The sequence below is a fragment of the Glycine soja genome, chromosome 13 (assembly GCF_004193775.1).
Source record: "Glycine soja cultivar W05 chromosome 13, ASM419377v2, whole genome shotgun sequence".
Taxonomy (NCBI): domain Eukaryota; kingdom Viridiplantae; phylum Streptophyta; class Magnoliopsida; order Fabales; family Fabaceae; genus Glycine; species Glycine soja.
In genome coordinates this window covers 15,066,110-15,210,288 of record NC_041014.1, presented here as the reverse complement: position 1 = coordinate 15,210,288, position 144,179 = coordinate 15,066,110, and the positions used below count along the sequence as shown (strand labels likewise).

General features: G+C 32.4%; 11 protein-coding genes, 1 long non-coding RNA gene and 3 pseudogenes across 16 annotated transcripts; 4 read left to right on the top strand and 11 right to left on the bottom strand.

The window, feature by feature from the left end:
• Positions 1 to 5,236: 5,236 nt before the first annotated feature.
• LOC114382371 lies at positions 5,237 to 6,075 on the bottom strand. Its single transcript, XM_028341747.1, has one exon. It carries the CDS (start codon positions 5,906 to 5,908, stop codon positions 5,594 to 5,596), a length of 315 nt encoding a protein of 104 aa, XP_028197548.1. The 5' UTR covers positions 5,909 to 6,075; the 3' UTR covers positions 5,237 to 5,593.
• A 7,318-nt stretch (positions 6,076 to 13,393) lies between these two features.
• LOC114381266 lies at positions 13,394 to 14,103 on the bottom strand. The gene has a single exon (XM_028340485.1). It carries the CDS (start codon positions 14,031 to 14,033, stop codon positions 13,722 to 13,724), a length of 312 nt encoding a protein of 103 aa, XP_028196286.1. The 5' UTR covers positions 14,034 to 14,103; the 3' UTR covers positions 13,394 to 13,721.
• A 13,460-nt stretch (positions 14,104 to 27,563) lies between these two features.
• LOC114381927 (polygalacturonase QRT3-like) lies at positions 27,564 to 30,042 on the bottom strand. The gene is made up of 3 exons (XM_028341158.1): positions 29,703 to 30,042; positions 29,370 to 29,606; positions 27,564 to 28,841 (listed from the first exon to the last, which is right to left on the bottom strand). Exons 1-3 carry the CDS (start codon positions 29,928 to 29,930, stop codon positions 27,837 to 27,839), a joined length of 1,470 nt encoding a protein of 489 aa, XP_028196959.1. The 5' UTR covers positions 29,931 to 30,042; the 3' UTR covers positions 27,564 to 27,836.
• A 9,581-nt stretch (positions 30,043 to 39,623) lies between these two features.
• LOC114382287 lies at positions 39,624 to 47,841 on the bottom strand. Of its 4 annotated transcripts, XM_028341594.1 has the most exons (13): positions 47,714 to 47,841; positions 47,501 to 47,593; positions 46,846 to 47,291; positions 46,286 to 46,471; positions 45,391 to 45,498; positions 44,822 to 45,025; positions 42,919 to 44,732; positions 41,757 to 42,399; positions 41,536 to 41,663; positions 41,327 to 41,425; positions 40,685 to 40,752; positions 40,180 to 40,454; positions 39,624 to 40,094 (listed from the first exon to the last, which is right to left on the bottom strand). In XM_028341594.1, exons 2-8 carry the CDS (start codon positions 47,574 to 47,576, stop codon positions 41,844 to 41,846), a joined length of 3,390 nt encoding a protein of 1,129 aa, XP_028197395.1. In that variant the 5' UTR covers positions 47,577 to 47,593; positions 47,714 to 47,841; the 3' UTR covers positions 39,624 to 40,094; positions 40,180 to 40,454; positions 40,685 to 40,752; positions 41,327 to 41,425; positions 41,536 to 41,663; positions 41,757 to 41,843. The 4 variants fall into 4 exon arrangements, with proteins under 4 accessions (XP_028197395.1, XP_028197394.1, XP_028197396.1 ...); XM_028341593.1 differs by having other exon boundaries at positions 39,976 to 40,454; XM_028341595.1 differs by having other exon boundaries at positions 39,976 to 40,454; positions 41,536 to 41,652.
• Positions 47,842 to 53,258: 5,417 nt separating this feature from the next.
• Positions 53,259 to 62,729, top strand: LOC114381619 (receptor-like protein kinase FERONIA). Its single transcript, XM_028340876.1, has 3 exons — positions 53,259 to 55,310; positions 55,406 to 56,304; positions 59,983 to 62,729. Exons 1-3 carry the CDS (start codon positions 53,525 to 53,527, stop codon positions 62,446 to 62,448), a joined length of 5,151 nt encoding a protein of 1,716 aa, XP_028196677.1. The 5' UTR covers positions 53,259 to 53,524; the 3' UTR covers positions 62,449 to 62,729.
• A 2,032-nt stretch (positions 62,730 to 64,761) lies between these two features.
• LOC114380813 (receptor-like protein kinase FERONIA) lies at positions 64,762 to 67,610 on the top strand. The gene has a single exon (XM_028339873.1). It carries the CDS (start codon positions 64,871 to 64,873, stop codon positions 67,232 to 67,234), a length of 2,364 nt encoding a protein of 787 aa, XP_028195674.1. The 5' UTR covers positions 64,762 to 64,870; the 3' UTR covers positions 67,235 to 67,610.
• A 5,568-nt stretch (positions 67,611 to 73,178) lies between these two features.
• LOC114380742 lies at positions 73,179 to 75,100 on the bottom strand. The gene is made up of 2 exons (XR_003659863.1): positions 74,531 to 75,100; positions 73,179 to 73,628 (listed from the first exon to the last, which is right to left on the bottom strand). It is a non-coding gene; the product is annotated as an uncharacterized LOC114380742 (long non-coding RNA).
• A 3,208-nt stretch (positions 75,101 to 78,308) lies between these two features.
• LOC114381618 lies at positions 78,309 to 82,783 on the bottom strand (annotated as a pseudogene).
• A 2,028-nt stretch (positions 82,784 to 84,811) lies between these two features.
• LOC114382587 (phenolic glucoside malonyltransferase 1-like) lies at positions 84,812 to 86,561 on the top strand. Its single transcript, XM_028342113.1, has one exon. The coding sequence runs from the start codon at positions 84,862 to 84,864 to the stop codon at positions 86,269 to 86,271; it is 1,410 nt and encodes a 469-aa protein (XP_028197914.1). The 5' UTR covers positions 84,812 to 84,861; the 3' UTR covers positions 86,272 to 86,561.
• A 437-nt stretch (positions 86,562 to 86,998) lies between these two features.
• On the bottom strand, positions 86,999 to 88,024 carry LOC114381617 (probable receptor-like protein kinase At5g59700). Its single transcript, XM_028340875.1, has one exon. The coding sequence runs from the start codon at positions 88,022 to 88,024 to the stop codon at positions 86,999 to 87,001; it is 1,026 nt and encodes a 341-aa protein (XP_028196676.1).
• A 13,093-nt stretch (positions 88,025 to 101,117) lies between these two features.
• LOC114382586 (receptor-like protein kinase FERONIA) lies at positions 101,118 to 103,856 on the bottom strand. 2 transcript variants are annotated; one of them, XM_028342112.1, is made up of 2 exons: positions 101,697 to 103,847; positions 101,432 to 101,596 (listed from the first exon to the last, which is right to left on the bottom strand). In XM_028342112.1, the coding sequence occupies exons 1-2, from the start codon at positions 103,770 to 103,772 to the stop codon at positions 101,561 to 101,563; spliced, it is 2,112 nt and encodes a 703-aa protein (XP_028197913.1). In that variant the 5' UTR covers positions 103,773 to 103,847; the 3' UTR covers positions 101,432 to 101,560. The 2 variants fall into 2 exon arrangements, with proteins under 2 accessions (XP_028197912.1, XP_028197913.1); XM_028342111.1 differs by having other exon boundaries at positions 101,118 to 103,856.
• A 1,635-nt stretch (positions 103,857 to 105,491) lies between these two features.
• LOC114381616 lies at positions 105,492 to 109,036 on the bottom strand (annotated as a pseudogene).
• Positions 109,037 to 114,002: 4,966 nt separating this feature from the next.
• LOC114382588 lies at positions 114,003 to 124,888 on the bottom strand (annotated as a pseudogene).
• Positions 124,889 to 134,779: 9,891 nt separating this feature from the next.
• LOC114381291 (uncharacterized protein C9orf85 homolog) lies at positions 134,780 to 137,144 on the top strand. Its single transcript, XM_028340511.1, has 7 exons — positions 134,780 to 134,922; positions 135,030 to 135,151; positions 135,284 to 135,336; positions 135,652 to 135,715; positions 135,880 to 135,922; positions 136,013 to 136,060; positions 136,524 to 137,144. Exons 1-7 carry the CDS (start codon positions 134,830 to 134,832, stop codon positions 136,845 to 136,847), a joined length of 747 nt encoding a protein of 248 aa, XP_028196312.1. The 5' UTR covers positions 134,780 to 134,829; the 3' UTR covers positions 136,848 to 137,144.
• A 687-nt stretch (positions 137,145 to 137,831) lies between these two features.
• On the bottom strand, positions 137,832 to 143,715 carry LOC114381374 (solute carrier family 25 member 44-like). The gene is made up of 6 exons (XM_028340615.1): positions 143,477 to 143,715; positions 142,148 to 142,529; positions 140,885 to 141,081; positions 140,249 to 140,387; positions 139,114 to 139,267; positions 137,832 to 138,191 (listed from the first exon to the last, which is right to left on the bottom strand). Exons 1-6 carry the CDS (start codon positions 143,503 to 143,505, stop codon positions 138,157 to 138,159), a joined length of 936 nt encoding a protein of 311 aa, XP_028196416.1. The 5' UTR covers positions 143,506 to 143,715; the 3' UTR covers positions 137,832 to 138,156.
• Between the last annotated feature and the right edge of the window lie 464 nt (positions 143,716 to 144,179).

Here is a 144,179-nt window from a genome sequence, read left to right as displayed (position 1 = left end):
TAAGTAATTTTTAACAATGAAAGAAATAAATATGATAAATAATTAATGAAAAAGTAAGAAAGAGGTAGGAAAGAAAATGAAATGGAAATAGATAAAAGAGGAACTAAATATACCTTTACAATAACCCAGAACACATAAAAATTAAACAAGTTGAGATTCCACATCAACTATAAAATCAGAAATGAAATTATATTAAAGATCATACATGGTCGTCTTAGCAATTCCTGGTGTAATCACCACAACGTTGGTTAGGGCCACCTCCGTTTTTGGGTGGCAAGCAGCTACGGTAATCTTTGGTTTGCGTGCAATTAACAGCTTTGTTGTTGCTATTGCCTGTTTTGCCACTCACAGATTGACTCACATCATAGAGCATTCTGGCCACACGGGAACCAAAGGAGAATTCTGATTCCAAATCGTTGCCAATAAGGCAATTTTCTGTGGCACACTCCTTATTGTAGTTGGCATTTACAACTTTGTAGTGGATCAGAATGATCATCAACACAAGGAGAAGACCCTTCATTTTTTGTTGACCACTTTTTGTTTTCTCTAACAAAGGAGAGACTATGGTTCACTAGTAGCGGCTTCTTCTTCTATTTGTATCAGTTAGGTTTCTCTCTTTTCTTCCACTACACCCTAGTGCGTCTTGGAACTAAGCAATCCACAATAAGTCTTCCACTAATTCAACATTCCATGAGTGCACTACTAAAGCAAAGACAAATAAAGTCATAACACTTGAATATATTTTTTTTAAATTAGTATTGTATTATAAATGTTAACCTAACCTAACATGTAAATTAAAATATTTGGTTAGGTTAATTAACGATTAAATTTTTTTGACAGTCTTGATTGAATATCATAAGATTTTTTTTAATCTTTTAAAATTTTGATTGAATACCACATAATTTTTTTTTATAAAAAAAAGTCTTCTAAAATTCTTTGAAATCCCAATTGAATACACCCCGCTTACTTTTGAATACCAAAAGATTTTTTATATGTATGTTTGGATTGTCCTCTTTAAAAAATCCTAATAGTCTTCGTTGAATATCAAGACTTAAGAAAAAGATGGGTGTAAGATAAGGGTTTAAAAGGGTAAATATGGTAGGGAAAAATATAAAAAGGGAGATGGGATGTGCGTAGCACAAAATAGAAGATGTAAACAGAAAGTACTTATTGAGTTCTTTTCGTACACTATTGGATCCGGGGTCCAGGAATGATTTGTGACGTTTATTGCTCGGGTTACATTAATTTTGAGTGGGCATTACTATTGGCACACTCTACATTATTATTAAATCCGTCCACTTTTTCTTTTAGTTTTTTTTTTTACGAAAACAACTCTGACATTTAACAGCTCCATTATACAACAAAAACAAATTTTTGTTATATCAATAAAATTTTGTCCAGATATCAATAAAAATATTTTTTTCATAATTGTGTCTTATCGAGATACATATGAAAAGCATATTTTTATTATATATGTTAACAAGATTTTACCGAAATACACAACAGAAACATATTTTTCTTGTATATCGAACAACAACTTACCAAGATATGCAATGAAAACATATTTTAATATTATGTCTCCATAAAAATTTGTCAAGATGAAAACATTTTTGTTTTATATCTCAACCAAATCTTGTTCAAATATACAATTTATTTCATATCCTTTTCATATTTCTTTTAGAATTCTCTAAAACCAAATACATTTTTTATTATATTTCTCGCCTATTTCTATTTATTTTTCCTATTTTATCTATTTTATTTGTCACCTATCTCTTTTTACCAAATGGATCCTAAAATTCTACAGCGGAGGTCGAGGTTGAAGGAGTCTAACAAATATGGTGGTTGAGAGTGATGTTGGTAACGATGATGGTCAAAAGATTCTAAGTGATTGCAGAACATCACGAACTGACGAAGGCATAGCGACAATGGTTGCTTCCGTGCCACTAAAAAATCTAACACCAAACCAAACGAAGTTTCTTCACCACTAATATTTTTGTTTTGTAAAATCGTGGCTTAAAATTTGTTGAAGAAAAACACACGTCTCTTTTATTGAATTAACTTTTTTTTTATTGAGACCATCAAAAGAATGATGTTATTCTTTTCGTCCGAAGATAAGTATTATACTTAAAAAAACTTATTTCAAAATAAGTATTTTCAATACAATATTAATTATTATTTTCCACTAATACCTTTAATAAATCTTAGTTTAGTATTAATAATAATAGGGAGAAACTCTCAATCCCATCCATGATTATGACAGTTTCTTCTATGATTATGACAGTTTCTTCTGGGTACATCTTCCTTTTAATTTCAATTTTTCCAGAACCATAGACTAACAAGTACGGAAAACAAAAAAAATCCAGAAATCTCTGCAGGCTATAATATAAATTAAATAGACAATTTAGTCTTTGACTTTATATCCCTTTTGCATATTAGTCTCTAATTTAATGCTAAATTCAAAATAGTCTTTATCTTTGCATAAGTTTTGCAAAATAATCCTTCCGTTAAATTTTAAAGTAACGTTGTTAGTAAGGTTAATTTTAGTGCCACGTGGACGTGACACTAAAGGATGACGTGTCATGACACGTGGACACGTGTCTCTTAAAAGATGTTACGTCATTTGATGATAACAAAACGAGTAAATAGACAATTTAGTTCCTGACATTATACTCATTTTGCATATTAGTCCCTATCTTTGCATAAGTGTTGCAAAATAGTCCTTAAGTTAAATTTAAAAGTAACACTATTAGTGAAGTCAATTTTAGTACCACGTCATTTGATGATGATAAAATGAGTGGCTTCTTCAAATTTGAATCAATTGAGGCACATATAAGAAAAAGAACTCACACACACTTGCACAAATAAAAAGAACCAAAAATCTACAGCAACAACCTTATCTCTGCAGCTGTCAACACCAATGGGTGAACGTTATGTCTTGCATGATTTCTGGTAGCGTAGATTCTTCCTTGGATTCCTTCTCATCTTTTGATTCCTTTGGTTTTTTCTCTTCTTCTTTCTTTTCTTCTTCCTCCGCTTTGTTTTCCTCTGGTTTTTTCTCTTCCTATTCAGAACACACACACAAAAAAAAAATCAGAACCCAGAATGATACATTGATGGTAATTGAAAAAAAAAAGAGGAAAAGAGAATGGTTATGCTGACCTCGCCCATTGGTGTTGACGACTGTAGAGATAAGGTTGTTGATGTGGATTTTTGGTTCTTTTTATTTGTGCAAGTGTGTGTGGATTCTTTTTCTTATATGTGCCTCAATTGATTCAGAACCATCAGATTTGAAGAAGTCACACATTTTATCATCATCAAATGACGTGACACTAAAATTGATCTCACTAAGAGTGTTATTTTAAAATTTAACTTAAAGACTATTTTGCAACACTTATGCAAAGATAGAGACTAATATGCAAAATGGGTACAATGTGAGGGACTAAATTGCCTATTTACTCGTTTTATTATCATCAAATGATATGACTTCTTTTAAGAGGCACGTGCACGTGCCATGCCGTGTCATCTTTTAGTGCCACATTGGATAGTCCACGTGACACTAAAATTGACCTCACTAACAGCGTTACTTTAAAATTTAACGGAATGACTATTTTGCAAAACTTATGCAAAGATAGGGACTATTTTAAATTTAACATTAAGTTAGAGACTAATATACAAAATGAGTACAAAGTCAGAGACTAAATTGCCTATTTAGTTCTATAATATATTGCTATTTCTCATCTCACATGGAATTATTCTTATCCACATTTAGAAAAAAAATACTTAACTTTTTTCTCAAAAGAATGAAAGTATTGCTGTAAAAAAGCATATATGAAGTATTAAATTTAATTTTGTCTTAATTACAATTCTTAGTATCTAAATTAAAAATTAAGTTTGATATAAACTAACTATTTTTCAATGTTACGAAATTGAACTTAGAATCTGAAAGGCAATTTTAAAATATACACACCAAACAAAATAAATGAAATTAAAAGATTTCATTCTAATTGCATGACTCAATCTTAAGTTCAAGTTCATTTGCCAAACTAATGATCCTTTAAAGTATGGGTAAATAATTATTTTTATTCTTAAATATATAGAATACTGATAAATTTATTCACAAAAGATGAAAATTTAAATTGTAGTCATCAAAAAGTCAAAAAGTGTAATAAATTCATCTATATGTTAACTTCAATCTATTATCGTTAATGAAAGAGTCCACATAATAAATTCATCTACACGTTTAGGGACGGAAATAATTATTTACTTAAAAATATAATTTAATTTTCATCTTTTTCATTTTTTAATAGTTGCAAACATAACATTAAAATAAAATACTTAAAAATAAGAAAGCAAATATAAGATAGAACAAATATAATAATAAGTATAATATTGATTAATAAACATAACATGTCTATTGCTCCGAAATTTTTATTATGACAACATTAAGTAGTGATAAAATCAATTTGAGTCTCATTTTTTATAAAGATTAATTTAATGATTGTGCATTTTTATTTGAATCTCATATTTTGAGTAAAGTATTATTACATTAGAAATTTCAAAATAACAAATAAATTATGTTTATTAATCAATATAATATTTATTATTATGTTTGTTCTAATTTATGTTTACTTTCTTATTTTTTAAGTATTGATTATAATGTTATACTTGTAACGATAAAAAAAGAAAAAAAATGAAAATTAAATTATATTTTAAATAAATAATCATTTTCTTCCATGAATATGCCACATAAGTTCTTTCATAACGAATATAAATCAACAAATGAATAAATTTATTGTATTTTTTTCACTTTGGAAAATTAAAATTTGAATTTTCATTTTGAAGGATGAATTTATAACATTCTATACATATTTAGAATAAAAAATAACTATTTAACCTTAAAGTATACATATAATATTAAGATTCTGTTCATACATAAAAAAAATGCAGATTATTTTTATTTATTTTCTTTTCCACTCTTTTTATAAAATTTATATCTTGGGTCAGTCAAAAACCAGGGGATGAGATCACTTAAGATGCCGGTCTGAAATTCCATTGGTCTTCAACCACCTATGGTTACGACAGTTTCTTCTACCTATCTTCATCTTAATTTCAATTTCTCCAGAACCATGAACCACTGAGAAATCCTCAAAGGAGAGAGAGATACACACAGTTTTGATTTGAACACAAATCAGGATTTGCAAAACTTAAATCAAACAAGTACGGAAAACAAAAAAAATCCAGAAATCTCTGCAGGCAATAATATATTATTATTTCCCATCTCACATGGAATTATTCTTATCAACATCAAATAAACTAATGGCACAGATGATACACAACAACAATACAACCGCAACAAAAGTATGAACCGAAAACATTAAATATTACATACAGTGATACAAACAATAAAACCAGGTCTAGTTCTTGTTCAGGTGACTCATGAGTGTGAATTGATGCAAATTTTCTGGTACCTGACTTAATATTAAAAAAAACAATAACATATGGAAATTAAACTAAACAAATTGACATAAATAAGATTCCATCATATCACAATCTTAAAAATCAGAAATGAAATCACAAGGGTTGGAACGAGTTCTTAGCAAACCCTGGTGTAATCGCCACAACTTTGCTTAGGGCCACCACCGTTTTTGGAAGGCAAGCAGCTTCGGTAGCCTTGCTTATTTGGACAATTAACAGCTTTGTTATTTTTATTGCCTGTTTTGCCACTCACAGATTGGCTCACATCGTAGAGCATTCTGGCCACATGGGATCCAAAGTAGAACTCTGATTCCAAATCCTTGTTGCCGATGAGGCAATCCTCTGTGACACAGTTTTTGTTGTTGTTGGCGTTGACAACGTTGTTGTACTGGATCAGAAGAATCAGCAGCACAAGGGAGAAACCCTTCTTCATTTTTTTTTTAGTGCTTTTCTTTTTTCTTTTTTCTTTTTTTTGTGGGAACTGTTTTGTCACGGACAAAGAGAAGACTATGGTATTTGGTTCAGAGTGAAGGCCCCCCCTTCGTGTCTGTCTTGTACAGTTGGGTTACATTAAATAATTGAGGAATCTTCTTCAACATCAAGTTGAGTGTGAAATTAAGGTATTATGTACATTTTTAACTGCAAGTGTTGTTTTTTAAAAAAAGCAAATAAGAATTGGTTTATTTTTAATTTTAGTATATACTGGGAATAATGAGATTTGTCTTCTAGGCTGTGTTCGGTTTGCAAAAGATGGAATGAATTACCGGTGGACGGAAATGAAGTATGCGAGTTTGGTTGTGATGATTTTAGAGAAAGTAAAGTTACAAGTTGTGAGATCCGTAACATCAATTTTTTTTCTTTCCGGTTGTAGTAAAATTAATTTTTTAGGCCACAAAATCAATTTGTAAGAAATTAATTTTTTTAAGAATTTTTTTCTTTGATTATCTAATTATCAGGTTATATTTAGGCAACAGAAATTATTTTTTTAGAACAAAAATCTAGATTCTCTCTTTCTTATCTCATTTATATCCAACAACTTTACAATATTATTTATGTTGTATTTCTTACCTATTTTTCTTAAAACCAAACAATATAACATGTCATTTTATTTTTACATTATTTCTTATTTTTCAAATTATCTCTTTTTTATTTTTATTTATTCTATTTCTCTCCTCTAAAATCAAACATAATCTTACTTTCCTTCTTGAAAATGAAATGGAATAACATAAAAAAAAACAAGAAAAATGAGATAAAAATATCAAATTTTATTATTTGTTTAAGAAGATAAATAGAAAGGAAGGAAAATAATTTTTGTGGGACCTGTAAAAAAGTACTTTTTTAAGTTTGAGTAAAATGATTTAAAGCATTTTATTTCTTGTGGACCTATTAATAAATATTGGTTTTATTTTTTGTTTTAATTTCTTTTAAAAAAATTAATAATTTTTAAAACATAAAAATATCTAATTTTATGTTAAAGCAACCGTAACGTAAAAAAGTTGTTTTTAATTGGTATAAAATATTTTTAAATAACATATTTATTTCTTTTTATTTTCTTTTCCACTCATTTAAATAAGTAGGAAAACAATTCTCCAGTTTTTCTTTTTATTTCGATCAATTTAAATAAAATATCTTTTTTACTTTACTTCTTTTTGTATCTTTTTTTTTCGTTTTTATTTCTTTTCTATCCATGTCACTCCTGATTATAATAAAACGTTGAAGTGAAACTTATGTATAGCAAGATCACATATACTATAAATTCAAAATAAGTTAAGTTTTGGAGTATTTTAATTCGAGTTAAGAATATATAAATATTTTCTCATTTTACAATTTTTTAAGAGTTAAATCTATAATTATATTAATAAGTTGTTGATCTAAGGAGCATTGGACTCGCTATTTAAACAAAAAATTTGTATTCAAATTTTATAAATAAAAAAATGTAATTAAAAGAGTTTTTTATACTAAAAGTGACTAGTTAATTTTTTTAATAAAAGTTAATTATTAACGAAACCAGTGGATATTATACATTGTTATGATGACAAAAGAATTTTGTAAATACCAAAAAATAAAAATCTGTAATCAAGATGTACATTAAATTAAATTAAAAAATAAATATAACTCACATATCTATTTTAGAGACACTCAATTAGTATATATTTTTTTCATGAAATTGAGGATAGTTGACTTGACGCAAGGACGGACCTATACTTCATTTTTTTGGTAGAACCTATTCTTTATAATGTGATAGTACTTATCATCACTTAATTTTAAAATATTTTACTTCTATTTTATGAACGAACTTTTGTTTTTGGTATATATAAGTATCTTTCACTAAAATTAATCCTTCTTAAATTTGATAGGATCATTGTGAGTAGATATGAATTAATTTCTGCTTAAACTATTTTGTCCATTATGTTAACTTTTTTTATAATCGTTTTCATATAAATAGAGATACTTTAATTTTATTAAAGAGAATTTTAAAATCTGCCGGTGGCTTACACGTTAATAACAGTCTAGTCGAAAAGGATTTTCACTCATGTTTGCTCCTTTTAAACATTTTTTAAAGGAATAAAGTATGAAAACGAAATAACCAGGGATTTTCCTTATCATTGAGCGGAATTGTGAGAGAAAAGCATTGACTTTTCCTGTGTGGTTTGGAAAATCCTTACTTAATAACCTAAAAAAAAACTTACTCACTTTAAACATTTTGAAGAATAAAAATTATGAAAAAGAAAAAGAAAGAGATTAGAGATTAGAGATTTTCTTTATAGTTTATCGGTTGGTCTTGATTATATTGTATGGCTATTGGCTACTAATCAATACGAGTGAACACATGTAGGGACTCGATTGTGCATTGCTCTCAAAAAAGAGGATAAGGTTCCAGCTAGGTTTTTTTTTTTAAAAAAAAAAAAAAATTCAATTTGGCATTTTTCTTTGGCACCTTCTTCTTTAACGAGCCTTTTTTTATTTATTTCTATTTAACAAACTCAAGGTCCTAATCAAAGTGAGGTCGACTTTATTTCATTTCAGTCTTTCACTTCCTATTTCTTTACTCACGTAAATACATTTTATAATTTCATATTAAAAAGGAACCTTATCTTATGTTAGCTTTTTTTTTTTTTTTTCTTAACAAACAAAGAAAGAAATCTTATTAGATATACTTCAATCGTAGCACAAGGAGTGCCTAATTGATATGAAACATGCTTTACAATATTTTATCTGAGTCATTCAATTTCTATTAGACGTGTGGCTTTGAATTTTTTAAGGGCTGAGATCGCGCACTAACATCTATCCACCGTAGTCTGCAGCATTAACATTGTTTAGATAATACATGTTTAAAAAATTAAAGTATATATACAGATAAAAATCATAAAATTATTTACAAATAATATCTTAAAGAAATTATCCTTCAGTCTTTATTTATTTTACATTCCTTCTTTCTTTCTTTCTTTCTCTCTCTTAAATTTAGTTTTCATCACCTACTTGTAGAATTACTTAAAATTAAACTTTATCATTTTTTATAGGCAATAATTGTCATCAATAATATTATTAAAACTGTTTGGTTCTGTCACATATTGGTTGGTCAATTTTTTGAATTTTATTTATTTATTTTATTTAATTACTCAATTTGTTATTCATTTTTTTACTGGTTTTTTTTTCAAAATCCGTATAATGTACGGATTTTAATGCTAGTTATTAAAAAAAATTCAAAGGTGATTCTTTTTAAAGATTATTTTAAACTATAGTAAAATATGTAGAGTCATTTAACTATGATGTAAGATTGTAAATCCAACTAATAGGAAATAAGAAACTCAAGATGAAATACATAAATTATCCATTGAAAATGTTTTTATGCATAAAATAATATGTTGTTTATTAATTTAATATGACTATGTATAAAAATAATTTAAAATTTAATTCATATAGCAATATTATGTAACCTTTGGTGTGAAAATAATACAATCTTCACACTTTCTCATACAAAATATATATTCTAATGTGAATTTATATATAATTGAAAATACAAAATTATTTTTGACACTTATCTAAATTATATTTAATATTCAAAACTAACTATAATAAAATGAATTCCGAATTAAACAGATTCTTAATAATTTGACAGTGTAATATATTCATTTTCATTTTCGTATTTTGTATTTGATTGCTTTTTTAACCTTTAATCTTAATTTTAATAATAGATGAGAAATGGTACGGTAAAATATTAAATCACATTATTGCATTCAACTAAGGTAACGAGAGAGAGGCTAGATCCTTGGTTTATATTTTCTCTTAGATATGTTTTTGTCATGAGAGAAGTGTTAGACAAAGAGAATGGAGAGAAAGGTGTGGGGGAATTAATTGTTTAGGGTGCAAGCCTATAAATAGGAAAAGGTTAGACAAGTTGCCATGATTGTTGAGAGTGTAAGGGAAGTTAGGAAAAGGTTAGATAAGTTAACTTGCCTAACTCCCCAAACACTCTCAACAACCATGGCGACTTGCTAAACCTTTACTTATTTATAGGCTTGCACCCCAAACAATTTACTCACACCTTTCTTTCCATTCTCTACGTGCCTCTCTTTTCCTAGCACCTCTTTCATGCCAAACAAGTATCTAAAAGAAAATATACAACAAGAAACTAGCCTTACCCTCCACTTACCTCAATTGCATGCAGCAACAAGGGAAGAGGAGAAGGTGAGTGCTTTCAGGCTTCTATCCCTTGGGAAGCTTTCAACAATGGAGTTAGGGGTGTGTTTTGTGAGTAAGAAGATGTAAAAGAAAGATAGTGATGTGAAGGAGGTGTTGGGAAGAGGGAGGCACATAGAGAATGGAGAGAAAGAAGTTAGGAAATTGTTTAGGGTGTAAGCCTATAAATAGGAAAAGGTTAGGCAAGTTACCATGGTTGTTGAGAGTGTTAGGGGAGTTAGGAAAGTTAGACAATTTAGGTAAGTTAGGCAAGTTACGTTAGGTTGCTTAATTTATCTAACTCACCTAACACTCCTAATAACCATGACAAATTTCCAAACCTTTCTTCTATTTATAGGCTTGCACCCCAAACAATTAACTAACGCCTTTCACTCTATTATCTATGTGCCTCCCTCAGCCCAACACCTCCCTTATACCACTTTCTTTCTTTTCTCATATTACTCACAAAATACACCTCTAACTTGATTGTTGAAAGCCTCAAAAACTTCCTTCTTTCATTTGTAACCAGGCCAAGGGCTAAAAGTGTTGAAAGTATTCACCTTCTCCTCTGATCTTGTTGTTATGTGGAACTAAGGTAAGTGGGGAATGAGTTTAGTTCCTTGTGATATATTTTCTTTTAGGGATTGTTGATGTTCATATTTTATTTCCAGTTGCACTTTGACTCCGACAAGATGTAATGAACAATGTTCTTTTAATGAAAATTTGAATTGATTCAACCCTATGTTCTACTGAAGTCCTGTGCAAAATTTGCAATACTTCGACAATGTATCACTCATATACATTCATGGTTATTTTTTCTTTTCACATTGGTTGCATTGCTTATTGCATTCTTTCCTTGAAATCAAAATTGTAATCATTGTAATCAAAAGGAAAGAACGTGCTTTATGACGCCTTTACCGAACACGTGCCAAAGCTAGAGTGATGAGTGAAATAGAAGAGGTACAGGAATAGATGAAGACCAACATGGATGCCATGAAAGAGCAAATGACCACAATGATAGAAGCCATGATGAGTATGAGAAGAATTCCACTTTTCTTTTTCAAAAAGTCACTTCTAATGGCGTCTTTGTGGATTATGGGGTGTTCATTCTCATAAGTGGGGAACCAACTACTAATAGTTTCATAATCTAGTTTAGGACGGTAAGAACCTGCAAAACAAATGTTTTTAGAGTTCAAAGAAGATGGGAGTAATACCTGGGTTTCCCACACCTTCCTACATTCTTCTTCATGCCCCAAAATGAGAATTAACTCAAGGCCTTTGTCCATCTTCGTCATCATCACTATAGGTGTCGGAATTGGGGTGCTTCTCTCAATGTTAGTAAAAGCATCCTGGTTTGTGGATGTATTAAGTTAAGAAGAAGTCACCATTGATGGAAATAGAGAAGATTACGAAGGAGATTTCTTAAGGGGGAAAAAGACGAAGGTTTGTAAGTTAGGGATTACAAAGAAGAAGTTGTAGAAGTATAGCTGAGACATTTGGTTTATATATATAAGGTTTAATAGGTTAAAAGAATTCATATTTGGATAAATTAAATATATTTTAAACCAATGATATGGTGTTAATATGACACATTAATAGGGTAGACAATTATAGCCGTAAAAAAAGGGTAATCATGCTTGTGTTGGTTAGCGTGAAAATAACAACTATGATTGTATTATGTTCTCTAGAACATTTAATGATATAAAATGCTTTAATTAGGTAAGATATGATTATCATCTCGGGACAACTGTTAAAAAAATATTATATTTTCGAAAGATAATACTTGAACAGACTATTTTTTTGGGGCATTTATTACCTTTGTTATGTAAAATTTGTCTAAGTTACGAAACTTATGTGTAGTATCGATGAACTTGTCTTGAGAGAAACAGGAGAAACAAAAGAGTACATTTAAAAGTGATCAAAGTGTGAACTAAAATTCGAGAAGTTAAATGTGTCATCGAAAGGATCTATTTTGATCAAAATTGACGGTTTCGATGACTTCATTAAGGCACGTGGGATTGGAAAGCGCTCAAAAGCAAAGTCTTTTCAAAAAGCAAAAATATCAGTTGACGCGGTTATGAAGAAGTTACATCAAGACATCAAATAACATTATATCTATGTATTTAAAAATATTGGTGTGCACGTGTCGAAATCATAAAATTCGATCGTTAGTATTAGAAGTTTGTAGATAAGACCTCTCACTGCCAATTTTCAGTGGATTGAATCGTATTACTTACCTACTCAAACATCGACAATGCCTCACATCGAAATTGGTTACTGATTCAAAAAGTCATTGTGTATGTATTCATTCTCACCTTTTGTGAATTTATGTGTCTTTACTTTACTGTATCTTTCTAAACCTTTCACTTTTACCAATCTTCAATTCTTTTTGAAACTTTTACTTTTTCAATATTTATTTCTGGTTACTATTGAAATTACTATCGAAGTATAATAATTATCGAAATTAACTTTTTAATTGAAAACACTATCATAAATCTACTCATAAATTATCTTATAAACTCTTATATGATACTACTATAATTATCTATGAATATCTTTATTGAAATTACTATTATAATATGTATTAAGTATTAGACAATTCTTTGATAAGTTAAAAATTATGAACTTGCTTATTTGATTAAAAAAAATTTACAATCAAGAATGAATTTTATGTATCATTTTTAAACATTTATTTGTTAATAAAATCATTTAATAAAAATTACTAAGTTATTATAAAAATATATTTCTTTTAAGGAATAAGTACAATTTTCACAATTAACACTTAATCTTGTGACTTTTTTGCTTTGTGGGCTTTTTCAAGCCTTGACCCCATGCGGCCTAGGATCAGGCCAATCCATTTTGATAACTCTTGAAATAAATTTCGTTTTTTACTTGCACTGTTGGTATGTTAGCTATTTTGAACTTGTCTAATAAATAAATTTTTTTCATGAATGATACATAAAATTCAGTCACTTGAAAAACTCAAAAATGTGTCATAAAAAAGGACATAGGTACTTCAATATAAGAGTAGGTGTTTGAATTTGTCACAACTCAGACGCGAAAGTCAACAGATTATGCAGCTGTTTTAGAAGGCTCAATTGCTGTAAAATCCGACCAAGGATCCTCAAAAAACAACATTAACCCTTCAAGCAAAAATTGCTGAAAATGTTAAATTAAAGGAACAATATGCAAAACTGACCCCTGCTGTCAGAGTTGAATATGCAAGGAATAGTAAATCTTAGAAAAAACGGTATATAATACACAAATTTTATTTTATGTGCCACAATCTCATAACTGATAATAACAGCTGGAATTTCACTGTGTAGAAAACAAAATTCCAGAAATACCTGCTGGTAATATATTTCTCACAAACTTTTCCATCTCCAATGGAATACTATTCTTATCAACATTTAATAACCAAGACTACATGTGATACACAATAATACATCCACAACACAAGTATGAACCGACAGCAACAATTATTACACGCATCTTCAGATTATGACAATCTCAATAATATGACAACCTTGAAATCAGAATTGAAATACCTGCTGGTAATATATTTCTTAGCAAGTCCTGGTGTAATCACCGCAATTTTGGTTAGGGCCACCACCGTTTTGAGATGGCAAGCAGCTACGATAACCATTGCTTTCTGGACAATTAACAGCAGCATTGTTGCTATTCCCTGTTTGGCCAGACACAGATTGGCTCACATCATAGAGCATTCTTGCCACATGGGAGCCAAACGAGAACTCTGACTCCAAACTATGACCAATGAGGCAATCCTCTGTAACACAGTTGTTGTTGTTGGCGTTGACTACCTTGTAGTGGATGATCACAAGGATCAGCAGCAGCACAAAGGAGAGACCCTTCTTCATTTTTGTGTTGCCCCTTCTCTGTTTGGAAATTTATTTTCTAGAGACAAAGTGCTGTGTGGTTCAATAGTCAAGCTCGTTGTCATTTTGTACCAATTTGTGTTGCACACTTGCACTAGAATAATGAACGAATCTTCAACAAGTTGAGAGTGAAATTAATGTATAATATATTCTTCTGAGTTCCAACTGCAACCATTTTTTTAAAGTATATACAGAAGAATTTATTCATTTTCAGTATATTGAGATGATTGGATTTACCTTTTAAGGGAAAAGTACCTAAAGTAAGAGTACATTTATCATTAATTCAAAATAGGTTAAGTTTATGGAACATTTTAGTTCAAATAAAAACATATATATTCTTTCTTCCTTTTTAAATTAATCAATTACTAACATCTTCTTTCATTCCTTTTACTTAATTTTAATTGTGGATAAACAAAAGCACAGAATAAAAATTCATATATACTTTTATTCTTTTTTAAGGTAAGTTTCTTTCTTTTGTTACTTCTGTTTAAATATTTTTATATATTTCTTACTATTTAGTATTGAAGATTTTACTCTTTCGTCTCACCTTTAACTATTAAAATGACAAGAAAAATATTTAAAAGAGAGGCTTTACATGAGAAAATATGAAAATATGGAGTTTTACTAATTTATTAAAGCTATGCTTAGTCTTTCTTTTATTTCTCCTTCATACTTTTCATTTATACATTTTTTTCTTTATTAGAGATACCTCTTTATTTCCCTTTTTCCAAACATTTTATCCTTTTTTATATATATTTTTTAAAATTTTATTTGTCTTAGTCTTCTAAGATTGACCTATTTGTCTTAAGATTTATGGTCATTACTGCTTGAAAAGCATGTAGTAAGTGTTTTCCTTAAATGCATAATGTCATTCAATTTGAATATTTGATACTAATTAAAGAAACTCACTAATAAAAACACATGTGGACAAGTAGCTTTAGTTTTTGTTAACGGACAATTGATTGTTTTTAATCTCCAAAGTTGATTTTAGGATTGATACTTTTAAATTTTTATAAATACATTGTTAAATGATGAATCAAAAAGTTAAAAATAAAATAGTCCTTATCCATAAAATGGTATTTCAAAGTAAGTGATTAAGTAAATTTTAATTATTAAGTCTAGCTCAATTGGTTGAATATGGTACATGAATTGTTATAAATTCCTTTACAACATCTTTGATTTTCACAAATATTTTTTTTTACTTACTATTAAAAGTTGGATGCTTAAGAATATATACAGAAAGAGAGAAGTGTTGAGAAAAAAACACATTCATATCTTTATTATTCAAAAATCACACAACAAAAAATAAGAGATAACACTATAAATAAAATAAAAAAAATGTTACAAATTTGTTTAAAGTAGTCCTTACCTCTACATCTGCAACCTCAACCTTAAGTTGTTGTGCTTCAAACTCTCGTCCCTCCATTCACGATTTCCTAGTAACAAGTCTTGTGTAAACCTTTCCTTAATATGACTTTCCTTTCTTACGTAGAGCGGTGAATCCGATGAATAATTCTTCTCATTTTAAGAACATCTATATATAGACATAGTATCATAATCTTAAAAGAGAAAACAAATTTCTAATTTACAAAATATATTTTTAATTCTAAACAATATCTTATAAATAAGACAATATCCTTTTTTTTAAAATTTAAACAATATCTTAAAGGTTTCAAATTACAAATTTAAATTGTTTCCGAATAACATTGTTAATTTTAAAAGTTGAAAATAAAAACAAAAATTTAGAATTATTTTTTAGAACTAAAAACACCATTAGTCTTTTATTTTAATATGGTAAACTTTGATGATCAAACATTATGGTGTACCACAAAATATGTAAATAATAAATAAAAACTATTACGGTGTCCTTTGAACATTTGACTGAGTATACTCCCATTATTGTACATGAAACCGATTGTAGTATTTTTGCACTTCAACTTCTAAGCCAATTTCCTAGTATTTATATATGTGAGAATTTCCTTGTTAGTTAACGTGTTTAAACATGTCGATTTCATTAATTAAATATAGCTTCACAAGTAATTACGTAATTAAGTTGGTCATGGGTCCCTAGCATTATGAAAGTTGCGTGTTAGCAATAGAGACCCAAAGGTTTTATGTTGACAATGTTTATACCTATGATACATCCTCCCAACATGTACGTTGGGGGCATCTAATTGTGCTTTATTTTGTTATTATTTTTCTGACAAAGAAGATGGGTTCAACTGATATCATTGAACATTGTCAACAAAATGGATGAATTTGAAATTTGCTTATGGCATATATGTAAATTGGTAAATGATATGCAAGTATCACCTTAAGTGTATGTTCTTAATAAATGGAACGAACATGTTAAAATCTAAACCGATTTGTTACAACGTAAACTGATTGAAACACTTACTTAACGCACCCCATAACTAAAAATTGTTACCCTAAATTGACGTAAATGCCCTTCACCTCTTCCCTGCTCTCACAATCAGAACTCTACCGTCTGAGAGACCAACTCTAATAACCAGAGACACTCACAACACAAAAGCTAACATTATTGCACAATAATAAAAAAGAACTTCACATAATTCCAAATATTGTGTTCTCACAAAACCATTAATTTCCAGAACAATAAATTATGAAGCAAACAAAAAAATATATATATAAGAACATAAAAATCAAACAACCCAAATCTGATTGTAGATAAGTGGATGCCTCAAGAAACCCAGATGGTGGTGACTGCACGCGCGGATCTGGGTCTTGGAGTGACAACGCGCGCAAGAGGGGTTGTCGGGTAGTTCATGTGTAGATGATGTTGTTGGTGTGGTCGTGATCACATGTAATGTCGAATTCAAGACTCTAAGTCGGTGGGTGCAAATTATAAAAAAATAAAATTAATGGATTCAATTATATAAATACAAATGAAATAAAATATAAGATTTTATTTACAAATTTAATGAATGTTAAAAAATGAAGGAGTGCAAGTGCACACCCTCACTCATATGTAGGTACGCCATTGATCGAATGCACCAAGATATGGAGAGGACATCGGGATGCGCAATGATAGATCCAGAAATTTGTATCAGTAGAAACAAAAAAAATAATCAAATATTTTCTTAAATAAAAAATTATATAAATTTTATGTAAATGATAATAAAAAATTAAAAAAAATAAAATTCAAAAGAATAAAATCAATATTAACTTATTCTCTTTTATTTCTTACAACTATTTATATTAATCTCATTAAAAAAATTAACTTCTGGGAGTAAGATATATTTTTTCACAGGAACAAATTTTTATTCTATTAAATGTTTTGAGTAAAAAACAAAGTAGCATGTGGGGGCAATTAGCCCTAGTTATGCAAGTGCATCCGCCACTGGGCGTGCGACAGTTGTCAAAGTTGGAGCTGGGGCGAGGCGTTTGTGCGCGCGGAGGTAATGCAAATAGATTTCGCCAACTTCAACAAGTTACAAAATAAAGCAATCAAATAAAACACCTAAAAAATAGGTTATGGATTATGTAATCATAATATAAATATATTATGAATTGATCAAGTATTTTTTATATTAATAATTATTCAATTTATAATAAAAAATATTTATTATAAACTAAATAATTATTAATACAAATGTTTTATGAATTGTTCATTTTGTAAGATATTTTTTTATATTAGAAATTGTTCAATTTATAATAAAAAAAAATACACTATAAATTGAATAATCCATAATATAAATATATTATGAATTGTTTAATTCGTAATAGATCGCAGAGGTGTTTTAGTTTGTAGTGAAGTCAAGATGATGTCGGTGGTGGAAGAGAGGAAGAAGAATGGTAAAAGAGAAATATTAAAAAAATTATGGGTACACCAAGAAAAAATAGGATGTATTAAAAAATTGCCGCGGATTGAAAACTTTTGCCCATAGCAATCTACAAACTAAGTAGTCCGAAATTGATTTCACACTAGGTGGCACTGACTATTAAAACTCCCAATCAAACGGGATAAAAATCTAAACATTAAAAAATTCGTACTACAAAGCACCCAATTTTCGCTTGTTTAGTTGAATGAAGGCTTAAACATAATTTAGCAAAAAATAAATAAATAAACACATGCTTGGTTCCATTAATTCGTCTAAATTTTTATTTTGGTGTTTGTAATTTTTTTTTAAAATAAATTCTGAAACATTGTTTTTTTAACAGTTAATAGTTTACATTAGAAACTGTTTTTTTTTTTTTATCAATGCTAGTTATTTGTTGTTAGTTTTTTTGGTCAATGAAGAAAATTTGAACTAAGGAACTCTCCCCCTCCCTTCCCCCTTAACCTATCCAAAAACTTTTATATAAAATAAATATTATAGGTGAAAATGAGCTAAGCCACATTAGGCTTTGATACACCAAGCTTAGTCAAATTCATGGTTACAAAACCTGAGCTTAACACTTTTTACCTATTACAAATTAAATTTTAACATTTGATTTGACCTAAAAGTCTACTTGTGTGACTTGTCTTGTTTGAAGGCTATTTCCACCCCCTTATAGGCTTTTAGATAGACTAGCTAGTAAATCAAGCTAAGCTTTTAAATGGCCAAAAGTTAAACCTAAAATTAAAATAACCTTTGATTGGTATTAGGCAAAGAGTTGGATGATTTGTAATTGCAATAATCATTAAACCCTAAGTTTTATCACATATAGTTACTGAGTTCTATTAAAATTATGTTTAAAATAGCATTTTATTTCTCAAATATAACTAAGACTAAATAATTTATGCATTGATATTGTATAAAAATTAATCTTATCCCATCTTTAAAATTGTAATGTATGGTAATAGTCATGATCATATATATATATATATATATATATATATATATATATATATATATATATATTACAATCACAATAATGAAGTTTAAGATTTTGTGCAAATTGTCCAAACCTCTTATTTAATGTCAGTATTAGTTTGTACTATGTACTATCTAATGAAGAAGGTTAGTAACAAAGTCAATAACACACTCCTTTCCACACTCTTTTTTATTGGTCCTTTTTTTAGAGGTGATATAGATTTATTATAAACTATAAAACTATGAATTAATTTATTAAATATTTTTGTAATTTTCAAACAATTTAAGTCAACAATGAATGTGTTTGAAAGAATATTTTAGAAAATGTGTTCTAACATTTTTCATATCTAATCATCTTTATTAGCAATTTAATATAGTCAGCAAAAAAAAAAATAGTAATTTAATATTTGTTAGACGTATGTTACTACAATTGATACGTTCTTAACTTTGAACATTTTTTTTCCTTGATACTCTCTATCAATCTTTGTTTTTTTAAAATAAAAAAACTCTAACTTTTTTGGGGTTATATTACATTTTTTGTCATGTTAGATATTAATTTGACTTTACTAGTTTTTGTATGATGTATCTCTGTTCAAATGTTTGAAATTCTGGATTTTTACTAACTAAATTCTTCGTAACTATCAACAAACCTACCAATATTGAACAATTATGTTGTTCTTTGTAATTAGTATGATCGTAGTCCATCATTTGATAAAACGAAAAATCATTTTCATTTTCGTTTCGTTTTTTTAATTTTATGTTTTTAATTAATACGTGATATTCTACGCTTTATCAATATAATATTCTTTTTGCAGTAAAAATAAATAAATAAATACGTGATTCCAATTGAAAGTTGATTGACTTGATTACATTTTTAGTCTGCATACTTATGTGCAGGTGTAATCCTAGTCTCCATAATTTGAAGTACTTACATCTAGTCTTCATAATTTTCAATATTCCAAAATTTTATCTAATAATTAATAGAAATGTAGCAAGATGTTTGATATATTATTAATTTGTATGAATTCGCATATATTAAAATGACAAAAATGATTTTCGTTACATTTTATGTATTTTATTGTTTATTTTTATTTAAATCTTTTATACATTTTTTTGCAAATTTTATATAAATTAATGTTATGTTAGCTATTAGATTAAATCTCCACCAAAAAAAAGCTGTTAGATTAAATTTTATGATATATAGGGAACTTTTTGACAGAATGATACGGAACTTAATTTCGAATAAATTATGAAGACTAAAATCATGCATAAGCTAAAGTATATAGAGATTAAAAATGCAATTTAATTAAAATGATTTAATTTTCAATGATCGCTTTGCTCCAATTTAGAGCGGGGAAAAATGAATTTAACTGTGAAATTTGGGGTTGAAAATTCTATGAAATAGCTAGTTTTCAAATTGAGTGGCTCCATTAATTCTAACTGCTCCCATTCAATAATGTGTAGCAAAGTAAGCAGCCAACCCCAAATGACCAATAAATAGCAAAGAATAGATCGGTTATACTTCTCTGTTTCAAGTAGAATTAGCTTTTAGGTATTTGATGGCATAAAAGTTAAAACACTTCATATTCACGCATTCAAGTTCAACATAATCAATTAACCCGTTCAACTACAATTCTTAGTCAATAATCACAACCATGATTTGAATTAAGAGAGTACAATATACGTTATGTTTCATAAAATTAACTAACTAGCTAGTAATTAAAAGTTGGAAAGTTAATTGATTGAATTATAAGTGTTGAGTAAAATTATATATTGAATTAGTTAAAAAATATAAAATTATAAAAATGATAAAAAATACTTTAAATAAAAAAGATTAAAAAGAAAATTTAATGAATGTTGAAGGATAAAAAGAAAATAAATATAAAAAATTAAAAGGTAGCATTTTAAAAAATATTACCTTCAAGTAGCGTATAAAAAATGTATTAGAAGCTATTAAAAAATTATTTATTAAACAATAAAAAAAAGTTTTTAACTAATTAAAAATTAATTAAAATATCTTGCTAAAAAAATTCATAAACTCTAGAATTTTCTGATCAGCCCATTTTAATAAGATTAAATATATCACACATAAGTATTTTGAATAGTGGTTGCGATTGCATATTCCACACAATGCAATCCAAGTGTTTGTGTTAATAGTAAAAGAATAACCATCTCCCATCTCACCGATTCCCGCTTTTTCCAATTTTACTTCTTTGCATTCCACGTGTCAGTGCTTCCCTCACCTCCCACGCAAGCTCACCTCGTTGTGCTTCCTCTGCTTCTTCGTTAGAAATTGCTAGTTATATTCTTAATCTTTATCATTTGAAGAGAATCATATTTTATAATTTGAAGAGGTCACTTTGAAGTTCATTAGTGCTAGTGACTACGGTTGCTATGTTTTTCAATGAGTGAATTTCGTGAAGATCTTATATTGTAATTTTATCATTCGAATAAAATCTTTTTGCTAGTACTCTTCTTTATTTCATTCTTCTTTTGCATCTAAAACTTGTGTTCACAATGTTGATCCAACCAAACATATGGTAGTAAATCAAATCAATAATATTGATACTCATTTATGAGTTAGTTTTTTTTTAATAAAAAAATGAGTAGAGCTTGGAAGCAATTTCTGATATACTCTTCTATGGCTTTAGGCAATTAAATCACTACTTCAATTGCATTCTTAATCTTTAATTTTTCGTGCTTTTCTCAGTGACAACAAGGATGTATTGGATTTAACGACTACAATGAAGTTTTTAGAAAGTTAGTAGTTTATTCTTGATATGCTTACGAAATGTTTTTTGATGGGACATAAATTCTTGGTGCATACCTGATTTCTTTAATTTTATTTTTAAAGTTCTAGTAGTTTGTGTATATGAAATTCTCCCAAGCACATTTCATTACTTGAAAGTTAATAAAGACTGCCAATGTAGATCCATGTGAATTTATAGATATTTTTTTGCATGCAAATTAATTTGGGTTTCCTATCTTGATCTTTTAGATAATTCGAGTGCTCTTGGAAGATGACTCTTCATCAAAGAATAGCAATTTAGAGTATCAATCAATTAATAAAGAGTTTCTTCTTTTCTCAATGACAACATGGATGTATTGGATGAAATGATTACAATGAAGCTTTTAAAAAGGTAATAGTTGATTCTTGATATGCCTGCATGTTTTTTGGTTGGACATTAATTCTTGATGTATACCTGTTTTCTTCAATTACAAAGTTATGGTAGTTTGTGTATATGAAATTTACTCGAGCACATTTGATTACTTAAAAGTTAATAAAGACTACCAATGACGATCCATGTGAGTTTATAGATATTTTTTTCATGCAAATTAATTTGGGGTTTCCTACCTGGATCTTTTAGATAAATCAACTGCTTTTGGAAGATGACTCTGCATCAAAGAATGATCATTTAGAGGACTAATCAATTATTAAAGAGTTTCTTTCTCACAACAAGGATGTATTGGATGAAACAACTACAATTAAGCTTTTGGAAAGATAGTAGTTGATTCTTGATAGGTCTGTTGCATATTTTTTGGCTGGACATTAATTCTTGGTGTATACATGTTTTCTTTAATTTTTTTATAAAGTTCTAATAGTAGTTTGTGTATATGAAATTCTCTCGGCACATGCTATTTCTTTTTCACGGTTAAATTCAACAAAATATGCAAGAAAGTAAAGGATGTGCTTGTAGTTTTTTTATATTTTTAGAATTTAGTTATCTTAATAAATTATTCAGAAGGAAACTTATATATATCTATTTATCTATCTATCTACCTCTAATTAAAGAAAGAGCATTGGCATCCACATGTCACCCTTTGGGGAAAAAATTCTGTCTATTCATTACCCAAATTTGTGACCATTGATTTTTTTATCCAATGGGTCATATCAAAACTTCTAAGAGAAGCTTCACTACTCGTGTCACCTCTTTTATCTTTCTTTTTTACCTAAAACCCTTTGTGTTGTGAGAAAAAACCTCTGCTCCATCCAGAACCTTCTTTTTTCATTCATCATATTTCTAAACTACTCAACATATCTCTGCCTGCCCAAAATTGTGTCTTTGTTCTTTTCCATTGGCTCAATCTTTGACAAAGTTGAACATTGTGTAGGTATGCGTCAGTTATGGTTTTCTGCAAGTTGAATGTCAATAGTTAATCATATTTTTGCACTTAGGAATTGTCTTCTCGGCCTGTCCAACAGAAAACGAAAACTTGGTAAGAAAGTTCTTTTTTAAATATATTATTTTGAATCTGATGTCATTCCCTAATGCAATTGACAAAATGCTCAAAAGACATTTTAAAGTTGTTACAAATTATGGAATTATGTAAGGATAGAGAACTTATTGCATTAGTACTATATATATATATATATATATATATATATATATATATATATATATATATATATATAAGCCACTTTTATTGTTGGCATTTGATTCTAATTGCATACAGGATTTGTCTAGCACACAGGCAAAAAACTCAATTTTCTCTAGGCATGACAACCCATAAAGTATATGTTTCTTATAAGTAAGTTTATAGATTTATCTGATCAACAAGATGTGATATTTGTGTTTTGTTTCAAAATATGCAACAAACTGTATGTTAGGTAGGTCCTCAATGAAACCACTATGTCAGCACTATCACAAAGTGATCTTCGAACTGTGTTGTGAATGATGCAGTATTCTACTCTGCTGCCCATGTTTGTAGGGACTAGTTTTTTTTTTTTTTTGTCACAGATTTTACACTTACACTGTTTGTTTGATGTGTAGAATTAATTATGATTGACACAACTTGAATGCAACACCCTTTAAAGAGGGGAAAACTTTAGTAATATGTTAGTGCATATAGTTTTTGTCATTCTATTCATGAATTATATTGATGAAAAGGTCTATTGTGATTTCATTAGCAAAATTTGCACATTATCCTATTGGCATTCAAAACTCAATGTATGGGTAAGGCTTTTTATTAATGAAGATATCAAAGAAAAAAATGATTTCTTGTAAAGATATTTCTTATTTTGGTAGTTGAATGATATTTTAGGATTTACTAATGCTATTAACATTGTGTGTATTCATTTAATGTAGTTTGGAACCAAGTGATAACTATGATGTTTGCTAAAGTCAAAGAATTGTATAGATATCTCAAAGCTCTATGATTAGTTGTGAGGATAAGTTTTTGTAGAATTGAGGTTGTTAGTTTAAGTGAGGGGGCTGAAATCCAAAAGGTTATCATTAGATTGCATAAATATAACATATTATTCAAGATTTGGCCTTAATATTTGGTTCGTTGGAACTATATTGAAAAAATTTTCTTGGTTCATAATGCTAACTTTGTCACTATAGAAACTATTGAAAAGGAATCTAAAAAATCACTTACCAAAGAGGTAGAGAAAGTTAGTAATGAAAAAAGAAGAGAGTATACAACAAAAAACTCTCTTTCTTGCACACTGACAAATAAAAAAAAACTATTTTCTTTTATTTTTTATAATAATGATAATTGGATTATTTATGTATTATTTATGAAGAAACACAAACATGGAGTTAAAATAGAAGATAATATTATCAGAGTTATAGCGTTGCTGTTCTAGGAAAAAAAATTGAATTCAATTTGAAACACCAATCAGAGTTCCAATCTCAAAAGAACTTCAATTTAACAGGGTGTTTCTATTTTTTTATGTTTAAAAATTTGCAAGTATTGGATGATACAAAAATAAGGTAAGAAAATATTAATAATAATTTTTTTTGTTAAAATTAAGAAAAATAAAATTATTAGTGTACAAATATAAAATACACTTTTTAGTAAAGGCATTTTCATCTACTTCCTCTCAACGTGAAAAAACATAAATAATATATAATATTATTCATGTTATGACTCAACACTTATTTTAAGAGAAATAATATGTAAAGAAACTACTTTGGTTTATTATTAAAATTATTGAACATAAATTACTAGATGTTGTAATTATTGTCAAATTGCATTGCAAGGACCTAATCCCTCATCTCTTTCTTTCTCGTTTTGATCTATGTAAACAATACAAATGTTGATGAATTATTATATAAAACTCTTTGTTATAAAAGTGTTGTTATTGTAATTTTGAAAATAAAAATTTTACTATTTAATATCTACATAGTAGAGTTGATACTAGCATGTGAAAAAAATTTAAATTTAATTTGATCAACAAATTTAAATTAAAATGTACTATTTCTTTTTATCATATCTATAACTTGATATATTAAAAATTTATTAAATAATGTGTAGTTGTGTACAAAAGAAATGATAATTTGAAATAAAATTCATATTTAAATAGATTAAAAATATATTATCTTATTCAATATATTCTTGATCAAATAAATTAACATATTTTATCTTTTCTTTAATTTTATAAAATTTTTGTTATTATAATTTTGAAAATAAAAATACTACTATTTAATATCTATGTAGTATAGTTCATATCAACATGTAAAAAATATAATTTAAATTTAATTTGATCAACATATTTAAATTAAAATGTACATTTTTTTTATCATATCTATAACTTGATATATTAAAAGTTTGTTAAATAATGTATACTTGTGTACAAGAGAAAGGATAATTTGAAACAAAATTCATATTTAAATTGATTAAAAATATATTATCTTATTCAATATATTCTTGATCAAATAAATTAATATGTTTTATCTTTTCCTTAATTTTATAAAAGTGTTGTTATTATAATTTTGAAAATAAAAATTGTACTATTTAATATTTAAGTAGTAGAGTTGATAACAACATGTGAAAAAAATAATTTAAATTTAATTTGATCAAGATATTTAAATTAAAATGTATTTTTTTTATCATATCTATAACTTGATATATTAAAAATTTATTAAATAATGTATAATTGTGTACAAAAGAAAGATAATTTGAAATAAAATTCATATTTAAATTGATTAAAAATATGTTATCTTATTCATTATATCTTTGATCAAATAAATTAACCTATTTCATCTTTTCTTTAATTTTATTTATTAAATCATTTTTGTAATGAATAAATACACCAAAAAAAGATAAAATAAAAAACATAAATAGTATATGATATTGGTCATATTATATAGATTTACTCAACAAAGTTGTTGTACGCTATTAAAAAAATGGGGTGAATGTATGTAAATAGGAATATGAGATTTATGATAAAAAAAATAGATAAAAATAAAATTAATTTAATAACTTTTTAAAAGAAATAATATATAATTATTAAAATATGGTTTTATAAAAAAAGATCAAATTTAAGTATAATATTAAATTCAATATTTTTTAATTATTTTAACATATATTCGTAATAGAAAAGTTATTTAAAATTTTATATTATTGACTATACTTAAATTCAACATCAAGAAATTTAAACCAGTTAGTTAAATAATGTATGTTAGTTGTTATAAACTCTTTAACACCTAAATTTGATTCTTATGAAAGTAAATAATGTTTTTTTAAATAGAAATATAAGCATATTTTCTTATATGAAAATAATGTCATTTTGATATTTGGTTTGTACCATAAAGGACCTATATACACCAATTATCCTATGGTTCATTTCGAGGAATATGGTAAGTATTTAAAAATTCATCAAAAGTCTATATAAGTATTTATGATAACTATTATTGTTATTAATATTCATTTTCTTTCTTCTATGTTTATTATCATCATCAAGCATATGTGGACTTGGATGAAAACAATATTAGAGAACAAGAATAAAAAATAACATACAGTCATTATCATGCTTATCTTAACCATAATATATATATATATATATATATATATATATATATATTTAAATTATTATATATAAACATAAGATTAAATACTTTTTAATTTTATAATTTTTTAGGTTTAATTTTGTTTTCTAAATTAAAAAAATACTTTCATTTGTTCTTATGTTTTTATTAAATCATTAATATGATATTGCCAAGCTGATGTTTCATGTTAGTTTTGTGATTATTCTTCAATATATTTGTTATGAACACATTTTAATATGTTAGCTATTTTTTATTTTTACTTTATAGTTTAGTCTTTTGTAAATAATATACTAGCAACATATTTAACAAAAATAATCTCAATAAAATTAAATATATATTTCATTGTTTATAAAATTTAAAAACACATGAATAACCATGGATATAATAGATGTTAAGTAGACAATATTATTTTATAAAATATATTATAAAATTTTAATTGTATCGTAGTCAAGAACCAGGGATGTGGAGGGAGACTATGTTAGGAAACAAGTACAAGAAATAACATGCAATCTGGTGATGTTTCATTGTCCAGCTTATCTTAACCATCATTTATACATCTTTTTAAAAAATAATTATATATAAACATCAGATTAAATACTTTTTCATTTTTTGAGATCAATTTTGTTTTCTAAATTTTTTTTTTAAATATTTTGATTTATTCTAATATTTTTATTAAATCATTTATCAAATGACATTGTCAAACGATCCTCCAAATTAGTCTTATAATTGTTCTTCAATATATTTATCATCAATGTATTTTAGTATATTAGCAGTTTTAGAATTTTACTTCATAATTTAGTCATTTGTAAGTAATATACTAACAACACATCTAATAATTATAACCACAATAAAATTAAATATGGATTTCATTCTTTATAAAAGTTTAAAACATGAAAGCTATTATCCGGTTATTTTCAAATTATTCAATCTAGGTCCATGTGTTTTACCCAAACTAATGAGAACTATTTCCAATAAAATATTTTTTCCTTAATTTACAGTTTAATGTATAATCTATTTAATAATTCGAAACATACAATTTGAAAACTTGGTACTAAGCTTACATACATAAATTTAATGCTATCCAAAATAAAGAAAGAAAGAATTCGCAACCAGGCTATGCAAAATTCCGTCTTCAATCAGAACTTCTTGATCCAACAACTTTTTAGCCACCACCTTCTAAGTTCTAACTTTCTTCAACTTGCATTACCTTGATCCACCGAGACAAAAACATTTGCATTCACAGCCTCATCCGTTTCGATCACAACGCGATTCTGAGAAACGTTTCTGAGAGCATGATTCGGGAAGGTGTTGCCACTGGCACTTAAAGAATACACAACATGCTTGATAAGGTTAGGGAAAAGCAAAACTTTGTTAAAATCAGCAGTCCATGAGGTTCCATTACCAAGCAAAGACATCTTTGCAGCTGTGGCCTTTAAGTTCATACCCCTCACAACATTTCTTGCCACAAAAACTTGATCAATTTGATTAAAATGACTATTTGATTGGTCCAACTTGACTATATCAACCCCTTTATTTAAGCCAGAGAACATGTTGTCAACAATATTGAGACCACTTACAACCCCTTTGACTGATTTTAACACAATACCGGCATCACCAAGGAAGAAACTGCTAGAGATGTGGAGCTGAACCGGGTCTTCGGCGACAATATTGGTGTAATCCATGTAAGAATTCACAATCCTAGTTTGTGTCAAGCCAGGAAGTTTCAAATAAATCCCTGTGCCTCCAAAGCCAGAGGCCTTATTGTAGCAATGCACTCCAGAAAGAGTGTTGGCTTGACCAGTGACCAATATTCCTATGTCAGCAGAGAAAATCACAACATCTGTGACTGCATTGTCATTTCCCTGAAGGCTTATTCCAGTGCCTGAGAAGTCCCTTTCATGTTTGTCTCCCCCAGCAGTGATGTGCTGACCTAGGAAGGTGTTCCTGATGTAGGTTTCATGGCCACTTTGGACTAAAATTCCAGTGGTGGAGAAATGTGTAATGTAACAATTGTCTATGTTGATTCTTAGTGAGTTTTTTATTGCAATGCCCCCTCCCCTGAAATTGGAGTCCAGCAAGAGGTTCTTGAGAGTTATGTACTCATAATTGTAGGAGTTGCTTTCTCCTGAGGTGGACAAGTCTATGAGATGGCCATCTGGTGGAAAAAGATTTGAGGCTCTTATAGTTCCCCCATGTATCTGTCAACGTTTAAGTAGAAATGAAATCAAACTCAGCAGTCAAATTTGAGGTCTTTTGGGCTGACCAAAGCTTCATTTTTGCCTTGATTTGCTGCAATGCAACTTTGTGTACTAAGAATTTGTGTAATTTGAAAAGTCTTCTGTTGAGAAAAGAACAAAAAAAGCATTGACCGAAAAGGAGAAAAGCTTGGAAAAGACTTTCTTCCTTTTAAATATTAAATTTAAATGGGTATAGTCATTCCTAAAACAATTTTTCTATTTCAAGGTTGACGAAAAGCAAACTTTATAAACGTGGATATTTTAATTTTCCGGTTCTAGATTAATGTGTTTAGTAATTTACCAAAGATATTAAATTCTTAGCTTAATATTTATGCATTGTTATTGCAAGAAATTTTACAATATAAATTAATAAGAAATTATCATTAATATTTTTTATGTAGTTATTATAAAAGTTAACATATTATACTTGATAGTTTGGGATCAGACGATTTTAATAAACTTTCCATGAAGAAAGTATGCTTCTCATACCATGAGGTTTCCAGCCCTGGCCAGAGGCAACTTCAGTGGTTGGCTAATTATGTACTTTCCACCCTCAAGATTAATCTGAGCGCCTCCAAGATCTTTGATGTCCTTCATTAAGAACCCTTCACTTGGACCTTTGGCTGCATCTGCTATGGCTGCAAGAAGAGCTATAGTGCTGTCTGAATTGCCTGTTGGATCTGCACCATAAGATGTCACAAGGTACACATGTGGTTTCTTGATTTCCTTCATTAGCCAAAAAAAGAAAAGTATCAAACATTGGCAGTTTCAATGGTAACTCAAAAAGGAAATTAAAGGGTATCTATTTCATGACTGAAATACCTGTGGTGGAAGAGGAGAAGGAGTAGGAGAGGGTGAGAATGAAGGTGGTGTTGAAGCAATGGAGTCACGCCTAGTAATAGAGGCCTTCAATGCCTTAAGTCCAAGCAATGCTTCTTGATGAGTGCCTCTAGAAAGAGTCCTTTGAGGCATGTTCTCACCATAAGAATAAGTAACATAGAAACAAGTTATTCCAAGAAGTATGAACCACATTCGAGATATTGTTGCCATTGTGGTTAATTTCCCTTGATTAGATTTTTTTGAGCAAATGCATCAGGTTAGGGGGAAGCAGTTATGAAAAGGGCTTTCGTTGAAAGCGCATATAAATAAGGGAGTGGAGAGGGGGAAAAGTCGAGGGGTTAAGACTGACTTTATATGGAAATATAGGGTGACATTTTTCATAGGGGATCATAGTCTTAGACATAATGCACACTTCATTTGAACTATTATGTTAGTGTTAGTTTGAAGGTTTCTCTTTAAACTTTTTCCTCTAAATTTTTTTCATTTTCTCCTGATGTGACAGAAAAGTAAGCGGTAAACAAATGTAGGGAGCTTCACAAGTTTGACATATGGAGACAAAGTTTTAATATTTTTTACAATAAGTTTAGGTAAGTTAGGTATTTGAACTCTCCAACATACATCATGACATGTCTCAACTTAACTTTATATTAAGAGGGTTGATAGAGGTATTGACAAATAGCTCACCAACGTAAGAGATCCTCATTTTATAATTAAATGTAAAAAACGTTTTTGGAATAGGAAGCAAAGTAGCACTTCCAATGAACTAGAATTCTATGATGGCTGCTTAATCAAGGGAAATCAGAAATTAAAATTTGTTTTAATGGAGAAGTTAGTCCTATATATCATGATATGTCTTGGAGATGAAGATATATCAGGTCAAGTTGGATCTATGTTAAGGCTCTAATTGGATTACATTGTACTAATATTTTGCATTATATTGTAATATAATTAATTTTGAAATAATTCGCAACAAAATAATTGATAAAAAATCATTGATTTTTTAACTGTGAAAAATCATTGTTATGTTTGATAAATATTTTTTAGAAGGAATTTAAGAGGAATAATTTTGTTTAAATAATTAAGTAAAACCATTTTTAAAAATTCTCTCAAAAAATTAATAAAAACAATTATTTCTCTAAAATTAAATTCTATCATACATTAAAGTTTGGATTTTTTAAAAAAGAAATTCACATATTTAAGATTAATTTTAGGTTAAAATACAACTCTAGTCCCTCTATTTTACTCATTTCACAATTTTGTTTTTCCTATTTTAAAATAAAAGCATTTAATCTTCCAATTTTCGAAAACCAATAATTTTGCTCCAATATTCAGTTTTTGCATACATTTTATTTCTTTTATTTTTGTCCAATTGAATCCTATTCCTAATATATTAATTAAAGGTACCATCAAAAAAATGATTTAATTAGTTAAAATGTAAGAGTGAAAAATAAATATAGACAAAATTGATTATTGAAATAAAATTACATATTTTTGAAAATTAAGAAAATGTCACTATTTTAAAACAAAGAACTAAAATTATGGATTAAACAAAATAGTGTAACCGAAATAATGCGTTACTTAATTTATTGAACGAAAGATAAAGTTTTCAATTATCTGATTTTTTTTACTTTAGAATTAAATTTGAGAATAAAAAATTTGATAAAAAGAATTAAAAATGGATTAAAAAAATTTGAGAATCCAAAAGTCTAAGAGAAGATGAATACCATAATTTTTTTTAATGGACAAACTTGATATTTGGATGGAAACAAAAAAAAGTACTAAATAGGATTGCAGATCAGTCAAAGCTGCCATGTTTGAGGATAATAATGCTGAACAACAAGAAATTTCAGCCTTTACAATTACATCCTCCAGTCCAAACTGTTTCTCTTAGCATGTGTTTAATAAGCAAAACATAATTAGAATAAAATATTCAAGTATACATTATAAGTTTAATGTAAAAAATAATTTTATATTATCATTTAATTATAAATTATCATTTAAATTATTTTAAAATAATTATTTTAAAACTTAATAAACTCATTAGTTGTGATTAAATAATTATGTGAAACTTTTTACACTTTTAATACATAACTATTTTTTCTCATAATACTACCTCCACTGGTATATATATATATATAACAAATTAAAATTTTCTTTTATGCTAATTATAAGAAAAAATAACTAATTTTTAAACTTACTCAAGATTAAATTTGTTTATACTCTTAATTGTTAATTTTATTTACTAAGTATTCACTTATTGGATTTTGAGTATTGTAATTAATTAAAGGTTTTATTGGAATATAAAATTTAAATTTATGATGGTATTGATTAAGACAACTTATTTAAACACTTTTTTTTTCATCTTGATAATTTGTTTCTTGTTTCTTATAACTTATATTTACAATTTGAAGACTAGAGAGCGGGAAATTCACTCTTCTCGTACTCTCAAACTTTCAAGTAGATCGAAATTTTTAGTGTCATCTTTCATTTTTTTTAAGTGCATTCTACACACTATATATATATTTTTTTTTTGTGAAAAACAACACACTACATCTGTAACTAACCAAAAAAAATCTTTTTAAATCATCTAGTCTCCTCTTATCGCTATTTATACATATATACTAGCGGAGACATGTGCACTGTCGTGTATGTTGTATGTTGTCTGCATCGCTATTATTCTATTATGTTATTGGGTCAAAAATTAATATATTATAATAATTTATAATTATAATTTCTAAATTTTGTTTAATGAATGACACTTTAGATGGAAAAATTAAAAACAAACTAGATAACATAACCAAAAATAAAAATAATTAATTGACATAGGAAAATTAATGTCAATAATCTTGACTTTAAAAAAATATTTGTCCTTAATTCCCTTTTTATAAATAGATAATTGTATTGTACAAAGTTGAATAACTCATAATAAAAAAGAAGATATAAATGAAACAGTGGTTAACCGCAAAAGGATTAAAAAAATATTAAAGATGATTAATTATTGTTATTATTCTAATATTATTAAGGATAAAATCATCTAAAAATTATGGAGACCAAACAATTACACATGCAAGTTATATCCCTTTTACATAACCTACTCCTTTCTATTTATCTTCTTTTATTCTTATATCTAAATTAATTTTCATAGCTTTTTAAAAGAAATTGACACAAAAGTTAAAAATAGTTTTACATTACAATTTAAATTGTTTATTGCAAATACAAAATAGAATTTATATATTTCAAATATATTTATATATTATGAATTTTAATTACAATATAATTTATATATTAGAAAAAATTATTATGACTTTTCATTATATAAAAGTAAACTATTATGATCTACAATAGAGGGATGGGCACAAGTCGGGTCGAGAGACATTTTTTTTTATCAAATTCAATCAATTTTAATTGGGAGATCACTAATAGGTTGAAATATATTAAAATATTAAAAAAAATCAGATGAACAAAAATCCCCATTTGAATCCTTTAACGTGATTAGAGTTGTTAATAAAATAAGACCTTACGAACTTTTAAAAATTTCTAATCTTTTTTCAAAGCAAAAATGTTGACGAAAATGGCAATGTGCCTTACGTACGCTTGAGCTCCCATTATGCAGTATGAGTCTTCAATATTATTTTTCTATAACATTTTTAATGATCTAAATAAGTAAAAGGGATAAATTGTTTTCTTAAAAATAATAGGATGAATTGAATAATTTTTTACCATGTTTTTATTACAAACTCTTTTTTGTCATTTTACCCCCATAAGAATGTTAACCTATAGCTGGCGATATACTTTGTTTGACTGGTTTCTTAGCTGATGAATCATTTCCCATTCTCAATGCCAAAGGTGAATCGTGATGTGATGTACTAACAAACATGGGAATTTGGATTGTCTAAATGAGAAGTGAGACGTACACAATGAAATGATGGGGTATGAAACAAATATTATATTGGGAAGCATGCGTTACACGTCGTAACAATTGGAAAGACAACTACTTTGTCACTCTGATGTGAATATCGTTTTTTTTACTCATCCACTCAAAAGCAGTGGCTAAGTTGAAAAATATTACAATTTCTAATATTATAATTTGAGCGTAAATGCAGTATTTTTTTAATTAAATTATAATACTTATTTTGGGGTATTTTGGATAATTCAGATGAGAATTAGAGATTAATCTATCAAGTAACATGATGTGGTATGATTGATAAATAATAGTTTTTAAATTTGTGATTAGCATTCAATCCTTAATTTGTGTATGAAAAAATAATATATTTCTTAGTTTTTTGCTTAGGAATACTCTAAGTTAAAATACCTTCCTTAGTTCTCCATTAAGGAATAGTTTGAGTTAAAGAAAAAAGATTAATGTATTTGAATAATTATGATTATGATTGTTAAGACTTTTAACAAGCTTATAAATTCTGATCTTTTAATTAGTTTATAAGTTTTTTTTTTATCAAAATAAGCTTGTTTGATACATAAGTTTATTTATGTAACTTATTTTTTATAAACTACTTCAATTAGTTTATTTTGGTAATTTACTTAAAGTAATTTATGGAAAATAAGTTAGTTGTTACTAATTTTCTCTCTCAATTTTATCTTTATTATTTTATTTAATTCAAATTTACCATTTTATTCAATTAAAAAACACTCATTTTATCCTTTTATTCAATTTAAAAACACTCACTCTTTTTGCTTGTTATCTAAAAAAACCCTCATATAATTTTTTGTAATCATGCAAGTCAAAGAGATATACATCTAAGTTCTCGTTGTATAAATAAAGCACCAATGTTTAGAAAAATTACTTTTCTATTTTTTGTTTTAAAATAATATTATTAATAAATTATTTAAATGTTAAAAAATATATTTCTGATAAAATTTATTTAATTTAATTTTCTAAAAAAATAAAAAATATTTAACATTTATCCGTTAATCTTATCAAATAATTTCAATTAAATAAGATAGTTTATAGTTAGCTTATCAATTAATTTTATGAAACATTACTCCTCTCTCGACGACTTTTCTTTTATATATATATAATTAATTAATTAATTGAATATCTAACCACGTATTTAAGGGAGCACCTGTTAATTAATAATAAGTTCCCACGTATCATATTATAAAAAAAAGTTGAATTTAATGTTTAACATAAGAAAGGTTTTCATTGATAGGTTATGAGCGAACCAAACAAATGAATTTGGTGTCACATCTAATCTAAAACATTGAACAAAAAATAAGGATCCTTGAACAAAAAAAAAATCTAACTTAAAATATTAAGACATGCATCAAGTGTATAAATATTATCTATCATTCAACTTCCATTCATACTTAATTGTAAGATTTCCTCACTTACACTTATCACTTCAGCACTTAAATAATTGTTATAATGATTACTTGTATATTGCAATACATGATTAAATTATATAATAGAAAAAATACAGCATTATATCAAAACTAAACCCTTAAAATTATGCTTAATAACTTGGTTAACAATCATATTGCAAAGGCGTTTATTTGTTTAGGAACTGCTTGATATCATGATCAAACCCACTAATTTTTTTTCATAATTAACTCTCATTTTACTTATAAAAAATGTTCTTTCTTATTTAAAAATTACATTCATCCCAACCCCTAGCCTGCCTCCATTGAAAAATTATCTAAACTAGTTTTTAATTAAACCTCCCTTGATCATTTAAAATATCTAATTAAATTTTAAACCGATAAGAGGTACAAATTAATCAAACAGTAAAAGTAATTCAAATTAAATTTATTAACAAAGTCTGCATTAATATACTGTAGGTTTTTCAGTTAGACATATTAATCAAGGTTCGATTTCTTGTTTTATGTATGACAAAAAAAAAATAATGTTAGAAGAAACAAAGTCTACAGTTAACGTCATATTTAAAAAGGTCTTGTTACGTTCTTCAAATCAGACATTTGTCATGATAGATTAAAGAATTAGAAGCCCGTAAATTATTTGTTTTAAAATGACAATATCTTCATTCATGATATATTTCTTTTAATATTTCAAAAGATTAAACAAATTGTACGAAGTTTTGGGGGGAATGAATGTATCAACTGTCCGTGTCAACTAATTACCACAATCTCTGGAAAGTTAATTAGTCCTTATATGTATGTTAGAAGACAGACACAAGACAAATACAAACACATGTCTTGCAAGTTATTTGTGACTCGTGTGTGTGTCCAAGTCTGAGTTCAATTTGAATGTTAGAATCATAGGCACCCCCAAAACCCAAACTATTGACTTTCACTTCTTTTTTGTATCACTTTTTTTGCTAACATGGTTGAAAAACATATGGTAGATTCAGTATTAAACATATTTTTGAATTCAGCACAGCAGTAATATTAATCGGTCCCAACAAGAGAGACCTAAAGTAAATTTATATGTATGTTAAATCTTTTTATTAATGTATGTGACATTTTTATTTTATAAAAATTAATAATAAATAATTTTTGTTAGGAAGTCTAAAACATAACATTTAATTGTTTTATTTTTAGACCAACTCTGAAAATAATAGCTGTCTAGTTTATTTTTTCCTGTAATAAGAATATAATAATGAAAAAAATGCTTTCAGATATCAAATGTGGGCATAACCCAAGTCTCCATCCCAATACGACACGTGCTTTGGCACTGGCCATGATTTTGATGAATATCATAATTATGACATTTTTCATTGTTTCAAGGTACACTTTTCATATTACATACAGCTCATGTTATTAATTACAAGATTCTTTTTAAAAAATTATTTTTTTTATAAGATTTTTTTTTAATTTTTAGATATATTAATTGTTTTTTTCTATATTTTTATTCAATTATTTTCTCTCCAAATAGTAATAAAAAACAATTAAGTAAATAAAGAGATAAAATTAATAATTTTAAAATAATTGTACAAATAAATAGCATATTCAAATTGATTAATTAAATTAATTATTTATCTTAAAGACATAAATTAATTGAAAGGATGTTACAATTAGAGACCGAAGAAATAATTGAATTAACAAAAATTTCAACCCCAAATTATGAAGGCAGCGACAGAATAAATAAAGCACTCAATTTGGGAAAGAAAGCTAGCTAACACAAGAAGCTAAGATTTTATGATGGTGCCTGTCTTGCCTTCAATAAAGCTATTATTGGTTTGAGTAATTCAGTTTGCTGTGTCATCTTAAAGGAAGATAAAGACACAAAAGCTCCCATTTGCTTGTATTTGACACCAACTCTTAGGTAGCCTTTTGAATAGGCCCATTAATCATGTTTAGCATCTTGTTAGGTTTAGTTTAGGTTGAGTCAGTAATAATGCATATGACAAGTTAATGCATGGATTTCACCGCCAAACAGTGCACATGTATTAGTATTACCCTTGGTTATCATGCATGATTAAATTTGGAAGAACATTTTTAGTAAAAAGAAATAAAAATGAATAATAAAATCATCTAACATTTCAATCTAACTGAAATTTATTATGTTTTGTACTATATTTTAATGGCTGTGCTTTATGAATTTCATAGCGTATTAATCAGCCCTAGGTTTCATAAAAAATTACAGGTCTTGGGTTCAAAAGAGGCTACAGTGAGAATCCTGATTATAAACCCATTTTTTAATAATCAAAATGAGTTATTTTGTAAAACGAATTACTAAAATGAGTATTTTATACAGTTATTTACCTGTTATGGTGATTTTTATCATCACGAAGGACGTAGAAAGTACTCTGAATAATACTTTCTATTTTTTGTTTGGCCTGTAGCATTAGGTGTCACTTTATTGACACCTTCCTTTTCAGCTGTTTTATTAGTGTAGGAGGCGTTATCCTATCTGTAGCTAATAGGAGGCACTACTGTCAGGTATTTGGAGTCGCTCAAACCGATTTAAAAAAGAAAAGTTGACGGTAAACAAATTTGATGAGATACAACATACAAATCCTTACTTATTTTGTACATTTTTCTTCAACTCTTTTTAAAAGAAAATTTTATGGTGTTAGATTTATTTTGCAAAAAAAATAAATGAAAAGAACTAATAAATCAAAAATTTCTTAGAACGTGTTTCATTTAAGAAAATATTTGTTTGCTTTTTCTACTAAATAAAAAAATATTACCATTTTTATTAAAAATTTAGTATAAAAAAATAGTGAAACCAAAACTTAAAAGCAAGAATAATTAAACTAAACACCGTGTTTGGAGTGAAAATTATGACATGAAATCTAGTTATTAAACACCGTGTTTTACAAAATTACTCATTTCTATATATGAAAAAGGTCTTATAAAAACAGACAGGAAAGTCAAACAGATGCAGCGAGCAATGTGAAAAACCGTCCTTTCTCATTAGGTCTAAAAAAACGTGCTGTGTGTAGTAGTTTAATGTTATTATTTTTTTAATATTTTTCTTTAACATACTTTCTTTATTGGACCCGTCTCTGCTTGCTCAATAACTTAGATTCTAAAACAAATACGAAACATAATTCAACTATAAAAAATAAAATAAAAAAACATTAATAATTATTTTTTATTTTTTTTCTCTTTTTGGTGAGCTCACAGCACTCCCCTCAGCCCTTCAAAAACTTAAAATGCACAGTTGAGTATTTTACATTTTTGAGAATGTTATTATAAAATGCACATTAATAATATTACTTTCATTCTCATGATAATCCAATATACCAACCCTTTTTCAATGAGAATAAGAAGTAAAACAATTGTGAGTGTTTTACGTTAATGTTATTAAAAATAAACTTGTATCAAACATGTGATATTTTTAAGTTAACATTTTTTAAACTCTTTTTCGATTCCTTAAAACAAACTCCACTAATTACATTTTTAGAAAAATTTAACATGATTAGACTGTATAGTGTCTTGTAATTTAAAATTTACGTGGAGACCAACTTGCAAAGAAAACATGAGAAAAGAATTACAAATAAAATGAACCAACATGGCTTAGGGAATAGTCATTTTATCATATTTAAAATTTTATTTGATGTCTTTTAAAAAAAAAATTGATAGTAGCTGGGAATTAAAGTGTATTATTAGAAAAGTGAATCTTTAGAAGACTAAATTATTTAATATTAAAAACGTTAAAATTAAGTTTTTTAAATGTATTATACTTTTTTTTATATAACGATAATAATCACAAGAACAATAAATAAATAAATACATAAATGTAAAAAAAAAAAGTAAAGTATATTTATTTGCCTTCAAGAAACAATCATACGTAAGGAAAAATTTAGTAACATATAACAATAAAATATTATTATTTTAACAATGTTATTCTTAGTTGATAATAATGACTAATTATTTCTTAGACCAAAAAAGTATCATTAGAAGTTTTATCACTTCCAATAACGTCTGATTACCTCACAATTTCGTTATTGTGACGCATCATCAATTATCGATTATATATTATTATTGATTATTGATAATGAATATCTTGAATTCCAAACATCTAATTCCCATCCCACTTATGAACCACTTAATCATATCCCCTCAGAAATTTCACATAGCCTAAGTGAAAGATATGTTTATCAAATTATTTCCCTCTAATATCATTGCCCTGGCAATTAACAACTGCACTTGGCAAAACAAAAAACAAAATTGCTTTTCTGAACACAAATTAATCATCTCCAAGCAAAAGATAAGTACATTCAGATAAGATACGCGAGTTTTCAATTCCCTGTAAGGCAAAGGGAAGTTAACAGAAGATCAAGTGCTCGTAAAATCACTTGAATAGATCACTAGGAAAATGGAAAGCATTGTTTCAACAACTTTCAAATAATTCAGCCTCAACAAATTGTAAGTTTATTAGACAAAAAAATATGGACTTTTCAAAGAAAATAAGTTGCTTTCATGGACTAAACCAAATAACATGAACCATTGGAGATGGAATAACAAGACAGACGCTACTAATAACCAAGATTTCAAAGAAATTACTGGTAGGAATTATTGTTAATGTCAAGAGTTAAGAGTTAGCATTAAGTTATTGAGAGTGCATGGACCTGGCAAGGGATACTGATATACTGTTCTATATAGTTAATCCCATTATGCATGATTTTCTCCTACTTTTTACATGGTTTCATAAGCTTACTATGGCAGCAGCCAGCAAGAGACTGCTAAATGAAACTGCTCCTACGGGTTCAAACCATGTAAGCCTCTATGGAGCCAGGAATGAAACTTATAACAGCTCCTGCTTATGTTTAGAATCCACAAATAATGCTAGTTGATGTATTTCTTTGTTTCTCTCACAGATCTCTTAGTGAAGTCTTAAAAACCTTGATATTTTCTACTTTCTATTGCTTTAACAGTCCATATTTCTGACCATTATAACTACAAATTCGTGCTCTGCCTTTGGCCTGCTCCACCGTCCACCCCATAAATCTAAACAGATTCAATTAATCCTGAGAAACGTTAAAAGAAAACTAAACCAATAAATGATGTTTTATGGCATAATGACAACAGTTACCATTCAGATGAAAATGTGTACATAGATGCAACCCAAAACCAGTAATATCAACTTTCAGGGATTCTCCATCTTTTATTCCTACTCCATTATTCCATCCCAGAGGAACAGTTTGAAATTTCAGTCTGAATAACAGGAGACTCAACTATATGACTGAACTCTACGGCTGCCAGCAGGCTTCAATGCAAGGCCAAGCAATTGCTTCAAATGAGGAAACTTTGCTGTAGCTCAATCCCTAAGAAATATGTGGAATCCATCTCTTATATACAAGTCAGATTCTGCGAACAAAGAAAAAGTATTAATCCTAGTTGAAACATCCATTAATGATGCAGAAAGACAACTTGGTAGGATCTGCAACCAGTAAAGTAAATAGAAAGAAACTTTGAAATCAGGGAACATTGTTTAGAGAATATAACTATGAAGTACCAAGTATGAACCTGCAAGGTTTGGAGAACATGAGGATATACTGATATAGTAGCCAAGAAGTTATCAAATATAGCAAATATACCTCTAGCTTTTCATGAAGATGCCTCTGGACATCTAGCTGCAACTGAAGTGCCTCAGATTTGCAAGCCACTGCCAATCATGAACAAGAAATTCAGTTGATTAGAGGAACATCTAATGCCAATATGAAAATAACCATGAATGGAAGGAAGTACCTGATATTCAGAAGTGGATTTTCATAGTTTCATATTGATAAGAATATAACACGGTGGACACTCGTATTAATAAGGAATATATCACAAGTGGGTCAGCACTCAGGACGAACTCAAGGAAAGAATTACATACAATAGCCTAAATTATAGCTAGTAAGTTTAAGCAATCTTTACTAGAAAGAACAAACGTGATTGCAAAATTTTAACTAAGGCAAACTTTTTTTATATAGAAGAATCATTTTCAATCACATTCTGCTCTAATCTTAGTGTTCTGCTCCTTTCTGAGATATGCATAATTTTTTTTTTTTACAGAAATTTGATTTAGCATGATTGGCAGTTTCCTTTCTAAACTTCTCAATGAAAGAAAGCTAACAAGTACTCAATTTAACTTGAACACAAGAAAATGCAGAAAGCCATGTTCAAATATATATATATAAAATATAAGTTAATGGAATTTTGTAGCAAAATAGCCGTGGTGTACCATATGCACTTACTGTGTTGTCAATTCCAGGCAGCTTTCCATGAATGATTTATTTCCTTCTATGGCCCATGTATTTATAAATTCCAGTTCTTTCTCCCCAAATTAGAGCCATCTTTGATGGTTCACATCCAATGAACAGAATCAGTGAAAGCCAGCTAAGCAGTCACAAGTGACACAAAATTATATAATAACTGAAAAGTTTTCTTCTGTTCAAGAACACACCTTAATGAGTTGTTGTAGAATTGAACGGTGACCATTTTGATTCTAAAAATAGTACCCAATCATAGTAGTGAGCAATAGCTTAAAAATCAGTCTCAAAGTGGGAAGAGCCCAAGTTCACTGTACAACAGCTAAAGAGATAGGTGATATCATCAGCAACATGATCAAATTGTAGCCATAAATTGAAGCAGAAATTTTGAAGAAAAAAAAAACAATGGACTAACCTTGGGGATCAGTTGGCCAGCAAGTGAGCATACTTGATGTGCATAGTATTTATTTTAATGGATAAAATTTATGAAATTCTTAGCAGATTAGCCAACCCTGGGTTTTATAACAAAAAATACAGGTCCTGAGTTCAAAGGAAGGAGACTCCAATAGGAATCTTGACTATCGACCAAACAGCTATGCCATTTGATTCTATAAGAACCTAAGGGAAAGTTAGACACATCAAGTGAGCAATGTGAAAACCCCTGCCCTTTCTCATTAGGTCTAAAATCCATAAATGTCTCCACAGCCCTACTATTACCATGGCCCCTACTATGCCTGCCAATTCTTCTCTGGCCTGCCGCACTATCCAAGACATGGCAAAACAACTTCTGGTTCAGTTCAACAATTTCATCATCTTTCCAAGCTTCATATCCAAACAGTGAGTTTTCCGGGGCTTTTCTTTGTCCACATGGGACATGGAAAACTGTACTGCAATGAAGGATGCAGTACAACTTAGTTGACTTAACCAGGAGTTTTGGTGGCACATTCTTCAATTGAAGACAAATATTCAATGTTAGGTGGGAACCTTGCGAAACAGATATATCAACCCCATTACTAGAGTCCTTATTATGGACAAAAAGCTCCGACCCAATGAATGGCCTGCACAAATAATTTGCAAATAAAACACTAGCAGTTTGTCAATTGTATACTTATAAGAGACATAATAAACAAACACCAAATTGCCAACTCTTAATCATGGCTTTGATTAAAATAAGAACTAAAATGGTCCACACTAGTTTTTGCAGATAAGGCTACATCATAAAAATCAGAGTGCACTAAATGCACAACAAAGAGAATATCTATTTAGCACACTGAAGCAAACCAATTCGGTAATACTAGCAGACTAAAGATCATGATTGAGAAACCATTTCTTGAGACTCCAATACAATGTATGCAAAAGTAAACTCATCAATTCCTATCAACAATAGTTTATAGCTATAAAATTCATTTTGATATGAAAAAGAAGACAGAGAAGGGACAAACTAAAGGAGAACATAATAGTCCAAGCCAGGATCATTATAATAAAAAATACATGTAGATGTAGTCTTGATGTTCTTTAGAATTTAAACTTTCATTAAAATGTTTATACTAATACCATTGTATAATTAATACACGTACCTTACTTTGAAGAAGTACTTGGGAAGCCGAAAATGAATGTGCATCCATTTTATCAAAGTATTGGAAGTTAGTGATAAAGCGTTCTCGGTAAACTGAGGAGCAATTTTCTCAAACAAGCGGACAGCACCAGAGACGGCATAACTACAAACATTGAGCACCTCTTTGTCTTTATAACCAATGTTCAAATTTTGGTAACTAGGCAGTGGGGATAAACAGTTCTTATTTGGGTCAAAATAATTCAACAGCGAAGAGAAACTTGCTCTGGTTTCATGATCCACACTCCAAAATAGCCTCCTTAAATTTTGTATTGTCAAAGCCTGTAAATTAGAGGTTTTGTTACCAATAAAAATTCTCTGAGAATGTTGGTCTATGTTAGACACTCCAAAAGCAGTTGCAAATGCTAATATTGAACAACTCAGACCATGAGCTGCAAGGACTGCAGAACTTTCACTGTCCATCCCAATGAAAGATGCTCTAAGTAGATCAAACTCTTCTACTAGTCTGAACAATTGTGAAGAAACTTGAGTAATATATTGATAAGACTTCAGGCATTGAAGCTTATCACTACTCTCAATCTCTACCTGATTGAAATTCTGATCTACATTCAATGAAACTTCCCTCAAAGCTTTAAGCACACCCACTAAATTTTCCAACACTCTAGCTCTTAATGATAAAAACCACCTCTGAAAACAAAATGCTTGAGAACTTGTCACAGACGCTTCTAAAAATTTCAAGGAAGAGCAAACTGCCACGTGAGACTGAGTAAGCTGATCATAGTAATTAGAATCATTGATACTCCTAGCAAGTCTTGGACATGTATCACCCTTGTAATCACATGATTTTAAGGGAAATTTTATAGTCTCCATCAACTCCATTGAGGTGGTTCCCTGTTTTGGTTGACTAAGAAGTTGGATTTTTCCTTCAGAATGAGCATAATGAAATAATGCTTTTAACCAGCTACAGCAAGAATCAGACTTCACTTTCTCTATTAATGTCCTGAATATATTAGTAGCTAGCAACCATTCACCCTGACACGCTGCATGAGCACCAACCTTATAAGCAGTCCAGCCATTTGTTCCTATCAAGACTTTGTTTACAAATGTTGTGCAACAACTGGCTAGATGCGTTTCATCATTCTCATGGACCAAGCCATCACAAATAGGTTGACTGTGAAATAGCAGATGGTATAGTGAATATGTATAGCAATCAATTAAGCTACACTGGCACACAAGTTCAACCAAAATATTCACTTCACTGGACAATTTAGTATTGATAGCACCAACTATATAAAGATTTTCTTGGAAGACTATCAGAAATCTGTATATCTTGTGGAGAAGTTTTAAAATAAAGGAATTTCGCTCTTTTCCTATAAAATTTATGGCCGAAAGAGTTGATGTTACTGCACAATTAGCAGATGCAACAGTCACAAGATATTGAATCACTTGTTTTAAGCTATCAAGTACCAAAGAACCAAGATTAGGATGTCTTTCAACAATATTTAGAAGAATCTTTAGCAAACCCTGGAGCTCTTGACAAATCGTCAAATCATTTTGACAACCTTCCAACAATGGCATCAACAAAAGTTTGATATGATCTTTGATTAGGGAGATAACATGTGATGGAAAAGAACAACAAAAAACATTGTCAATATCTGCTATATCCTTTGTCCTACAACACAAATCTGCCAGAATACGAATTGCCAAATAACTCTTCCTTGAGGCTGGATATTGACTTGCATTCTCAACCACAGTTAGAAGCCTGACAAATTCACGAAGTTCCATGTGAAGTGAAGAAGGTGGAATTGAAAGAAGGACCTGCCAATCATTTAATGCATGCCAAACAAGTTCATAAATCATAACAAATAAAAATGAGAATTTCATTTTGCAAGGTACTAAAGTCAAACCTTATGCAAGACCCTTAGAGCTTTATATTGCATGGCCAATGAAATTTCAGGTTCCTCCATTATGGAAAATAACCCACGAATTAGACCTAAATTATCTGAGTGCTCATACAATCCTCTTCTGAATAAAAAATGCAAGCATTTTAATGCCATGTCTTGTACATGTGAAGTTCTTTCTCGGTTGAGAAAAGAAAGAAGAAAGTCCACCTGAATCCAAATGATTAAAAATATATTACACAAGGAAAGCACCATTGTAAATATTTGAAATAGCACTATTATCTATTCATGCTAAAGCTAGCTGTGTGGTGCTTTATTTTATCACAAGCTTTAACTGGCTTACCAACCCTTTTCAAAGGAAAAAATCTAGCAATAAGTTTCACAAACTTCATACTATTGACAACTTTAAAAGAATTACTTTGTCATTTGAAGGGATATGACAACGACATTGAGCAATGTTCACATAAAATCTTTCAAACAGAAATAAAAACTAGGATGAAGTAAGAAGTGGGGCTTTCATTCCTCCTACTCTACTAGGATGCTCAAAATCATATAATAGGATAAGAATGACATACCTGATAGGAGATAAAAGGAATTAAAATGCAAGCCAATTTTGAGAGTGACAATAACATGGCAACCAAAAAATCTTCATCTGAGGAATTTAGTACCAACTCCATACCTATCTGCATTAAATCAATCACCACATCAGAAAACCAAATATGTGATTGCTCTAAATAGACAAGAAAAAGTAACAAATTTCTTTAGGTCGATTAAACTTAACAATTGTTGCATTGCTATTTTACAACACTATTAAATGTGGATACTGACCCTAAGGCACAAATAGTGTGGGATCCATGGGGCGAGGAAAAAACATCAGCCCAGCACAATAAGAATTAGTTGCGTCTTTTATCATATTATAAAGTCATGGTTTTCGTTTCAAACAAAAAATCAATTGTCTAACTAATTGCTCTATGGCAACAAGGCAGCAGTACCAAAATATATTGTTCCATAATCCCCCAAGTAGTAGTCCCAGACTTTTGATTAAATTGAACTAGATAACACATTGCTAAATTAGTGAAAGCTTAGTTTTATAATATATTACACCTGGTTGAGACGCAATGTCAAGAAGTATTTATAATAAAGTGGACAAGTCAATTTCCAAAAATCAAAACTCCACTTCAACAAATAAAAAATGTTCGAGGTCTTTCATCTTTGTATTCAGTTCCTCTCTTTCCACTGTTTCCACTTCGTATTTTGTTAATTACAACCCTAGAAAAAAGAAGTGAGGGAAGACAAATAGATACACAGAAATAGAAATAATCATAGTTATAGAAGTACATGGAAATGAAACAATCTTAGTTACTACATTAGTTACGAAATCACCCAAAACACATAATTTAACAAAAAGAAGCTACTAATGAGAAAAAAAAAAGTGTAATAGATGTCAGAGAATATAAAATGATAAAATACCTTATATGCTTTATGAGCAACTGAATAAGAGGACTTGCATTTTGCCAAAACTCGAGCTGCAACCAACTTTACAGGCAAAGACACTGAAGATGAATTCATTATATTAAATAGCATCTCCACTGAAATAGATGCAAAATCATCTGATATCTCACAAATGCACCCAGTGGCATACAAAGATGCTCTAACCTGTAAAATCTCAGCCCAATATTTCAGATGTATCCATATAGAAAATTAATCAATTCAAATATAATAGAAGTGTCTTCAAATAAGGTTAGAACTTAGAATGAAAGAAAATTAGGAGAGTATTCCAAGGCAATCATCATCCACATTTTATGAAATGCAAAGGGAAAAAACAATATCCAATCAAGCAATCACTACCAAGTGCCAATCCATCCATGTATAGTCATGTAAATCAAATTAAGACTGCAGTTTCTTACTTGGAATATAACAGCATGACAATTAATTTTCAAACATTATTAGAAAACATGATTAGGTACAAAGGTAGAAAAACATGAATGAAATTAGACATCTAAAACAACAGCAACACTAAGACTTTTTACCTCACAATCATGAGGAGAAACAAGGCTAGAAAATATCATGTATCGTATCTGAGCATTGTCTTTCACAAAATCAGCCCAACAACCAAACAGAACCAAAGTCAGTCCCTTCGACTTCAAATCCCCACTATCAAAAACAGATTTCACTCTCTTCAACAACTCCAAGTGATTAGCTACTCTGGCCTCTGACAGCAACCCTTTACACTGTTTTTTCTTCTCCTTATCGCGGTGTTTCCGTTCAGACAAGAAAACCCTTACAACTGAAAGTTTGGTCTCTATGTCACCTCCCCTAAAAGCATCAGCAAGGCGCAAGAGGATGGTATTGGCAAATACCTTATCTTCACCTGGAACAAGACCAAACATGGCATAGGGAGCAATGCCAAATTCAGGCTCTCTACTCCATCGCTGAAGGCGAGGCTCCATTTCTGATATGGCTTTGACAGGAACACCTGACAGTGATAAATTCCAATAACCAAAAAAACAAACAAAACACAAAAACTAGATCAATTTTAACTATAAGACTTTGTATGGATTAATGGTACACAGTGAAATGGAGCAATAATTTGGGGGTTACCATTGTTTGGATTGCCAAAATTCCAATGGAATAAAATGGAACACAATGACAAAAAATATTTAACAAACAAGAGAATTAACTGACCAGGTTTGGTAGAACGGAGACCCATTTCGAGTTGAATGCTCCATTCCATGGCAAGAGCAACGGAAGTTGGTTCCATGGTAGATTATCTTCACCCTGCAACAATACTCACGGTTTCAATCAAAGCGTGGTACCGATTACAATTTGCTAATATGAATTAATCATTGTTTTGAATATTTATGCGAAAAAAATTGCAATCTATAAAATCACAATTACCTTTGAAGTCAGTGAATTGTAGTAAATAGAGAGGAAAACAGGGGATTGGATTGATCAAACAATTACGCTCTACAGAGACAATTATAAATTGTATTTGGTTCTTTATAAGGTTTGCTGACTTTGCTGGCTTTTCCCCCCACTTATTTTTCCATGAAAGTTTTGTTTTGTTGTTACTTTATATTTTCTAAAAATGTTTTTATTTTCTTAAAATATCTCGAAAAATATTATTTGATTTTGACTGCTGACATTATATATCCTTATTTAACTTTCCTTATTTTTATTTAACTTATTACTAAACCCTTACTTATGCTTTTTTTTTTAAAATAAGTTAAAATCATTTTTAGTTATTCCATTCCTCTATTGTGATGCTATTCACACTTCACATCTAGGGGTAGAAATGAGCCAAGTCAAGCTTTATTAAGCTTGTGCTCGGCTTGAATTGAATATTTAAGGCTTGAGCTTGACTCATTACCTGTCATAGACTTTTTTTTAAGGCTCGGCTCTGCTTACATAAAAACTTGGCTTGGCCCACGAGCCTATTTAAAAGTTTGCTTAAAGACATCTTTGATTAATTAATTATTTTAAAACCTAGTGAAATACTAACTAAAAAAAGAAACTTATAAAATTTCGTATAAGTAATGTACAAATCCAAAAATAATTGATAAACAAAATCATATTGAATTCAAGTCGTTAAAGCACAAAGTATATCAAAAGAAAATAAAAAGAGCATAATATAAAAAAATGTATGGATTAGAGATGATTTACACTAATATAGCCAAACAAAAATTATTATTAGTTAAATTAACAATTTTTAATCCAATTTTTGAATATATAATTATATTAAATATTTTTTAAAAATATATATCTACAATAATTTCATCATAGTCTACTCAAACCATATCTTATATACTATTGATTGAGACCGTACCCGAATCAAATAAACATTAAAAATGCAATATTTAGGAAGCGATCCTAGGTCGTCTCCCAAACAATGGTCAACCAAACATTCATAACAGATAACAAATAATAATAAAACAGTAATGAATTGGGAGGGTTGTTTGTTTTTGTAAATTAAACAGCAAACAAATTTGAATTAGAAAATAACAAAATTAAAACTGATCAGTATTCAATAGTAATAACAAAACCTCAAAAGAGTTGTGCTTGATCCTCAAAAGAAAACAATGTTGGAGACTTAGCCTTCCACTAATCAGTAGAAACGAAACTGTAGATTGAAGCCGAAACGAAATTGTAGAAAACGAATTTTATTCTATGTGAACAGTGTGCATGAACAGTAATAAAAACTGGAATTCTAAAATCCTAAAATTATTCTTCTCTCCAGAAAAAAATTTCCTAAACTAAAACCTTGGTGCTGTTATATAGGTCCTCAGCCCCAAAACTCACAAATCTATTCTAAGTCCAAGCCCATAAACGAAATAAAATAAAATCTAGACAAAATAAGATAAGATTGGATGAAATAAAATCTAAATGGAATAAAATCTGGATAAAATAAAATCTAGATAGAATAAAATCTGGATAAGATAAGATTTGATAAAGTAAAGTTATTATTATTATTATTATTATTATTATTATTATTATTATTATTATTATTAGTTAAACAAGCCGGCTTGTCAAGCTTAACAAGTTTTTTTTTATAGTTTGAGTTTGGTCTTTTTATCTAAAAAGGTTTTTTTAAAAAGTTTGAGCTTGACCTTTATAGTAAACAAATCGAACCCAGTCGAGCCTTACATAAGCCGAGTCAAAGGCCCTCGACAAGCAGCTCGACTCATTTTCACCCCTATTCACAGTTTTTATTTTATTAAATTTATTCTTATTTAACTTTTTAATAAAAATTAAAATCATTTAAGCTTACTTCCTTTATATATTATATGAAGTATTGCAAAAAAACCCGAATATATTACCGAGGGTTTAGCCCTCAGAAATTGTCCAATTTTTATTTAATTTATTTATATTTACAAAATTAACAATGTCTGGACATATTAATTAATCTCAAACATAAATAAACAATCTAAAACAGTACCTGGATATAAAAAATATTAATTAATCCACAACATAAATAATCAATTTCCACATAACCTAACTCAGTCTAACTAATGTATAAATAAACATTATTTTTTTATAATTTATTGGAGTCCAATTTTGACCTAATAATAAAAATTATATTATTTTTATAATATTTTTTATAATTAATTTTTTAATTTTTTCATCACATCACTCATTTTATCTCAGATTATTTTTTCTTTTCTTTTTATTTCTCTTATAATTATAAGAAAAATTATACAATCTTATTATACAAAAATAAAATCTCAAATTACAACCCCTTCATATAGCAATGAAACATGCATCTTTTTATTTCTCTTACAATTATAAGAAATATCATACAATCTTATACAGAAAAAACTCCAAGAAGTTAGCAAAATTTTTGTATATTCAACATCAATATTAAACACAATTTAAGTTTTACGAATAAGGTAATAAAATTATGAAAGTCCTTGAGCTGCCCCTGCTTCAAAGATCAAATGAACTAAAATTGACTCCACTTTGTTGCCTCTTTAGACCTTCTATAACTTTTTGATCTCTTTCCTCTAAAGTAACTAATTCCTTAACCATATCCTATTTATTTCTTTCATATGTGACCCCCATATTATTTGTTTCCCCCACTAATTGTTTTTCCTCCACCTTCTTATTTTTCAACCAAATCCTATTACAATTTTTTATCTTGTTACCAGAAATTGTATTGCTAATAGAAGACCTGATCACCTTGGCTTTGTTTCTTCTTCCTACTATTCTTTTTCAACACCCCGCCTAGAGACGATTGTTTCAATCTGAGCGTCCCAGAAGAAAGTGATGTATTATCCCTTATAGGTCCCCTTATATTTCCATCAGCTTCTCGAGAAATTTGCTTTGACTTTGAGGCTTCTATGTCATCTGAAACTTGTGTAATTATTTCCTTTAAACCGCCACAATTAAGAAAATTTTGTGATAGTTTTTTTTATTAATTGTGATAATTTTTCTACATAAGGGCAAAATTCACGATATTTTAAAACTTTCAGGGTAAAAAGTAAAATTTAGCCATGTATTTATAAACCTGTCTAGCCACCAAACAAATATTCTACTTGTTACGAAGTTTTATATATATATATATATATATATTACATTTACAAAAATAAGTTGCACTCTCACAAATTACTTGTTCATTACTTAATATTAGAGATTGCTTCTCTGTCCTATGATGCATGCATGTATGTTAGTAAAATGATAGTTTATCAATACCAAAATCTGTGTAATTTCAGCTTTATTTAAAGAAATACATAGTTTATCAAAATGATAGTTAAAGGGTAAAATGAAGGCTATACATAAAATTAAACTTAGAAGGTAACAAAAAAAAATTTAACTTATTTATTTATTTATATGAATCAAATTCAGGTACAGAAAATTTAAAATAACTCATTTACACAACTCAACTAACTAAGCTCTTAGTAAGGAAATTTAGTTATGAAGAAAAAACCTTCTACAGAGTATATATATATATATATATATATAAATAAAATTAATCTTAGAAGCTAACCAAAGTCAACTTTAAAGAAGTAAACAGTTTAGCAACATGATAGCTTAGGACCAAAATTAGGGCTATAATTTTTTTGGCTAAAATATGTTTTTATTTTTAATAAATATCTAATTTTTGTGTTTGTTTTCTAATAAATTTTTATTTTGTGTTGAGTTTTTATGAAAATAATAATTTTATTTTTGGTCTTTAATACTTATTTTAGTTTTTAATAAATTAGTAAATTTTATGTTTGTTCTCAGATAAATTTTTTCATTTGTTATTAGTTGGGACTAAAGAAAAATTTACTAACTTATTAAAAGACAAATATAAAATTTATTAATTTATCGGGAACTAAAATAAAATATTAACAAAAAAATAAAATTATTATTTTATTAGAAATTCAACTTAAAATGAATTTATTAAAAACAAACACACAAATAAGATATTTATTAGAATAAAAAATAAGTGTTCAATCATCATTGTTCAATTGAATTGGATTTAAAGTCTTGTTAGTTTTGGTTTGGTGATATTTTTTTGTGTAAATTAAGTAATTTAATTGATCTTACTTGAGTCACTTTAGTTTCGTCTTAAACTCACTTAATCAAATTACTTTTGAGCCTAGATCAACCATCAGTCCAAAGATTGGATGCGATTATAACATAAAATCATGTAACTAAAAATGGTGAATATAACTTGTCTTAATTATCCAGGTCATGAACACTGTTTAGTCACTCTGCTGATAACCTTTTGCTATTCTACCAAGTGTTAGAATTATACACTGCCATAATTTCAACCATACACCCAAAGAATTTCTATATAATAAAAGTTATTCAACCTTTACACCTTGACTTCCACCAATTTAAATTTTCAGATGGTGCACTTTGGTCTACACTTGGCCAGATAAGAATATAAACTTAAGAAGTTATATATGCTTCAATTCTATTGGTTACATTAGCAAAAAAAAAAAAACTCTATTGGTTACATTAGTAAAAAAAAATTGTATTGGCTACACATAAATTGTCATATATATGCAATGGCCAAATTCAACTATTAGTTGCCTTTTCACTATCAGATTTCAAATTATTTAATAATGCTTGCTTCTTTGACATGCTTGCGGAGCTTAGAAATCAAACATTCATATGGCTGCTGGACTTAAAATTTGTGAAAATTATTAGTTTAAAAATCTGGCAGAGGTGATATTATGAATAAAATGGATTCGTTGGAACATGCTGAAGAACAGTAAGTAAAGTCCATATGTCAATAGAATATTCAATTATTATTATTATTATTATTATTATTTTAATAGAACAAAATATGAGTGGCACTACCGCTAAAGTACAAGACCGTCCAAAAGATAAGCACCCTCCACCCCCTCACTCAGTCATGAGAAGATAAGTATTACACGACAAAAATTGATGTTACCACTCTTTTTTTTGGGTGATCAAATGATGTTACCACTTACCAGTTACGAAACACAATTGTTTATTTACAATCTCAATCGTAATTTTTTAAAAATATTTCTTAAGCTAAATGTTTCTAATTATAAATAATCGACCGAAAAATAAATAGAATTTATAATCTAAATATTCACGGAAATGAAATCTGGAATACTATGTGAAATCCGGAATAATGTGATTACTATGATTTTGTCGAAAAGAAAAAAAAATGAAATTTGACAGAAATTCATATTAATGTGATTTTGTCGAAAATATAAAATCTAAGAGATGATCATAAGTAATAACCTCACCTTCATGTAATAGTAATTTATAATAAAAAAACCAAGAAATTCAAAGAGGGAAAAGCAGGTTATTGATTGATTCTTTTTTGTGCATGCCAACAACATAGTCCCAATTGTGCAGACAAGACAAAAGCTCAAACAATCATGGCCAAAACCTTGTTTTCATTTTTCACCATTTTTTAAACAACAAGGGTACAAGATATTTCCAATCTTACATATCAAAACCATTGACCTTAATGTATCGTGTCTCATTTTTATATCACGGTCTTTCTTTCATAGTTTGAACAAGTCAAAAAAACAGATAACAGGAAGAAAGGTCCTTGTTTGGCCACTTGAGTCGTCGCAGTCGTCTTCCACTGGCAATTAACAAATTTTCTCTGAACTTTCCTCTCTCTCTTTCCCGTGCTTTCTTTCCTAGCAACTACTCCAGGATAACCTATGACCATGATAAATAATAAGTCTTCACACTTTCACTGACTATTAGAGTTGTAGTTTTTCACCATAAGCCATGAGGCTCCTTAGCATCATCACCACCTCCTTAACACTATTCTTCCTTCTTCTCTTTCTCTCCATAGAGCTCCAAGCGTACACCCCAGAAGACAACTTCACCATCAGTTGTGGCACCACCGGGATAGTCTTCGACGGCCAAAGGACATGGACGGGGGACGCAGACACAAAGTACTTATCTGGTGGTCAAGGCAGCACCGTTTTAACCCAAGCAGCAACACAAGATCCTTCTGTCAATCAAGTTCCCTACACCACAGCACGGTTATCCCCTTCTCAGTTCAATTACTCCTTCCCCGTTTCTGCGGGCCCCAAATTCGTTCGCCTCTTCTTCTACCCTGTTGATTACCCTTCCTTTCCCCGCACTCATGCCTCTTTCTCCGTTCAATCTAACGGATTCACCTTCTTAAAAGGTTTCAACGCCTCTCTAAACGCTGACGCGGAAGCCACCAAAACCATCTTCAGGGAATATGTGGTCAACGTCAACGACGGTGACATTCTCATCCTCAGCTTCACTCCCTCGCAACCTAACTCCTACGCTTTCATCAATGGAATCGAGGTGCTTTCCATGCCAAGTGATTTGTATTACACGTCAGCAACTGACTCAACAGGATTCAAGTTCTTGGGAAGTACCACGCTGTACAGCGTAGAAACCAGATTTGCGCTGCAGGCGGAGTATAGAATCAAAATGGGAGGGCAAGAAATATCACCACTAAACGACACCGGCTTGTTCAGGAAATGGACCGGTGACGAAGAAGATTATTTAATCAAACAAAATCCACAGAATAATGATCTTCCAGCCAACACGGATGGTAAGATGAACATAACCGTGAATCCTGATTACGTGGCACCCAAGGAACTCTACAGAGCAGGGCGTAGCATGGGCACAAACGCCACTCTGAACAAAATCAGCAACCTGACTTGGCAGTTCCCGGTTGATTCTGGCTTCACTTACGTTCTCAGGCTCCACTTTTGCGAGCTTGACCCCAATATTAATAAAGATGGTGACAGGGTGTTCTTCATTTACATAGCGAGCCAGTTGGCTGAGAACCACGCTGATGTTATGCAATGGAGCCACAATCAGAAAGGTCTCGCTGTGCAGAGAAACTATGCCGTTTTAATTCCGAAGGACAATACTCAGAAAAAGGTTAATCTCTCGCTTCGGATGGATCCTTATGCAACTAATGATAAAACGACATACAGCGACGCGTTCTTGAACGGTCTCGAGATCTTCAAAATCAGTGAGGCTGGGTCAAACAACCTTGCCGGACCTAACCCGGACCCGGTTCAGACTCCACACAACAACATACCCGCCCCAAAGGGAAACCGCAGCAGCAAAAGTGGAACGTCGATCGGCATCGTGGCAGGTGTGGTATCCGGCGTCGTTTTGATCTCACTCATCATCCTTTTCCTCATCGTCTTCTTCCGACGCAAGACAATCACTACGCCCAAGGACTACAACAAGTCCAAGTCCTCCGCGACCTCCAAGTGGGGCCCACTCTCCTTCACAACGACCAAGTCAACCACCACCACGAAGTCCTCCCTCCCCTCCGATCTATGCCGCCACTTCTCCCTCCCGGAGATCAAGTCCGCCACCAACAACTTCGACGACGTCTTCATCGTCGGCGTCGGCGGATTTGGCCACGTGTACAAAGGCTACATCGACAACGGCTCCACCCCCGTCGCCATCAAGCGCCTCAAGCCGGGTTCACAGCAAGGCGCGCACGAGTTCATGAACGAGATCGAGATGCTATCGCAGCTCCGCCACCTCCACCTCGTATCTCTCATAGGTTTTTGTTTTTGTCTATGAATGTTAATTTGTTCGTTAGAAATATCCGTTTTTTTTTTTTTTTTTACCGTAACCTCCACCTCGTGTTCTTCGTAGGTTATTGCAACGAGAACAACGAGATGATCCTCGTCTACGACTTCATGGCGCGTGGAACCCTACGCGATCATCTATACAACACCGACAACCCCCCTCTGACGTGGAAGCAGCGCTTGCAGATCTGCATCGGCGCCGCGCGTGGACTTCATTACCTCCACACCGGCGCGAAGCACACGATCATCCACCGCGACGTGAAAACTACCAACATTTTGTTGGATGATAAGTGGGTGGCCAAGGTTTCGGACTTCGGGCTTTCGAGAATCGGGCCCACGGGCAACGCCAAGGCCCACGTCAGCACCGTTGTGAAAGGCAGCATTGGGTATTTGGACCCGGAGTATTATAAACGACAGCGTTTAACTGAGAAATCTGACGTGTATTCCTTTGGAGTGGTGCTGTTTGAGTTACTCTGCGCTCGTCCGCCTCTGATCAGAACTGCGGAGAAGAAACAGGTGTCGCTTGCTGATTGGGCGAGGCACTGCTGCCAAAATGGGACCATAGGCCAGATTGTGGACCCCACTTTAAAGGGGAGGATGGCGCCAGAGTGTTTGAGGAAATTCTGCGAGGTTGCGGTGAGTTGTTTGTTGGACGACGGAACGCTGAGGCCGTCGATGAACGACGTCGTTTGGATGCTGGAGTTTGCGTTGCAGTTGCAGGAGAGTGCTGAGCAGCGTGAAAATACTAATATTGTTGATAATGAAATTAATGAGAGAAGAGAGGAGGAGGCTAGTGATGATTTGTTTAGTACTGGAACCAGTGTGGGCCAGGTTTCGGATTTTAACAAGAGTAGCGGTGTGGTGAGTGTGAGTACTGATAGCGAAGAGCTTAGTAGTAGCTACAAAGAGAGTGATAAGTTGATGTCTGGGACTGTTTTCTCGGAGATTGTGGATCCAAAGCCACGTTGAGAGAATCAAATTGATCTCAAGAATGAAGACCTAATACTACTAGGGCTAGCTTGAGGCTCTCAAGTTATGTGTTTAGTTTCATAATATATAGTTGTAATATTACAATGTCTGTGTACAGAAATCAAGTTGCTTCTATCTCTTGGGAATCTAGACAAGTGCAAAGGTTAATTGGTTGGTAAGTCATAAATTTCAATCATTTTTGTAACCAGCCTATGTGTTACGTGTTCAATCATTATTATAACATTTTTTTTGTCCAATAACTTCTATTTATCATAGCTTTCTTGCAAAACATGACTCGATAATATTTGCATGTAGTGGCATGATTGTTATCATAATATAGTTTCTTATACTCTGTTTTTGTTACTTATCATACTTTGGTAGCCGGTGCTTTTTTTCTTTTTTGGGATGACATTTTTCTTATACAATTTTCGCTTACATGTTTAAACGTGTTTTAGTAACTGTAGCTAATATATAGCTAACGAGTTTGTAGTTGTGAAATGTGAATCAAACATAAGTAACACTGGCTGCATAAAATAGTATTTGTATGATTATATTGGAATCAGGAAGCATGGAATAAAGGCAAGCAATTGCAGTTAAAAAGCCTCAAACAGTTCCAGAAGCTTGTTGCTATGCTTTCTGCGCTTAGCAAGCTTGTGATGTAGATCCAGGCTGAAAATGGAAATATCAAAATTTAATTATTGGGCAGTTATATACTAACTTGGTGTTTTTAGAAAGGAAGAGTGAATATTTCTTTACCTCACATCCATGGACAATTGGACATCATTACAACCGCACAAGAGCTTCTCATTGAGAGTGCCCACGGCTTGAAAATTGAAATGGTCCTCCTCCTTCACTCCTATGCACAACAATCCCCAAATGAATGAGTCCGAAGTTTATGCTTTAGCAACAAAAGTTAGAGGCATAAAAGAAATATATGCCTAAGTCCTGCCTTGTAATAATCAACAGCAACATAATTGGCCCCGTGACAGGTCTGTAGCATGTCAATAAGACCACCAGAATTATCTACAAATGTAATCGGCTTAAGTGGAGCAGATAGAAGATAGTGTACCACCGATAAGAACTTGTTCTTGTCATCAAGAGGAGAAGATTCTGCTCAATGTGGATATCTTAAGCTTCTTGCTTCCCTTCCTCCATCCCCATCTGCAAAATTTAAGTTCAGCAAAAGTAAAATTCACAAAGGAAGGAAGAATAAACATATACCATAACTCAACTATATGTGAGTGTTTCTCTTTTAAATTAACTAGTTAGTGTTACGTAAGTTTTTCAGTTCCCCATTTTTCGTTTGAGAGGAGACATTCAAATGTCAAAACCCCCATTGCTTTAGTTAAAGAATTAAAGAGCTTCAATGGTTGGTGTTTTCTTAAACTGATTTTCTATTGTAATTTTAATATTTATTTCAAAATGTTTTTTAAAAGATTTAATTAAATGAAAATCATAAAGGCAAACAAAGGAAGTTATGACATTTAAATTCAAGAATTTGAAATTCAAATTTCCTACAATTAAGCAATTAGTTACATTTTCTATTAATGCCAATAAAAGTGGGAATCAAGAGGGAGACAATGACAATTATAGGCTCATAATTGGTTATATAAAAAAAAGATTGCGTGATGATATTTGAACATGATTTTAAAAGGTGATGGGTCAATTGTTTTGTTTCTCCTCTTTGCTTCTATTAAGCTCTCTCTCTTTACTCTTGGATCGATTATCTTTCCTTGCAAGTTCTGTAACTTTAGCTCTGCTAAGACGTTCCTATTGTATCCTGGGAGGTTTGCATGGGGACTGCAGATAAACCTTTTAAGTCAGTGACTGTCATATTTCAGGAAATTCAACCGTGTTCGTGATTTTTAACTTCAATAACAACTATCTAAAAGGTTTATATCATGGCTGAAACAACAAAACCTGTTAACAATGTTGACGCTTCCAACCCCATGCCACTGATTGCAACCTTTGCCAAACCTTTGCCTAACATCTCAAAAATTGAGGTCTTCACTAGCCAAAACTTTTGTCGCTAGCAAGAACACGTTCATACCTTGCTGGTGTTGATGCTAGTCAACTTCAACAATGGGTTCAAGCCAATAAAAGAATATTTTTGCTTATATGAACATATATAATTGATTATGTTGTGTTTTGATAACAAATCGACCATACATGTAATCAAAGAATATTTTTACTAAAATTTATTTCTATTCTTTTTCTTTGCATTTTTTTGTTGACTTTGGCTTGTTAACCTGAAAATCAGTAACAGAAAATGATATTTGAGTTAAATGAAACTTTAAAAATCAAAGGCCGAAGTAAGTTTCTAGAAAATTATTTAGTAAATATTGATAAAAAGAACCATTAAGTGAATTATTATTTGCCCATGAATAAACATAAACAGTTTTGTTATTTAAATATAAATAATTATTTCTATTTTTTGTTTATTTTTTGTCTTTTGGATATACATGCATAGAATACATTTTCTCTAAGACCATTATTACTAATTTGTAATGATTTTCTAAAATTCTTGGGAGGAGTGATAGGATGAATTTTTACCTGTCACTTGTATTCTCATTCCAGCACCATGGACACACCCATGCTTATGATCACTACAATACATGGCAGCAAGTTGCAATGCTCTCTAGCCTTGCTCGTAAAATTGACGAAATTAATGCACTCTCCTTAATTAAATTCCTCTTATTCAACGGTTGTAAACATGAGGATGCATATTATATATGTGCCAAAAGATCGAATAACACTTAGCATGTATATTTCCGCTGGATATATGTTGCAAAAAAGACAGCAAACATTAATGAGGAAACATGACACATTTGCCAATCATAAAGTGCTTTTTTTTTTCTTTTTTGTTGTTGTTATGTTACTAGTATAAAGTATTTATTGATTTCTTATGATTAATTTGTCATAAAATTAAATTTTTAATCATTTTTTTCTATTAATAAGACTCATAATTTTACATAAAATAAAAAGACTGAATTCAATATCTTTCGAATTAATGTGCTGTTAATTTTTTCTTCTCTTTTTGATTGGTCCTAAATAAATTTGCTCTCAAATTACTTTGTAAAATAATCTGTGACAATTTCGGACTAAAATATTATAGATGCAATGCGAGAGGAGATGACCTAATATCTAACAAAAACAAAAACAAAGAAAACAATAAATTAGACAATCTAGGGATTTTTTGGCATGAGTATGGAAGACTAAATGGGTCAAGCAGCTAGTCAGCGGGACCAAATCAAAGGCAATAAAAGAGATCCTAGTAAAAGTACAACAATCACACAAAAAAAACGTTTCCGACACTTTTTTTTTTCTAGCGTGAGAATATCACCAGATTACTCCGAAATAAAATGCCAAAAAACTACTGATATACAAGACAAGTTTGTGGAAATTTGAAATATGTAGAAATCTACTTCCCTACCACCTGACAAAGAACTCACGAATTAATATGTACGTTCATAAAAGTCAACCATCAACTTCATATACTTGCCACTTGACTCGCGGCAATCGAGTCTTTCACTAACAAACACTCTGAACTTTAAATAATCTTTCACTGATAAACACTCTGAACTTTAAATAATCTTTCACTGATAAACACTCTGAACTTTAAATAATCTTTCACTGATAAACACTCTCAATCCCAGGCTTCGTAGCAACTAATATATAGCAATGATATTAACCGTGAGATTCAACAGCGTCACCTCCTTCGTACTCACCTTTCTCTTTCTCTCCATAGACCTCCAAGCGTACACCCCAGAAGACAACTTCACCATCAGTTGCGGCACCACCGGGATAGTCTTCGACGGCCAAAGGACATGGACGGGGGACGCACACACAAAGTATTTATCTGGTGGTCAAGGCAGCACCATTTTAACTGAAGCAGCAGCACAAGATCCTTCTGTCAATCAAGTTCCCTACACCACAGCACGGTTATCCCGTTTTCAGTTCAATTACTCCTTCCCCGTTTCTGCGGGCCCCAAATTCGTTCGCCTCTTCTTCTACCCTGCTGATTACCCTTCCTTTCCCCGCACTCATGCCTCTTTCTCCGTTCAATCTAACGGATTCACCTTCTTAAAAGGTTTCAACGCCTCTCTAAACGCTGACGCGGAAGCCACCAAAACCATCTTCAGGGAATATGTGGTCAACGTCAACGACGGTGACATTCTCATCCTCAGCTTCACTCCCTCGCAACCAAACTCCTACGCTTTCATCAATGGAATCGAAGTACTTTCCATGCCAAGTGATTTGTATTACACGTCAGCAACTGACTCAACAGGATTCAAGTTGGTCGGAAATACCACGCTGTACAGCGTAGAAACCAGATTTGCGCTGCAGGCGGAGTATAGAATCAAAATCGGAGGGCAAGAAATATCACCACTAAACGACACCGGTTTGTTCAGGAAATGGGCCGGTGACGAAGAAGATTATTTGATCAAACAAAATCCACAGAATAATGATCTTCCAGCTAACATGGATGGTAAGTTGAACATAAACGTGAATCCTGATTACGTGGCACCTAAGGAACTCTACAGAACAGCGCGTAACATGGGCACAAACGCCACTCTGAACAAAATCAGCAACCTGACTTGGGAGTTCCCGGTTGATTCTGGCTTCACTTACGTTCTCAGGCTCCACTTTTGCGAGTTTGACCCCAATATTAATAAAGATGGTGACAGGGTGTTCTTCATTTACATAGCGAGCCAGTTGGCTGAGGACAACGCTGATGTTATGCAATGGAGCCACAATCAGCAAGGTCTCGCTGTGCAGAGAAACTATGCCGTTTTAATTCCGAAGGATAATACTCAGAAAAAGGTTAATCTCTCGCTTCAGATGCATCCTTATGCAACTCCGGATAAAACGATATACAGCGACGCGTTCTTGAACGGTCTCGAGATCTTCAAAATAAGCCAGGACGAATCAAACAACCTTGCCGGACCTAACCCAGACCCGGTTCAGACTCCACATAGCAACAAATCAGTCCCAACGGGAAAGATCAGCAGAGGGAGCAGAGAGACGATAATTGGCATGATCGTGGGGGTGGTATCCGGCGTCGTTTTGATCTCGCTCGTCGTTTTCTTCGTCTTTTTGTCTCCAATTTCCAGGTGTGGTCCACTCTTGTTCTCAATGACCAAGTCAACAACGACGCATAATTCGTCGATGCCGTTGGATCTCTGCCGCCGCTTCTCCCTTCTCGAGATCTTAGCTGCCACCCAAAACTTCGACGACGTCCTCATTGTAGGTGTCGGGGGATTTGGCCACGTGTACAAGGGCTACATCGATGACGGTTCCACCCCTGTCGCCATCAAGCGCCTCAAACCGGGTTCACAACAGGGGGCTCACGAGTTTCTGAATGAAATTGAGATGCTCTCACAACTCCGCCATCGCCACCTCGTCTCTCTCATCGGCTACTGCAACGATAATAAGGAAATGATCCTGGTCTATGATTTCATGACACGTGGCAACCTCCGTGACCATCTCTACAACACCGATAACCCCACTCTACCGTGGAAGCAACGGTTGCAGATTTGCATCGGTGCCGCGCGTGGGCTGCATTATCTTCACACAGGCGCAAAGCACATGATCATCCACCGCGACGTTAAAACGACAAACATCTTATTGGATGATAAATGGGTGGCCAAGGTTTCAGACTTCGGGCTTTCCAGAATTGGGCCCACGGACACGTCCAAGTCCCATGTCAGCACCAATGTGAAGGGAAGCTTTGGATATTTAGACCCAGAGTATTATAAACGGTACCGTTTGACAGAGAAGTCTGATGTGTACTCTTTTGGAGTAGTACTGTTTGAGATACTATGCGCTCGACCGCCTCTGATCCGTAATGCAGAGACGGAACAGGTGTCGCTTGCCAATTGGGCCAGGCGCTGTTATCAAAATGGGACCATGGCACAGATTGTGGATCCCTCGTTGAAGGGGACTATCGCGCCCGAGTGCTTCAAGAAGTTTTGTGAGATTGGGATGAGTTGTTTGTTAGAAGATGGGATGCACAGGCCGTCGATAAACGATATCGTTTGGCTGCTTGAGTTTGCGCTGCAGCTGCAAGAGGATGCGGATCAGCGTGAAAATGGTGATATTGTTACAGATGAAAACAATGAAATAAAAAGAGGAAATTAGTGGCTGTATGTTTAGTATTGCAGAGCATAACTATTGTTGCAAGGATAGTGATTTGTGAGACTGCTTTCTGCGAAATTATTGACCCAAAGTTCTGGAAATGCAGGCAAAACAATTAAATTTGAAGGCAAGTTGCTTCCATCACTAGCAAATGAAGACAAGTGCAAGGTTACTTGGTAAATCTTAAATTTCAACATTTTTGTTTAACACCCCTATATGTTACGTGTTCAATTAATGTATCATTTTTCTGTCCAATGGCGATGATTTTGTTATAGTTTTCTTGCAAGACATAACTCAATGACAAAAAGATTAAAACTATTCACGTAACAGAAGCTTAAATTGTTGGTATTTTCTTATACTGATCTTAAACCATGTAATTCCACTGGTATGCAATGCCTTCACTTTTCCTTAGACCTGATTGAATTGAGCACTAGTAATCTTTGATATTTAGCAACCATGTCACTCATTAGAGGGCAATCTCTGCCTTGTCTGGCATGTTGCTCACAGAAAAACTAAATTGCACCAAACCAGAATCTGTGAAGCCTTTTGTCAATCCTTTTGGTGTTTGAACATAAGTGTGACAATTTCTATTGGGTTGCTCGATGGAAAAGCTGCAACTTCCTTCCGTGTATCTATAGCCGGTTCCTACTTGTTGATTAAAAAAGTTAGTGTCTTTGAGTAGAACTACTCGTTCATCATTAGTATTTGCAAAGAAACAGTTAGGAAAAGCGTAGGCCAAAAAGAAACAGAACAGGGAAGATGACTTTCATATACAAAAGCCGTGAAATCATAGCACTGACCTTTAAATGAATGGTTATAATTAACCACACATATCCTTTGAAATGGTATGTATCCAGCATTAGTCCTCGAACTCCATTCTACAAATGAAACATTGATGGAAGAAAATAGTGACGTTAAGAATCCTAGTATGAAATACTTTGAGCTGCCGTGTTACTGTCTTCTTGGTTAGTTATTGTAGAATTGGAGTTCAAGGTAGTCTAGTGCGAGATAGTTCTCTATCAATGGCACAATGGTTGCGTTGTCAAAAATTCATATTTTTTGAATGGTAGAGTTATTCAAACCAGAAAAAAGAAAAGAAAAGAAAAAGAAAACAAGGACAGATCAAAGTAAAGACTAAAGTTGGAGTTGAACCAATGCAAATTAAAAAGTGATACTAGTAAACACGTAGCGTATATCTGGGGGATAAACTGCCATTTATAGTATGTCTTCAACGATAAAGAATTATACCCAGCACAGAATGAGAACAAGAAAGATTCTGTAGATGTTAAGAGTGTAGTCAATCCCAAAAGAAGCTTTCTAATTGGTAAGTCCATAGCAAAATCCTTTTTTGGAAGTTAGGAACCGACATGTGAGTGTTGAAGGTAATAAAACGAGGGCAATGAAAAAAGGAGCAAAGTGCAACAGTGCTAGAGATGTTTGGATAAAATGAAACTAGCCAAAGTAAGTTTCAACCAAACTATTAAGTATTATTTGCCCGTGACTAAACATAAGAGTTTTAGACTGTTTTTGTTATCGATAAATTAACCAATTTTATTTTAGATTTTTGATAAATTTTTTCTTTACTTGTTGAGTTTCTAATAAAATGATTTTATTTTATTTTGGGTCCTTAATATTTTGTTTTAATCATTCTAATATATTTATTTTTTTGTTTTAGTCCTTAAACTCAAGTAATCATACGATTGTTTACTAGTTGACTTGGTTTATATTTAGGGTGAAATCAAATTCAAACCAATTAAATTTAATGGATTTGATTTGGTACGAGTTTTAAAAATTTTAAATTTGAATCAAACTAATTCTATCAAAATCGGGCCACTTTAGTTCAAATAAATGATGAAAAAGATAAATAATTTTTTTCTGTAGTTTTTATCTCTAATTGTTGTCTATTTTATAAAAAAATTATTTTATATGAGTGTAAGATAAAAATATTCATTGTTCTTTAATAACTAAATATTTATTTACTTAATATTTAATTTAAAATTGCTAACCTCTCAATATCATCAAAACTTTATTTATTACAAAAGTGATTTATTGTACGTTAAAAAAGAAGCTAATGTTAAGCAAAAGAAGTACTCAATCATTTTAATAATGGATTAGTATTATTAAGCTTGAGTTAAACTTGGTCTGAAAAAATACACGTAAATTATGCAACCATTGAAACACAAGTGATGTCAGCAAGGTTAGCTTTTAATATCAGCCATCAGATGCATCGAAAGTGTATAAGAATGTTGGATTGATCCAAACGCGTAAGGTACGAGTTTTTCCGCAGTTGCCTTCCAGTTTCCCTAACAAATACTCTGAACCTTCCTCTCTCAGTTGCTTCCTAGCATCATCTACTAAAACTGCAACCTACCACTGATATATATAATAATAAGCCTTCACAACTTCACTGACGACACCGTAAAGCATGAGGTTCAACAGTATCACCTCCGTAACAACACTCTTCCTCTTTCTCAGCCTCTTTACACACCTCCAAGCGTACATTCCAGTGGACAACTTTACCATCAGCTGCGGCACTACCGGAAAATCTTACGACGGGGAAAGGACATGGACGGGGGACACAGGTTCAACGTTCTTATCTCATCAAGACGGCACCGTTTCCGCTAATGCAACAACACAATCTCCTTCTACCAATCAAGTGCCCTACACCGCCGCACGCTTGTCCCGTTCCCGTTTCAGCTACTCCTTCCCAGTCTCCCCTGGCCCCAAATTCCTCCGCCTCTTCTTCTACCCTGCTGAGTACGCTTCCTTTCCTCGCTCCAATGCATCCTTCACCGTTCAATCCAACCAATTCACCCTTCTCCACGTTTTCAATGCCTCTCTAAAAGCGGAAAACACGAAAACCGTCTTCAGAGAATATGTCGTCAATGTGGACGGCGACAGTGAGAGGTTGAACCTCACCTTCACTCCGTCACAACCAAACTCCTACGCTTTCATCAACGGAATCGAGGTACTCTCCATGCCAAGCAATCTGTATTACACCTCAGCAAATGACAACGGTTTGAAGCTCGTGGGAACTGACACACTGTTCCCCATAAGAACCAACACTGCACTGGAGACAGAGTATAGAATCAAAGTGGGAGGGCAAGGAATCTCGCCACGAAACGACACTGGTTTGTTCAGGAACTGGGCTGGTCACGATGAAGATTATTTAATTAAACAAAAAAATCCACAGAATAGTGCTATAACAGGAAACACCAATGGTAAGATGAACATAACGGTAAATCCAGATTATGTGGCACCCAAGGAACTGTACAGAACAGCTCGTGTCATGGGCACAAACACGTCTATGAACAAAAGCCTCAAGTTGACTTGGGAGTTCCCTGTTGACTCTGGCTTCCACTACATGATCAGGTTCCACTTTTGCCAACTTGACCCCAATATTACTAACATCGGTGACAGGGTGTTCTCACTTTACATAGGGAGCGAGTTTCTTGATGTTATGAGATGGAGCCAGAAACAGAAAGGTGTCGCTGTGTACAAAGACTACGCCATTTTAATCCCCAAGAGTGATACTCAGAAACAGGTTAATCTCTCGCTCCAAATGATGAATCCTTATGAAAGTGCCAAGGATAAAGAAAACAATGACCCGTTTCTGAATGGTCTGGAGATCTTCAAAATCAGCGAGTTTAACAACCTTGCTGGACCTAACCTGCAGAACAACAACATGCTCGTCCAAGAAGGAAAGAACAGCAGCAGAACACTTAAAATTGTTGTAGCAGGGGTGGTATCTGGCGTTGTTGTTTTCTTCATCTTTTTGTGGGGGAGTTGCAAGTTCGGTCCTCTCTTGCTCTCGCAGGATGACGACATGCTGAATTGCAGGCAGAGGTGGCCGTTCAATCTCCTCTGCCAGCGCTTCTCCCTCATGGATATCAAAGCCGCCACCAACAACTTCAATAACGCCTCCCTCGTCGGTGTTGGAGGATTCGGCCACGTGTACATGGGCTACATTGACGGCATTTCCATCCCGGTGGCTATCAAGCGTCTCAAGGCGGGTTCGAAGCAGGGGTCCGAAGAGTTCCTGACCGAGATCAAGATGCTCTCGCAGATCCGCCACCGCCATCTCGTTCCTCTCATCGGCTACTGCAACAACAACAAGGAGATGATCTTGGTCTATGATTTCATGACACGTGGCAATCTCCGTGACCATCTCTACAACACCGACAAACCCCCTATATCGTGGAAGCAACGTTTGCAGATATGTATTGGCGCCGCCCATGGGTTGTATTATCTTCACAAATGTGCCGGGAAATACATGATCATCCATAGTGACGTGAAAACCACCAACATCTTGTTGGATGATGACTGGGTGGCCAAGGTTTCGGACTTTGGGCTTTCCAGATTTGGGCCCATGGACTCATCCCATGCCTATGGCAGCACCACCGCTGTAAGAGGCAGCTTTGGGTATATAGACCCAGAGTATTATAAGCGGCATCATTTGACGGACAAGTCTGACGTGTACGCTTTCGGGGTAGTGTTGTTTGAGGTACTGTGCGCTCGTCCGCCTCTTATACGCAATGAAGATCCCAAACAGGAGTCGCTTGCTAAGTGGGTTAGGTACTGTTACCAAAGTGGGACCATGGACCAGATTGTGGACCCCACGTTGAAGGGGAGGATCGCGCCTGAATGCTTCCGGAGGTTTTGCCATATTGGGGTGAGTTGTTTGTCAGAGGTTGGGACGCAGAGGCCGTCGATGAAAGATGTTGTTTTCATGTTGGAGTCTACTCTGCAGGTGCAAGAGAGCGCGGAGAATGTAAAAAGAGGAAATTAGTGAAAATATCAATATGTCTAGTAGTGAGTTGAGTATGACTACTACTAGTGGAGAGCATAGTGGGGTTTTATAAGGAACCCAAAGCCTCTTTGAGCAAATCGAGTTAACACAACGCTGGCAAAACAATTAGCTATACATGCTAAATTTTTTTGTCTATTTTCAAAATCGTTAGATTAGAATGCCTGTGTACAGGAATCAACTTGCTTCTATCTCTTGTGAAAGAAGACAAGTGCAAGGTTGTGTTTGTAAGTCATAAATTTCAACTCTTCTTTTGTTAGCCTGTATGATATGTGTTGATTTATTTATAACATTTCCCCTTCCAATGTGATCAATAAATTTTCCAATAACACAACTCAATAAATTTTCCATTTGATCACACACTATTAGTCTATTATATAGTTTCTTATGCTCTGTCATTGTTGCTTATCAGAGACAGGATTTCAACAACAAATACATAATTTGGGGCAGCTAACCATGCAGCTCCATTCTTAATTGCTGAAAAAATTCCAATAATTCTATTCAAAGTCATGTTGCACACAATTTGGATGTAATCTGACATAAAAGTATGTTAATCTTGAAATTTCCTACAATTTTCACTTACACGTTTAAACATATTCTGGTCTACAATTTTCACTAATTGCACCGTGAAAACCACCAACATCTTGTGGGATGACAAGTGGGTGGCCAATGTTTCAGACTTTGGGCTATCCAGGATTGGGCCCACAGGCAAATACAAGACCCATGTTAGCACCGATGTGAAGGGCAGCTTTTGGTATTTAGACCCTGATTATTGTATACGGAACACGTTAACAGAGAAGTCTGACATGTACTCTTTCGAGGTAGTGTTGTTTGAAATACTTTGCGCTCGGCCACCTCTGATCCACAACGCGTGGAGATGCAACATGTGTCGCTTGCTAACTGGGCCAAGCACAATTACCTAAGTGGAACCATGTCACAGATTGTAGACCCAACATTGAAGGGGAGGATCATACCTGAGTGCTTAAAGAAGTTTTGCAAGACTGGGGTGAGTTGTTAGAAGATAGGAAGCAGAGACCTTCGATAAGGGACGTCGTATGAATAGAGTTTGCACTACAACTACAAACGCGGAAATGCTGCTATCTTTCACCGAGTGAATTGGTAAGTCATAAATTTCAATATTTTTGTTTCTGTTATCACTTATTAGAATAAATTTTACGTGTTCAATTATTGAACCATTTTTTGTCCTATGACTTCCTAATAATTTTCTTGCAAAACACAACTCAATATTTTTTCCAAGTAACATCATTATTATTCTATTATTGTACAGTTTTTTTATCCTCTGCTATTGTTATTTATCAGACATTGGAAGTTGGTGCTATTTTGTTATGGATGACATTCTCTTTGTCACACAGCTATAAAGTATTTCAGCAACAAATACATAATTTGGAACTGCATATACCATGCACCTCAACAACTCCATTTTTAATTGCTGAAAAATCCCAATAATTTTATGGGGAGTAACATGTAGCTAATTTGGTGGGTTTTTTTCTCCATATACACCACCTCCCTCTAATTATTTCTCAATCTACACTACTTTTATATTCAATTCCCAAAATACATTGCTTTTTTTTTTTTTAAGTTAAGAAGTCTAGTTGTCCCAACCCGACTTCCCGACTGGTATTTCTTTAAAATATAAATTTTTTTAAATAATGAAAATATTTTTTGTTTAATAATTTATTAATAATCTTAAAATAAATAAAAACGGTAAAGTGATTAAAAAAATAGATTGATTAAAAATATAGTGAATATATAATTAGCACATCTCAATTATATTATATGAAAAAATTAAAAACATACAAATAACAAAAAATACTAACAATTAGAGAGACAAATATAATAAATGGAACACAATAAAACAAAAATAACAGAACGTATTAAAAATAACAATTAAAACACAAAAATGATGAAACTAATCATAATTTGAAAGATGTTTTGCAGCGGACATGACTTCTTCCATTTGAATCATTCTACCGAGTTGTTTATCATGTGCAACATATGAATCGATTATTGCAACATATTGATTGGTTATTGGGGCTCATTGGGTTATTGATTTGTTAAAAATAACTAAAATTTCTATTAAACAAAAACGTTTCTAGTAGTAGGTTTCTGCTAACACCTTTAACATGTCTTCATCATTTTTCAACTTTGTTATTTCATATTCGATTATTTTTTTTGAATATTTTGTAAGGTCTAACGGTCGAAAGAACAATTGTCTGACCACCTGTGATTCGTGAATTCCATAAGGGGTAACCCCTAGAGGTGTAACTTGTTTGATGGCATCCTTGAGTGTTTCGATGCTACATCCCGAAGTAATTTCAAATCTTATTGAGTTTGTTTCGGTGAAGGGGTAACCCAAAAAATTGTGTTGTCATGGTATCTTTCACTTGTCGTTGTAATACAACATTGCATCATGAGTATGAGTGATGGTGGATCGAAGTAGTTGAGTATATCATTGGGTGTTTTGTTAATTGTACATTATAATAATTCTATAGGGTTAATAAGCGATCATTGCTCATTGCACGTTAACATTGTACAAACATCATCATCATTTTTCAATGGCAGGAAATGAAAAAAAGATTGCTGACCTGCATCTATGGATGACTGTCGGTAATAGATTTTATACACAAATTGGTTAGTGGTTAGTCAAAGAGTGTTGTGCATTCTACTCTTTAGTGTCTCGAAAGAACACTCATTAGGAACTCACATTGGTATTGGAGTAGGACATTGAAAATAAACACTAGTTTGGTAGTGTTTGATTGATCCATTTGGAAAAATGAATGTTAATTTCGAGTTAGCAATGGTTTGAGTGCTTGTTTCTCCCAAAAATGTCATAATATTGAGATTGAATTTTGTTTGTGAAGGTATATTGTGTGGAAGTGTGTGACTGTATTGAGAGTGTTTGGTGTTATTTATAGTTGTTTGAATGTTTGCCCAGTTGATGGGTATTGGATTCTCATAAGGTTAGGATTATCTTTTTGATAGAGGCTTGTCTGGAATCCAATGTTGATTGAGAAATGTCATTATTCCAATTTCGCTTTTATCGATATAGTGCATAGTATTGTCAATTTTGCCTGTGATTTTAACCTGCTACCTGGTGTATTAGTTCATTATTGTTTTCAGACTTTAAATTTAAATTAAGTTGTTAATTCAATGTTAGTTTTGTTGGTGAAACATCTTTTTTTTTTCTTCAGAGACTTGGGTAAATTGCAAACAGTTGTCAATTTTGAATAACATTTTACTTTGACACATGATGCACCAGATGTCCATTATTACTTTTAGACTTGATAAATTCACACCCTTATGAATTTCAAGTGTTTGCGTTTTAGGGAATTGTCATTTTTTGTTATTTTTGTTGTTAACATAAACTGAAACAAATGATTTATTTCATTACATAAAGTAATTACTACAAACAACAACAATAGAACGAAATAGGCAATGTAAACTCACAATGACATAATGTTAAAGCATTGAACACCAACATAGCACATCACGAGAAAACCTCAAAGCAGAAATAACTAACACGCGAATCATTCCCAGATTATCAATCTCGTTTGAATATTGGTTCGTGAGAATAAGACATGTTACATCCTTTTGGCTCGGAAGAGGAGTCACTGTCATTACCATGGTCTTTGACCCAAAAATCTGCACTGCTCTAGTATTCATCTAGTAGGTCCTCAAGATTGGAAGTTAAGTCATGTTAGTTGTTTGGTGAGTTATTGTTGTTACAAATTGTGGCAAATAACTCCACAAATGGTAGTGTTGGGTTGTAAAAAAATTTGAACATTTGTCAAACATCATGATCATCTCCCAGAATGAAACATATGTACATATGTGGTTGTCTTGGCTCAAATATGGGGCATTGAACGTGGAGATGTTGGATATGTTGATGTAGTTCAATGTTTATTTTTTGTTGAACAAGTTCAACCAGTTGAGTAAGGGTTATGACCTTGTTGACCATGGAATTTTTTGTATTGTTACTAATGAAGGTGGTGCCTTCATTAGTGTTGTGGGTTTGGTGGTTGTAGTAAACACAAACATATGCAGTTGGGTAACACATAGTGGTAGGGGTTCAAATGAATATTTGAAAGTTATATGAACGTCTTTAGTTGGTAGTGGTATTTATATAATTTGTAGATTGTGTACAGGTGTTCACTGTGCCATCACATTCACTAGTAATTGGCATGCGAGCCTGACCAGCACATGGTCTCGAGATGCGATAAAAGTCAGTGCATTGAGCAATAATAATAAAAAAAATAGCTTGAATCGTTCGCACGGACTTTTGTATGTTGCATGCAAGTGCTCATTGTGTGATCACATGCACTGGTAATTGGCATGCGAGCCTAACTAGCACATGGCCTCAAGATGCGATAAGGGTGAGTGCGTTGAGCAGTAATAATAAAAAAAACAACTTGAATCATTCGAACGTGATTTTTGATTTCTTAGACGTGAAAAATATGAAATAAATTGGCCACAAATATTTTTAATGTATTGGAGATGAATTTTATAAATTGCATAACATGGTCACTTAAACATTGTATTAAGGGTCGAAAACATAGCTTTTTATACTATTAATTGGAGGTCCTTCTTGATGAAATTGTTACACGATATATATTTTTTGGATTCTTTGACTTGAAAACTATGAAATAAATTTTTCACAGATATTTTTAATGTATTGTAGTTAGTTTTTATAAATTGCATAACATGACCACTTAAACATAACATAGCATGTCATGACCACTTTAACATAATTTTGAAAACTACATTAGAAGGGTACTTAAACATAGTTGATCTCATTATCACAATATTTTATACTTTAATAACCAAGACGATGACCAATCTCATAGGGCAGTGGACGTCGATTACATCACGGATTTCTTCTTTCATGTATCACTAGTTCTCTCTCATGATGATGATGTTGTTGTTCTATCTCAGGGTTTTCACTATGGGTTGCTATAATTGAAGAACTTTTTCCTTGCTCTCCAAACAAATATGGTGCATCAAACTGTTGTAAAGAAACTAAATATGATGCCCAAAATTTGGTTCATTTAAATCAAAATCAAATAGATTGGTCATCCATTCATGGTTAGTTGCATTGATTGACTCACAAGTCTACAAATTGTTTTTTTAGTTTTTACTCTTTCTTTTTCGTTAATTAACAGATTTAGTGCAAATTATGAAGAGCTGGAGAATTTTAACATGGTGGTGAGTTAGTGATAACAAAAGAAAGGTCGCAAAGATGGTGGTGAGAATTTGAAAGAGAAGAGTAGCAAAGATGATATTTTGAATATGAATAAAAAATAATTGTGAAACTGACTACAATTGCACTAACCGCAATCACAATTTGAAAACACTACTAAGCGTGAATCCATACTCCAACCAGTTTGTAGCCGTGGATTTTGTATATATAAAAAAATTAAAATTAATTTGGTATTTCCTAAACTATTTGATAATTTTTAAATAGATTTTTGAACCATTATTTTTTTAGTTAAGTCCTTGAACTTGAATATGTTTTTAATTAGGTAACAAATTACAAATACAATTTCAGCGACCCAAATTTGAGAACCCAAATAAAAATTGAAGGTCAAATCTATAGTTGTAGAAGTTACGTCCATGCACTGATAAACACAAGAACAAAAACGGGTGCATCCACTTTTACATGCTAGCTCTTATTCTCAAATCCCAACCATTATCTCTTTTTCTAGTCTTACTTTCCCATGTCTTCCACTTCCACATAGGGGTGTTCAAAAAAATTGGTCCAGATTAAACTGGATTGTAACCAAACTTAAACTGAATTTTTTTTTCCGAACTAGTTCAAGAAAAAATGAGTGCACTATTTTATAAAACCAATTTAGTTAACCGAGATGTTTCTACAAAATCAATTCGGTTAAATTCAATTTTTATACTAGGTTCAAACTAAGCGCGATGTTTATATACTTGGTTCAAACTAGTATCATACCATTATAACAAAGGCATAAACTAGAACATGGGATAAGCAAAAAAGAAACTAAAGCATGGTCTTAAGATGACAAATCCAAATTCCCATAAGTTTACATAACACATAACAAATATTTATTAGTACTTACTAATCTTGACTAGTTGTTTTGCTTGGTGTGAATAGCCCGGGTACACGAAGGGCCCAATGGGCTCACCTTCTATGGATTGGACTCTAAGGACACTTTCTCTTGCTGTGGGTGATCATATCTATATAGTAGGTTCCACATAGCTCCCTATTGCTGGAAGTACTAGGTGGGATAAACTTGCACCTCACACAACATGTTCCACAAGCCTTGTGCACTATGGCGCACGTTTGGCCTCCAATGCACAATGCGCCTTGTCTTACACAATCCTCCACAATCTGCATAGTCATAGTCATATATAACAACAACATTGCCCAACAAATATATCAAAACACATTTCTTAATTTTAAGGTTTAATAACTTATTTGATTTAAGTACATAAATAAATATACAATTTGTTTTCAAGTCCCTAAAAAACATTTGTTTAATCTGTTTTGCTTCCTACTATAAAAAATTGTAGGAACTAAAACTAATTAAAAATATGTAATGTATTAATTGAGCTCATTGTTAATGCTGATTCATATTTGATTTTTACGTGATTATTTTTTAATCTAATTACTATTTTTAATATGAATCACTATTACTTGAAATATGACCCTGGGTGTATCGAAACATTAACATCATAAAATATCTAGTTCTAGCTCAAGCCTATCACTATAAGGCGAGGTTCCACGTCTACCAAAAAAGGTGAATCACATTCTAATTTCTATTGCTAGAAAATACTTATTTTATATATAAAAATGGCAAGCCTTTTGTTGTTTTCATTAGTTGTAGTGAAATACTTTTTTTAAAAGTATGTATAAAAGAAAAATATATGAATAACTATATAGTATTAAAATGATATTATTTATTTAATATTTAAATAGCAAAATAACTTTTCATTCATGGTTTTCATAAAAAAAAAATATAGTCAAGTTTAGTTGTCTTAGTATTTTTTTTCCTACATTATCAATGTTCCTATCCTACGTACATCAAAATAAGAGAAATTATTGTTCTAGGTGGCTCCTGCATCAACTCTAGAATATTTTTTTCCTATAATAATTTTTGTTATGCTTGGAGTGTTGTATCTACTACACAAAATAGAATTTTGTGCAGGGATACACCAAGGGAAAAATTGAATACCAAAAAAAATTGAAAAAAAAAACACCAATCGCAAAATTTGAATTCATAGACTACTGACCTGAGATTCGACTGCAATCAAGAGAAAATCTTTTGTAGGAGATCATAGGTTGGTGTCACTGCATATGACGATAGAATAACGTTCTTGAAAAGCATTGGTAGATTCTAGATCTTCTCGACTCCCAAGGTTCTAGATTCTCTCAAACTTTTTTCAACTGAGATCGAACAAAAATAAAATCTTGTGTGGTGACGGGTGATTTTGTATGGTGAATTGAAGCCAAAGAGGATGAGGAACGTCACAAGAAAATGGAGAATGAACTCTTGATTCCAATGATTTAGTTTTAATTAATGGTACAATGAAGATTTGTGTTGATGGGATGTTGACTCAATGGCTCAATGAAAAAAGAGGAGAGGGTGTATCAATGGATGCACGAAGGGTAAAAGATGGAGAGGATTGGTCAAATTGAAGAAGAGGAGTGTTTGTTGGGTAGGGGAGGGTGTGAGGGAAGGAGATCTCCTACTAGATCCCTTACTCCCCCACCCCCTCTAGAAGAGGGGTGGTGGCTAGATCTCGGTGACGGCAAAGAGTGAGAAACTAGGGTTGAATGGAAAAGAGAGGCAAGAGAGGTCAGAGAAAAGTTTATTTATATATTTAACCTTTCAATCTCAACCATTCATTTAAACATTATAATATCTAATGGTTTTTCTTACACGATGTATCCCTATGCAATTTTTTGCTTGTATATGCTAAATTGCACCTTATACTTGTACGAGTTATTAGTTTTATGTTCATCTCTACTCTACGGAGTACTAAATAATCACTTAAATTCATAATTTACACTTTCACAGTTGAAAGATTAAATAGTTAGAATATTTATTAATAATGTTTTTAACAAACTTGAAAAATCATCACACAAAAGTATTGCAACATAGTCACAAAAACGAAATCCTTGGATGACAATAGCAAGGATAAGAAGTCACTCTGTTGTATAATATTCAATCATTTATTGATGATTAACATCTGTCGAAAAATTTGATTAATCAATCATTTTAGTGAATCTCGATCTTGTCTTAGTCATGCTTTTTTCATCTATAAAACTCAAATTCAAATTGCTCAAGAGATTCAAACATAGTGCTACTTAAACCAGTGACTTGTTAGTAATTAAGATTTTTTACTTTAAGCATCTTAAACTTGAATCGTTAAAAAAGATTTATAGGTTATATCATAAAGTTAGGGCAATTCCAATTTTTTACTCTATGTTAATATGCTGATTGTTTTATATATGTTCAGAGACATTTTTTTAAAAAAAATTTGTTGACTACAATAAAGTTAAAAAAATGTAAGGTTATGTTTGAATTAAAATTTGAAAAGCATTTTTACAAATTCCAATGCATCAAATAAAGAAAAAAAATTGTTACTTGCAAAGTAAAATTACTTTTGGGCTCTTTCAACTTTAATCCAAAAATACATTATGACATACAAACATGTTTTTTATCCATAAGAAACAAATTCAATATAAAAAAATTTGATTATTCACGTACATTACTCAACCCGTTAAACTAAATCTCTTTAATATGTCATGTACACATATTACACATTACATAACATTCAATTTAAACTCATTTTCTTTTTAAACTTACTAGCTTAGTGTCTCGTGTGATTGACAGGTATTACATAGCATTCACTTTTTAATTTTCTTTTGAAAAAAGTTTAATTTAAATAGAAAAACATGTCAATTACATGATCATAATAATTGTAAATAGAAAAAATAACTCTACAAGGAAAAAAACTAAATTTAAAGAAGAAAAAAAAAACAGAAATCAAAACTTAGAGGAAACAAAGAAAGTCAAGAGATAGTGAAATGAGAAAATTCGTGATCAAATAAGAAATGAGAATGGAAGGAAATAAAGTGTGTTAAAAAAAGTGAAAAGATATGATAAAACAATTTTCATCCACTCACACACACACATATATAATATAATATAAATATCATTTAATAAAAATATATTTCAATCAATCAATCAACATATTTATCATATCAATTAATTTAAGATTTAATGAAATGATCAAATCAATTTAATAAAATAAAATAAATATAAAATTTGTATTATTTAATTAAATTATTTGGAGAGAATGAATATGAGATCATCACATGACATCATCCTGTAGAATTAAATTACACCCTGTGTAACTTTGATAAATATTACATCATTCTATAAATTTTAAGTGAATAATGTTTTTTTAAACTCACCATTAGATTAAAATTTCTTTACACATAAATCACATATGCAAAATTTCATATTAATCCAAAATCATTTGTTACTTTCTTCATATGGACCAAAATCGATGTAATATAAATATTTTAAAATATATTAAACTATGAATCATTTGATTATTTTTTTTATTATTGTTCGATTTTGATAAAATTTAACAATTACATTTTATATCAAGTTATAAAAAGGTGTAATAGTTATCAAAATTATACCGGTGTAATTTGAACTCTCCTCATATACATAAATTAAAATTTGTCATTTAATTCAAACTTTGATTTATTCTTTTCATTTACCAAGATAAACTTAGTTGCTTAGTTGGTCTAAAATGGTAAGGATAAGAGCTGCATGAGAAAAAAGAAATACAAATTTTCAATGTATCAAATAAAGGCATGTGTAATGGGAAAATACAATGAACTTGTGTTTCTCCCATCTTTTCTTTTGTCAAAGCATGCATCGGAATAAAAACTAATACCATCTAAACAAAACTGGTTAAATGTATACCCTACCAATTTACTCTGATCCTGTGACATTAGACGGGTGCTAATTAATGGTTGACAAAGCTGGGATAGCATCTTATTTTTTGTATAATGTAATTTTCACATGTTCGTAAAAATATTCCTGTAAACATGGTATCATATGATGAGCCATAACCCACAATATGCTACATGATCTTCGTCTGCATGTTGTGGCATCAACTCCAAAATCTTCATCAGTCAAGCACCTATAATCACTACGAGCATCGGGTATGTGGCAAGCACTCTCAATATGTTGGCCTGACTTTAAATTCATAGCAGGACATACTTACAAAGACATTGCACAGATTCGATTCACTCTTGGTTGTCTCTGCACAGTATGATAAATATGCATTTTTAAGATGTTTTGGGTAGGTGAGGACCACACAATTTGTTCAAGCGAATTTCCACATATCACTATTAACAAGAAAAGCCTTGTTTTCTTTTCTAACATCACGTGCAAATGAAAAGGAGGAAATAGAAATCAAAATGTGTTATTTAGGGAAATTGTATATAAAGCCCTTAAATTTAGACCCATTTGCAAAATGCCATCAAGACCTCTAAAATTGTTTAAATTAGTCCTTAAACCATAACAATTACACTAATAGATCATTAGATCCTTTAATCCACCAGCCATTAAGTTACTAATGGAAGAGTTCAACAATAACAATATCTTTATCTCCCTAGGTGAGACTCACAAGGCAATATGGACCATATGACGTCATTTGACTTGGGTGAAAACTAATCTCAAATACTATTCATTATGAAATCCTTATAATAATAATTTCCCCCAATAACCTTCTTGGTCTCTATTGTGAGCCTTAATATAGGATCAAGTCACAAGTCTAAACACATGAAGCTAACTCTGTACTTAACAGATTTCCTACTAGACTAACAATGTTTTTCTGAAAATAATTTCTCATGATAATATTCCAATCAGGTCTGCTGTTACGCTAGTCTTGACATTTCTTGGATTTTTATTCTCAATTTTTGTCATCCAGCTCCTTGTGTATATCTTGGTAATCGCGGGATGGGTTCTTGCTACTGGCACCCTTATATATGCGGCTTGTTCCTTGTTCTCCATAATGTGATAGCAGACAGTTGTGTAGCTGTAAATGAATGGATCCAGTATCTGACTGCACATACGGCTATGGACGATATTTTTCCCTGTGTGGACAATGCCACTGCACAAGAAACATTGTCACGAAGCAAAGAAGTAACTTCTGAACTAGTAAATTTGATCAAACAGGTTATCTCCAATGTTTCCAACTTAAATTTCGCATCCAATTTCACTACACTATACTACAATCAAAATCAATCTAGCGCAGGTGTGTAGTCTCTAAGATTCCTCAAACTTTTACTTTCGTTGTTTTGTTAGCATTTTCAAGTGTTAGAGGGAAGGAGAAAAGATTGGAGTCTCAATTTCACCGTTACCGTACAAGGGGCATTTCTCCCTCTACATACAGCATTTTGCAAATCCCAACAAATGGGAATGTGTGCAAATGGGTTTCAAAGGTTAACGAATCCAAAATCCTAGTCTTACTTGGACAAGTTTAGATGTATGCGGGGAAAGAGAAGGTTTTGGGAGAGAAACAAGGAAAAACGAATTTGAGAAGAAAAGAAGTTAGAATACTTTCAACCTATTATTTACTCTATTTTTCTTTATTTTATTATTTTATAAAAAAAACAAACTCTATCTTACCCTTTCATTAAATAAATAACCAATTAAAATATCTCTTTATTTTTTAAAATATTATTTTACTTTTATTTATTTTTTAATACTATAAAACTGTTATTTTAATTAACAAAAACTATTTTTTCTCATTTATATAATTTCTAAAAAAATCTATTAATTTTTTTAAAAAAATTCTTTTTATTTATTTTTTAAAAAAAATGGGATGTTAGAACTGGCACCCTTATATTATATGGCTTGTTCCTTGTTCTCAATAATGTGACAGCAGACAGTTGTGTAGCTGTGAATGAATGGATCCAGTATCCGACTACACATACGGCTATGGACAATATTTTGTCTTGTGTGGACAATGCCACTGCACAAGAAACATTGTCACAAAGCAAAGAAGTAAGTTTTGAACTAGTCAATTTGGTCAAACAGGTTATCTCCAATGTCTCCAACTTAAATTTCGCCCCCAATTTCACTCCACTCTACTACAACCAATCTAGCTCCCTCATACCACTCCTTTACAATCCCTTCCATCCTGACATGATGGATAGACAATATCATGCTGATGAAGTCACCCTAAGCAATGCAACACAAAAACTCTAAGCGACATATCTACGGACCATTGTCCTGGTTTACGGCGTCCTAGTAGATGATGGATCTATTTTGGACTAGCTCTAGAAGACACGACCTGGGAGCAATGGGATACTTTGCACCCTACTTCCAACCTTGAAGGCAAGGTTGTTTTTTAGCGGAGGGTGTTGATAGCAATAGTGCACGAGCTAAGAGGCCCACAGGCCCAAAAGGATAACCAATAGGCCTACATACCTCAGATTATGTGTGAAGGAGGTAAGGACAGAGTTGCCAAATTGCTGAGAGATTCCATCACCATGTCAGCATTCTGTTATAACCACTTGAATATTTACCATACTTTTGTTATTCCAATACTCTGCATCAGCTGGCCAATGATTGGCAGCAACAATTATATTTCAGTATAAATATCACAAATATGAATAAAACATAGCAGAGAATTATCCGGAACCTATTTTAGTGTAGCTTAGCATAGTATCGGTACCTAACAACTAACATAGGTGACAGGGTGTTCTCAATTTACATAGGGAGAAAATGCATATTTGTTGAATGGTAGAGAATTATTCTATGCAGGAAAAAACAACCAATTAATAACAGATTAAGATGAATGACCCCTAAATTTGTTCCCCACCCTTTTTCCCTCTAAAGAGAATGTGCATGTCATACTGTAAAATATGTCCTAAAAAAATGCAACGCTTACAAAGTTTATCATAATTTTTCCCAAAGCAGCCGTTAATATTCAATTGAATAGTATTTAATGAAATATGTAATTTCACTAAATATTACATTTAATAAATATAGTATTAATATTATTGAATAGTCAATTGTTATATACAATATAATAATTGACGTATTTAACATATTAATAAATTTCTTATTTTTTTATTGTTTAGAAGAATTAGTCCATAATCATATTTTGAAATATCGAAATTTCTATTTATATTAATATAATATATTAAATAATTTATCTCTTAATTTCTCATTAATAATTTGACAATCATATTAACTACATGTTATATTTAATCATCATTTTATTTAATGTTATTGGACAATCAAATTTATTTATAATATATAATGTATTAAATATTATATATATATATATATATATATATATATATATATATATATATATGCTAAATATGGGAATTACTAATTTACTCACACTCTTAATTATTACATAATAAAATTTGGAAGAAAAACAAACTCAATGAATTTTGTTGTTGTAATAAAATTAATTTAAGAATATTATAATACTTTACTATTGGGTTTTAAAAAATTCATTTCTCTCACCAACATTAAGTTTTCTAACACTCCTCTCTCCTCTCTAATAATCATTAAATATTCCATCTTTCTTCTTTATCATCTCTCACTCTCACCTTAATATAAACTAGACAAACATTGGGCGTGAGTTTATAAATAATTAAATAAATTATTTATTTGATAAATTAAATTTAAAAATATAATTGTCAATAATATTTTATATCATTTTCTGTAAAGAAATAAAAAATTATGTATAAATTAAGATATTTTTTATTTATTAATATATGTAGACTTTTTAAAATTATGGAAAAATATCAAATAAAAATATGAGTTGGTTGTACAATAAAAATGAGTTGGTTGTACAATAAAATTACACTTTTATTTAGTATTTGTTTTCAGAGAAAAAGATATACAATAAAATTTCATTATACATTTTTATTTTTTAAGAATAAAATCTAAATGATAATGTGATTTTCATTATACATATTATATAATAAAATCATACTTCTATAATACTAACATGTTTTTATCTCCTTGTATAAGAGAATCATAATCATGTTTTTTATATGAATTTTTTTTCTTCTTAGAAAACATTATGACAATGTATTTCTACTCCAAGATTCGGTTGTGCAAAATATTCACACTCCTTTGCCATAATATTTTTCCATGTAATGAATAATGATACCAATAGTCTATTATATAGTTTCTTATACTGTTATTGTTATTTATCAGAGACAGGGCTTCGAAAAATACATAATTAGGAACTGCTATCCATGCAGATCCATTCTTGATTTGGTCATAATCTCACAAAAACAAAGCATGTTCATCTTGAAATTTCCTACAATTTTCACTTACACGTTTACACATTTAAACATATTCTGGTAACTATGACCAACACTTGTAGTTTAGAATCAAGCATGATTTGGTAACTCTGGCAGCCTAAATAGTATTTGTTTGATTATATATTTATATCAGACAAAATGATAAATTGACAATGGAAGGAAGAATAAGAGTTTGTGCTAAAGAATAGAAGAGTTTTAATTGTTGGGGTTTTCTTACACTGATTTTCAACCATGTAACTCTACTGGTATGCAATGCCTTCACTTTGTTACTTAGAACTGACTGAAGTGAACACTATCAATCTTTGATTTTTAGCAACCATATCACTCACTAGAGGCTAATCTCCGCCTTTTTTTTGGCATTCTAGTCACAGGAAACCAAAACTTCATCAAACCAGCATCAGTGAAAACTTTTGTCAATCCTTTTGGCGTTTCAACATAATCTTCTAATATGAGTGTGACAATTTCTTTTGGGTTGGCGGATAGAAAAGCTGCAATTTCCTTCAGTGTATCTATGGCTGGTTCCTACTTGTTGATTACAAAATTAGGGTTGTGTAGAGGTATTCGTTAGTCATAAGTGTTGCTAGAGAAACAAGTTAGGAAAAGCGTAGGTCTAAAGGAAATGGAAGCGGGAAGATGATTATTACATACAAATTAAAAGCTGTGAAGTCATGACAGTGGCCTCCAAATGAATGGCATAACCACACATCTCCATGAAAATCATATGTATCTAGCATTAGTCCCCGAACTCCATTCTACAAATGAAAAATTGATGGAACAAAATAGTGACCTTAAACATCCCTTGTAAGTTATAAGAAACAGAACATCATAAAAGTTAGCCTAAGCTAAGCTTAGTAGTAATGAATGGCATACTTTTATCTGCTGGGTTACACTGTCTTCTTGATTAGTGAGGGTAGCTCGACGCACTCCTGTGTGAGATGGTTCTCCATTAATGGCGAAAGCATTGTGTGTTGTCAAAAATGCATATTTGTTGAATGGTAGAGAATTATTCTATGCAGGAAAAAACAACCAATTAATAACAGATTAAGATGAATGACACCTGAATTTGTTCCCCACCCTTTTTCCCTCTAAAGAGAATGTGCATATGTCATACTGTAAAATATGTCCTAAAAAAATGCAACGCTTACAAAGTTTATCATAATTTTTCCCAAAGCAGCCGTTAATATTCAATTGAATAGTATTTGATAAAACATGTATTTTCACTAAATATTACATTTAATAAATATAGTATTAATATTATTGAATAGTCAATTGTTATATACAATATAATAATTGACGTATTTAACATATTAATAAATTTCTTATTTTTTTTATTGTTTAGAAGAATTAGTCCATAATCATATTTTGAAATATCGAAATTTCTATTTATATTAATATAATATATTAAATAATTTATCTCTTAATTTCTCATTAATAATTTGACAATCATATTGACTACATGTTATATTTAATCATCATTTTATTTAATGTTATTGGACAATCAAATTTATTTATAATATATAATGTATTAAATATTATATATACATATATATATGCTAAATATGGGAATTACTAATTTACTCACACTCTTAATTATTACATAATAAAATTTGGAAGAAAAACAAACTCAATGAATTTTGTTGTTGTAATAAAATTAATTTAAAAATATTATAATACTTTACTATTGGGTTTTAAAAAATTCATTTCTCTCACCAACATTAAGTTTTCTAACACTCCTCTCTCCTCTCTAATAATCATTAAATGTTCCATCTTTCTTCTTTATCATCTTTCACTCTCACCTTAATATAAACTAGACAAACACTGCTTATTGCGTGAGTTTAATAAGCATGAGTTTATAAATAATTAAATAAATTATTTATTTGATAAATTAAATTTAAAAATATAATTGTCAATAATATTTTATATAATTTTCTGTAAGGAAATAAAAAATTATATATAAATTAAGATATTTTTTATTTATTAATATATATAGGCTTTTTAAAATTATGAGAAAATACCAAACAAAAGTATGAGTTGGTTGTACAATAGAATCACACTTTCATTTAACATTTTTTTCATAGAAAAAAAATATACAACAAAATTTTATTATACATTTTTATTTTTTAAGAATAAAATCTAAATAATAATGTGATTTTCATTATACATATTATATAATAAAATCATACTTCTATAATACTAACATGTTTTTATCTCCTTGTATAACAGAATCATAATCATGTTTTTTATATGAATTTTTTTTCTTCTTAGAAAACATTATGACAATGTATTTCTACTCCAAGATTCGGTTGTGCAAAATATTCACACTCCTTTGCCATAATATTTTTCGGAGAATAATAATTTTAAAATTTTAAAGAATTATAAGGACCGGTATCAAAAGGCATTCCGATCAATAACGACACCCTTAATGTGCCTCGATAATACACCCCACCTAGAGCCTGTTCATAAAATTCGTGCCCCAGAAGCACAGCAGCAGAAAGTAGAAACCTCCAACACAGTGTCTGTCAAGTTTATGATGCTTCAATGTCACATCAAATTTACTTGGGGTCACGTAATCAATCTCTGACCATATACCAACTTATCGCAGTGAAAAAATCAAAACGCTGAAACACAACAGAAAAAGCAGAGAGAACAAAAATAACAAATTTTCTTTTCCATTATTATAAAATTTTATTTTATATCTTTTACATATTTATTATATTTTTTTATTAAAATACCTAAATTAAATAGTATAACTTAAAACATTTAATGATAATAACTAAGAAAAAATATGTAATACTATTATGATTTATTATCTTGTGATAAATTTATTAATTTTTATTAAAATTATTTTAAAAAATATATATTAATAATGATTTGTGATTAGATGATACCATCCACATAAGATTATTAAACTCAATAATTAAATTTTGTAATAAATTTAAATTAATCAAATATGTCTTATAACTAAAAAATAAAAATAAATAAGAGACTAATAACATCTCATAATTTTAAATACTACTGTTAAAGTTGATATATTCAAAATAGAGGCTTCAGAAGAAATAACTTAATTTTGTTTGGTTCAGTGAACTAAACAAAGGCCGGGCCTGTAAAATTTTGAAGATAAAACGAGTTTATGAGGCTAATTTTTCAAAGTCATATTTTTAACCCACGCCACCGATATAAATATAATACAACTATATAAGTCTTCAACACTAGCAACCCTTCCTAAGTCTAAGGCATGACGACGCAACCAGCAGCAGCAGCAACACCTTTGAAAGTAATTCAAGTTTGTTCAGTGGCACCGCTTCAAGAACCATCCCTTTCCACCGTCGTTGTTCCAACCTCTCTCACACTAACCTTCTTCGACCTCTTGTGGCTACGCTTCCCACCTGTTGAGCGTCTCTTCTTCTACTCCTTCCCACACCCCACCTCTTCATTTCTTCACTCCCTTCTCCCCACTCTCCAACACTCTCTCTCCCTCACTCTCCATCACTTCCTCCCTTTCGCTGGCACCCTCACATGGCCCTCTCACTCTCCCAAACCCATCATCAACTACACCCCCGGCGACGCCGTTTCATTCACTGTCGCCGAATCCAACCAAAACTTCAACAACCTCACTTCTCGTCTGTGTGAAGCATCGCAACGACACCGTTTGATACCCCACTTGACCGCTTCCCATGACAAAGCGTCTGTGTTGGCACTTCAAGTAACAGTGTTCCCAAACGCTGGTTTTTGCATTGGAATAACCACACACCATGCAGCTTTCGACGGAAAATCTTCAACCATGTTCATCAAATCATGGGCTTATACATGCTCCAACCTAATTCAAAACAACAACACACCGTTATTTTTATTACCTCAGCATCTCACACCGTTCTTTGACAGATCAGTGATAAGAGACCCTTCTGGAATTGCTGAAGCCTACGTGGACGCGTGGCAGGAGAGTAGCGGACCAAACAATCGAAGCCTCAAGGTGTGGGAATCCTTCACCGAAATACCGAGTGATGGATGCAAAGGTGTATTTGAGTTAACACCTTCACAAATTCAGAAGCTAAAGCAACATGCAAAGTCTAAGCTTATGAAAACGAAGGACTTTTCGTTTTCGACGTTTGCTGTTACGTGTGCTTATGTGTTGACTTGCTTGGTCAAAGCAAAACAACCAGAGGAAGATGATGTGGGTTTCGTATTTTCTGTGGACTGTAGATCCCGCTTGAATCCTCCGATTCCTGCAACGTATTTTGGGAACTGCGTCGCGGGGCAAAAGGTTGTGGCTGTGACAAAGAACTTGGTTGGAATAAGCGATGGTTTTATCAGTGCTTTGGAAGGGATAAGTGAGGCTTTGAATATAGTGAAGGGTGAGGGAGTGCTGAGTGGAGCAGAAACTTGGGTTTCGTTAATGCTTGAAAGAGGGGAGAGTGTGCTTCGATTGTTCAGTATTGCTGGATCGCCATTGTTTGAGGTTTATGGCACTGATTTTGGTTGGGGAAGGCCAAAGAAAGTGGACATGACTTCCATAGATGGAACGGGAGCGTTTTCTCTTAGTGAAAGTAGGGATAACAGTGGAGGAATTGAGATTGGTTTGATGTTATGTCAACGTGAGATGGAAGCTTTTAGTACCCTTTTTGTTGGAGGACATGAATCCTTTTAAAGTTTAAATGGGATGAATAAATGAAAATTGTGAGCATTAGTTTTTTTTCATGTCACGAAAATTGGTTCCATCGTATATGCAGGCATCTAGTGATTCTGTTTTGTCCGTACCCTTTGGGAGATGCATGTTTTGTTTACTGGTTCTAATTCCTCTGTACGAAGTTATCTTTTGTTATCTACAATGTCTCATTTGGATTTCCTTGAACTGTTGTTTTAGGCCTGCATTTCCTTAATGTACTGTGTACGTTTTCCTCTGTGTTTTAATGGAACTTCGATTAGACAAAATCCTTAGAATCATTGCCTTTTTGTTGCTGATTAGTCATCACTATTGGTAAAATAAGGGAAAATTGAAGAAAGTTGTGAGCGAGGAGACAAATCTAGTAATTAAAGTTTATTACAATCAGAGAGCTGGCTGTATGAAATGTTAAGGAATTAGAAGACGGTGTAAATTGGATCAAGCGATATGATCTATATGATCATTTGTGTGCTGCTAACTAGTTTCAGAAGAACTTTTTACTTTCACATTTTACACTGTCATAACTAGAGCACTTGCTCCAAGTACAGACAATTTACTTGTAGCACAGTAACACTTAAAATGTGGGAAATTGGGAACTGAAGAGCTTTATTTGTAGCATAACATTTAATTATTTTTGCTTATGTTTCCCTTCCACAATTCCATTGACACTTAGCTATTACAACATTTATATATGATCCCAGTTCTGAGCTTATCACACTAGCTCCTTCACAGCATCTGCTCTCTCTTGCAACAGCAATGCATTTTCAAGAACCACCTCCACTTCACCCATCCTTGGCCTCTCTTCAACTGAAGCCAGACATCTCTGAACGATCTCAATGAACATTTCCCAACAAGCAGGTGCTATTTTTCCAATGAGAGATGGATCAACAATCTTCTCAGGAACCCCCTTCCTTTCATCATCAAAGGCCCATTTGACAAGATACTCACAACAGTCTCTACCCGGGGTCGAAAAACACGCTTCCTTCCTGCACAAAATCTCCAACATAACCACCCCAAAAGAGTACACATCAGATTTATGTGATAACCTTCCAGTAATTCTATACTCTGGCTCTAAATATTCCAAACTAAGCTCCAAGTTCTCCCTCAACTCAACTCTTGGTGGTTTTGGCCTAGACTCCCCTTTGCCTTCGGGTTGCTTCTTGCAGAGTCCAAAATCTGCAACTTTAGGCACCAAATTATGGTCCAAAAGAATGTTGCTTGATGTCACTGCACGATGCATGATAGGTATCTTGGTTCCAAAATGAATGTAGTGTAGTCCACGAGCCACACCAATGCAGATGTGAAGTCTTTGTTTCCATGACAAGGGAACAAGAACATTGTTATTGTTGGTGCCATGCAAGGAATCATAGAGGCTTCCATTAGGGACATAATTAAACACAACGAACTTGTCATTTTTGTGCTCACAGAAACCAATCAAAGGAACAATGTTTGGGTGGTGTAGTTGACACAGAATCTTGACTTCGGCCCTGAATTCTATTTCCCCAGCTGGGCTTCTAGTCTTGAAGCGCTTGATGACAACGTCTCCATGGGCTTTGAGGTGGGCTTTGTAGACCTGACATGGGCCTTCTCCACCAAGAAATAAACTTGGGTTGAACCCGTTTGTGGCTGCTTGAAGCTGTGCAAGAGAGAAGCGGTGGCAGAGTTGTTCTATTGGGGTGAAGTGGTTTGTGGTGTTGGATTTTGTGGTGAAGCATGGTAGACAGGGAAAAGGAACCATTTTGAAGGGGAGTGGAATGGAATGTAAAGCTTAAATTGTTGCCGTTGAGATGATGACTCTTGGTAGTATGGATGGATGGGTTGATTCACACTGTGGTCAAATTTTTGGGCTTGAAGACTCATGATCATGATTATCATTGAATGATTGCCGCTGAGCTCAATACACAAAAGTCAACTTTTGTTATTTTTTTCCTTTCTAAAATACAATTTTCAATTTTTAAAATCCACGTTTTCATTTTTCATTCTTTAATTAAGACATTCCGTCTCCAAATTTTTAAAATTTTACAATTTTAGTCGTCGTGTTTAATTTCAACTGTTAATTGTATATTTTTAAATTGTTTTTAATAAATTAAATTTATCAATATGACTAATAAATTGACTCGTTAATCAATGTGACTAATTTCAATTTTTTTTTAAATACATACCATGTGACTAATAAATAGATAGTCAATCAATATTAATAAAATATACAAATCAACATTTAAAATTGATTTAGGAACTAAAATTATAAATTTTTAAAGTGAAGGATGAGATGTCTCAATTAAAAATTGGAAAACTAAATTGACAAGTTTTTATAAGTAGAAGAAGAAAAGGAGGACTAAAATAAAAAATTTTAAAAAATATGAAGACGAAAATTATATTTTAATTTTTTTTCATAATTCCCATTAGATATTTTGGAAACACAAAATGTGATTGCTGTCAAATTTGATCTTTAGCAAGTTAAGGAGTAATAGTAACATTTAACCAGTGATATTCTTTTTAATTTGTGAAAATTTAATAAAAATTATATAAAATCAGGAGACACTTGTTAAATACTACCATAATTAAAAGATCTATAAGTTACTAATTAAAAAATCTGTTTAAATGTTGTTAACTACATGTCAAGTTTGGAGTGACCATGAGTTAGATTGGTTTGAATTTTGAGAATAATTGACAATTTGAATGGTACTAACTTGATCACATTCAGTTGGTTTGATTCAAGTCATTGAATTAGTTAATAAATTTTAAAAATTAAAATAATGACAAAAAAGAATAATAATAGAGAAAAATAAAAAATAGAATGAAAGAACTAGTGGATAATATTTAAAGTGGAAATTACAGAATTAGAAAACATAAAGATTATAAAATTACACATAAAAAAATAAAAATATTCTAAAATAGTATGAGTTCAAGTTAATTCGCGTTCATAATTTTTAAATTTGAATCAACCAAAATTCAAATCATCTCGAAATTTTCTTTTTGATTTGGTTTAAATTGATTGAGTTATGAATGATTTAATTTGGACCTATGGCCACTCTTATTTCACGTGATATTTTTTTTATATAATTTTTTGTTTATAGGGTTTGTACAAATGTGATGTATGGTAGCCAGATCTCTTAAAAGCCTAATCTATACGTAGCCCAAAGTTGAAAAATGATGTTACTTGTAATAAATCTACCAATAGTTATAATTATAAGACTGCAACTAGTTTTATAAAAATAATTATTTCAAATAACTTATTTTTATTTATTCATAACTGATTATGTAGTTGATTTTAGATATAACTTGTTATATAATTTGTTATATAACTAGATTTATACTTATGATTTAATTATATGAAGTTAAAACTAGTTATTGTTATTGATATAATACCTACACACTCTAGCTATTTATGTAACTATCCAAATCATACACTTCTATCCTCGACTATATGGTTGAGGGTTATAAGTTATTACTATTTATGTATGTGAATGGTTATTGGTATTATTGGATCGCTTTTGGTGGAAGAGGAATAAGGACTCGGTAATAAAACTCATAAAATGCATTAAATAAGTAAATACTTTATATATCTCGTAAGCAAGCTGTCTATCACAAGTCTTTACCATCCATTCTTTAAACCTAATAATTTAGAATTCATAATCCATGGCTGGACCATTTTTTATAATGTAATCCACTTGAAACATATTTTTTTCTTTTTTTTATAAAGAAAAGGGCATAAAGGCAACTTGAAAGATCATCTTAAACATAATTAAATACTTTATGTATCTCGTAAGTAAGCTATTTCGTTGTGTTTTTTTTTTTCACGTTTAGTCTCTTTTTTTTAAAAAAAAAAAGAGGTTAAAACACTGCTTTAACTAAACTTTCGATACGCAATTTAATTTAAACATAAAAAATACATGTAATACGTAAAAAACTTGCTAATTATGAAAGTTTGGATTATGCCATCCAAGATTTATTATTCGAATCCTTCTTTTCTGATATTAACTTGTTATAGTTGAAATATTTGTTTTTTTTCCTGGAAGACGACGAATCCCAAAGAAAAATGCTTCGCTTTTAAGTTATGGTGCGTCCATTTTCTTGTTGTTGTACAGATACGGATCAGCCATGAATCTTGAATTGATGGATATGGATATGATTGTTGCATCATTAATTTATAATATAAGTGAGAACTCAAACGAATAGACAATACAACAATCTTATTTAATTATTATTAATTTATTATACTCATAAGCCAATCAATTTTGTTTTTGATATGCACATGTAAATTTCATATACAACTTTATTGAATTATAAAATAATATTTTATCCATCTCTGTTTTGGGCATACATAAACTGGTTATTGGTTAATTTGTACTTTTTGTTCTTCTCTCTTAATATAGTTGTCCATTATTAGTTTTTAACTTTGTATCATATTGTTTTCTAATCTTTGATCAGCTAAATGACGAGTGCTCGTCTAATGGTGATTGTGGACCCGGATTCTATTGTTTCTCGTGCCCACTTGAGTTTTCATATATATATATATGAAAATTATAAAAAGAACAAGAAACTTACTTGAACAAAAGATCAAATAACTTGCAAGACTAGATGACAACGATGGGGGAAAAACAATGAGGATAGAGGCTGATGGAACAATATAAGAAATAAAATTCCATTAGATTACAAAAATAAAATCTACATTAAAGAAGTACTGCAAGTAGAACCATGGATGAGTTAAGATTGTAAAACTCAAATCCTTAATCATATCTGACGCCAATATCATCTTTTTCCTCATAAATGTATCCTGACATTCGGACAATTGGAATCCAATCAAGCCCAATAATTCACTAAGTACTCAATTATTCACTATACAATAATGTTAGTTTCGATCTATTAGAGATCAATGACCCCAAAGAGGAAACTAAAAATGATTTGATGTTGCCATGTTATGCTCAATATTACAAAAAGGAAAATATTAACTATACTGGAATGTCAATGGTTAGAAGTTGAAAATGTTATTATATTAGAGGTAAATGATTGTGTAAGTGTAATTAATTAATTATATATTGAAGCCTTGACCCTGCCCTTCCTTGCCCCTAAAACTATGGCTGCAAATCTATGTATTAACAATATTGTATTCAACACCTAAACTTTTTGAATATATTATTTCCTAAAACCATAAGTGAAACCATTATGTCCTGAATTTCTAGAGAAATTAAGAGTTAACTATGGTATTTGAATATACATTGACAAGATCTAACATCACAAGGAAGCCAATTAAGCAAGTTTCAAAAGAGAGAAGTGATCTACTAGGTGGATGCAAGTTGGAACTCGAATCGCAATTATTATATCTGAACCAATTAGACAAGACATTAACTGCCTTAAACAAGTATGAAGAAACACCATAGGCTCAGAACCTAATTATCAAAAACTCATCTAAGTCATCTTATCCACATTTACGTGTTCCATAATCCATATAACCAACATTAGACTCAACAAGCCAACAATGCAACTAAATTCACACCTCCTACGTCTCAAACCATAATTACATTAAACATTTCAAGCCACATGTCATAAAGTCACAATTAAATGCTGGATCAATTAGCATGAATTGATAGTAATTATTAATTAACAAACAAATCCCCTACAAGTTGATTTCCACTGAGTGAGATAAAAACAAGATTTCAGAGTGGAGGGTAGAGAGGTAGGAGGGGGTGGTAATTGTAGTTTGAATGAGAGGAGATGCTACTCTATGGGTTCGTATTGGTATGTGGTTCATGATTTGAATTTGCAAGTGGTGTTATCTCATTCTCAATCTCATGGTGATGATGTTTTGGAAAATGGGAATGTAGAGGGGAAGAGGATATGGGACTCTGTTGGAAAATAAAATAAAAATGAAGGAAAATAAATATGAAGAAGATGCACTGTCTTGAATTAATTAACAAAATAATAGTAGTAAAATAAATTTAATTAACAACACATGAATAATGCATTATAATATACAATAAGCACAAGAAAAAAAATTAGGGGAAGAAAGATATAACTTGGGTTGAAGCGCGTAAACGTTATCCTTAGAGAGAAAATGTCCCCATTGCACGGGTAAAAAATTCTGATTGCGCTCCTCTCCCAAGATACGACAACCCGTTGGTTTCGATCGTGTGCAGCGAAAGGATCCTCGAACCTTATTAACACCAATGCTCTTACTCTCAAGAAATAAATTATTTTATAAGAGAAGATATAGAAAATTTTGGGAGAAAGAGATGAGACTGTAGCTCTGTCATCTTTTTAGAAATGAGGAAAGAGAATATATAGACACAGGTCACCTTAAGCAACAAACAAAATATGACCGTTGGAAAACCAACCTACAGTTGTCACAACAAACATAACAAATTAGTTGACTCATTAAAACAAAATCTTAAGAAAATCTAAAATAAATATTTTATTTTATAAAATAGAATTAATATATATTTATAAATTTTAAATTAAAACACAAATATTTACCAACATTTCCCCACATAATTTAAAATTTTAAAATACATTTTCTAAAAGATAATTTGTATAAAAACATAAGAGAAAGAGCATGTGATATTGTATTTCAGTATAAGGAACCTTCCGAGTTTGAGCCTTATACCTAGTGTTTATGAACTTCCATCCGAGAAAAATGTAGTGACTTGATTGTCTTGAACTACATATTCTTTAACCGGACTTTAGTACACAACCCCTACAATATTGGCGTTCAATTAGGTTCTAATCAGTGGTAGTGCGTTACACGGCCTTGCGCTTGTATCTTGTTTCGTGAGTGTCCCTTAGAAATTAGCTCATATCTCACAGTGGCGGCCCCACCACCACACTCACTAGGTGAATCCTCAAAGAGTGGGTTGTGACCCCCACCCCTACAATAATTGTCATCGAATTCATTAAGAGGTATTTTTTAAACCAAAAAGACACATATATAAATACCTCAACCTTAATATTGCCACAATTTATAATACACCTCGTCATAGGAATGAGAAACGGAACAACTCCGCCAAATTTCTTTTTGGTGTACTTTAGTCAACAAACAATTTCGTTGTTACCCGTTGAACTTCATTCATGGGATCACCAATCACACGAAGACGGGTGTCCATTGTTGTAACTAAATAATGAGCTTTAATCCCATTCCCCTCGACGACTCAAGTACTTGTTGACGCGTCAACCCTTTTGTAAGCGGATCCGCAATATTATTTTCTGACCTGACAAAGTCAAGAGAAATGACACCATGAGAAATCAAATTTCTGATAGACTTATGTCTCACTCTTAAGTGTCTTCTTTTTTCATTAAAATTTTTGCTAGTAACTTTAGATATAGCAACTTTACTATCACAATGCATTGGAATTGGAGGTATAGGCTTATTCAACAATGGTAGATCACATAACAAATTTTTAAGAAACTCAGCCTCACTAGTAGCAGTATCTAAAGCAATAATTTTTGCTTCCATAGTAGAACGTGAAATAATAGTTTGTTTAGCAGATTTCCATGATACTGCACCACCAGCTAAAGTAAAAACATAACCACTTGTTGATTTTGTTTCATCAGAATCAGAAATCCAATTTGCATCACTAAACCCCTCAATTACTGCAGGAAAACATGTATAATGAATGCCATAATTGATGGTTCCTTTTAAGTATCTAAAAACTCTTTCTAATGCAATCCAATGAGAATGATCAGGATTATAAGTATACCTTCTTAATCTACCAATTGCATATGCAATGTCAGGCCTAGAGAAGTTTGTCAAATGCAACAAAGAACCGATAATTTGAGAATATTTATGTGAAGAAATTTCTTTACCCAAATTTTTCTTTAGCTTGATGGATGAGTCATAAGGAGTAGAAATAGGTTTCACATCAAAATAATTAAACTTCTTTAATATATAGCTTTTCAACATAATAAGATTGGGTAAAAAATCATACCATCATTTTTCTCTATAAGCTTAATACCCAAAATCACATCTACACAACCAAGGTCTTTCATATCAAAATTTCTAGACAATAAAAACTTCACATCATTTATGAAATTCATTTACTACCAAATATCAATATGTTATCCAGATACAAACATAAAATGACACGTTCATTATTATTAAATTGTTTCACATACACACATTTATTACTATCATTAATTTGAAAATCATACAAAAGAATAACTTAATCAAACTTTTGTGTCAATGCTTTGGAGCTTGTTTAAAACCATACAAAGATTTAACAATTTATTTTTCAAGAAAAAATATTTTCAAAGAAAGTCACATCTCTAGACTCCATAATAGTACCATTAGAAATTTCAGATACTTCTAAATTAATAACTAAGAATCTATAAGTAGTATTATGTAAAAAATATCCAACAAAATATAATTAATATTTTTTTTCAATTTTCCGTTTCTTATTAATAGGAATGTTTACCTTTGCTAGACACCCCCACACTTTAAGATATTTCAGGTTTGGTTCTCTTTTTCTCCATAGCTCATAAGGGGTTTTTTCAAAATTTTTATAAGGCACTCTATTAAGAATATGACATGCAGAATACAAAGCTTCACCCCACATATTACTTGGTAAACCAGAACTTACAAGCATAACATTCACCATATCAAGCAATGTACGATTCTTTCTTTCCACAATACCATTAGATTGAGGAGCATACGGAGGTGTCACTTCATGAATAATACCATGCATTTCACAAAAATTACTCATGTCTAAAGATGTGTATTCTCCACCTCTATCGGAACGTAAAATTTTAATTTTTCTTTCTAATTGGTTTTCTAATTCTGTTTTATATACTTTGAACTTATCAAACAATTCACTTTTGTGATTAACTAAATACACATAACAATATTTGGAGAAATCATCAATAAAAGTAATAAAATATCTCTTACCACCACGTGTTAACACATCATTACTATCACATACATCACTATGAACCAATTCAAGCAAGTTAGTTTCTCTTTCAATACATGTAGTAAAACTCTTTCTAGGTTGCTTTGCTTGAATACATGTTTCACATTTTTGTTTTAAATCAATGGAAGCCTTAGGAATAAGATTAAGAGACATCATTCTTTTGATAGAATTCAAATTCACATGTCCAAGTCTAGCATGCCACATATTAGAACATTCAACATTTGCAACAAAAGAAGAAATATTGGATATTTTATTAATAGAATGAGACATAAGATTTAACTTAAACAAACCATCACAAATGTAGCCTTTATCAATAAAATTACCATGTCTCGTAATAACAACTCTATTGGATTCAAAAACAACCTTGTACCCTTGTTAGACTAACAAAGAAGTACTTATTAAATTTTTCCTAATATCAAAAATATGATAGACACCATCTAAAACAATAAAGTTTCCCGAAGATAGCTCTAGCTTCACTTGACCTTCTCCTAACACATGTGCCATACTCTCATTCCCCATGCTCACAGTACGTGTGCTTGATTCCTGATATAAAGAAAATAATTTTTTATCAGCACACACATGAACATTAGCCCCGGAGTCTATAAACCAATCATTTGAGTTAAAAACACAATTTAACTCAGGGCTAGTGACATGGTACCTGTCAGATGGGGAATCAGAGGCAGCACTGGTGGGCTGGCGATGACGTTGAAAACAATTTTTAGCCAAATGATTAGCTCGCCCACAAACAAAGCAAAAAATTTCATTCCCCGAATTTTTATCCTTAGGCTTATTGTTGTTATTAAAAGCATTGTTCTTATTTTTAGAAAATGAAGGCTTTCTACCAAATTTATTTTTGTTAAACCCATGCCTTTTGAAGGACTTAGAGAAAGGTTTGCTAGAGCTCTCAACAAGATAGGCCTTAGAGTGAGAATCAAATTTTTGCAAGTGTTTTTGAGATGAACGATGTTTATCCTCAATGCGGAGACAGACAAGCAAATCATCAAAGGTAAAACTTTCATGTTTATGTTTCAAGCTTCGAGCAAAATCAGTCCACGAAGGAGGCAATTTTGATAACATGAAAGCCACAAGCATAATGTCAGGCAAAACGATTCCTTTCAATTTCATGTCATAAACAATGTTTTCAAATTCATGGATCTGATCTGAAATAGATTTTCCATCAATCATTTGAAACTCAATCATTTTTTCACAAGAGTAACGACTTAAATCTTTTTCAGCAGATCCATATTTCAATTCAAGTGCTTCCCATAACTCAACAGAAGTTTTAGTATGGCAAAAAATCTTATATATGTTATCAGCCAAAGCACTTAAAATGCGTCCATGACATAAAATATCTTTATCAGAAACATCATGCTTAATGGTTGCATCAGTTTGAACTATATCAGTAGAGGAAGTTGAAGTGTTTATTTCTCTTTTAGAAATCACAGAGTATAAATCCAATTCAGTAAGCCAGAATTTCATTTGTTGTTGCCAACAGAAAAAATTTTCACCCGTAAATTTTTCAGGCTTACTGGAAAGGGACTTAATCATATCCATGACGGACATTTTGATAAAATAGGATGCTACTGTAAAAAGACTATGCAAGAAGAAAGTGAAAAAATAAAAACTTTTCTCTCTAAGACTATTGGAAAATAAAATAAAAATGAAGGAAAATAAATACGAAGAAGATGCACAGTCTTGAATTAATTAACAAAATAACAGTAGCAAAATAAATTTAATTGACAACACATGAATAATACATTATAATATACAATAAGCACAAGAAAAAAAATTAGGGGAAGAAAGATATAGCCTGGGTTGAAGCGCGTAAACGTTATCCTTAGAGAGAAAACGCCCCCACTGCACGGGTAAAATTCTGATTGCGCTCCTCTCCCAAGATACGATAACCCGTTAGTTCCGATCGTGTGCAGCGAAAGGATCCCCGAACCTTATTAACACCAATGCTGTTACTCTCAAGAAATAAATTATTTTATAAGAGAAGATATAGAAAATTTTGGGAGAAAGAGATGAGTCTGTAGCTCTGTCATCTTTTTAGAAATGAGGAAAGAGAATATATAGGCACAAGTCACCTTAAGCAACAAACAAAATATGACCGTTGGAAATATGACCGTTGGAAAACCAACCTACAGTTGTCACAACAAACATAACAAACTAGTTAACTCATTAAAACAAAATCTTAAGAAAATCTAAAATAAATATTTTATTTTATAAAATAAAATTAATATATATTTATAAATTTTAAATTAAAACACAAATATTTACCGACAGACTCAACTAAAGGTAAGTCTTTGTTGTTTTTGTTTTTTCAATTAGTCATAGTGATTTTTGGAATTGAAATTGATTGTGGTTGGTATCCAAACACACACTAAGAAGGTTGAAACATGTGCGGAAGCTAGATTTTCTATCAAGAATTGAATGGCAATATCATATACTATTATATACACAGGTTTATGTTAGATGATACTAGTATTTGACCGTGATTCTTTTTATCTCTTCTACTTTGTCTCTGTCCACTTAGCACACAAATTACATTGATCTAGGTTGAAAATAATGGTTGTGACCGCGTGAAGCTGACGTTCTGATAGGGAACTACGCTACTCTAAGTAAAGGTAAAGCTGAATGATGATTTGTCCTTTCTCATTTTATTCCATATTATGGTATTTATAAGAACATTGCAGAAGATCAACTAAGCCAATCATTGGCTGACTACAAAATGACAAATTCTGTTATGAGGATAAAGAAACCTGTAATGGTGATAACCGAATTGATGCTAAATATCTGGGAGGCTAAGACAGAGCAAAGGAATATTCTGTAGTGAGTGGGAGGATCACACATAATCCTGAAAATGGGAAGGTTTCCTTAGTGCCCTCCTGGGCCTACTGCTGAGTGATTGGGTTGTGTTGCTATCAGCTTCAGCCAGTCACTGTCATTCATGTTGACCACTTATTCTCTTAATATATATGGTCTCCCTGCCTTCTGCGTCAGCATTTAGAGAAGGGTTAAAACTGTTGAGAAAAGTTGGTAGTTGCTAGGTAGCCCCGGAGAAAGAAACGTTCATTGTTTGTTAGTGAAAGACTATTTGAGAAAAGTCAAGTGTCAAAACAGGGGAAATAAAATATAGAAGACGGTGATGATGACTTTGTGGAAGGGCTATTTGGGTCATGAAATTGGCATTGTGCTTGGAGAGAGTGAGGTGGGTACGGTGGTTAAAATTAGAGTTAGTTTAGGCAGTGCATGGTGGAGGGCAAAACTGGAAACATGAAAATCAAATCAAACAAATATTAACTATTGGTGGTTTTGGTGTTTGACGAAACACTCACTCGTTTCTAACTAAATTGAAGAATATAGGCGTTGACTAAGATTCATGTTTGCAATCTCTATACGTAAATGATATGATACTTACCTGGAGAATTTTGTTTCCAATTTTAATTATCAATAGTAGCTAAATCTAAGTTAATTAACTAACTATCTATTAGTTGATAGTGAGTTTGTCAGAATATAAACCGTATCTTAATTACAGTGGTTGATAAAGTGAAATGTGAATTAAGTGTCTCTGGTTTCATTCTTCTTTTTACAGATTTGATCTTGGATGCAATACAAAAGCTCTGGTGATTATAGTAAATGATGTCAATGATTACTTTCCAAATTTGTGATGAACCTTACTGTTTCACAATTATTGTCTAATATAATTTTGAATAACTTGATATTTTTTGTGTTTTGGTACTTATGATGCAACTGAAGGGATATCTTGCAACTTTTAGGTAGTTGAAAGGCTTGCCACGAAGTATAATACATGTTAATACAGATGTATATATAATGCCATCAGGGAAATATAGGAAAGCATGATTGAGTTGAATTATCATGTTTTTGGACACGGTAACTTTGGTAAAATCTCAGGGCCAACAACTCAATAACACAGTTACGTGCCACAGGCTAGTTCTTTTGAAAACAGAGACACAAATTAGCAACTTCAGGAGGCTAGAGTATAAAGAGTTACAGGAAGTGGACATGCTATGCTATACTTCTTGTTATTGTGTTCCTATTTCCTTCTTGTTATTGGCTCAACAGTACACAGTACATGCATGACAATTGTTATTTACAGCTCCCCTTTTTATTAATGCATCTCCCCTTCAATGATTTTTATAGTTGTTTTTCCAAAAGTATCCTTGATTCGAACACTCCAAGAAACCACTAAGTTGGCTTTCTTCCTCTCTGCCGTCTCCAAAGCCATCATCGCCACCCCCCTCGCATAATCCTAACGCTTCTCGTACATAGTACTCTAATGTGAGTTTCTCAATACTAATAATCCATGGTTCATGTAGTGGTTCTCCTCATAGGTGGAAGAAAAATCCATGATGGTGATCAACCACAAGCCCGTTCCACTGTACCTAAAGCGCATCAATTTCGTTCCTCGAAAGTTAGAGGGCTTAAGCGTGTCAATTATAATTATAATTTATAAGTTGGTATGTTGAAATACATTTTTTCATAAAAACTAAACAAAGAAAAACTATATATCTAGACAAATTATTTCCAGCAAAATAGAAAATGACCGAAGTTAATAAAAATATTTATATTTGTACAAATAGATAATCTTCATAAAGTTCATTTTTCTATTCTATTAAGATAAACAAAAACTTCTCCAAACAATACATATAAATCAGTTCAATTGTACGCAAGTCTTATGATTTTAAAGTTATTTTTAATCAATGCATTATTTTATTGAAATATTATATTTACGATTTAAAAAGGATTTAAGTTATGTAAAGATAAAGCACGCTCCACTAATTCTTGCAAGACCTAACTTTGCCAAAGCATGCATTACTTCTTCCTCGCATGTAACAACCCAATATATATTTTTACATATATTTTAACACATTATTTGATATAGAAATTTTCACTCTTGCTTTCTAGAACACAGAAGTTAGTATATGACTGCCAAATGATTGAATTTTGATCCATTTTCAGCCTGGATCTACTTCACAAGCTTTGTGAGCACAGAGAAAGCATAGCAACAAGCTTCTTGAAATGTTCTTTTTAACTGCAATTAATTGCTTGCCATTTTATACAGCCAGTTGTACCAGATTATACGTTTGAATTGACAACTACAAATTCGTTAATTAGCTATAGTTATATACCGGAATGTGTGGAAAAGTATAAGTGAAACTTGAAGCAAACATTCGTTTCAACATTAGTTTTTGGAAAAATTGGAAAGTTTTTAAAGATTCGCACTGAGAGAGCACAAAAATTTATATAAACTATTATTCCATGTCATTATCCTAATTTTCAACCTCCACCTCAAATGATATAATTTCCGTTGTCCTAGCAGAAATAATCAGTTAAACTCAAGACTACGTACTAGTTTGAGAAAATTAGATGGTGACCAAATTAGGTGTAACACATGTCAAGCTTTTCTCTTTTGTTTTTTTTAATGATCAATGTGGATAACTAACTACACAGAGAGAGAGAGAGAGAATTATTTTATATCTACTTATATTTTTTTTCAGCAATCAAGTGTAACATGACTCCCCATAAAATAATTGGGATTTTTCAGCAATTAAGAATGAACCTATATAAAGTTCTTGGATTAGAAAATGCTAAAGTAACTGAACATGTAACACACAAGCTGGCAATTGAAATTTAAGACTTACCAAGTAAACTTGCACCTATAGTATTAAGATTATGAAAAAAGACACAAATTGTTATTAGCATCTAGCTAGTAGTAGGTTTTAATCTATAATTTTTATTTTGTAACATTTTCATCGCATTGAATTAATTTATGGACCTGGTTTTTCTTCTGTCTCTTTTTTAGTTTTTTTAGCTGTGCATGTATTGTTCTTTCAAAATCATATAATTTTAAAATTGAATCATAAAATTAAATATTAATACAACATAACATAAGGAGGACAACTGAAAGAAGAAGGACAAAAAAAAAATCAATTTAGTTAATCAATTCACTCAACGCGGATTTTGGTCTGTAATTTCAGAGAAAGGATTCCAAGACAGCAACGTATTATAACTATCCTTATAATGATAGCTATGGTCTTCGATAGTCGAAGTCGTAGTCACACTCAACTCACTTGTAAATGTATCGCAGCTAATTTCCTCTCCTTTTTCATTTTCCACGCTCTCCTGCAGCTGCAACGCAAACTCTAGCATCCCAACAACGTCGTTCATCGATGGCCTCTGCGTCGCATCCTCTAACAAACAACTCATCCCAATCTCGCAAAACTTATTGAAGCACTCAGGCGTGATCCTTCCCTTCAACGTGGGGTCCACAATCTGTGTCATGGTCCCACTTTGGTAACAATGTCTGACCCAATTAGCAAGTGACACTTGTTGCATCTCCGCAGTATGGATTAGAGGTGGCCGAGCGCACAACATCTCAAAGAGCACTACACCGAAAGAGTAAACGTCAGACTTCTCCGTCAAACGGTACCGTTTATAGTATTCTGGGTCTAAATACCCAAAACTGCCCTTCACAACAGTGCTTACATGAGATTTGTCAATGCTCGTGGGACCAATTCTGGATAGCCCAAAGTCGGAAATCTTGGCCACCCACTTGTCATCCAACAGTATGTTGGTGGTTTTCACGTCACGGTGGATGATTGTGTGCTTCCCGCCTGTGTGGAGATAATGCAGCCCACGTGCGGCACCAATGCAAATTTGCAAGCGCTGCTTCCACGACACAGGAGGGTTATCAGAGTTGTAGAGATGTTGCCGGAGGGTGCCACGTGCCATGAAATCGTAGACGAGGATCATTTCGTAGTTCTCGTTGCAGTACCCAATGAGGGACACGAGATGAAGGTGGCGTAGCTGTGAGAGCATCTCGATCTCATTCGTGAATTCATTTGCACCCTGCTGTGAATCCGGTTTGAGGCGCTTGATGGCGACTGGGGTGAAACCGCCGTCGATGTAGCCCTTGTACACGTGGCCGAATCCCCCGACGCCAATGATGAGAACATCGTCGAAGTTGTTGGTGGCGGCTTCGATCTCGGCGAGGGAAAAGTTACGACAGAGTTCGGAGGGGAGGGAGGACTTCGTGGTGGTGGTTGACTTGGTCGTTGTGAAGGAGAGTGGGCCCCACTTGGAGGTCGCGGAGGACTTGGACTTGTTGTAGTCCTTGGGCGTAGTGATTGTCTTGCGTCGGAAGAAGACGATGAGGAAAAGGATGATGAGTGAGATCAAAACGACGCCGGATACCACACCTGCCACGATGCCGATTATCGACGTCGTTCCGCTTTTGCTGCTGCGGTTTCCCTTTGGGGCGGGTATGTTGTTGTGTGGAGTCTGAACCGGGTCCGGGTTAGGTCCGGCAAGGTTGTTTGACCCAGCCTCACTGATTTTGAAGATCTCGAGACCGTTCAAGAACGCGTCGCTGTATGTCGTTTTATCATTAGTTGCATAAGGATCCATCCGAAGCGAGAGATTAACCTTTTTCTGAGTGTTGTCCTTCGGAATTAAAACGGCATAGTTTCTCTGCACAGCGAGACCTTTCTGATGGTGGCTCCATTGCATAACATCAGCGTGGTTCTCAGCCAACTGGCTCGCTATGTAAATGAAGAACACCCTGTCACCATCTTTATTAATATTGGGGTCAAGCTCGCAAAAGTGGAGCCTGAGAACGTAAGTGAAGCCAGAATCAACCGGGAACTCCCAAGTCAGGTTGCTGATTTTGTTCAGAGTGGCGTTTGTGCCCATGCTACGCGCTGTTCTGTAGAGTTCCTTGGGTGCCACGTAATCAGGATTCACGGTTATGTTCATCTTACCATCCGTGTCAGCTGGAAGATCATTATTCTGTGGATTTTGTTTGATTAAATAATCTTCTTCGTCACCGGCCCATTTCCTGAACAAACCGGTGTCGTTTAGTGGTGATATTTCTTGCCCTCCCATTTTGATTCTATACTCCGCCTGCAGCGCAAATCTGGTTTCTACGCTGTACAGCGTGGTACTTCCCAAGAACTTGAATCCTGTTGAGTCAGTTGCTGACGTGTAATACAAATCACTTGGCATGGAAAGTATCTCGATTCCATTGATGAAAGCGTAGGAGTTTGGTTGCGAGGGAGTGAAGCTGAGGATGAGAATCTCACCGTCGTTGACGTTGACCACATATTCCCTGAAGATGGTTTTGGTGGCTTCCGCGTCAGCGTTTAGAGAGGCGTTGAAACCTTTTAAGAAGGTGAATCCGTTAGATTGAACGGAGAAAGAGGCATGAGTGCGGGGAAAGGAAGGGTAATCAGCAGGGTAGAAGAAGAGGCGAACGAATTTGGGGCCCGCAGAAACGGGGAAGGAGTAATTGAACTGAGAAGGGGATAACCGTGCTGTGGTGTAGGGAACTTGATTGACAGAAGGATCTTGTGTTGCTGCTTGGGTTAAAACGGTGCTGCCTTGACCACCAGATAAGTACTTTGTGTCTGCGTCCCCCGTCCATGTCCTTTGGCCGTCGAAGACTATCCCGGTGGTGCCACAACTGATGGTGAAGTTGTCTTCTGGGGTGTACGCTTGGAGCTCTATGGAGAGAAAGAGAAGAAGGAAGAATAGTGTTAAGAAGGTGATACTGAGGAACGTCATGCTTGGTGTTGAGAAACCGCAAGTCAGTGAAGTTGTGAAGACTTATATTTATGATCATTGTTTTTTTTGTCAGCTACTATGATTGTTGTTGTAGTGATTGCCAGGAAGCACAGGAGAAAGGAAGGTTCAGAGTGTTTGTTAGTGAAAGACGACAGCACGACTCAAGTGGCAAATATGTGTAATTGACAGATTACTACATATTTTAAATTTCCACAAACTTGTCCGTTTCATTTACTATTATTCCATTGCACCGGTGGTCTTTTCAGTAGTCTCCTACTCATTTACGTATTAACAGCAGCAAGGGGTCATTAATTAGTTTGAATAAGCAACGCGGCAAGTGTGACTACTGCATGTAACCATCTGGTGCAGGTGACAGGTGGACCAAAGTCATGGACTATATTGTGTCTTTGGCTGTTATTCAGATGACCAAAGTCATATATATGTATATATTCTTCTCTTCATGACAATTTGTTCCTCTTCTATTAATTAAATTCATTTTTCTGACTGTAAATTAAAAAAATAGCCACCAAGTCTGAGTTTTAGGAAGATCAAGGTGGAATCAATCCCACCTAAATTGCCTTAAACATACATCTGGAACTTTAGACTGTGAAAGCTATACGTAGTGAATATAGAATTCACAAAGCAGATATTAATCCTCTGAAGAAGTATGATGTCACTGCATGCCGGAGCCACTTAGAGGTTATGTGTAAAAAATTTGGAATGCAGTGGAAAACTTTTGTATTATTGGAAGGCACTTCAAGTTTTCCTCAAAACTCACGATGAAAAATTGGATAACTAATGTACATCCTTATGTGGAAAAATCGGAATGATATAGTGTTCAGAAATGGAAAACTGCAAGTGGATGAACTATTGGATCATTACATTAGGGTTGCTCAAAAACATTGATTTTGAAGAAAATAACTATAACTAGTTATATAATAATCAATCATACAAAAGTAATTATTAAACTATAACCAATTTTATAGAAACGATAATTTTAAATAACTTATCTTTATTTAAAAAATAGTTATATTTAATTATAAAACTAATGAATTTTATAAAAATAATTTTTCAAATAATATATTTTTATTCATCCCTGATCGGTTATATAATTAATTTTAAAAACAACTTATTATATAACTAATTATATTCATAAATGATTATATAATTGATTTTTAAAAACAATAATAAGTTATACTAAATTATAACTAGTTATATATAAAAGTAATTATGATTATAGTTATTATAATCACTTATAATATAGTTATTTATTAGTTATGGTTATTTAAATAACCAACATGAGCGCAGCTAGATTACATAAGGTTCAAATAGTGGTTTTGGTTACAGGTGCAAATCAAAGGAATCTCATACTTTCTCTTTGAATGGATTAATAGTCCTCTATTATGTTTGAATGGTATTGCAGGGTGCCAAAGCTGTTGACACTGTTCCACTGTTAGTGGTTGGTTATTCACGTTTTAGAGTGAGTATGTAGGAGGTGCCTCAGGTAGTCGATCTTTTGTTACAGTGGCCAGCAAATAAGCAATTGCCCTAGGTATGTTCTGGAGTTGTTTTTATAGCTATAGCTCTTTTTCTTTATGTTTTCTGGTTTTACTTGTATTTTTGTGCTGTACTCTCTTTGTCCTGGTTGGGGCATCTCTCTCTCTTTTTTTTTTTTTACAGATAGATTGGGGTGAGTTTTAATATATTCTTCTTACTCTATCAAAGAGTTCTAGACATGCAAGTGTAAGGTAATAAATTGGTACCTGAAAAATAAAAATAAAAATAAAAATTATCTTTAAATGTATAAAAAGTATAATAAATTAGTCATGTGAATAATTTAATAATAAATTGATTCTTAAACTTTGTAACTTAGTGTGATAGTGATTCTTGAAAAATATAATTTATTGTCATATTAATTTTTGAATATTAAAAATAAAAATTTATATTTATTGTCATATTGGTCCTTAAAAAATAAAAAAATTAAATTTATTTTTAAATATATAAAAAGTATAATAAATTAATCATGCAAGATGCAGATAATTTAATAATAAATTAATTCTTAAATTTTAAAATTTAATATAAAATTAATCTTTCAAAAATATAATTTATTATCAAATTAGTCTCACAAGAGAACAAAATAAATATTTATCCCAAATTATTATGTACAACGATGACCAGTTATTCTAGATGGTTGACTGTTTTTTTTTTTTTTAATGATCGACGGTAATTATATTAATAATAATGAAGTATGTTATGTTTTCAAGATATTTCTGTAAAAGAAAATGTTTTCAAGATATGGTAAATTAATTTAAGGTTTATATTTTTAATCCTTCAAATTAAAATTTATATATATTGGATCCGACAAATTCATGAATGTTTTTTTAATTACTAGCCTCCTCATTGATTTTTTGCAGTTTAAATGTTTGTCACTATTTTTCCCCTCAGGAGGAATTAGAAAAAACACTTTTCAAATTTTCGAGACTAAAAAGTACAAATTTTAACATAAGAGATTAAATAATAATGACTCGCAAATTTTAAAAATATATTTAAGTTTAGTTTAATTAAGAATACATGTTACGAATCTAATCACATTGTGAACAAAAACATAAAATTTTGTTTCAAATATTTAAATTAATCATGAATTTAGTTTAATTGAAATGTTTCAAATAAAAATAAATTTTATTTCAACTATTTGGTTACACTATCCGGCAAATCGCCCCTAAGCACAACCACAAACTTGCTTCTCAAATTTGGTGGGACAAATACATCAGCTTCTCCATCGCTAGCCCCGTTTAAATTGACTCAATAATTAATAATACATGGAAAATATCACGGATCATGTGTTTAACTTTATTGAAATATGATATTAACTTTCATATATTATAAGTGTAAAGAATTTTTATATTTTATTTTTACATTTTCATATATTTAAATATGAATTTTACATTTTCAATTAATTAAAAATTATGATAGATATAATTTTTAAAATAATTATTATTAAAGTCAATAATTTTATCATATATGACAAAATTAGATAACTATGTAAAAAAAAATCGTAGACGAGGATCATTTCGTAGTTCTCGTTGCAGTACCCAATGAGGGACACGAGATGAAGGTGGCGTAGCTGTGAGAGCATCTCGATCTCATTCATGAATTCATTTGCACCCTGCTGTGAATCCGGTTTGAGGCGCTTGATTGCGACTGGGGTGAAACCGCCGTCGATGTAGCCCTTGTACACGTGGCCGAATCCCTCGACGCCAATGATGAGAACATCGTCGAAGTTGTTGGTGGCGGACTTGATCTCCGGGAGGGAGAAGTGGCGGCATAGATCGGAGGGGAGGGAGGACTTCGTGGTGGTGGTTGACTTGGTCGTTGTGAAGGAGAGTGGGCCCCACTTGGAGGTCGCGGATGACTTGGACTTGTTGTAGTCCTTGGGCGTAGTGATTGTCTTGCGTCGGAAGTAGACGATGAGGAAAAGGATGATGAGTGAGATCAAAACGACGCCGGATACCACACCTGCCACGATGCCGATTATCGACGTTCCACTTTTGCTGCTGCGGTTTCCCTTTGGGGCGGGTATGTTGTTGTGTGGAGTCTGAACCGGGTCCGGGTTAGGTCCAGCAAGGTTGTTTGATTCGTCCTGGCTGATTTTGAAGATCTCGAGACCGTTCAAGATCGCGTCGCTGTATGTCGTTTTATCATTAGTTGCATAAGGATGCATCTGAAGCGAGAGATTAACCTTTTTCTGAGTATTATCCTTCGGAATTAAAACGGCATAGTTTCTCTGCACAGCGAGGAACGAGATGCCGGTGGCGGATCTGCGAGAGCATCTTGATCTCGGTCAAGAACTCTTCGGACCCCTGCTTCGAACCCGGCTTGAGACGCTTGATAGCCACCGGGATGGAAATGCCGTCGATGTAGCCCATGTACACGTGGCCGAATCCTCCAACACCGACGAGGGATTCGTTATTGAAGTTGTTGGTGGCGGCTTTGATATCCATGAGGGAGAAGCGCTGGCAGAGGAGATTGAACGGCCACCTCTGCCTGCAATTCAGCATGTCGTCATCCTGCGAGAGCAAGAGAGGACTGAACTTGCAACTCCCCCACAAAAAGATGAAGAAAACAACAACGCAAGATACCACCCCTGCTACAACAATTTTAAGTGTTCTGCTGCTGTTCTTTCCTTCTTCTACGAGCATGTTGTTGTTCTGCAGGTTAGGTCCAGCATGGTTGTTAAACTCGCTGATTTTGAAGATCTCCAGACCATTCAGAAACGGGTCATTGTTTTCTTTATCCTTGGCACTTTCATAAGGATTCATCATTTGGAGCGAGAGATTAACCTGTTTCTGAGTATCACTCTTGGGGATTAAAATGGCGTAGTCTTTGTACACAGCGACACCTTTCTGTTTCTGGCTCCATCTCATAACATCAAGAAACTCGATCCCTATGTAAAGTGAGAACACCCTGTCACCGATGCTAGTAATATTGGGGTCAAGTTGGCAAAAGTGGAACCTGATCATGTAGTGGAAGCCAGAGTCAACAGGGAACTCCCAAGTCAACTTGAGGCTTTTGTTCATAGACGTGTTTGTGCCCATGACACGAGCTGTTCTGTACAGTTCCTTGGGTGCCACATAATCTGGATTTACCGTTATGTTCATCTTACCATTGGTGTTTCCTGTTATAGCACTATTCCGTGGATTTTTTTGTTTAATTAAATAATCTTCATCGTGACCAGCCCAGTTCCTGAACAAACCAGTGTCGTTTCGTGGCGAGATTCCTTGCCCTCCCACTTTGATTCTATACTTTGTCTCCAGTGCAGTGTTGGTTCTTATGGGGAACTATGTGTCAGTTCCCACGAGCTTCAAACTGTTATCATTTGCTGAGGTGTAATACAGATTGCTTGGCATGGAGAGTACCTCGATTCCGTTGATGAAAGCGTAGGAGTTTGGTTGTGACGGAGTGAAGGTGAGGTTCAACCTCTCACTGTCGTAGTCCACATTGACGACATATTCTCTGAAGATGGTTTTCGTGTTTTCCGCTTTTAGAGAGGCATTGAAAACGTGGAGAAGGGTGAATTGGTTGGATTGAACAGTGAAGGATGCATTGGAGCGAGGAAAGGAAGCGTACTCAGCAGGGTAGAAGAAGAGGCGGAGGAATTTGGGGCCAGGGGAGACTGGGAAGGAGTAGCTGAAACGGGAACGGGACAAGCGTGCGGCGGTGTAGGGCACTTGATTGGTAGAAGGAGATTGTGTTGTTGCATTAGCGGAAACAGTGTGACACCCTCTACCCCTCACATATATATTAATAAAGGAGTAAAAATTCAAATATTAATTAAAAGTATTTTTAAAACATTTTAAAATACAAGTCTTTCAAATGGGTAAAAGGCTCACATTCACTTTCTTCTACATCATATTTAAACTTGTCCAAATAAATAATAAAGTCATCTCGGCTCAAAGAAGGCCATCTAAGTTTCATACAATTAATATAGAACCTATATCCTAATGTCACATCCTACCAGAGCATGGTGTTCCCGTGTCCTGTAGCATGAGGTTCTTCATAGTCATCCACCTATTCATCTGCTCCCCCGAACACAAAGTTCAAGATCATCACAGGATCCAAACACAAACAGCAAACCGGGAGTGAGTTATCACATTTCTAACTACTAGAGAGAAACAACACAACATATAGTAGCCAAATACAATTTACTTAGCATATCTCACACTATTTTATCACCTTGTCATTCGTCAATCACACTTTTCAATCATCAATCACAATACACAGGAACCACACACTCCGATCAAGACATAATAACACATCAATTTCATAATAAACAATTAGCAAGCGTATGCAACAGTTATGTTAAGACTCAAGCCTATATGCAATGTGGTACCATGTCAGTGAAAAACCTCGTCGGGCGCCTAGGAGTACATGACAAGACAAACCACCCACTAGCAAGTCAAGTCACTCTCACTAGGTAATATCATAGGGAGACCAGTCAGGGTCACAGTGTTTTGCGAGAATGCTCCAACCATATGGGATCAACATAGGCTTAAAGGAACACTCAAACCGTGTGACCCCCAAGGCCTACACTCCGAAGAGTCCGTCAGGGCCTCTCCCTCCTGATTCAGGTCCAACCCAGAAAACATTTTAGCACACAGACTCTATCTATGAACTGTACAAAACACACGACTCCTCAATTGTTCTCAAAATAATTTTAACTCGTCGCCTTTTAAGGGTCTTATCATTAACTCGTCGCCCAAAAAGGGACTTAGCATCAACTCGTCGCCCTAAAAGGGACTTAACATCAACTCGTCGCCCTTGAAGGGACTTATGATCGTGTGATTGTACAATTCATAGTTCACAACTCAATGCACATATATATCTCAATCATATATATACTCAATTTATCACATACACTTAATCCCAATCACAATGGTATAATCTCAATTTAACATGTTATCACACCTCATGAATCATATACACTTTACCTATGAACTATGCAATACACACATCTACTCAACTGTTTTCAAAATCATTTTAACTCGTCGGGTTCCCACAGTGGATCCCATCACAATACTCGTCGCCCTTAAAGGGTCTTACAATTGTGTGATTGCACAGTTCATAGTTCACAACTCAATACACACATCTCATCTCAATACACATGTATTTCATCATCCGTCACATGTTCAATTTATCGCATACTCACAGTTTGAATCATCATTTCATAACCTCAACATAACAATTTATACAAAAGATTTTATCACAACATGGGATGTAAAACCTCTGAAATAGTTTCTCACAATTGTATCAAAATCAATTAATCAAAATCATGGGTTAACACAAAGACATCAAGAGCACTCAAGTTTATCAATCAATTCTCATCAGGACGTCAATTGGTACATAGAACACAATAATATTGTATTCATAATCATAAAGAAAAATTATAATTCAATAAACATCCCAAAATAAACCCAAATTTAGTTCTCTAAGGATCCCTACACATGTTCATTCTAACCCCCAATTGCGATAAACTCATCCCTTACCTCTAAGTGGATTCACGTGTCTTCCCATAGCGATAGCGTCATCTCTAGCGGTTCCCTAAAATTTCTCCAGTTTTTCCTCCGACTGCTCCGGTAGAGTACCAAAAGTCAGAGAAACGGAGAAGGGATTAAAGCCTCCATTTGGACTATCTTCATGCGATTCCTCTTTCTCCCTCCAACAACATTATCTCGCAAATCCCAACGGTCAAAGCGTGAGCAATTGAATTTCGAACAACGTATCCAAAATTCACAACAATCCAACGGTTAATGAAACCGAGATCATAGTTTTACCAAGACAGCTATGGGTTTCTGCGGGAAAGGAAAGAATACAATGCGAGGGGTATTTCTCTTAGCTCAGACATGATATCAAAATTCCCAACGGTGAGAATGCTCGGAATTGGGTTGCGAACATGACACTAAAATGTCACGACGATCCAACGGTGAACGAGTCTGAGATCGTCGTTTTTCTGAAAAAGATTTGGTGGGCTGCGAGTAAAAGAAAGGGTTTTGAGAGGAGAAGGAGAAAAAACGAAAATGAGGGAAAGAAGAGACACCGTCAGTGTGAAAACTGACCTAACGCTATTTATAGTTAGGTTTACTCTATTTATTTATTTATTATTTTATAAAAGCAAACTTTATTTTATTCTCTATCAAATAAGTAAATAAAATACCCTTTTTATTTTCTCTCAAATCATTATTTTAATTAACAATTATATCTCCTTATTTATTTATTTACAAAATCTCATCATTTTTTTTAAACTCTATTTATTTATAAATAACAATTCTTTTTAATCTAGTTTACGAAAATTGGGATGTTACAAACGGTGCCGTCTTGATGAGATAAGAACGTTGAACCTGTGTCCCCCGTCCATGTCCTTTCCCCGTCTTAAGATTTTCCGGTAGTGCCGCAGCTGATGGTAAAGTTGTCCACTGGAATGTACGCTTGGAGGTGTGTAAAGAGGCTGAGAAAGAGGAAGAGTGTTGTTACGGAGGTGATACTGTTGAACCTCATGCTTTACAGTGTCGTCAGTGAAGTTGAGAAGGCTTATTATTATATATATCAGTGGTAGGTTGCAGTTTTAGTAGATGATGCTAGGAAGCAACTGAGAGAGGAAGGTTCAGAGTATTTGTTAGGGAAACTGGAAGGCAACTGCGGAGTGAAGCGGAAAAACTCGTACCTTACGCGTTTGGATCAATCCAACATTCTTATACACCTTTCGATGCATCTGATAGCTGATATTAAAAGCTAGCATTGCTGACATCACTTGTGTTTCTATGGTTGCATAATTTAGGTGTATTTTTTCAGACCAAGTTTAATTCAAGCTTAATAATACTAGTCCATTATTAAAATGATTGAGTACTTCTTTTGCTTAACATTAGCTTCTTTTTTAACGTACAATAAATCACTTCTGTAATAAATAAAGTTTTGATGAGAGGTTAGCAATTTTAAATTAAATATTAAGTAAATAAATATTTAGTTATTAAAGAACAATAAATATTTTTATCTTACACTCATATAAAATAATTTTTTTATAAAATAGACAACAATTAGAGATAAAAACTACAGAAAAAAATTATTTATCTTTTTCATCATTTATTTGAACTACAGTGGCCCGATTTTGATATAATTAGTTTGATTCAAATTTAAAATTTTTTAAAACTCATACCAAATCAAATCCATTAAATTTAATTGGTTTGAATTTGATTTCACCCTAAATATAAACCAAGTCAACTAGTAAACAATCGTATGATTACTTGAGTTGAAGGACTAAAACAAAAAAATAAATATATTAGAATGATTAAAACAAAATATTAAGGAAACTCAACAAGTAAAGAAAAAATTTATCAAAAATCTAAAATAAAATTGGTTAATTTATCGATAACAAAAACAGTCTAAAACTCTTATGTTTAGTCACGGGCAAATAATACTTAATAGTTTGGTTGAAACTTACTTTGGCTAGTTTCATTTTATCCAAACATCTCTAGCACTGTTGCACTTTGCTCCTTTTTTCATTGCCCTCGTTTTATTTCCTTCAACACTCACATGTCGGTTCCTAACTTCCAAAAAAGGATTTTGCTATGGACTTACCAATTAGAAAGCTTCTTTTGGGATTGACTACACTCTTAACATCTACAGAATCTTTCTTGTTCTCATTCTGTGCTGGGTATAATTCTTTATCGTTGAAGACATACTATAAATGGCAGTTTATCCCCCAGATATAGGCTACGTGTTTACTAGTATCACTTTTTAATTTGCATTGGTTCAACTCCAACTTTAGTCTTTACTTTGATCTGTCCTTGTTTTCTTTTCTTTTTTCTGGTTAGAATAACTCTACCATTCAAAAAATATGAATTTTGGACAACGCAACCATTGTGCCATTGATAGAGAACTATCTCGCACTAGACTACCTTGAACTCCAATTCTACAATAACTAACCAAGAAGACAGTAACACGGTAGCTCAAAGTATTTCATACTTGGATTCTTAACGTCACTATTTTCTTCCATCAATGTTTCATTTGTAGAATGGAGTTCGAGGACTAATGCTGGATACATACCATTTCAAAGGATATGTGTGGTTAATTATAACCATTCATTTAAAGGTCAGTGCTATGATTTCACGGCTTTTGTATATGAAAGTCATCTTCCCTGTTCTGTTTCTTTTTGGCCTACGCTTTTCCTAACTGTTTCTTTGCAAATACTAATGATGAACGAGTAGTTCTACTCAAAGACACTAACTTTTTTAATCAACAAGTAGGAACCGGCTATAGATACACGGAAGGAAGTTGCAGCTTTTCCATCGAGCAACCCAATAGAAATTGTCACACTTATGTTCAAACACCAAAAGGATTGACAAAAGGCTTCACAGATTCTGGTTTGGTGAAATTTAGTTTTTCTGTGAGCAACATGCCAGACAAGGCAGAGATTGCCCTCTAATGAGTGACATGGTTGCTAAATATCAAAGATTACTAGTGCTCAATTCAATCAGGTCTAAGGAAAAGTGAAGGCATTGCATACCAGTGGAATTACATGGTTTAAGATCAGTATAAGAAAATACCAACAATTTAAGCTTCTGTTACGTGAATAGTTTTAATCTTTTTGTCATTGAGTTATGTCTTGCAAGAAAACTATAACAAAATCATCGCCATTGGACAGAAAAATGATACATTAATTGAACACGTAACATATAGGGGGTGTTAAACAAAAATGTTGAAATTTAAGATTTACCAAGTAACCTTGCACTTGTCTTCATTTGCTAGTGATGGAAGCAACTTGCCTTCAAATTTAATTGTTTTGCCTGAATTTCCAGAACTTTGGGTCAATAATTTCGCAGAAAGCAGTCTCACAAATCACTATCCTTGCAACAATAGTTATGCTCTCCAATACTAAACATACAGCCACTAATTTCCTCTTTTTATTTCATTGCTTTCATCTGTAACAATATCACCATTTTCACGCTGATCCGCATCCTCTTGCAGCTGCAGCGCAAACTCAAGCAGCCAAACGATATCGTTTATCGACGGCCTGTGCATCCCATCTTCTAACAAACAACTCATCCCAATCTCACAAAACTTCTCGAAGCACTCGGGCGCGATAGTCCCCTTCAACGAGGGGTCCACAATCTGTGCCATGGTCCCATTTTGATAACAGCGCCTGGCCCAATTGGCAAGCGACACCTGTTCCGTCTCTGCATTGTGGATCAGAGGCGGTCGAGCGCATAGTATCTCAAACAGTACTACTCCAAAAGAGTACACATCAGACTTCTCTGTCAAACGGTTACGTTTATAATACTCTGGGTCCAAATATCCAAAGCTTCCCTTCACATTGGTGCTGACATGCGACTTGGACGTGCCCGTGGGCCCAATTCTGGAAAGCCCGAAGTCTGAAACCTTGGCCACCCATTTATCATCCAATAAGATGTTTGTCGTTTTAACGTCGCGGTGGATGATCATGTGCTTGGCGCCTGTGTGAAGATAATGCAGCCCACGCGCGGCACCGATGCAAATCTGCAACCGTTGCTTCCACGGTAGAGTGGGGTTATCGGTGTTGTAGAGATGGTCACGGAGGTTGCCACGTGTCATGAAATCATAGACCAGGATCATTTCCTTATTATCGTTGCAGTAGCCGATGAGAGAGACGAGGTGGCGATGGCGGAGTTGTGAGAGCATCTCAATTTCATTCAGAAACTCGTGAGCCCCCTGTTGTGAACCCGGTTTGAGGCGCTTGATGGCGACAGGGGTGGAACCGTCATCGATGTAGCCCTTGTACACGTGGCCAAATCCCCCGACACCTACAATGAGGACGTCGTCGAAGTTTTGGGTGGCAGCTAAGATCTCCAGAAGGGAGAAGCGGCGGCAGAGATCCAACGGCAGAGACGAATTATGCGTCTTTGTTGACTTGGTCATTGAGAACAAGAGTGGACCACACCTGGAAGTTGGAGACAAAAAGACGAAGAAAACGACGAGCAAGATCAAAACGACGCCGGATACCACCCCCACGACCACGTCAATTGTCGTCGCTCCGCTCCCTCTGCTGATCTTTCCCGTTGGGACTGGTTTGTTGTTGTGTGGAATCTGAACCTGGTCCGGGTTAGGTCCGGCAAGGTTGTTTGACTCAGCCTCGCTGATTTTGAAGATCTCGAGACCGTTCAAGAACGCGTCGCTGTATTTCGTTATATCCCAAGTTGCGTAAGGATGCATCTGAAGCGAGAGATTAACCTTTTTCTGAGTATTATCCTTCGGAATCGAAACGGCATAATTTCTCTGCACAGCTTGACCTTTCTGATTGCGGCTCCATTGCATAACATCAGCGTGGTCCTCAGCCAACTGGCTCGCTATGTAAATCAAGAACACCCTGTCACCATCTTTAGTAATATTGGGGTCAAGCTCGCAAAAGTGGAGCCTGAGAACGTAAGTGAAGCCAGAATCAACCGGGAACTCCCAAGTCAGGTAGCTGATTTTGTTCAGAGTGGCGTTTGGGCCCATGTTACGCGCTGTTCTGTAGAGTTCCTTGGGTGCCACGTAATCAGGATTCACTGTTATGTTCATCTCACCATCCGTGTCAGCTGGAAGATCATTATTCTGTGGATTTTGTTTGATTAAATAATCTTCTTCGTCACCGGCCCATTTCCTGAACAAACCGGTGTCGTTTAGTGGTGATATTTCTTGCCCTCCCATTTTGATTCTATACTCCGCCTGCAGCGCAAATCTGGTTTCTACGCTGTACAGCGTGGTATTTCCGACCAACTTGAATCCTGTTGAGTCAGTTGCTGACGTGTAATACAAATCACTTGGCATGGAAAGTACCTCGATTCCATTGATGAAAGCGTAGGAGTTTGTTTGCGAGGGAGTGAAGCTGAGGATGAGAATGTCACCGTCGTTGACGTTGACCACATATTCCCTGAAGATGGTTTTGGTGGATTCCGCGTCAGCGTTTAGAGAGGCGTTGAAACCTTTTAAGAAGGTGAATCCGTTAGATTGAACGGAGAAAGAGGCATGAGTGCGGGGAAAGGAAGGGTAATCAGCAGGGTAGAAGAAGAGGCGAACGAATTTGGGGCCCGCAGAAACGGGGAAGGAGTAATTGAACTGAGAAGGGGATAACCGTGCTGTGGTGTAGGGAGCTTGATTGACAGAAGGATCTTGTGTTGCTGCTTGGGTTAAAACGGTGCTGCCTTGACCACCAGATAAGTACTTTGTGTCTGCGTCCCCCGTCCATGTCCTTTGGCCGTCGAAGACTATCCCGGTGGTGCCGCAACTGATGGTGAAGTTGTCTTCTGGGGTGTACGCTTGGAGGTCTATGGAGAAAAAGAGAAAGGCGAGTACGAAGGAGGTGACGCTGTAGAATCTCACGGTTGATATCATTGCTAGATCTTAGTTGCTACGAAGCCTGGGATTGAGAGTGTTTATAAGTGAAAGATCATTTAAAGTTCAGAGTGTTTGTTAGTGAAAGACTCGATTGCTGCGAGTCAAGCAAGTATATGAAGTTGATGGTTGACTTTTATGAACGTACATATTAATTCGTGAGTTCTTTGTCAGGTGGTAGGGAAGTAGATTTCTACATATTTCAAATTTCCACAAACTTGTCTTGTATATCAGTAGTTTTTTGGCATTTTATTTCGGAGTAATCTGGTGATATTCTCACGCTAGAAAAAAAAAAGTGTCGGAAACGTTTTTTTTGTGTGATTGTTGTACTTTTACTAGGATCTCTTTTATTGCCTTTGATTTGGTCCCGCTGACTAGCTGCTTGACCCATTTAGTCTTCCATACTCATGCCAAAAAATCCCTAGATTGTGTCTAATTTATTGTTTTCTTTGTTTTTGTTTTTGTTAGATATTAGGTCATCTCCTCTCGCATTGCATCTATAATATTTTAGTCCGAAATTGTCACAGATTATTTTACAAAGTAATTTGAGAGCAAATTTATTTAGGACCAATCAAAAAGAGAAGAAAAAATTAACAGCACATTAATTCGAAAGATATTGAATTCAGTCTTTTTATTTTATGTAAAATTATGAGTCTTATTAATAGAAAAAAATGATTAAAAATATAATTTTATGACAAATTAATCATAAGAAATCAATAAATACTTTATACTAGTAACATAACAACAACAAAAAAGAAAAAAAAAAGCACTTTATGATTGGCAAATGTGTCATGTTTCCTCATTAACGTTTGCTGTCTTTTTTGCAACATATGTCCAGCAGAAATATACATGCTAAGTGTTATTCGATCTTTTGGCACATATATAATATGCATCCTCATGTTTACAACCGTTGAATAAGAGGAATTTAATTAAGGAGAGTGCATTAATTTCGTTAATTTTACGAGCAAGGCTAGAGAGCATTGCAACTTGCTGCCATGTATTGTAGTGATCATAAGCATGGGTGTGTCCATGGTGCTGGAATGAGAATACAAGTGACAGGTAAAAATTCATCCTATCACTCCTCCCAAGAATTTTAGAAAATCATTACAAATTAGTAATAATGGTCTTAGAGAAAATGTATTCTATGAATGTATATCCAAAAGACAAAAAATAAACAAAAAATAGAAATAATTATTTATATTTAAATAATAAAACTGTCTATGTTTATTCATGGGCAAATAATAATTTACTTAATGGTTCTTTTTATCAATATTTACTTAATAATTTTCTAGAAACTTACTTCGGCCTTTGATTTTTAAAGTTTCATTTAACTCAAATATCACTTTCTGTTACTGATTTTCAGGTTAACAAGCCAAAGTCAACCAAAAAAATGCAAAGAAAAAGAATAGAAATAAATTTTAGTAAAAATATTCTTTGATTACATGTATGGTCGATTATGTTATCAAAACAAAACATAATCAATTATATATGTTCATATAAGCAAAAATGAAAAATTAATTGTGCTCAAGCATAATCGGTTATGCGAACACCAAAAAAATAAAAAATAAAAATAGTTATGCTTACTGCATAATCAGTTTTCTTGATCGCAATCAACACACTAGAATTCATAATTTCAATTAATTCAAGCAGCGACTCAAGGAGGACAAGATGGGTAACGTTTTGCAACATTGACATGTTCCTCTCCTTTTCTTATCTTTCAGCGTGGAACTTCTAAAATGTGGGAGCCACTATTTTTTAAAATATAAATTTCTAGTCTATTTTACACATACCAAACGACCAAAATTTAGATGTTTGCGCACTCTTCTCTCCCCTCCCTTCCCTTTCCACCGTATTGTGTGGCTACCAAAAGAATCGTAGTAAGGAAAGCTGAAGTAGAACTTCTAATATCGTAAAGTGGATTTCAGTATCATCATATTTAAAAGATAAAATATTCAATTTTGGATTTGGTCCCTCAGTAATTTAATTTACGAATTTAGTCATCATATTTTATAAAATCGTGCAATGTTGATTCCTCAGACCACAATTGGATGTTGACCGTTAACAAGTGATGTTGATTGTCACATATCACATTCTTATTGGATTATGGCGTGTCATGTTCTAATTAGTCAATGAAAATAATAATGCATTTCATCTTTCATTGAGTTAACATCCAATCAGAACAGGACACACGTGACAGTCATCATTTAATAAGAACGTGACACGTGACAGTCAACATCACTTGTTAACGGTCAACGTGCAAGTGTGACCTAGGGGGATCAACATTGCACGATTTTACAGGATAGGAGGACCAAATTCGTGAATTAAATTATCGAGAGATCAAATCTGAAACTGAAGATAAACTGGGGGACCAAATTTACAATTATAGGAGTGACAAGGTGTCACTTATAAAATTCAAAATTCATTCAATAAATATAGGTCAATGATCTTTTTGGTTCCTATCTTTTATTTTAATTTGATCCTTTATTTTAAAAAAAATTATTTGAGTCTTCTAGCTTTTTAATATTGTTCATTTTAGTCCTTTTTATCATCTCATTTAATTCAGTGTTAAAAATTTTAATTTTAAATTAACTCTTTTTTATGGTTAAAAACCATTAATAATTACTTTTTATTTTAATAAATATAAGCAATTATCAAAGACTCCTCAATGCACATTCTTCAAAAAAACCTAACCTAATCATAGCCCAAGCCCCAAATTTGAAACCCTCCCACCCCTACCTAACCTAAATTAACTCTTTTGTTGGCATACCTCTTATGAAATGGTTTTTGTACTATGTATGTCTTGACAAACATTGCTTTGGTCCTTGCTGCAACATTTTCCTTCCTATTTGTATCTTCAATGATAATGTGGATGATAAGGTCTGGCAGTAACATCTGTTTGTGCTTATGCTTTAACTATTATTTATAGTCTGCCCAGAACTTCGACAACTTCTCAATCAGGAGTTTAGAAACAAACTTGTCAGGCAGAGAGATGTTTTTAGTCTTTAGGTCTTCCAGTAGCTTATGGTATTCGTTGATTTGTACATTGATGTCTTTTTTTCATTCATGGTCCAACGATAGTAGTTGGCGATGATGGATCTCTGTTTGACCACGTCCTTGACAGTGTATTTGAGTATGATAAAGTCTCATATCTCTTTGGATTTCTTGTAGGAGCAGTAGACATCAAAAAATCATCAGACAAGACACTTAACAAAGTGTGACGACATACCTTATTGGCTTGAACCCATTGTTGAAGTTGACTAGCATCAACACCAACAAGGTATGAACGTGTTCTTGCTAGCGACAAAAGTTTTGGCTAGTGAAGACCTCAATTTTTGAGATGTTAGGCAAAGGCTTGGCAAAGGTTGCAATCGGTGGCGTGGGGTTGGAAGCGTCAACATTGTTGACAGGTTTTGCTGCTTCAGCCATAATATAAACATTTTATATTGTTGTTATTGAAGTTTAAAATCACGAACACAATTGAATTTCCTGAAGTATGACAGTCACTGACCTAAAAGGTTTATCCGCAGTCCCCACACAAACCTCCCAGGATACAATAGGAACGTCTTAGCAGAGCTAAAGTGACCAAGGAAAGATAATCGATCCAAGAGTAGAGAAAGAGAGCTTAATAGAAGCAAAGAGGAGAAACAAAACAATTGACCCATCACCTTTTAAAATCATGTTCAAATAGCATCAGACAATCCTTTTTTTTATATCACCAATTATGAGTCTATAATTGTCATTGTCTCCCTCTTGATTCTCACTTTTATTGGCATTAATAGAAAATGCAACTAATTGCTTAATTGTAGGAAATTTGAATTTCAAATTCTTGAATTTAAATGTCATAACTTCCTTTGTTTGTCTTTATGATTTTCATTTAATTAAATCTTTTAAAAAACATTTTGAAATAAATATTAAAATTACAATAGAAAATCAGTTTAAGAAAACACCAACCATTGAAGCTCTTTAATTCTTTAACTAAAGCAATGGGGGTTTTGACATTTGAATGTCTCCTCTCAAACGAAAAATGGGGAACTGAAAAACTTACGTAACACTAATTAGTTAATTTAAAAGAGAAACACTCACATATAGTTGAGTTATGGTATATGTTTATTCTTCCTTCCTTTGTGAATTTTACTTTTGCTGAACTTAAATTTTGCAGATGGGGATGGAGGAAGGGAAGCAAGAAGCTTAAGATGTCCACATTGAGCAAAATCTTCTCCTCTTGATGACAAGAACAAGTTCTTATCGGTGGTACACTATCTTCTATCTGCTCCTCTTAAGCCGATTACATTTGTAGATAATTCTGATGGTCTTATTGACATGCTACAGACCTGTCACGGGGCCAATTATGTTGCTGTTGATTATTACAAGGCAGGACTTAGGCATATATTTCTTTTATGCCTCTAACTTTTGTTGCTAAAGCATAAACTTCGGACTCATTCATTTGGGGATTGTTGTGCATAGGAGTGAAGGAGGAGGATCATTTCAATTTTCAAGCCGTGGGCACTCTCAATGAGAAGCTCTTGTGCGGTTGTAATGATGTCCAATTGTCCATGGATGTGAGGTAAAGAAATATTCACTCTTCCTTTCTAAAAACACCAAGTTAGTATATAACTGCCCAATAATTAAATTTTGATATTTCCATTTTCAGCCTGGATCTACATCACAAGCTTGCTAAGCGCAGAAAGCATAGCAACAAGCTTCTGGAACTGTTTGAGGCTTTTTAACTGCAATTGCTTGCCTTTATTCCATGCTTCCTGATTCCAATATAATCATACAAATACTATTTTATGCAGCCAGTGTTACTTATGTTTGATTCACATTTCACAACTACAAACTCGTTAGCTATATATTAGCTATAGTTACTAAAACACGTTTAAACATGTAAGCGAAAATTGTATAAGAAAAATGTCATCCCAAAAAAGAAAAAAAGCACCGGCTACCAAAGTATGATAAGTAACAAAAACAGAGTATAAGAAACTATATTATGATAACAATCATGCCACTACATGCAAATATTATCGAGTCATGTTTTGCAAGAAAGCTACGATAAATAGAAGTTATTGGACAAAAAAAATGTTATAATAATGATTGAACACGTAGCACATAGGCTGGTTACAAAATTGATTGAAATTTATGACTTACCAACCAATTAACCTTTGCACTTGTCTAGATTCCCAAGAGATAGAAGCAACTTGATTTCTGTACACAGACATTGTAATATTACAACTATATATTATGAAACTAAACACATAACTTGAGAGCCTCAAGCTAGCCCTAGTAGTATTAGGTCTTCATTCTTGAGATCAATTTGATTCTCTCAACGTGGCTTTGGATCCACAATCTCCGAGAAAACAGTCCCAGACATCAACTTATCACTCTCTTTGTAGCTACTACTAAGCTCTTCGCTATCAGTACTCACACTCACCACACCGCTACTCTTGTTAAAATCCGAAACCTGGCCCACACTGGTTCCAGTACTAAACAAATCATCACTAGCCTCCTCCTCTCTTCTCTCATTAATTTCATTATCAACAATATTAGTATTTTCACGCTGCTCAGCACTCTCCTGCAACTGCAACGCAAACTCCAGCATCCAAACGACGTCGTTCATCGACGGCCTCAGCGTTCCGTCGTCCAACAAACAACTCACCGCAACCTCGCAGAATTTCCTCAAACACTCTGGCGCCATCCTCCCCTTTAAAGTGGGGTCCACAATCTGGCCTATGGTCCCATTTTGGCAGCAGTGCCTCGCCCAATCAGCAAGCGACACCTGTTTCTTCTCCGCAGTTCTGATCAGAGGCGGACGAGCGCAGAGTAACTCAAACAGCACCACTCCAAAGGAATACACGTCAGATTTCTCAGTTAAACGCTGTCGTTTATAATACTCCGGGTCCAAATACCCAATGCTGCCTTTCACAACGGTGCTGACGTGGGCCTTGGCGTTGCCCGTGGGCCCGATTCTCGAAAGCCCGAAGTCCGAAACCTTGGCCACCCACTTATCATCCAACAAAATGTTGGTAGTTTTCACGTCGCGGTGGATGATCGTGTGCTTCGCGCCGGTGTGGAGGTAATGAAGTCCACGCGCGGCGCCGATGCAGATCTGCAAGCGCTGCTTCCACGTCAAAGGGGGGTTGTCGGTGTTGTATAGATGATCGCGTAGCGTTCCACGCGCCATGAAGTCGTAGACGAGGATCATCTCGTTGTTCTCGTTGCAATAACCTACGATGAACACGAGGTGGAGGTTACGGTAAAAAAAAAAAAAACGGATATTTCTAACGAACAAATTAACATTCATAGACAAAAACAAAAACCTATTAGAGATACGAGGTGGAGGTGGCGGAGCTGCGATAGCATCTCGATCTCGTTCATGAACTCGTGCGCGCCTTGCTGTGAACCCGGCTTGAGGCGCTTGATGGCGACGGGGGTGGAGCCGTTGTCGATGTAGCCTTTGTACACGTGGCCGAATCCGCCGACGCCGACGATGAAGACGTCGTCGAAGTTGTTGGTGGCGGACTTGATCTCCGGGAGGGAGAAGTGGCGGCATAGATCGGAGGGGAGGGAGGACTTCGTGGTGGTGGTTGACTTGGTCGTTGTGAAGGAGAGTGGGCCCCACTTGGAGGTCGCGGAGGACTTGGACTTGTTGTAGTCCTTGGGCGTAGTGATTGTCTTGCGTCGGAAGAAGACGATGAGGAAAAGGATGATGAGTGAGATCAAAACGACGCCGGATACCACACCTGCCACGATGCCGATTATCGACGTTCCGCTTTTGCTGCTGCGGTTTCCCTTTGGGGCGGGTATGTTGTTGTGTGGAGTCTGAACCGGGTCCGGGTTAGGTCCGGCAAGGTTGTTTGACCCAGCCTCACTGATTTTGAAGATCTCGAGACCGTTCAAGAACGCGTCGCTGTATGTCGTTTCATCATTAGTTGCATAAGGATGCATCTGAAGCGAGAGATTAACCTTTTTCTGAGTATTATCGTTCGGAATTAAAATGGCATAGTTTCTCTGCACAGCGAGACCTTTCTGATTGTGGCTCCATTGCATAACATCAGCGTGGTTCTCAGCCAACTGGCTCGCTATGTAAATGAAGAACACCCTGTTACCATCTTTATTAATATCGGGGTCAAGCTCGCAAAAGTGGAGCCTGAGAACGTAAGTGAAGCCAGAATCAACCGGGAACTCCCAAGTCAGGTTGCTGATTTTGTTCAGAGTGGCGTTTGTGCCCATGCTACGCCCTGCTCTGTAGAGTTCCTTGGGTGCCACGTAATCAGGATTCACGGTTATGTTCATCTTACCATCCGTGATAGCTGGAAGATCATTATTCTCTGGATTTTGTTTGATTAAATAATCTTCTTCGTCACCGGTCCATTTCCTGAACAAACCGGTGTCGTTTAGTGGTGATATTTCTTGCCCTCCCATTTTGATTCTATACTCCGCCTGCAGCGCAAATCTGGTTTCTACGCTGTACAGCGTGGTACTTCCCAAGAACTTGAATCCTATTGAGTCAGTTGCTGACGTGTAATACAAATCACTTGGCATGGAAAGTACCTCGATTCCATTGATGAAAGCGTAGGAGTTTGTTTGCGAGGGAGTGAAGCTGAGGATGAGAATGTCACCGTCGTTGACGTTGACCACATATTCCCTGAAGATGGTTTTGGTGGATTCCGCGTCAGCGTTTAGAGAGGCGTTGAAACCTTTTAAGAAGGTGAATCCGTTAGATTGAACGGAGAAAGAGGCATGAGTGCGGGGAAAGGAAGGGTAATCAGCAGGGTAGAAGAAGAGGCGAACGAATTTGGGGCCCGCAGAAACGGGGAAGGAGTAATTGAACTGAGAAGGGGATAACCGTGCTGTGGTGTAGGGAGCTTGATTGACAGAAGGATCTTGTGTTGCTGCTTGGGTTAAAACGGTGCTGCCTTGACCACCAGATAAGTACTTTGTGTCTGCGTCCCCCGTCCATGTCCTTTGGCCGTCGAAGACTATCCCGGTGGTGCCACAACTGATGGTGAAGTTGTCTTCTGGGGTGTACGCTTGGAGCTCTATGGAGAGAAAGAGAAGAAGGAAGAATAGTGTTAAGAAGGTGATACTGAGGAACGTCATGCTTGGTGTTGAGAAACCGCAAGTCAGTGAAGTTGTGAAGACTTATATTTATGATCATTGTTTTTTTTGTCAGCTACTATGATTGTTGTTGTAGTGATTGCCAGGAAGAACAGGAGAAAGGAAGGTTCAGAGTGTTTGTTAGTGAAAGACGACAGCACGACTCAAGTGGCAAATATGTGCAATTGACTGATTACTACATATATATTTTAAATTTCCACAAACTTGTCCGTTTCATTTACGTATTAACAAAATAATCTACTATTATTCCATTGCACCGGTGGTCTTTTCAGTAGTCTCCTACTCATTTACGTATTAACAGCAGCAAGGGGTCATTAATTAGTTTGAATAAGCAACGCGGCAAGTGTGACTACTGCATGTAACCATCTGGTGCAGGTGACAGGTGGACCAAAGTCATGGACTATATTGTGTCTTTGGCTTTTATTCAGATGACCAAAGTCATATATATGTATATATTCTTCTCTTCATGACAATTTGTTCCTCTTCTATTATTTAAATTCATTTTTCTGACTGTAAATTAAAAAAATAGCCACCAAGTCTGAGTTTTAGGAAGATAAAGGTGGAATCAATCCCACCTAAATTGCCTTAAACATACATCTGGAACTTTAGACTGTGAAAGCTATGCGTAGTGAATATAGATGAATTCACAAAGCAGATATTAATCCTCTGAAGAAGTATGATGTCACTGCATGCCGGAGCCACTTAGAGGTTATGTGTAAAAAATTTGGAATGCAGTGGAAAACTTTTGTATTATTGGAAGGCACTTCAAGTTTTCCTCAAAACTCACGATGAAAAATTGGATAACTAATGTACATCCTTATGTGGAAAAATCGGAATGATAGTGTTCAGAAATGGAAAACTGGAAGTGGATGAACTATTGGATTACATTAGGGTTGCTCAAAAACATTGATTTTGAAGAAAATAACTATAACTAGTTATATAATAATCAATCATACAAAAGTAATTATTAAACTATAACCAATTTTATAGAAACGATAATTTTAAATAACTTATCTTTATTTAAAAAAATAGTTATAGTTAATTATAAAACTAATGAATTTTATAAAAATATTTTTTTCAAATAATATATTTTTATTCATCCCTGATCGGTTATATAATTAATTTTAAAAATAACTTATTATATAACTAATTATATTCATAAATGATTATATAATTGATTTTTAAAAACAATAATAAGTTATACTAAATTATAAGCAGTTATATATAAAAGAAATTATGATTATAGTTATTATAATCACTTATAATACAGTTATTTATTAGTTATGGTTATTTAAATAACCAACATGAGCGCAGCTAGATTACATAAGGTTCAAATAGTGGTTTTGGTTACAGAGGTGCAAATTTAAATCAAAGGAATCTCATACTTTCTCTTTGAATGGATTAATAGTCCTCTATTATGTTTGAATGGTATTGCGGGGTGCCAAAGCTGTTGACACTGTTCCACTGTTAGTGGTTGGTTATTCACGTTTTAGAGTGAGTATGTAGGAGGTGCCTCAGGTAGTCGATCTTTTGTTACAGTGGCCAGCAAATAAGCAATTGCCCTAGGTATGTTCTGGAGTTGTTTTTATAGCTATAGCTCTTTTTCTTTATGTTTTCTGGTTTTACTTGTATTTTTGTGCTGTACTCTCTTTGTCCTGGTTGGGGCATCTCTCTCTTTTTTTTTTCTTTTTTTTTTTTTTACAGATAGATTGGGGTGAGTTTTAATATATTCTTCTTAGTCTATCAAAGAGTTCTAGACATGCAAGTGTAAGGTAATAAATTGGTACCTGAAAAATAAAAATAAAAATTAAATTTATCTTTAAATGTGTAAAAAGTATAATAAATTAGTCATGTGAATAATTTAATAATAAATTGATTCTTAAACTTTGTAACTTAGTGTCATATTAATTCTTGAAAAATATAATTTATTCTTATATTGGTCTTTGAATATTAAAAAATAAAAATTTACATTTATTATTATATTGATCCTTGAATAATAAAAAAATTAAATTTATTTTTAAATATATAAAAAGTATAATAAATTAGTCATATGGATAATTTAATAATAAATTAATTCTTAACTTTAAAACTTAATATAAAATTAATCCTTGAAAAATATAATTTATTATCAAATTAATCTCACAAGAGAACAAAATAAATATTTATCCCAAATTATTATGTACAATGATGACCAGTTATTCTAGATGGTTGACTGTTTTTTTCTTCTTTTGTTTTTGAATGATCGGCGGTAATTATATTAATAATAATGAAGTACGTTATGTTTTCAAGATATTTCTGTAAAAGAAAATGTTTTCAAGATATGGTAAATTAATTTAAGGTTTATATTTTTAATCCTTCAAATTAAAATTTATATATATTGGATCCGACAAATTCATGAATGTTTTTTTAATTACTAGCCTCCTCATTGATTTTTTGCAGTTTAAATGTTTGTCACTATTTTTTCCCTCAAGAGGAATTAGAAAAAACACTTTTCAAATTTTCGAGACTAAAAAGTACAAATTTTAACATAAGAGATTAAATAATAATGACTCGCAAATTTTAAAAATATATTTAAGTTTAGTTTAATTAAGAATACATGTTACGATTCTAATCACATTGTGAACAAAAACATAAAATTTCATTTCAAATATTTAAATTAATCATGAATTTAGTTTAATTGAAATGTTTCAAATAAAAATAAATTTTATTTCAACTATTTGGTTACACTATCCGGCAAATCGCCGCTAAGCACAACCACAAACTTGCTTCTCAAATTTGGTGGGACAAATACATCAGCTTCTCCATCGCTAGCCCCGTTTAAATTGACTCAATAATTAATAATACATGGAAAATATCACGGATCATGTGTTTAACTTTATTGAAATATGATATTAACTTTCATATATTATAAGTGTAAAGAATTTTTATATTTTATTTTTACATTTTCATATATTTAAATATGAATTTTACATTTTCAATTAATTAAAAATTATGATAGATATGATTTTTAAAATAATTATTATCAAAGTGAATAATTTTATCATATGACAAAATTAGATAACTATGTAAAAAAAATCTATACATTATCACTATATTATAATTAAATTATTAAAACAGGATTATATTTGTTTTCTCATGAGTGGTTAGACTTTATAAAAAGTAGGGGAGATTGTTATTTGCCGCCATGCATGGTGGCAACAGAGCATGCATGTTTTGAAAAAAAATAAATTAGCTGATAGTCTAACTCATTGTTGTGTTGATCATAGATAGGATTGACTATACTTAGGGTTGTTAAAAAAACTAGTTTGGAAAAAAATAACTATAACTAACAATAACTAATTATATAATAACCAGTTATACAAAAGTAATTATTAAACTATAATCCATTTTATAAAAATAATTATTTCAAATTACTTAATTTTATTTAAAAAATAGTTATAAAACTATAACCAACTTTACTTATAAAAATAGTTATTTCAAATAACTTATTTTTATTCGTTCAATTGTATAACTAATTTTGAATAACTTGTTTTATAACTAATTATATCCATAAATGATTATATAACAAATTTTTAAAAACAATAACAATTATACCAAATTATAACTAGTTATAGTTATTATAAAAACTTATAATATAGTTATTTATTAATTATGATTATAATTATTTAAATAACCAAACCATGAGCATACCAAGCTATATTTGGTGGAATTGTATCCCAAACTTCATTAGTTTTAGTTTTTCCGGCAATCAATTTGGATTGCCTTCATTTTGTTTTAGTTCATTTTATGCTTGAGTTTTGATCTATTCCCTCGTTATTCTCACTTGTTGGCCCAAGTTTAATTTAATGCATGTTTCTACACTTTTGGGAAAAAAATTGACCACATTGTTCATCCAAAGAGAAAGAAATTGATTTGAAAATATAACATCACTTCTCAAGTCTAAGATCATAACAAAGATCACCAATCAAGGCAATAAATATTGATGTATGTACTTGAAAACATTTTATAAGAGATTAAATATTAGAGTACAAAACTGAAAACAGAATAAACAGGAGTTGAGAAGAGAAGTCAAGAAATAAATCACAAAATTTAGGATGAGTTGTAGAGCGAACATTTTCCATTCTTATTTTTAATAATTAATAGTCCAAATGTAATTTCACAAAAACGTTCCAACTGAGAAACTCAAAACAAAATAGAAAAAAATAAGTCAGGAGGATAGATGTTTATTAAGAAATGCAGTAAAATGCCTCAGACCTTAACTTGCAAAAGATAATGTCCCACTCAAGAAGAACCTAATGATTCATTCAATGGTCCAATCGCAGAAAAATCAGAGAAGTTTCTATGAGCCAAAATAAATTGAAATATTGAAGACCATAAATCCCCAACAAGCAGTAGGATGTTACCAATCCAAATTTCACAAGCATGATTTTCTAGATAAAGACCCAATTTTCTTGGTTTTAGCCTCTAGAGTCTCACCACTGCAAAATGTTTAAACACCCTCTTCAATATCAAAATAATGTATTTATATTGATTTAAATATGTTATAAATACTCTGGAAATGAACGATACCTCTCATTAGATGGATTTGAAAATGCCTTGAATATGGTGTCAAACCTGATTCAAAAAACTTTAAAACCTGTTTCAGACATGAAGGTGATCAAATTAACGAAAGTTGTGGTATATGAAGATAACGACTATGCAAGGAAGGACGAGATTGGTAAACTCGGGCCAAACTGCCACTGGAATTAACGTTTTTAGCGCTTTTTATAATAGACTCAAAGAGGTCGCTCATTTCTTTTTCTTTTGTATTTCTCAATTTTTAGAAGAAATGGAGTTTTCTTTTGCTTTAAATAAATATAAAAAAAAAACTTAGAGTGGTGAAGCATCAAAACCATTGTGTTTAAATTTGTATTTGTGTAGGTTTATGATTGTAGTTGTATGTGGAACTGGAAGGAAAATTAGGGGATTTAATGTAATTACGTTTTGGAAGAAAATAAATAACTTTGATATGGTGAAGCTGGCTTCTTGCAATTATTTGATATTTTGTTATTGATGTATTTGTAACGGATTGGTTGTTTTGTGGTATTATAGATATAGAGAGTATCATAGGAAACACCCAATTGCTCGTGTTGTTGATGCCAAACACTTCTCAATGAGGAACCTCAAATTGAGTTTAGTGGAGAGGTCTCCCTCTCTCTCTCTCTTTCTCTTTATGCAGGACTATTTTGTTCCGTATCATGTAATCACTTTACCTTTTTTCTACTGTCATCACTTATGGTATGCAAATGCTTAGACGAGCTTGCATCATATAAATGTGTTTAATACTAACGCTACTAAAAAAATTATTTTTTATGATGGTTGTTAACCATTCTTTGAAGCGGCCTTAGAAGGTCTAACTTTTAAGACGGTTTTGTCAAGAATCATCTTAAAAATTATTTTATTAAAAAAAATGGATACTTCTAAGACAGTTTTTAGAAAAAATTATATTAGTAAGTGCACTTTTTATTTCTAGAAAGATTTTCTAAAAAATTATCTTAGAATATCTTTAAAAAAAATGAGGATTCTAACATAGTCTTTTGAAAATCGTATTAAAAAGTAGACTTTGTAAGACAGTTATATAAAAAACCGTCTTAGAACGTTTTTTTTTTTTAAATAACAATAAAAAAATTGAGAATTTTAAGATGATTTTCATGAAACCGTCCTAAAGAGAATTATCTATAAAAATGTATTAGAATATTTTTCAACTAAAAAATTAAAGGATTCTATAACGATTTTATCAAAAATCGTCTTAAAAAGTCCATTTTCTAATACGGTTTTATAAAAAATTGACTTAGAAAGTTAGATTTATTATTTATAAATTAATTATTTAAAATATTATATTTCTATTTGGAAACAAAATTACTATTTATAATATATTATAAGTAAAATATAAACCTAAAATTATTTTATCTTTATTTAAATATAATTAAAAAGTTATAAATATATACAAATTAAATTAAAATGCTCCTTTTCTTCCCCTCAATTTGGGGGCTGGGGTGCAACCAGATTTTCTAATTCAAGTACATTCCATCATAAAATATCAAAACAATGCAACGGTAAATTTATTTCATTCCATCACATTCTACCCATTGTTAGTAATCCATATATATCCAAATATCGCCTAAGATAGTCAATGGTCCAATGGGCAGAGAGCATATCGTTGTTTAGACTAAAAACCTAACGGGCTTAAATAAACTATATGAAAAAATAAAGTCTGTAACATAATATTAACAAGAAACACAAATAAACAGTTAATAACATTTATGATATATTTTGACATGCAAAAAATACTAATAGTAATAACATTACTTAAATGAACACAACATTTTTATAATCAAAATTTAGAGATGAGAGATTCATTATAATTATACTGATTTGTGTAATATCCCATTTTTTAAAACTAATTTAAAAATAAATTTATTTATAAATAAATAAAGTTTTAGAAAAATGATAAGATTTTTATAAATAAATAAATAAGGAGAAATAACTTTATTAATTAAAATAATGGTTTGAGAGAAAATAATAAAGATATTTTATTTATTAATTTGATAGAGAATAAAATATAGTTTCTTTTTATAAAATAATAAAAATAAATAAATAGAGTAAATAATAAGTTGTAAGTATCATAGCTATAAATAGAGACGTGTCAGGTCCCATACTAACATGTCTTCTAATTCATAAAAACTTTGTTAAAACATAATCTGTCTTTTCATGAATTGGAATGGCTTTCACAATAGTTAAACTAACCATTTGATAGCTTTAGCCCATTGTTGTCTATTAATTAAGATCTAGTATCAAAGCTGTATCATTGGAAATAATCATTCTCGTGATGACATGACTAAAATCTATGAGGAAACATGAATTTTTAGAAAACCACATCAAATACTACAAAGTGGAAAGATACAACTAGCAAAGGGTCACTTGTTTATGAATGTCAATCAATTTAAGCAAGTGTCGAAGGATTTTTTCATACAAGGGGGGTTTCAATAAAGAGGGTGAAAAATGGACTGCCCATGGGTTATTGTTGAGTGCAATGATGAAGGATGTAGTTGAAGGATACATGTATCCCCACTCCTAGATAAGGTTACCTATGCCATAAAGTCTTATGAACCTTCTCATACTGCACTAGTACTACCAAGAAGTATGCACTAGTACTACCAAGAAGTATGATGCAAACTATGCATGGATTGCTAAAAAGCATGAGAGTATATTGATGAATGATCTGAATCTAAGCTACTCCTCAATGAAGTAAATATTAATTGAAAAATATGGTGTTGTAACAACAAGCACCAAGCTATTGTATCAAGTGAAGAGGAAAATTCATCTACATGTACTAAAGGGGTGCATGCAAAATTACATAATGACCTGCCACCTTGGGGTGAAGTAGTTAGAGAGACAAATGAGGGGAGTTTTGTGAAGTTGGTTGTGAATCCAAGGGTTGATATGAACCCTGAATTTCAAAGGACCTTTGTATGTCTTTATGCTATAAAGAAGGGATATGTGAGAGAGTGTAGACCATGGGTGGTATTAAGGGATTCCATTTAAAAGGACCTTATGGTGTGGTTTTACTATTTGTTGTTGGCCTGGATGGAAAAAAGGGCATGTTCCATGTAGCTATTATAGTGGTGGAGATTGCATACTAAGACCCTACAATAACAACTACATACGATTAACTACTCATTTAAGTATAATACCAATAATTAAAATTTTAACAACAATTAACATTGTGAACACTAAAACTTTTTGTTTTAGCCATACGTGATTTCCTTCAAAGACTTTGAATTTTCCCCTCAATTTGGAAATTTCTACCTTCATTTCTTCCATTTTGATCTTAAGCTTTCAATACTTATCATCAATGTCTTTTTCACACCAATGATCAAGCATGTATAAAAGAGTCGATTTGGACTGACTTTGGTTTCACTACATCCAATTTCCACAGGTGAGCTAATATCTTCGCTAAGTCCTGGTTGTGACAATCACACATTACCTTAACAATCCACCATTCGGTCTTTTTTTAACTTGTTTCCCTTATCCTAAAAAGGCATTCACATTTTTTGGTACCCATCACCTTCTTGTATAATGCATTCTAGCATGGTCTTCTATATTTTCCACTTCTTTCACAAGTCAAAATTAGAAATGTCTTCCTTTTATTATGTCTTTGTATCTATGTTTGACTTGAATATGATAAGGACAAATTCATTCTCATATGCAACATGCCAAGCCCAATTCAACACATCATCTCAAGAAGGAAAAAGTTAAAAACATAAATAAAAAAATAGATTTTCATGTTTACAATTTAATAAAATTAATTGATCCTTCAATTACCTTTGATGTATTGAATGCCTCACTACAATCTACATTTTTATTTTGTTATCCATCAATTGGTATATCCATCACCTCGGACATCTTAATTTTTATTGGTAAATGTTAGATATTAGCATTATTAGTTTTTGTTAGAGGGGAGATTCGAATCCGCAACCTCTACCCCCTTTCCTTCTCCCTTCATCACTAGACTAACCTTATATCTTTATACTAACATGGTATTTCATGTTCACATATAAATAAAAATTAATCTAAAAATGAAATAAGGTTGTGATGAGATAAAAGAGAATAAAAAATTATTGGAATTCACTTTCCGTCACAAAAGATATTAACTCCAAAAAGTAATTTCCATGATTGTATGTATGTTGTTAAAATATAATTCCATAAATAGCTTTCTGGAAAAAAATATATCAATATCAAAAAGTAGTTTCTAGAACTATGTTTTAACAAAATAAACATAGTACTTGAAATTACTTTATGGAATTGATACATGATATTTTGGAGAGATATTTATGGAAGTCATACAAAATTGAGTATCATACTTGCTTCTAGATGCACAATAATCACAAATGGTTCATTGCTAGGCACACTTGTTTCAACAATAAATATCTAGAAATTAATAACTCATTCGAAATTAATAATTGTTGGATGCACACTTGTTGCAATGATAGATATCGAGAGGTTAATAATCCGTTTCCGAAATTGACAATAAACGAAACAAGAGACAAGACACATATGTGTGTTAGTAGTGATTCTTAATTGTTGTTTTCTTATCTTTAATGTGTAAAAAAGTATGATGTATATTGTATAATATATAAGTCAACCATAAACATACCTTGGAAATGTAGTGTCACGATTGGAGAAAAATGCACAATATTATGAGTATATTTGATGAAAAATGTTAGATATTACATTAAGAAGGTTTAAAGAAAAATAAAGATTGTGAGGATGGGATTTCAATGTTAGGGTTTAAAGAAGAAGAAGAAGAAGAAGAAGAAGAAGAAGAAGAAGAAGAAGAAGAAGAAGAAGAAGAAGAAGAAGAAGAAGAAAGGTGTAAAAGGGGTTTAAATAAATAACACAACCGTAAGCTGTATAAAAGAGGTTAAAAGGATATAGCTTGACAATAACAAATTAAACGAGAAGGGAGGATGTTAACTTAGCAAACAGGGTGTATTTACTATTTAGCAATAGCCGAATATGTCAATTTCGGAAACGTTCACTGCTTACCTCAATAAACACGCATGAAAGTGAAACCATCACTAATTACCTCAATAAACACGCATTTCTCCCCACACTAAACATGTTTTAGCAGCAGTTAAAAAATTATCAGTGTTTCACAAATGTCTAATAGGGATAAGGCATTTTTGGTCCTATAAAAAAATTTGTTCATTTTTTAGTTTACAGTGTTTTTTAAATTTTAGTATTTATAAGATATTTTATTTGTTTATAATTTTTGTACGTTTATAATTTTTTAATTTTGATTCATATAAGATTATAGATGTAAACTTATGAAGGTTATAAATGAAAAAATTTGAATGAACTGAAATTAAAAAAAAAAACTTATAAAAATATTAAAAATTAAAAAAAAAAAAAAAACTTAACAGGGAGAAAAGCATATTTAAGTGTGAATAATAATCGACGCCGCCGCTTGTGAATAGAAGCAGTTGTAGTTGTAACAAAGATGAATAGTAGCGGCGCCAAGAGGAGCGGTCCCCCGAAGCACCAGAACAAGTTCGCATGGAAACCCAACGCTGGTCGCAAAATCAACGAAACTGTCCGTAACACAACAAATCTTACTTCATTCCGATCAAACCGACTAATAATCATTAATAAAAACAGCATTTTGAATACTATTGATGTTTTTGTTATTAACATGCACAGGAAGTTGGAGGAAGATTCAGGCCCCTCTCTGAGATCACTGGGGTGTGCTCTCGTTGCAAGGATCAAATCGAATGGAAACGCCGTTATGGCAAATACAAGCCTCTTCTTCAACCCGCCAAATGGTACTGTTTATTTCGTTTTTCTTACTTTCTTTTTTAAGAAAAAAAAAGTTCCCAAATTTTTTTCATGAATTGCATTAGATTGGATCGTTATCTTTTAGCTTTTCGTTGATTAATTAGTTAATTGGGTTGCAGCCAGAGATGTTCCAAGCGTGCTGTTCGCCAAGCTTACCATAACCTGTGTCCTGGTTAGTATCACACTTATTTATTTATTTTTTTTGTTTTTTTTTTTGGGGGGGGGGGGGGGGGTGGTTGTTTGGTAAGTGGGGGTTTTTTTTTGAAATTGGTGCAATGCGGGGAAAAATAATGGATTTTTGGAGTGTGGAAGTGGAAAGAGTAAAAGGCTAAGGATTAGATTGGTTGGAACTAGTGAGTGAGCACGTGGTGTTTGTGAAAAGTGCTCTGAGGATGTATGAAATAATACCCTGATGAAATTAGATGAGAACTGAAAATGGAATTTGCCCTTTTTGTGTGTTTGCTTATTGGCTTTACTGTTGGTGTAGGTTGTGCCAAGGAGCATGGTGTATGCGCAAAGTGTTGTTGCAGTACGAAGCAAATAGTTGGAAGGTGGTCTTTCTTACATTTGATGGAGGATTCAGTTTTTGTTTGTATTTGTAACAAGTAACGACACAAGTTTTGTGCAAAATGAACATCAGTTAGAATTTGCTTTCTCCAACACTCTTCAAAGGAAAAGATGAATCTGTATTGATGTGCAATTTTGTTTCTTGTAGGGATATTTCAGAAGTTGAGGCTGAGCAAAAGATGCTTGAGGAGGTTTCTTTTTTATATGCCCTTCCTTCCTGAATGTTAGTCTTGTTCTTCTATGCAAAGAAACTCGTAATAATACTTGTATTTTTGTTGCAGGCCATTAAGAACTCTCGGGAGAGAGAAAGGAGATCCTTATTGCGTGCTGTAAGATACTAAAACTAAGGCTATTCATTTTTTTAACTGCCTATCCTGCTTCTCTTTATTCCCTAACATATTCAGTCTAATCAATTTACCCCTGACAGCATTTCAAATAAAACATACATTTGTATGTTTCTATAGAACATTTCATTTGAAAATGACATCATCAAGTTGAGTTAGTACAGTTAATGAAGTTTCTTGTAGAACCTGCTATTGATGCTTATGTACTTCTCTAATATTGTTGCATATATACATGTAATCACATAATCTCTTTTGAGTTTATATTGGTATTCTAAAGATAAGCCAAATTCTATATAAATGATGGTGTAGGCCTGTAAGGCACATGATTCATTCCGCATTTATGGCAAAGGCAGTACATACCTTTATTGTATATATTGTGTATGTCTTACTGTCCTGTTCCGCAAACATGCATGTTGCTGATAATTCTTCTTTCTACTTTTGCTATCAGATGAACAAAGACAAATCTAAAAGTTCAAATAGCGCCCCAACTGATACTAAAGGTAACAAAGTTGGACAATTATTTCCAAATGCGTCACTTGAAGACTATGCCAAACTGAATAGAGTTAATGTGGGTCATGATGATGGTGAAATATGTGATGATAGTGAGGGTGAAGTTTGTGAAGATGAAGATGATAACAGTGACAATGAAGATTGTGATGAAGATGGAAACAGTGACGATGAAGATGGTGACAGTGAGAATGAAGATTGTGATGAGAATGACGACAAAAATGATGAAAACACTCCTGATCATACTAGTGCCAACCATGAATGATTCGGAACATATGAGTATTAGAGTATATCAGTTTCCTGTATCAAATTACAATACTGGTTTCTTTGCAGATTGTTTTCAGTGTATCTGCTGCTCTTTAGGTGAGAAATACTGTGTTGGATACAAATTTTGGTTAAGTTGTATCTTTATTTTGTTTGCATATGGGTGGGGTGCTTCTTGTTTCATTGTATTTAACTTTTGAAGTATAGGCTTTATTAATTGTTGATCCACTCAAATGCTACCTGATTCCTGATCTGTTTTGCTGAGCGTGATCATCAGTTCATTAAGTTATTAGCTTCATTTTGATCCACATGGATCTACTTACCGAACCAAAAAAGCGTCTTAATATTGAGATACTCCAAATGGTTGAGTTGTTTTAAGCTATGTTGGATAAAATTTTAAATTTAAGGGCACTTGAGAGAGCTTATGTTGTATAAGGTTCTTTTTAGCATATTTCAGTAAGCTTTAGAAGAAGTGCGGCAAAATATACTTTAACTTATTTCAATAAATTTCTCTGCCATGATTGTGAATAAATTCTTATTTTGTTTATCCAAATCCATCTAATGAAAAACTTGATTATGCCTTGAACCTTTTAAAAAGGTTAAATATGTTCAGTTCATGTAAATATTGTTTTCTTTTAGCTCTTTATTAATGAAAATGTACTGGGTGTAGTTCTTGTTCTTCACAAAAAATCCTGCCCTTTTGGTTTCTTGTTCATGAAAAGAAATAAGGATCACAAATGACACATTTTTATAAATGAGATAAAAAGGAAACGCTTTTTTTTAGATACTAATAACGTATTCTTATTTACAATGACTAAAATTATATGATAATTTAGATGACAAATTCACCAACTTTCAATAAGAAAACTATCAGAAAGATTATCTTACACTTTCAAATTGTTAACTAAATATATTTTTGAAGGTTAAACACTAAATTATACGCGGTCGGTGGAGAAAAATCTGAAACAAGCACACATTTAGCGTCGGCATAAAATAAAATCTGATTGTAACTTTTTTCCTCCTATTGTACATTATCAATAACAATGTTGGAAAAGAATACACCTATATCCGATTTAATCATCGAAAAGAATGAAACTAATTTTCTAATAAGCAAAATTCCATATCTTTGTATCCAACGATTATTTCCTAGATGAACAATCAGTTAGCATAACTGTCTGTCTACTTAAAGTTTAAAACCTTTTAAGCAGCAAATCTGATTATGTCCAGCAGCAAAATCCTGGGCTCAATTGCCATTGTGTAATTTATGAGCATATTCTTGCCAAATTCGAAACAAGACCACCAGTGACAGATCAATTGCCTCCTCCATCTTTTGCACACAAGCGTTCTGAGTGGAGAAACAATCAAATAATTTCAAAATGAGCTAAAATATTTACATATAGAAAAGGTACTATGATACATGAACATTAAAAAATGCGTCACGCGCATTTAAAAGGCAAAATCATGAAACAAGACAAATGACAAGTCTACGGTATTTTAAATAAAAATAAAATAAAATCAATTATCTTCAAAAAGGGCAAATAATATGCATTGAATGGGATAGTTTGAAGAAATAAATTATGTCACGAATACAGGAAAAATGTAGATTATTAATAACCCTTCTTTTGGGCAAAATTAATTATACATGACTTCATTCCTAAGTGAGATGACTAATAAAGCTAAAGTATATAAAATAATAGTTAGCATGTCTAGTGAGATAGATGCACTTTGATACACATAAATTCTCCATTGAGTGTCCATAAATTTAAATAAATAATGGTCCAAGGTTTGACTAAAAATAACACTAATCACAAGCAAAAATTCAATTCGCAAAGGTTTTGGATTCTTAAATTTGTGCCTTACGAAAACGACCATCCCTTGTGAAAACTTCAGATGATATTTCTGTCATAGTTAATTTCAGTAAGCCAATTGCTTGCAGCCTAGAGTGCACCATAAAAAAGTAGGAGATAGTCTAAAAGTAAGGCTGAATCATTCTTATTTGGCATGCATATAACTTTAAGATGTAAATGCATCGTAGACTATAACATACATAACAATATCATATATGCAGTACCACACAATTTACCAGCAGAATTGACTACTCAGCATTACCATAATTCAGAACTATGAGGGTGGCAATAAAAATAACTAAAACAAGGATTATTAGAGTTAATAAAAATTAGATAGTTATTTCAATATTTAAATACATCAAACCAGCATAAACAAACAGGATTGTCAACACAAAATGAAATCAGAGACCAAGTTCTTACTCAGATATTCATAAGCCAATATCATTGAAGTACCCCATGCTGACATGCTGAAAAATCTTGGACCTAATCCTCTATATACACCTTTCCATCCATCCTCAGTGATCAAATCTTTAACAACTTGTTTTACAGAGATTTTCTTTTCAAGTCCCATCACCTATATGGCATGCCATTGAGTCAGGAAAATTTAGTAGGCAGTGACAGATTAAATGAATATGAGATTCAGAATGTAAAATGCAATCACTATATTGTATAATAATCATAAAATTATATTCCGATTCTTCCCCTATGCATTGCGATCTCTCTAAAAACTGAGAACTTCAACAATCACCAAAACATACTGGAGTAATACATATATTACTATCTTTGCATCCATAGTATCAAAGGCTAGTTAAAAATCATATATGACATTTATTAGGCAAAACTTTTTCAAATAAATTTAATAAATTCAAAATTTGTAAATCTGAATAGTTTATAGAATAAGACACTAAATATTCTGAAAAAAGTTAGAATCACTGGAAAAGTTGCATTTGTAAAAAAATTCATACTAGTACACAACTTTTTGAATTTTTATGTAAAACATTATAATCCACTAAATAAGGAAAGTAATTGTAAGAGATAATCTAAAATATTCTAAGATGTAATTAAGATATTTTCTGATATTTCCATATATTCTAACACACATGATAGAGTCCAATTAAGTAAAAGGAGTAAATTTTAAACTTGATTTATGGAGCAAAGAGCTATGGAATCAAAGGGATTTTGGTTAAGAAAACAAACTATATGGAACACAAATTTAAGATGCAACAATATTTTGGAGGTGAAAATCAAGTATCACCCCACACTAAAAGTTGAATGGTTTAGCCGTTTAGGTATCTTGGGTCCATCTTATGAAGTACCAGGGTGATTGATGGCAGATGTCAAGCATATAAATAAAACTAGATAGATGAAAAGAATAGCACAAGCAATTTTTATGTTTCTTGTGAATTTATCAAATACATATTACTTTAACACCAAATCATTAGTAAAGATATAATTACCAAATACAAGAATTATCATCCACACTACACTGATGACTAAAGAATACAAAGAACTTGTGTAATAGTATGACACATGTGTTCAACAAGGTTATGAATACCTGTAACCGTGTCTTGATAGTATCCAATGGGGTTGTAATGCAGGATGCAGTAGCACCAGCAATGATCCCTCCAGTAGCCTGAGCAAAAATAATCTTTGGTAGACTAGGAGTATCTTCCTCATTATTATCTCCCAAGAATCTGCCAAAGCAATCAGTGAAAATGATCCTTAATATCAGATAGTATGACCAAAAATGAAGAAATAAAATATTAGTATGATGTACTGAAAGTTGATGAAATCTAGGATAACAACAAACTTAAAGGATCTTTATCATATGTTTTGCAGTTTTACCATGTCCTTAGAATACAACAAATATACACATCTTTAACTTAAATGAGCAAATTTTGAAATCAGTGCATTTTTTTATAATGAACATTTACATAGATGATACAACATAGCCTAACTAATTGATAGATTGCAAAAACATACAAGCTCTTTCAATACACTCATATTACTAATAGCATAATACCCTAATGGTGTTGGTTAAACATCAGAAAGGAAAATATGTTAAGTCAAATATACAAATTTCTACAGATATTTAGTTTTTCTAACCATTTGATAAGTATAATATAAAGAAAAAGGTAATACAACAATAAACCAGCTTTAAGACTTCAGAACAAGCATCACCATGTCTCACCTCCATAAGTAGCGTTGACTTGAACCGTAACTTGCCCACCATACAGCATTAGATGGTACATAAGTCATGACAGATAGACCAAATCCTCTATATAATCCCCTGATGCCATCAGACCTTAACACCTTACGAGCAACATCCAAACCCCCACTATATTGGGCATGGCCTGAGTATCCTTGCACCATCAACTTTTGGCTAACCTAATATCATTCAATGTAAAGGTAGTTAGAGTTAGCATATAAGATGAAATTATACAACAATTTGGATAAGAAAGGAGAAAAACACCATACTAATTAAATTGAATGATAATGGAAACTACGAATAGCAAGATATTAAATTGAGACACAGTACTATGATGTGATATATACAACATACAAAGTATCATACTAATATTAGGTTTCCAATCCTACCTAACTAAGTACATAAAGAAAAAATATGGAAACCACATCTAAGAAATCATTTAGCTATAAAGGATTCTATGAAATATTTATAACATATAATAATGATATTATGAAATATTTTCCAGATATTCTATTAAGGATTCATTTATCTATATTTCAATAAAAAAAATGTTTTATCAAAAGTAAAAGAAAATAATTTTTCTCACTTATCTGAACATGTCATCAACACTCTTACGAGAAGAAGCAATATATATATGGACAAAATAAATTGAAAGCATATAAATTGTTGCTTGTTAGTAATTAAATCATGTGTCATGCTCCAATAAAAAAAAACTGAATACACTGTAAGTCAGCAGATAAAGCACATTACTACAAAACCTTTCTTTCAATCCTAAAAATTTTCCTGATACACGAGGTTTATGGAACTAACCAAGTTGGAGTTTGACTAAAACATAAGTGTAGAAAATAGTGTTGAATTTATATTTTGTTTTTTGGTATAGAGATAGTGATTAAATATAAAAGTGTATAACTAATACACTTACAAAACCATATGCAAAAATAAGTACAAAAACACTTTTAGAGCTAAAATAAAATTGAATTGCAACAGACATCTAAAAGAACACCAGTGTATATATTCCAAGTTTCAATATAACACAAAGTTAAAAACAAACTTAAAAGATTGTTGACCAGCTTGCACTGTCTAACTATAACTAACTTAACAGATGTAATGTACCACAATATCCACAAGCATAAGTATGATATGCAGCCATCAGTTAGTCCAAAAGAAGATAATTTTAAATTTCAAATATAAAACTACAGACATATGTGCTCAGCAGCTCAGGTTAGGCCAATTGGATCATCATACCACATCAATTGGAACAAACAGAGATTGTGCCAAAAATGATGATGCCATGCCTGCAATTCCATTTGCTATGGCCGCCTGATTAGTTTCAGATAGTCTAAATGGCTCCACCATCCTGAAGGAAGCCACCTTTGTCGTCTCCAAGGCAGTGAGGAATATGATTCTGGTAGGAATTGCGCCAGTGATAACTGTACCAAACCCTTTATACAAACCAGGGATGCCATCCGTTTTAAGCAACCCTTTCACAACAGAAAACACACTTCTCTCCAAAGTATCCTTTGAGGCAACCTGCAGCCTAGTCTTCACAACAGATACCGGGTAGAGTGCCACTGTAACACCCGTAAAGAGTCCTGCTCCCACGACAAAGAACTTCTTTTTATCTAGCCTACAAAAATAAGTGGAACTCACTAAATATATAGAGCTTCAAGACACCAAGTTCATTATCCACGACAAAGAACTTTTTTTTATCTTGCCTATAAAAATAAGTGGAACTCACTAAATATATAGAGCTTCAAGACACCAAGTTCATTATCCATAAAACAAATTCCTAACAAATCAATCCAATATATATAGAATAAACCACCAATTTCGTCATTTAACAATTACCCTCTCTCCTAAGTAGTCCCTAAACTACTAAAATTACTTAAGTAATAGTGTAATACTCCTAACGTACTGAACATTCATTACACTAGTCCCTCAGTTAATATATTTCAGTAAAATTCAAGGAACAATTTAAAGGATTTTTTTAAATATTTGGAGGACTACTTGACATAATTTTTAATACTTTCAGAACTACTTAAGCAGTTTTTTTTTCTTTTTTAGGGACCACTCAGGAAAGAGAGCAATAAATCAGGTATGAAATCGATGGTTTACTTTACTCAATACACCTTCAATCTTCACGAAGGCCTAGTTTCCACAGATTAAATATTCATTGAACATATAACAATATACAAGAAAAGAATGAGGTTCTAGGTTCTAGTTCTGAATAGGAAAACGAGAGCAACAATACAAGCAGCGACACAACCTAGAATCTAGAATCTAGAATCTTGTTAGTTCAAATACGTCTTCTAATCGAGCAAGCATAAACACTTAACACTACATTTCAAGCTCGCAAGCATTATTTCTCAAACAGTTATTAGTGCATTTCATGCATATCACTTCTAATTCGATTTCGGTTCATTCAGGATACATAAACAGAATCTTAGATTCTTTATGCAATAGTTTTTAATCTACACACGAATAAAAACTAAGAAAAAGACGCGGACGAAGTTGGATTAACAAAGCGAAAACCTAAATCAGAAACGAAGATGGAGAAGAAGAGACTGAAGGAACCTGTCCCAGTTAATCTCGGAGGAGGCCATTGCATGGATCGCTTGGAGCTGCAGATTTCGAATATCGAAGAGAAGCGAAGCGAAGAAGAAACTGGGAAGAAAGAACGAAACGAAGCTGAAAAACGAAAGGAACGAACCTTTTGTATTTATATAAGGGAGAAAGAGTATGCGAACTCTTCTCTCTCTCTCTCTCTCTCTCTCTCTCTCTCTCTGTTTATTTGGAGCCAAAATGGAAATGAGTATTGAGTAGTTAGTGAGTAGTAGGAGTCGTCTCCGCTTCTTCTCTTGCTAACTATTCCATTCTATTCTACTCTCTTTTTGTACATGTAAGAACTAAGTGAGACTTGTCTCAATTACAATCGGGTAAGTAAATTCATTATTAGGTTGATAAAAAATTAAAAATTGAAAGTGCACCAAAAATGTTAGGGGAAAAAAGTCAGTAAAACGCATATTGAGTAGTTAATGTTTAATAAAATCAACACTTAATTGCATCTTTTACTACAAATTTTTTAACTTTTAAGAATTTTACTTTTAATAAATTAATTTGATGCATTTTACCTTTAATGTTTTTTTTGAGAGATTTTACCTTCAATTTTTAAGAATTTTATGAATTTTACCCTTTGTCATTTTACTCTTAACATAATTATACTTTTTACCATCAACTTTTATTTTTTTAACAAATTCAGCACCCAACTTTTTAATTT

What these genes read in the sequence shown, in the direction of transcription:
- LOC114382371 (XM_028341747.1), bottom strand. Translation starts at nt 5,908, where the DNA reads ATGAAGAAGGGTTTCTCCCTTGTGCTGCTGATTCTTCTGATCCAGTAC.
- LOC114381266 (XM_028340485.1), bottom strand. Translation starts at nt 14,033, where the DNA reads ATGAAGAAGGGTCTCTCCTTTGTGCTGCTGCTGATCCTTGTGATCATC.
- LOC114381927 (XM_028341158.1), bottom strand. Translation starts at nt 29,930, where the DNA reads ATGGCAACAATATCTCGAATGTGGTTCATACTTCTTGGAATAACTTGT. An exon ending in CTTCTCCTCTTCCACCACAG is followed by an intron (nt 29,607 to 29,702) that starts GTATTTCAGTCA and finishes TGGCTAATGAAG; the next exon opens with GAAATCAAGAAACCACATGT. An exon ending in CCAGGGCTGGAAACCTCATG is followed by an intron (nt 28,842 to 29,369) that starts GTATGAGAAGCA and finishes AAACGTTGACAG; the next exon opens with ATACATGGGGGAACTATAAG.
- LOC114382287 (XM_028341594.1), bottom strand. Translation starts at nt 47,576, where the DNA reads ATGGAACCAACTTCCGTTGCTCTTGCCATGGAATGGAGCATTCAACTC. An exon ending in TTTCTCCTCATGATTGTGAG is followed by an intron (nt 46,472 to 46,845) that starts GTAAAAAGTCTT and finishes GAGATTTTACAG; the next exon opens with GTTAGAGCATCTTTGTATGC. An exon ending in TTGCTCATAAAGCATATAAG is followed by an intron (nt 45,499 to 46,285) that starts GTATTTTATCAT and finishes GATTTAATGCAG; the next exon opens with ATAGGTATGGAGTTGGTACT.
- LOC114381619 (XM_028340876.1), top strand. Translation starts at nt 53,525, where the DNA reads ATGAGGCTCCTTAGCATCATCACCACCTCCTTAACACTATTCTTCCTT. An exon ending in CCACCTCGTATCTCTCATAG is followed by an intron (nt 55,311 to 55,405) that starts GTTTTTGTTTTT and finishes TGTTCTTCGTAG; the next exon opens with GTTATTGCAACGAGAACAAC. An exon ending in TTGTGGATCCAAAGCCACGT is followed by an intron (nt 56,305 to 59,982) that starts TGAGAGAATCAA and finishes AGCAACTAATAT; the next exon opens with ATAGCAATGATATTAACCGT.
- LOC114380813 (XM_028339873.1), top strand. Translation starts at nt 64,871, where the DNA reads ATGAGGTTCAACAGTATCACCTCCGTAACAACACTCTTCCTCTTTCTC.
- LOC114382587 (XM_028342113.1), top strand. Translation starts at nt 84,862, where the DNA reads ATGACGACGCAACCAGCAGCAGCAGCAACACCTTTGAAAGTAATTCAA.
- LOC114381617 (XM_028340875.1), bottom strand. Translation starts at nt 88,024, where the DNA reads ATGGTTCCTTTTCCCTGTCTACCATGCTTCACCACAAAATCCAACACC.
- LOC114382586 (XM_028342111.1), bottom strand. Translation starts at nt 103,772, where the DNA reads ATGACGTTCCTCAGTATCACCTTCTTAACACTATTCTTCCTTCTTCTC.
- LOC114381291 (XM_028340511.1), top strand. Translation starts at nt 134,830, where the DNA reads ATGAATAGTAGCGGCGCCAAGAGGAGCGGTCCCCCGAAGCACCAGAAC. An exon ending in CTTCTTCAACCCGCCAAATG is followed by an intron (nt 135,152 to 135,283) that starts GTACTGTTTATT and finishes ATTGGGTTGCAG; the next exon opens with CCAGAGATGTTCCAAGCGTG. An exon ending in TTACCATAACCTGTGTCCTG is followed by an intron (nt 135,337 to 135,651) that starts GTTAGTATCACA and finishes CTGTTGGTGTAG; the next exon opens with GTTGTGCCAAGGAGCATGGT.
- LOC114381374 (XM_028340615.1), bottom strand. Translation starts at nt 143,505, where the DNA reads ATGGCCTCCTCCGAGATTAACTGGGACAG. An exon ending in AGTCAACGCTACTTATGGAG is followed by an intron (nt 140,388 to 140,884) that starts GTGAGACATGGT and finishes TTGCTTTGGCAG; the next exon opens with ATTCTTGGGAGATAATAATG. An exon ending in ATTGGCTTATGAATATCTGA is followed by an intron (nt 138,192 to 139,113) that starts GTAAGAACTTGG and finishes TTCTCCACTCAG; the next exon opens with AACGCTTGTGTGCAAAAGAT.